This window comes from Lynx canadensis, chromosome A3 (genome assembly GCF_007474595.2).
Source record: "Lynx canadensis isolate LIC74 chromosome A3, mLynCan4.pri.v2, whole genome shotgun sequence".
Classification (NCBI taxonomy): domain Eukaryota; kingdom Metazoa; phylum Chordata; class Mammalia; order Carnivora; family Felidae; genus Lynx; species Lynx canadensis.
This window is the reverse complement of record NC_044305.1, coordinates 25,671,163-25,813,028: the sequence shown is the minus strand read 5'-3', so window position 1 is coordinate 25,813,028 and position 141,866 is coordinate 25,671,163. Positions and strand designations below refer to the sequence as shown.

The 141,866-nt window shown below is 46.4% G+C and overlaps 4 protein-coding genes across 8 annotated transcripts in view; 3 read left to right on the top strand and 1 right to left on the bottom strand.

Moving 5' to 3' along the window:
• Positions 1–9,956: 9,956 nt before the first annotated feature.
• On the bottom strand, positions 9,957–29,609 carry COMMD7 (COMM domain containing 7). The gene is made up of 9 exons (XM_030309820.1): positions 29,444–29,609; positions 22,215–22,268; positions 22,019–22,121; positions 12,873–12,929; positions 12,750–12,787; positions 12,019–12,109; positions 11,659–11,708; positions 11,232–11,280; positions 9,957–10,708 (listed from the first exon to the last, which is right to left on the bottom strand). The coding sequence occupies exons 1-9, from the start codon at positions 29,525–29,527 to the stop codon at positions 10,632–10,634; spliced, it is 603 nt and encodes a 200-aa protein (XP_030165680.1). The 5' UTR covers positions 29,528–29,609; the 3' UTR covers positions 9,957–10,631.
• Positions 29,610–47,837: 18,228 nt separating this feature from the next.
• DNMT3B (DNA methyltransferase 3 beta) lies at positions 47,838–90,064 on the top strand. Of its 5 annotated transcripts, XM_032592583.1 has the most exons (23): positions 47,838–47,980; positions 63,206–63,368; positions 64,347–64,408; positions 66,392–66,499; positions 67,497–67,622; positions 68,282–68,491; positions 69,648–69,806; positions 72,557–72,664; positions 73,559–73,703; positions 74,511–74,570; positions 75,754–75,879; positions 76,040–76,084; positions 77,457–77,536; positions 77,840–77,952; positions 78,573–78,756; positions 79,321–79,405; positions 80,401–80,546; positions 81,420–81,510; positions 81,813–81,961; positions 83,040–83,125; positions 85,941–86,010; positions 86,770–86,888; positions 88,475–90,064. In XM_032592583.1, exons 2-23 carry the CDS (start codon positions 63,212–63,214, stop codon positions 88,614–88,616), a joined length of 2,571 nt encoding a protein of 856 aa, XP_032448474.1. In that variant the 5' UTR covers positions 47,838–47,980; positions 63,206–63,211; the 3' UTR covers positions 88,617–90,064. The 5 variants fall into 5 exon arrangements, with proteins under 5 accessions (XP_032448474.1, XP_032448473.1, XP_032448472.1 ...); XM_032592581.1 differs by lacking the exons at positions 47,838–47,980; positions 74,511–74,570; XM_032592582.1 differs by lacking the exons at positions 74,511–74,570; positions 85,941–86,010; positions 88,475–90,064 and having other exon boundaries at positions 47,839–47,980; positions 86,770–86,853.
• A 3,712-nt stretch (positions 90,065–93,776) lies between these two features.
• MAPRE1 (microtubule associated protein RP/EB family member 1) lies at positions 93,777–124,991 on the top strand. Its single transcript, XM_030309808.2, has 7 exons — positions 93,777–93,908; positions 100,328–100,451; positions 111,368–111,513; positions 114,036–114,243; positions 116,764–116,885; positions 121,502–121,654; positions 123,249–124,991. Exons 2-7 carry the CDS (start codon positions 100,331–100,333, stop codon positions 123,303–123,305), a joined length of 807 nt encoding a protein of 268 aa, XP_030165668.1. The 5' UTR covers positions 93,777–93,908; positions 100,328–100,330; the 3' UTR covers positions 123,306–124,991.
• A 10,435-nt stretch (positions 124,992–135,426) lies between these two features.
• The window catches only part of EFCAB8 (EF-hand calcium binding domain 8), a 39,100-nt gene continuing 32,660 nt past the window's right edge, over positions 135,427–141,866 (top strand). The window contains exons 1-2 of the mRNA XM_032592762.1: positions 135,427–136,844; positions 139,162–139,315. Of these exons, the coding sequence (XP_032448653.1) occupies positions 136,776–136,844; positions 139,162–139,315 (223 nt within the window). The 5' untranslated portion in view covers positions 135,427–136,775. The remainder of the gene's footprint in view (positions 136,845–139,161; positions 139,316–141,866) is intronic.

The following is a 141,866-nucleotide window of genomic DNA, read 5'->3' as shown; positions in this document are numbered from 1 at the left end:
ACCATATACCAGCTGTGGGTCTTTGGGCAAGCTATTTAATCTCTCTGAACCTCAGTTTCCTCATCTGTACAATAGAGATCATTATAGTTCTAAGTCAGGGTTATTCAAAAGCAGTGGAACAAGCCAATGTATATAAAGCACTTTAGGTAGTGCCTGGCATAAAGAATCATTCAGCAAATATTGGCAATTATTATTGTTATTATTACTCATGGAACACTCATACTGAAAAGGCCTTTAGAGATCATCTAAATTAACTCCTGCATTTTATAGCTGGAACTGAGGCAGGAAAGAGGAAGGTCTCACTGGCGCTCTGTCCAGCCCTCATAAACCCAGTCGACAGGGTCCCCTTCCAGGCCACTGGGGAGAGCAGGTGAGGGGCTGCTGGGAATCAGCTGATGTGCTGGCAGGATCCCAGCCTGGAGTTCCCAGTGACTTAGAGCCTGACAGAGTCCCAACATCTTGGCTCTGTTTCCGGCGAAATCGTTCAGCATATTTTAGGATCAGCAAAAACCCACAATGCCTTTGGCTGAGCACTTTTCCTCTTCTTGTTGAAGCCCAGGGGTATTTTCTAGGAAATTGAGTCCATCTGTTTCTGATTCATTTGTACTTAACTCATCACCAAGCTGTTTTGTAAGAGCCCTTTGATGTGAAAGCCGCCTTATTCTATAAGCCTCTGTAAGCCTTTATTTAGTCAACAGTAGGTAAATGGTCTCTCGAAGAGGCCAGAGGCAGCTTCTTGATCTTCCTCAACACACTGGGCCATGAGAAGGGAATGTGTGGCCCTGGCACTCCCCCTCTTTCAGCCTGTCAGGGCAAAGCGACAGCTCCTGACTCTGGACCAGCCTGCAGTGAGGCCTCCACAACCACTCACCCCCTCTCCTCCCCGGCCGGTGCTCCTCCTTGTCCACCGTGCACAGCCTGTCCAGACAGATTTACCATTTCCGGTGTGTTGCCTGAGTTTCTTGACCTTGATTTCAAGTTGATGATGAGAAGCTAGATATCCTAATTCACTCTGCGCCCCCCCCCACCCCCCCTGCCACGCCAGCACCATGCCTCGTACACAGTTACAGGGACTATTACTTTCAAACCAAAAACCTATGGAAAAGATCTCACAAGCTTAAGGGTTCCCAGAGGGACAAGGGGGCAGAATTTTGAAACTGGGGCTGCCATATACACAGCAAACAGCTCAAAAAACCATTGATTGAAGGGAACATATAAGAGTATAACAGGGGGTGCCTGGGTGGCTCAGTCAGTTAAGCATCTGACTTTGGCTCAGGTCATGATCTCATGGTTGGTGGGTTCAGGCCCCACGTCGGGCTCTGTGCTTACAGAGGCTGCTTCAGACTCTGGGTCTCCCTCTCTCTCCCTGCCCGTCCCCTGTGTGTATGCCCTCTCGCTCTCTCTCTCTCAAAAACAAATAAAAAAAAAAAAAAGTATAACGGGAAGAATCTGTCTTCCCTTCTCTCTGATATCCAGACAAAGCACTCCACAAGTCTCAAACCTGCCCTGTTTCGTACAGCAGGATGAAAAAAAAAAAAAAATTGAAGAACAACCTAATCCACTAGATGAAACTCTTTACTAAATTCAAGGGTGAGTTCATCATGAAGTGCTCCTGGGGGAAGCCAACGCGTTTTAAGGGACGTCTCTAAATTTCAAGGCTCCTCAACCCATGCTTCAGAGGCATCTCTGTCAGAGGTAGAATCTTAGCAGGGTCCCCCTTCGCCTGGTCATATTCTGTGTTTATTAAAGACGTGTTCAGGGGTCTCTCAAAGGCAGGGGATGGTGTATGTAATATAGGGGTTCTCAGATTGGAGCGTATACCACAATCACCCTCAGAGGCTTGGTTAAAACACAGATGACTGGGTCCCACCCCAGAGTTCCTGACTCAGTAGGTCTAGAGCGGGGGCAGAAGAATTTGTATTTCTAGCAAGTTTCCAGGGAATGCTGATGCTATTGGTCTAGGGACCACACTTTGAGAACCACAGGTCCAACCATTCCTTCAGTCCTGGGGTGAAAATTTTAGGGAAGGGGTGCAGTTACTCAGTACCAATGATTTTATTTCCCTTTTTCTCTTTACCAACAACCCAAAGATGGGTGACAGCAGTGACAATGCACCAACCCCTCTGGAGCAGGCCCTGGGCTTTGCACCGGGCAGAGGCCACCTCAGTCGGTCCTTACAACCACACTGTATATAAGGCAGCCACTCAATTCTACAGATGAACCCAAAGGTGCACAGCGGTGAGGAGAACCTCTTCAAAGTCACATGCAGCTTAGCATCTGAGCTGGTGCACATCAGGTGGCCAACGTATTCTCATGGAACAAGCGTATCCAGGAACACAGCTGGTAAGAGGCAAATTTGAACCCAAGTCTGATTCCAAAGCTCAAACTCATTCTACCACATCAGCGGGAAGCATTAAAAGTCATGCAAGTTCTGGGAGGCGAGGACTAAGGACTAAAGGTTCTTTGTCGGTTTTTTTGTTTGTTTGTTTGTTTGTTTACTTATTTATTTTGAGACTGTGTGTGCATGCGCACATGGGCTCAAGGGAGGAGCAGAGACAGAGAGAGAGAGGGAGAGAGAGAATCCCAAGGAGGCCTACAAGAAACCTGACTTGGGGCTTGAGACCATGAACCTCGAGATCATGACCGGAGCCGAAATCAAGTCAGAGGCTTAACGGACTGAGCCACCCAGGCGCCCCTCTCTTCCTCTACTCCTTTTTCTCTTTCCCTTCCTTTCTTCTTTCCTTCTTGATTTTATAAGAGTAGAGATACCTGAAAGTTTTTCCGAATTAAATATACCGTCAAGATGCTCAGGGCTGAATCTAGGGGCACAAGAATGAAAAGACACAGTACAGAGCTGGCTCCAGAGGGGCTGTGGGAGAGAAGTGGGGCCACCAGCTAGAAGAATGGACTCCCAGGTTATGGGCCCACATCAGCCACATCATGGCCTTTTTAGGGACAGGGCAGAAATGTTAGGGACAGAAATAATTCAGGTCGTTGGTGTGGAGGAAGTTCAACTGTTTTGGTTGAAAAAGTTTTTACAAAAATAATAGCTGTTCTTAGCAATCTGAGGGGCAGGGAAGGAGGTTGTTTTCACTTTTCATCATTTTCAGTTCTGTTTGAACTTTTGATTGTGCACCTTTCATGTATTATCTCTATAAATGAATCATATGCTTATATTGAAAAATTTAGAAACTACAGATAAGCAAAAAATTAAAATTAAAATTATTTTTAAATTAAAAATTACATTTCTATGTAAACATTTTTTACAAGAGTGGGTTCGCTTTGACCTGTTTTGATAACCTGATTTTTTTTTTTTTTTTTGCCTATACACCATGACCATGATCCCTTTCACACACTGTCTTCTTCAGTATCAGCTTTAGTGGCTGCATGCTATCCCATTCTATACCTATATGTAATGTATACAACAAATCTCCGATTACCTAATACTAGATTGCTCTCAATTAGTTGCTATTACAAATGTTTATTTTTAGACTACTACCTTTAAGTCATCATTGGATCACTCATGATTCAAAAAGAGCCCAATATGGATCAAAAAATGGTTTAGGGTGCCTGGGGTAGCTCAGTCAGTTGAACGTCCAACTCTTGATTTTGGCTTGGGTCATGACCTCAGGGTCTTGGGATCAAGTCCTGTGTCCGGGCTCCACGCTGAGTGTGGACCTGCTTGAGATTCTCTCTCTCTCTCTCTCTCTCTCTCTCTCTGCCCATCTCCCCTGCTTGCACACTCTCTCTCAAATTTTTTTTTAAGTGATGTTTTAAGATTCTTCCTGTCTTAGCACAGAATAAGAAATAAAATATTCTTGGAGATGTTTCAGTGGGGATTAGATTGTATAATACTTCCCAGTTTATGTAATTCTGTTAATACCTTTCCAATTTTATAGAATTTTATGGAATGTGGATTATCTCTCAATAAAAAACAAACAAAAACCCTTTCTATTTGGGAGTTGGATGACCAAGACTCCAAATATTGCCCGGTGACACCATGTAAGCATAACCCTTGGTGTGTCCTTTTTCTCCGACCTGATGTAACAACTCCCAACTCTGAGGGTGTCCTGGGCTTCAGAAGATGAGGGATGTGAAAGGATGAATGCTGAAAAAACTATATAACTGTTATTTATTCATAATCACCAATGCAGGGAACAACCCATTCCATTGGTTAGCAGTAAATAGATAAAAACCAAACAAAACACCTGAGGTGTATCCATACCATGGAATGTAAGCCAGGCATAAAAAGGAATAAACTACTGATGTGTCAATAACATAGATGAATCTGAAAAACATGTTAAGTGGAAGAAACTGGGCATAAAAGGGTGCATATTGAATGATTGACTTACATTCTGGAAAAGGTGAAACTATAGGGACAGCAATCAGGTCAGTGGTTACCAGAACTGGGGGTAAGAGGAGAGGATTGCCTATCAAGAATAGGAGGGAACTTTCTGGGGTGATGGAAATATTCTGTATCTTGATTGTGGTAATAGTTACATGACTACATACACCTACTCATTGAGCTGGGTGCACCTCAGTGGCTCAGTCAGTTGAGCATCCTACTTCGGCTCAGGTCATGATCTCATGGTTTGTGAGTTCGAGTCCCACATCAGGTTCACTGTTGTCAGTGTAGAGCCTGCTTCAAATCATCTGTCCTCTTCTCTCTCTGCCCCTCCCTTGCTTGTGCTCTCTCTCTCAAAAGTAAATTTAAAAAACATTAAAAAAAACTCATTAAGCTGTATACTTAAAAAAAGTGAATTGTGTTGCACATGAGTTATGCCTTAACAAATCTGACTTCCCTCAAAAAAACCAAAAAACTATAGTGCCATCCAAATACAAGGTATCATCCATCAGACATTATCTGTAATGCTTTTCACAGTTCTGAAATATCTTTGTGAAATATAACAAATGTAAAAAGAATACAATCCAGAAAAGACCAAATATGTTTCAGGAAGATATGTGTTGTTCGGCTATCTGCCTTTTCAAAAGGTCATTTTGACACCCCAGCAAATGCTCGTGTGTGAAGCAGCTGGTCCCACAGTGGAGCAGCTGACCACTTGAACTGTTTGGGGATTTTCCTTGTCATCACGTTTTGGGTTTTTTTGTTTGTTTGGTTTTTTTTTTTTTTTTCTTTTTTAAATCACCAGAGTAAAATTAATTCTGTGTCAGAACTGAACAGTGAATGTTTCCTCCACCCCAACCAGGGCAGTCCTTTTTCCTCCAGGGAAAGAAGACAGGTATTGCTGATTGATCTTTTGGCCTGACTATTGCCATCTTAAGAAACGCTATGCTCCAAAAGTAAGTAAGATAGAAAATAAGAAGAATCTGTAGCCAAAGACTAGGTGAACAGACAGCAGATTTTTAAGCAGAATAGGAACAAGAGTGAATCAATGCAAAGGTGAAGTGCTAATAGTAAGAAAGACCCTGCTCAGAGGCCCCAGCACTACAGCAGAATCTCTACCTAACAGTCTACAGGCCCTCTGATCAATGCCCCTGATTCAATAGATGATATTTGGAATGAAATTCCAATCGATAAAGTGACTGGAGGAGCTCCTGGGGTTCATAATGAAATCTGCACTAGAACAATTGGGAGTGAAGATATAACCTCCTCTTGCATAGAACTAGAGGCACTGAAAAGACAAACTGCCAGTTACCGGCGTAGACAGCCGTAGACAGCGGCGTCCACAGGGACCAGGGGAGCCCTGGCCCACAGGAGGCGCTCCAAGAACGTTGGTGGGATCATGCAGCAAGGTGTTCAACGGCTCCTGGAAGAAGGCCCTTGGAAGAGGGGCACCCAGCCTGGCAGGCTGCCTTGTACTAAGACTTATCTATGATCTATGTTAAAACTAACCAATGATCAAGCCAGGCCTGTTTAACAGTCCTGCCACAGATGATCTGCACACAGCCTCGTTTCATTTCGACTGACAACAGGACCTGTGACCAGGTGGGGGTTGGGATGCCAAGTGTTAGGGTTCCTGAGCCGAAAAACAAGTCTTATCAAGGAGCTCACAGGCTAGTGGGGAAGAGAATCCTGGAAACAAATAATTACAATAAGTTGATAATGAAGAGCTCACCGTTAGTTGAGCAGGCATTATGAGCCACCCAATAACCCTCTGAGGTGAGAACTATACCTGTTTCACAAATGTGGAAACTAAAGTTCTGAGAGGTTAGGAGCTGGCCTGAGAGAGACACAGAATCTGAAACAGGCTCCAGGCTCTGAGCTGTCAGCACAGAGCCCAACGCAGGGCTTGAACTCACGAACCGCGAGATCATGACCTGAGCCGAAGTCAGATGCTCAACTGACTGAGCGACCCAGGCACCCCTAGGGAAAGTATTTTTTTTTAATTTTTTTTTATGTTTATTTTTGAGAGAGAGAGAGAGAGAGAGACAGAGCATGAACGGGGGAGGGTCAGAGAGAGAGGGAGACACAGAATCTGAAACAGGCTCCAGGCTCTGAGCTGTCAGCACAGAGCCCGATGCGGGGCTCGAACTCACGGACTGCGAGATCATGACCCGAGCCGAAGTCGGACGCCCAACCAACTGAGCCACCCAGGCACCCCGGGGAAGTATTTTTTTTTAATTTTTTTTTTAACGTTTATTTATTTTTGAGACAGAGAGAGACACAGCATGAACGGGGGAGGGGCAGAGAGAGAGGGAAACACAGAATCGGAAGCAGGCTCCAGGCTCTGAGCCATCAGCCCAGAGCCCGACACGGGGCTCGAACTCGCGGACCGGGAGATCGTGACCTGAGCCGAAGTCGGACGCTTAACTGACTGAGCCACCCAGGCGCCCCAGTATTTTTTTAATGTCAACTTATTTATGGGGGTGGGGGTTACAGAGAGAGGGAGAGAGAGAATCGCAGAGCCCAAGCTGAAATCAAGAGCCAGATGCCCAACCGAGCCACCCAGGTGCCCCCTGTAGTAGAAGTGTTGGCGGAGACCAGAGTTCTCCTTATTATGGCCCGGAGACGTCAGAGGAGGTCCTCTGAAGTGCCCTGGATGCTACATCTCGAAGCATTGGCAAGCACTGTGGGCCCAAGGGGAAAAGAGGCAGATGGTTTCATGGCTTGTCAGCTGTCAGTAGGCTGGTAGACCAGACACTCCTCTACAGGACACGTGCCAGGAGGCAAGGGGGATGGAGGGGTGGAAGATATAGGCAGGACCAGACTGTGGGGGGTTGGTGTGCTAAGGAGTTTGGACTTTCCCCTGGATACCATGCAGAGTCACGAGCATTTGGATCTGTCTACTGACATGAGACTTGCCCACAAGAATGCTCACACAGGAAACAGGCCAGATAGCAGAAGCTGTGAGGTTGAAGCCTGGGGTGGGGCCATCAGGAAGCCACTGTTGCAATCCAGGTGGGGCCGGAAGGCTTGAATTGGGCAGGGCCAAGGAGCTCCTTGGTCAGAATCTGTCCAGTGGCCAGCTGGGTGCAACCGTTATGGAGTATCCTGACTGAGACCAGCACTTGCCAGGCTGAATCCCCTTCACGTCTCTCAGGATTGCATTTCTGAACCAAGCAGGACACCCATGGCTCACAGGGCTCACCTTTAGCCAGTGACCAGTTTCAGTCTCTAGGACTCTACTTCCCCATTTGTAAATATGAGTGGATTTAACTAGATTGTATGTATATTTAGGGTGTCTTCCTGTTCTGACATTCTGTGAATTCTTTTTACGTTAGATTTTCATGGTTTCAGGCATATGAGGCCCCCAGAAATCTCACAGACACATTTGGACATTGTCCAAAGGCACCAATTTGCCCTTCTTTGGTATTTGTAAGGTAATTTGCATACATTGGAACAATCTTGCATACATTGGAACAATCTCTATATGTCAGTTTGGCACCATAATGGTTAATTTTATGTATTAACTTGGCTGGTAATCTTGCATACATTGGAACAATCTCTATATGTCAGTTTGGCACCATAATGGTTAATTTTATGTATTAACTTGGCTGGCCTGCTAGGGCCAAATATTTGGTCAAATATTATTCTGAATGTTTCTGTGAAACTGTTTTTTTTTTTTTTATGAGATTAACATTTAAATTGGTGGACTTTTATATGAGAGTAAAGCAGATTCTCCTTCATAGTGTGGGTGGGCCTCATCCAATCAGTTGAAGGCCTTAATAGAACAAAGACTGATTCCCCAGGGGTGCCTGGGTTGCTCAGTAGGTACAGCGTGACTTTGGCTCAGGTCATGATCTTGTGGTTTGTGGGTTTGAGCCCTGCATCGGGCTCTGTGCTTACAGCTCAGAGCCTGGACCCTGCTTCAAATTCTGTCTCCCTCTCTCTCTGCCCCTCCTCTGCTCATGCTCTCTCTCAAAAATAAATAAACATTAAAAAAAGAAAAAAAAAAAAAGACAGATATCCCTACCTCCCCCAGCAAGAAGAAATTCTTCCAGCCTATCCCGCAGATTTTATTTTTTACTTTATATATTTTAAAGTTTATTTATTTTTCTAGTAATCTCTACACCTAATGTGGGGCTCAAACTCACGACCCCAAGGTCAAGGGTCTCATGCTCTTCCAACTGAGCCACCCAGATACCCCTATCCTGCAGACTTTACCAAATCTCCACAATCATGTGAGCCAATCCTTGAAAGTCAATCAATCTGTCTGTCTACGGTTCTGTGAATATGCTACAGCCACAGGAAAGAATGCACTTTATATACTGACATGGAAAGTTCTCCAAGATATATTAAGGATAGTACATATAGTGTATAATCATCTGTATATAAAACAAAAAGAGTAAACATTTAAATTCTCATTGGTTATATGTTGGGGAAAAACCCTCTGGAAGGATACTTAAGAAACTAACAGCATGGGGTGCCTGGGTGGCTCAGCTGGTTAAGTTGATGTCCGACATTGGCTTAGGTCACGATCTCACGGCTCTGCGCTGACAGCTCAGAGCCTGCTTCAGATTCTGTGTCTCCCTCTCTCTGCCCCTCCCCAACTCATTCGTGTTCTGTCTTTCTCTCTCAAAAATAAAATAAAACATTAAAAAAATTAAAAACAAAAAAGAAACTAACAGCAGGGATTATCTGTTGGAGGAGAGTAGTAGGGAAACTGAGTAAATGGGATAAGGCAGAAGAAGTTTTTGTTTTATTCCTTTTCATACTCTTTGATAAATGCACATATTCTTTGACCCAGCAATTCCACACCCATTTGTTTACCTTATAAATACACTTCCACACATGCAAAATGACATACCTACAAAAATATTCAGATGCAGCATCATTAATAAGAGAAAAAGAATGGAACCAACCTAAACACCTACCAGCAGGAAACCGGTTAAATAAATCATCCATGTGAAGAAACATGGTACATTTGTTACAGAGAGCTGCTCTCTCTGTTCTGATGTGGAACGATTTCCAGGGTAAGTAGAAAACAAAGCAAGACGCAGGATGCCGTGTGTACTTCCCACTTGTGTGGGAAGAAAATCAGACCCTATGCCTGTGTATTTGCAAACGCAAGAAAAGAGTCCAGAAGGGCACAGAATAAACTGTAACAGTGGTTACCTCTGGGGAAAGGCACCAGGGAACTAGGGAATGGGCGTGACGCACAAATTACTTCACAATGTACCTTCTGAACCACGGGCACGTATTATCTACTCACGACGCAGAGTACTAACCACTACACGATCACGGCCATGTATCATCTATGCTCAATTTAAAAAAATTCCCGAGAAGGAATGAGGCAGGAGGGGAGAAATTACATACGAGGTGGGGGCCCAGAGTCAGGGAAACACAAGGCATTCATACGCTACGATCTTTGTAATGTTTTTAACCTGAATCTCCCCTGAACTGCTCTTACAGATTCCAACTTTGGACGACAGTTTCACAGAAGATGCAGGGCCTTCCCCAAAAAAGGGAAAATAAGCGTTGCAGATTAGAGCAACAGTGTTCTGCGAGGCAGATGACTCTTTCATCCATGCACAGAGACAACTGGATTCACACCTTTTCTTCAGAACCTTTTTTATTCAACATCTAACCAACAGAGAAGGTCAGCCTGAACCAAAACAAGCTAAAATAGCCTCATTACAACACAACAGGGCACAACCCGAAACGAGGACAGAGGTTGGCCTCGGTTCTTTTCTGAGCAGACGAAGCAAGTATTTATACACAGGTGCCCCGTTCAAAACTGATTAGCCATGCACCACCACCACCGCCACCACCACCGAGGCAGGGCGCGCACAGATTGCTGGGGCTCCCCACGTGTGTCAGCCATCGAGTCCGCCTCTTCCTCAGCCATAAATAAGCCCTTGCTTTTTGGAGGGGAGGGTGATCAGCGGGCATCTTGAGTGATGGCACCATCTGTTTACTCTGAAACTTTGATGGGGAAGTGACAACTTATTTCCTCCCCTGAATCTGAGAAGCAATAGCCTGTCTGAATACCTAAAAAGTGTCCTGGGAGATATAGGTGCTGGAGGTTCCCTTCACAAAGGATTCACAGAGTATTCGTGTAGGGCTCTTTAAGTACTTAATCCTGTTGTTTTCCAGAAACCTTTGCACCTGGGCTCCCGAGAAGGAGAAGCAAGCAGGGCTGTTATCAGCACCCCACAGGCCTGTGGGTGAGGCGCCTCTCAGAGCAGCCACCCATGGAAGGGGAGGGGGCAGGGAAGGGGGCCAGACATCAGCTGAAACACTCCATGCTGGCTCTGACCCGCTCCATCTCGTGCAGGAAGCTGTAGAACTGGGGCAAGGTTAATTCTGGGGAGAGAAAATTCAGCTTCAGGTACATGTTTCCAACTCCACAGAATCATCCGAGAAAACGAATTTCCACCCAAAGAGTTTTTTCTGTTTCTTTTTTGACTTAGTACATCTAAGCAGCTCTTGATGGGTAATTGACCATAATAAAGAACTGAGAGCCTTGAGCAGAGAAGGGTTCTCTCGGCTCCATACAGAATTTAAAAGCGGCCTAACTCCACAGCACAAAGAGATGAAAGGACATTAGTCAGGACGCTCAACGCGACTTCTGCAGCAAGGGCTGCTTGCTCTTCAGTCTTGCCGTCCCTTCTCCCTGCGCTTTCCCTTTTTCAAAGAGGCCCTTCAACTGTGGGGTCTCCAACCTGCCGACGGCTTATTATTTACGAGAGGAGAGGCAGCGGAATGGCTCCTCCACAGCTCGGTTATGACTTTGTGCTAGAAGAAATGATTTGTGGTGCTTCACGAGCCCACAGACTGAGGAGAACGCGGGAAGAGTGAAAAGGCTCAAATGGGAATTCGGACTCACCTATGTACAAGTTTTCAGTTTGATTTCCTTTCTTAACCACCAACTTTAACTGATTAAAAAAAGAAGAAATAAAAAGCTGAAATTAAAATGATGACAACTGGGCAAAGAAATTCTTGAAATCCTTCCACTTAAATATCAAAGCATCCAGCTTCGGACTTGAGAGTAGGACGGGAGCGGTCTGGGCGTCTATCACTGAAACTTCTAACAATTTGCATGATTACAGAACAATCGAGCTTTTAAGAACAATGTCAGGATCCTATTAATCCGAGAGTAGGCGTGTCAGTGGCCACATTTTTGGCTGACAATACTGCTCAGAGATACACAGGACCTCCACATCCAAACTGGGTATTAAAAAAAATCCAATGTCGATTTTATAATTATTAACCAAGTCAAAAATCTACCCATTTTCACAGATCAGGAAACTTACTTGTAAAAAAATACTTCCCACTTTTTCCAGTTCACTGCTCCCGGATGTCACTGTGACACAAAAGAGAAAAGTAATAAGTGATGGATTGACAACGGACTCTGAACACCCCAATCTTGCAGGCTGTCCAGCAGAAGCCGTGTGGGGACGAGTATGAGGACAGCAAAATGTGCTCTTCAGGAAGTCAACTTACTGAGAGCCATGGATAGAAACAGCTGCCCAATGGCAATACAGAGCAGCCGCTGCTGGCCCCAATCGTCTTTGAGGACTGAGGACCTGTCCTCCCCCTGGAAGCTATCTGAAAGCCTCTGCACCCCCGCCCTACATCCCCCAAATGACCCAGGACTGGCTCTAACTAGTTACCTCCAAATTTCCACTCCATATCTATAAGCTGGTTAATCATCAGAGTCTGTCCTATGGCCCATCGAGCAAGGGTGGGGGCATTCTGCTTCCACTGAAACAAAAGCAAAAAGCCAAAGTCATAACAATGGGGAAAATCCCCCTTCTTCATTCTGCCCCCAACATGGCAATGTATTTATTTACACAGACAAGGCAAAGAATGCAGAACTAAGGGCCTGGCCTATAGGCACAGATCTGGGGGATGTGGGAAGCAAAGAGGGGCAGAAGACGATATAAATGTTTTCTTCTTTTAATGTTTTATTTACTTTTGAGAGGCAGACGGGGACAGAGGATCCAAAGCAGGCTCCATGCTGACAGGAGAGAGCCGACACAGGGCTCGAACTCATGAACCACGAGATCATGACCTGAGCTGAAGTCAGAAACTCAACCAACTGAGCCACCCAGGTGCCCCTAAATGTTTTCTTTCATTCCAAGATTTGTTCCAAATTGGAACAAAAACTGTATGATAATTAAAGTCAGACAAATCAGAGGCAAAAAATTAGAGATGCACCAAATAGTGCTCTTTAAATGCTGTATGTATGTTATTTGCATGAAATCAAATGAAAACCAGTAAGCTGGGGAAATGACACATAATGATGAGTGGTTTCTCCTTAGTCGGCATTTCTCATTTGTTTCTATTCATGAAATAAAAGCAAACAATCTTAATTAACCTTGATTAAGAGGAATTATGATACCTTTTCAGAAAAGTAAGTGGCTTTCTCCTCACTAAGACCTATAAGAGAAGAGAAGGAGATTTTAACATCGTAAAGAGCCACTGGGCCTGTCACCCTGAGCAACCTCCCTCGGTGATGACCTACCCAGAGTTATGAAATCAGCCCGGACCTGATCAGCTGTGAGACTCTTCTTCAAGGCACCTGGGAAACAGGGGAGAAAGCAGTTAAAAAGGACAAATCAGTAATCAATTGGCAGTAGGCATCAACGGGCAAAAGGGATACACAAAGATGTGGCTGGTTCCAGGAAGATCTCAACCCAGCTGCGGAGAAGATGCAGAAAGGAAACGACTGGAGAATGTGACAGCAGGTTCTATTTATTGTACAACATGGGTGTTCACCCCTCCAGAAAGTACGAAGGAAGCTAGAGACAACAGAAAGGACTTTATGGACTTGGGGCTGGGGGGTCCCTGATCAGAGGCAAGAATAAGGCCTCAGATTCCTGGAGCAACATCGGGGAGCTCGACGTCAGGCTGGGCGTAAGGGCAACAGCCTAGAACTGCGCTGGGCAATACGTAACCATAAAGATGTGTGCTGTTTAAAGTTCCTTTCTTTCTTTCTCCCAGCACCCTCTTAGGTTTTAATTAATTAAAACTAAACAAAATTTAAAATTCTGTTCTTCAGTTGCACTAGCTGTTCTGAGTCCTCGACAGCCACATGGGTCCAGTGGTCATGGTACTGGACAGCACAGATCAGGGACCATCTTCATCTACCTAGATAGTTGCGCTGGCCAGCGCTGCCATAGAGAACCTGCTTTCAGGACGTAAACCAAGACGGACTAAACAGTTGGCCTCTATGATTCACAAGTTACTTCCAGAGGGGCCGGGCAAAACTCCTCACAAGCCCTGCGATCACTCCCCTGTGGGGGCTACTTTGTTCTGCTTGCGAGCTCCAATTCCTGAAAACAAAGTGTCGCCAGCAACCTGGGCTTCTCAGTGTTTAACCTCAGACTACAGGCTAGAGTCACAATTTGGAAACCACTTTAAAATTTTCCACTTCTTAGTCTTCCAGAAGATGACTAATTAAAGAATAAGAAGATATCCACCACCATCCAGGGAGGGCCCTGAAGTAATACCCTAAACCCAACTCCCCACCCCCATCTCACTCCAGAAAAACAATCCTAAAGCCTGTCCGCTGCAAAATAAACCATGTAAACAAAGGGAGGAAATCTTTTATCGTCAAAATCAGACTGAGCAAGGAAGCCATAGGGAAATAAAAAAGGCAAGACACCAGGAAACCCTGGCCATAAAGGCCCTAGAAAAAGGCCACTTCCTAGCCAATTCAATTAATTCATAACTACCACATGTACAGCCCCTTAGTGTATACCTAGCTCAAATCCAATATTTTGCTTGATGATCCCAAAGTACTCTTAAGTGGGGGATTGCTATCGAAGCCTTTAATTTACCAGGAAAACTAAAGATCAGAAAGATTAAGCTTTGGGGGAGAAAATCTGGCAAAGGCACATAGTCAACAACTGCACTGCCAAGAAGTCACCCAACAGATACACTCCCGAAAGTACACTGAAATACACGCGTGGCAGCGGCTGGCCACCTCTAGAACCCCTAAGCTCTTCTCTCCCTTGCTCACTCAGCTTTTTCTACAACATGCCAGGCAGGTTCCTACCTCCTGGCATTTGCCTTTGGAGTTCCCTCTGCTGGGGACACTCCTCCTCAAATCTGCACACAGTCATTCCGGCCTCTCCCTGAACATCCCCCCTCCATTTCAGGCAGAGCCGCTCTTCACTGGCACCCTCCTACTGCTACGCTTTTCTGCATTGCATTTATAACCACCCAGTTTCATGTTACATATTTATTGTCAATTTTTCCACTAGAATGTCTGTTTGATGAGACTAAAGATTTGGTCCGTTGTGCCCACTGTTGTGTCCCACGTCGTACTTTAAAAATATATTTGCAGGGCGCCTGGGTGGCTGCTCAGTGGGTTAAGCATCTGACTCATGGTTTCCGCTCGGGTCATGATTTTCCAGTTCATGACATGGGGCCCCGCATCGGGCTCTGCGCTGACAGCTCAGAGCCTGCTTGGGATTCTCTCCCTCTCTCTCTGCTCCTTCCCTGCATGTACTCTCACTCTCTCTCTCTCACTCTCTCTCTCTCTCTCTCTCAAAATAAACAAACATTCAAAAAATTTTAAATAAAAAAGAGAAATCTTAAAAAATATATGCATGTGTGCGTATATATATATATATACACACACACACACCTATATATATTTGCATCATGCTAGGCCTCAAGCCCTTAATCAATCTTCCTTTCTTTTTATTAAGATATAATTGACCTATAACGTTGTGTAAGTTAAAGGTGTACAATCTGTTGATTTGATACATTCATATATGGCAATATGACTGCCACTGTAGCATTAGCTAATACCTCTATCACATCACATAATTATCATTTCCCTTCTGTGGTTAGAAACTCTAAGATCTAGCCTCTGAGCAATTTTGAAGTTTATAATACAGAATTGTTGACTATAGCTCTTAACTTCTTTTTCAGCTTTCTCCTTTGGTGATACCTTTGCCCTAAGTACAAGACAGGCCTGAAGCCTTGACTCTATGTCAGACAGAAAGAAAACTGTAAATCCAGAGCTGGAGTCCCCAGGACATGCCACTTGGGGAAATCTGAGAATGTCCATCTTTAAACACATCTAACCAGGGGCGCCTGGGTGGCTCAGTCGGTTAAGTGTCCGACTTCGCCTCAAGGTCATGATCTCACAGTTCATGAGTTTAAGCCCCATGTTGGGCTCTGTGTCCAGAGCTTGGAGGCTGCTTCGGATTCTGCGTCTCCCTCTCTCTCTTCCCTTCCCCCATTCACACTCTTTCTCGCTTTCAAAAATAAACATTAAAAAACCACACATATAACCATCAGAGATGGTTTATAAAATCCTTGAGCACCAATTGTCACTGGAACAGTTGCCTTGGTAAACCCTTATTGCCATCAAACAGTATGGGGGACAACACAGTATGTCCAGGGGGACAGTTTCAGTTTTGCCAGGAAACAGTTGGGAAATTAGCGAATTGTTCTACTAGCCCAAAAATCTACATAGGCTTATTCTGTGTAATAAAGGAAACTCAAGGAAAAGAACTAAGCCTTGGTTAAAACTCCAGGAGAAGGAAGCAGATGGGAAATGAGGGTTAGCCACATTTAGTGAGCGATCACTGACCCTGAAGGCTGACCAGCTGAATCCACTTCCCTGAAGTTCACGGAAGGACAGAAGTCCTAGTCACTGTGCATGCATTTACTGAGCACCTACTAGTGCCAGCACGATGCTAGATGCTGGCAAACATCAATGTCTGCGGTCGTGAGGCTTACAGTCTATCAGGAAGAGAAAGACCACAATAATGTCACAAGTAAGAAAGCCATATAGAATATGACAAAAAAGTGCCATAGAAAGAAGTAATAGAGGGAAGTGGGGTTGGGAGTCCTGGGGAACTTAGTTCTACAGCTGTTTAATACCATTTGTGACTATTGTTCATTGTTGATTACTCTATTTTTGCCCAGCCAGAAAGAACTCCTTTGGGAGAAATGAAGGGGAGTTATCAGCTTTTCGTAAAAAAACCAGTTACTGAGTGTCCACAAGGGCCACATATCTTGCTACGTATTAAAATAAAACCAGGCTTTGGGGTGCCTGGGTGGCCCAGTCAGTTGCGCATCTGACTTTGGCTCAGGTCACCATCTCACAGTTCGTGGGTTCGAGCCCTGCACTGGGCTCTGTGCTGACAGCTCAGAGCCTGGAGGCTGCTTCAGATTCTGTATCTCCCTCTCTCTGTCCCTCCCCCATTCACACTGTGTGTCTCTCTCAAAAATAAGTAAACATTAAAAAATTTTTTCTTAATAGGGGCACCTGGGTGGCTCAGTCGGTTAAATGTCTGACTTCAGCCCAGGTCATGATCTCGTGGTCTATGAGTTCGAGCCCCGCATCAGGCTCTGTGTCGACAGCTCATAGCCTGGAGCCTGCTTCAAGTTCTGTGTCTCCCTCTCTCTCTGCTCCTTCCCCATTCATGCTCTGTCTCTCTCTGTCTCTCAAAAATTTTAAAATAAAAGTAAAAAGCAAAAAAAGTAAAAAAAAATTTTTTTAATAAAAAAATAAAACCAGACTTCAGTAGTAGCCCTACAGCCAAGTAATCTGTAATCTGGGAGCTCCCTGTGTCTGGGAGACAACTCATAATGATAACAACAATCATAATATTAGCAACAGTGCGGCCACCGCTTACTGAAGGATTTTACAGTTATTATCTTTATTCATATAATGATATATGAGCTACTATTAGGAGCTCTGTTTTCTGAAGAAAACAGATTTTCAGAGAGGTTCAGTAACTCGGCTCAAGATCTCAAAGCTGTTAAGTAGCCGTGGTGACAAGTAAGCACACGAGGGGACATCCAGCAACCAAATGCAATGCGGGGCCTTCCCTGGATCCTGATGAAAGCAACCAACTATAGACAAATAAAATGTGTGAGACAATGGGGACACTAGAACACTGACTGCATATTTTAATTTTAGATAATGGCACTGTGGTTTGATAAGGGGGAAAAAAATTTATTTTTTAGAGATGGTAATCAGGTATTCAGAAATGAAATGATATGACCTGAGACTTGCTTTAAAATAATCCAGTTTGGAGAGCAGTGAGAAGTGGATGGGTTGTACATGAAACAGTCTGGCTATGGGCTGATAACTATTGAAGTCAGGTGTTTTTTAAAAAATTTTTTAAATGTTCATTTATTTTTGAGAGAGAGAGAGACAGACAGAGCGTGAGCGGGCAAGGGGCAGAGAGAGGAAGACACAGAATCCAAAGCAGGCTCCAGGCTCTGAGCTGTCAGCACGGAGCCCGACGGTCCATGGGCTCCAACTCACAAACTGCAAAGTCATGACCTGCGCTGAAGTCAGACACCTAACCGACTGAGCCACCCAGGTGTCCCTGAAGTCAGGTGTTTTTTTAAGAATTACACACTAGTTAGTAAAAGAAAAACATTAAAACACACACACACAAACCACTGGGCTTTACACCAACCAAGGGAGGTAGTAGCCCCAGCTTTTCTACTGTAAGATCCTAAGCAAGTCACTTCTCTCTAGGGCTCTGTCTCTATCTACAAGGCAAAGATTAGACCAGATCAGCCTTTACAAAAAGGTTTTACTTGACCCTCCCCCTACAAGGAGGAGGAGGAGGAGGAGGAGGAGGAGGAGGAGGAGGAGGAGGAGGGGGGGTTCATGGTTAACTGTTTCTCAGATACCGGATAAGCAGGTTTCTTTATTGCAGGACTTTTCAGAGCCCAAGATATGTTAATGTGTGTGTCTCTTCAAGGTTCCAAGGCTGGGGGAGTGGGAGGGGACCGACCGTATTTCCTGCTTCTAGCTGACAACATAAGCCTTTTCTGGATGAAAACACCAAGTTGGGGACAACTGATCTGGAGGGTTGAGGCTCCTCCAGCTCTAACAAGGAGGTCTTACTGCAAGGCAGGCCCGGGATGAGGAAGGAGGTGAGGACCTCGAGGCCCTTGTATTTCAGATGAGATTGGGAAAGGCCTTGAACGCCACTCTGAGGGCTACAGATGCCATCATGTGAAGCAAACAGTTGTGAGGTGCAGCGTGACCCCCCGCTGTGCTGCAGCCTGTACTCCAGGCCAGGCTGGAACCTGGGATGGAAGAGCCCTGTTGGAGACGCCACTGCCACAAGAAGGCACGAAGGACTAAGAACTTATTCTGGGCTGAGGAAAAGGACAAGTGACTTACAAGTTACACTCTCAGCTGCTCAGTCCTCGTAGTCTGAGGAGTCATAGGACTGAAATCAACTACAATACATAAAGCGAAGCTTAGCAAGCACCGAATTAAGTGCTTTGCATATATTAACTCATTCGTTCCTAATGCCACCACCATAAACTGCTCTTATTGCTCCATTTTTCAAATGTGAAACTGAGGTTGATTTGCCCAAGGCTGAATAGCTACATAGGTGATGTGATCAACCCTCAAATCCACGTGAGACTGCAAAGCCCATCTCTTGATTGGTATGCTGAGTTCCTTGGGGTTCTCTGCACCTATATAAAATGATCTGCTGTAAACAATGACAACCAATCTTGCCTGAAAAACGTACGCCCGACATCCCCTGGGAGGCGACAGGATCCCCCAAGTTCAGTTCAACTCACGCAGCATATACTGAGCATCACTTCGTGTCATCACTTTACTTGTAACCTTGGCTCAGGAAAGAAGTACGAGATCTTCCTCTGACTTCAAAGAACAAGCTCTCTGTCGAAGCCACAAAACAGACACATGTAAAACAGCATGAACAATAGAAAACTGTAAGTGAATTGTGGCCCAAAATGGTAACTGTAGATAAATACCATCTCTCGGGAGCTGAGAGGAAGGGAGGTCACTGCAGACTGAAGTGGTTTAGGAAGGCTTTCTGATGGGAGTTCCTGGGCTGGGGAGGGGGAAGGCAGTCTGACAGGGCTGAGGGGCATGGGGAGCAGAGCTAAGGAAGACAGCAAAGGAGGGAGGCAGGGACGCCAGAAGACAGAGGTCTCCTGAAAAATCAGTGTCCACAACAGCTGTTGGGTGGACAGGTCCCCACCTGCAGACAAACCCACTCCCACAGATGTAGGCTAGAGAATGAGAAAGAAGATCTGCATGCCGGGCAGCTATCCTAACGCTCACACTCGGAGGGCACAATGTCCTAAGGATGTTCACCACGGCACTGTTTCTAAGAGTGAAGGGCTAGAACTAAAATGTCCGGCCACAGGAGACAGATGGTTAAAAGATACATCCAGTCCACAGCACATACAGCCCTGAGAAGAATGAGGTTCACATGGACAGGTCCCCATGACGTAACAGGTATGACAAAATACAAGCTGCACGAGCACTTTTATGGTTTACCACCATTTACGGCAAACAGAACATGAATGCACACGCGTGTGAAAATATAAAAGGATACACAGCAAAATTAAATTGCGATGGTGTCTGCAGACAAGAGCAGCATGAGGGTCAAAGGGGATCTTTCCCTTCTGACTCTCCAACAGCTCTGCACTGTTGTAGGTGTGCAGTGAAAAATGTATGCCCGCGTTACAAAAGACCGCACATTCTCCTACAGCCTTTGGTTCACGTGCCTTTAACCCGCCACGAGAGCAAAAAATGCGAGAATCACACACACAGAGGATGGGAAAATGTCACAGTTGGAAACATTGGGAGGTTCTGATTCGAGCCCCCAGAACATCAGGAACCTATGACAGGCAAAGGAAAGGACCTGTACAGTGACATGGGAGGGCGCCCAACTTTCAGCACAGCACCGGGCTGAGAGCCTGGGGAACATCAGCCCGTTACCAATTTGTAAAACGTGCAAACCGGGGATGCTGTTTCACCCACTTTCAGCCGGGTCAGTATCGACTCATTCTTGGAGACTGGGCTCAAATGTCGCCCCTCTCTTTACATAAAATTAACTTTTAATTAAGTTGCCAAATTCTAGCAACTTTTTAGGCAAAACATAGCCAACAATAAACAAGACAACCTGCTGACCCTCCACCCAGATAATATAGTCACAGTTAACATTCTTTTTTGTTTTTGTTACAAAAGTAGGACTGTGGTAGTTTTATAAGCTATTATTTTTATAAAACAGTTTTATAAACTGTTATTTTTATTAAACTATTATACTGCGAAAGATTTTCCATATCATTACATTTCCTTGATAGCGTCTTTTTAAATTATTACAGAATTTCAAAAATTAGAGCAACCTTTTACTGAGGTACTATGTTAAGCATATGTTTTATATTATCTCAGTCTTCAAAACAAGCCCCCTCCACACACCAAGAAAAAGCTCAGACTGGGGGGAAAACGTGAGAGAGGGGCTGCTGCTTGGGGTTGGGAGACAGAGGGTACTTGGACAAAGTCACACTACTCATCGAGTGACAGACCCACGTCTACCTAACTCAGAACATGAATTTTTGACCCCCATGATGTTCCCCTATAGAAACAGCACGCTATACTAATCTCCAACTATTGGGCTATTGGTTTCTAATTGTTCTAGACCATTAAAACAGTGCTGTAATGGATATCTCTACAGCTAAACCTTTGTGATTGCCTCCCTCCTGGCTAGAAACTTTTCCTGATTGCTCTAGGCAAACTCTACCTCTGAAACCATCTGTCATGGAAGACCTTTCTATTTTGAATCCACTATGGCCTGATATTTTTGAAAAAAAAAAAACAAAAAAACGGAAATTAATTTCCAGAAATCTGAAATGAAAAACCACATACAAAATATAAGCCCCGGGGCGCCTGGGTGGCTCAGTCGGTTAAGCGTCCGACTTCAGCTCAGGTCACGATCTCGCGGTCCGTGGGTTCGAGCCCCGGGTCGGGCTCTGGGTTGATGGCTCGGAGCCTGGAGCCTGCTTCCGATTCTGTGTCTCCCTCTCTCTCTGCCCCTCCCCCGTTCATGCTGTGTCTCTCTCTGTCTCAAAAATAAATAAACGTTAAAAAAAAAAATTAAAAACAAAATATAAGCCCCAAATGGTTAAAATGGTAAATTTTACGTTATGCATATTTTACCACATTAAAAAAAAAATACAAGCCCGTGGGGTGCCTGCCTGACTGGCTCAATCAGTAGAACATGTGACTTTTGATCTCTGGGTTGTGAGTTCAAGTCCCACGTTGGATGTTTAATGTTTATTTATTTTTGAGAGAGAGAGAAAGAGACAGAGCATGAGCGGGGAAGGGAGAGAGTGAGGAAGACACAGAATCGGAAGCAGGCTCCAGGCTCTAGCTGTCAGCACAGAGCCCGACGTGGGACTTGAACTCACAAACCCTGAGATCATGACCTGAGCTTAAGTTGGACACTTAACCAACTGAGCCACCCAGGCGCCCCCCCAAAAATAAAATCTTTAAAAAAATATATAGATAAGCCCCATTTTAAAAATCAGTAAATTCAAAATATTTTGCCAGATTGCTCTAATTTCACAAAAGGAAGCTAACTGCCTACTCTCGATTTCTATACACTGTGCAGGGGACCAGACAGCAGTTTGGGGATGGAAGCTGGGATACAGACTGCACTTTTAGCTGTACCTCTAGTTCACTCTACTGCGGTGATCTGTGTACCTGGCTTCCCTCCTAGACTGAGTCCCGCCCACGTCTGGTTCTCCATTGAATGCACTGGCTCAGCGCCCAAAGCACGCTTGCCAACTCTGTGGTCTGAAACACTGTTCAAAGAACGTCTCTGGCCTCAGCTGCTAAGAGAGGCTACTCACCATTTGGAACCAGAAGGAGGCTTTTCACAATGCTTCTGAGAGGGCCAAGGCTGATCTGATTGGTGGTGGCAAACTCAGAGAGCTGAGCCAGAAACCTTTCCACCTGCAGAGAGGGAACAAGCCAGGCCTTCACTTTCTAAGCACCTCAGGGCTGTAGACCCACACTCAGCACTCTCCTTATCACAAGGTACTTTACCTCTTTTGGCTCAGTTAGGAAGTGGAAAAGCACTTCTGTCAAGGCTGAGAACTGCTGTGAAGAGAATAACACAGAACATCAGCAAAATTCTACTCCTGGGTCAGTGTTCCCACATCTCATCCACATATAGACCCTTTGGAGAGAACACACAGGTGCTGACACCTGTCTGATCATCTTATAGTTGAAATATTCACAATACCCACTACCCAGTGTCAACATATCAGTATCACCATATTGTCTGAAAAACTTGTATATCTTAGTGGAACACCTGGGAGATATGTATTGAGAGACTGTGAGTGTATGCACACACATGCACATCTCAAGGGTCCAAATACACACACACACACACACACACACACAGCCTGAAAGGAAAATCATTGGAAGATTAATAGCAGTTGTTTTGTTTATATTTCCACATACTTATTATTCAAACATAAGCCAATCCAAATATATAATCTCTTATTCTGCCCCACACAAATGTTAACATACTTCATAAACTTTTTCTCTGTTTTTTTTTTTTTTTTTGAGAGAACGCAAGTGGGGGAGGGGCAGAGAGAGGGGGACAGATCTGAAGCGGGCTCTTCACAGACAACAGTGAACCTTACGCGGGGCTTGAACTCACAAACCATGAGATCATGACCTGAGTCGAAGTCGGGTGCTCAACTGACTGAGCCACCCAGGTGTCCCTCTACCTTGTTTTTTAAAGCAGTTATTTCTGTGGAGTGAGATTTTGGGTGATTTTTATTTTCTTCTGTTTTCTCTATCCATATTTTCTGGATTTCTTCCCCCACAATAAACATTATTATGTATATAACAAAACAGTAAAATTTACACTTCCTTACAGACTCTTCTTCTTCTTCTTTTTTTTTTTTTAAAGATTTTATTTTAGGGGAGCCTGGATGGCTCAGTTAAGTGTCTGACTCTCGACTTTGTCTCAGGTCATGATGTCACTGTTCATGAGTTCAAGCCCTGCATTGAGCTCTGTGCTGAGTGTGGACCCTGCTTGGGATTCTCTCTCTCCTCTCTCTCTGCCCCTCTCCCACTTGCACTCCCTCTCTGTCTCTCGAAATAAATAAACTTAAAAAAAATTAAATAAATACAAATGGGATGTAAGTGAACCCACACACTGCATCTTGCCTTTTTACATTCAATTATATCTTAGAGATTGATCTTGTCAGTAGATATAATTCTACCCAGTTTTTCCCCCCAAGAGTTTATTTTTAAGTAATCTCTACACCCAACAGGGGGCTTGAACTCACAACCCAGAGATCAAGAGACACACGCTCCACCCACTGAGCCAGTCAGGTGCCCCTCTACCCAGTTCTTTTAACAAGTGCATGGTATTCAACTGCATAGACAGTATAATTTAGCTCCCTAGGGATGAACATTAGTGTCTGTGTGTGTGTATATCCGTGTGTGTGCACATGTGCTTTGTTGATGTTACTGCAATGCTGCAATGAATATCCTCCCACATATTTTTTTGACATACGTGTCTACAAAATACTTTTTAAAAATTTCTTAGGTCAAATAATATGTGCATTTTAAATTCTGTGTAAAATGGTGCCAAGTTGCCTTGCAAAGAAGTTGCATGGATTTACATTTCCACCAGCCAATGGCACATAAGTATCTACCTTCTCAAAACTTCATAGATATTCCCTGGAAACATTTTAACCAATGCTGACCCAGGGGTTGTCTTTCTGTGGTATTTATGATAATAGCTTTGCCTAACTGCTGATTCTATATAGTAAAATCAAGAAAAGTCAGGGACAAGCTTCAGACAGTGTCCTCAAACTGTGAGTTTTCCTTTATTTAATTTTTTTTTTTCAGCTGTGAATCTGTGGACCATCAGATCTTTGGCTGACCCTTTGCCACCCTGAGCCTTTTTTTTTTTTTAATTTTTTTTCAACGTTTATTTATTTTTGGGACAGAGAGAGACAGAGCATGAACGGGGGAGGGGCAGAGAGAGAGGGAGACACAGAATCGGAAACAGGCTCCAGGCTCTGAGCCATCAGCCCAGAGCCCGACGCGGGGCTCGAACTCCCGGACCGCGAGATCGTGACCTGGCTGAAGTCGGACGCTTAACCGACTGCGCCACCCAGGTGCCCCTACCCTGAGCCTTTTAAGAAAGAGAGCAGCTGTGAAGCCCTCCAGCAGCTTTTCTATTTCCAGGCCTCAGCCTAGCATTCAGGCTCAACTCCCTGTGAGGCCTCATTCCCCCATGTCTCCTCTCAAGGGGAGCCTCAACTTAATCTGGTCTGCAGGACATGCTGTCCCCCATCCCTATCTCCACTTTTCCAAACCCTCCTTTATCCTTCAATGCTCTGCCAAGACACAATGACCCTCCCAACAAGAAAGTGACCTACCCAGATTCTTAACTTCTAAGGCTCCCCCTTGGAACCTTGCCTGAGGGCACTTACAATTTTAAATCTTGATAAGAAAAGACTTGTCTTAGCAGAGAAGGTTCCTTGTATACGTTTGTATGGCCACAGAGCCTTAGTTAATGAAAGTGCATAGTTAAGTATTTGTTGAATAAATCTCCCTAAATACTTTCCTCATTCTTTGCCTTTTTGTATCTGCATAGCTGTCTCCCTCTGGAATGCTCACCTGCCCATCACCATCCGAGAAATCAAAATCTTAACTGTTCTCACTAGCGAATACATGGAAAGATGCTCCAGATCATTCCAGATGAGAAATGCAAATAAGCAAAATAAGGAAATGCCACTGCTTTACTTATCAAATCTTCAAAAATAAAGGTCTGATGACACCAGTGCTGATGCAAGTAAGTGCCAGGAAACAGATGTGCTCCCACTGCTGATGGGAGGACAAACTGGGGCAACCTTTCCAGACAGCAATTTGATAGTCATATCTAATTTTTATTTTTTAATTTATTTTTAAAAAAACGTTTATTTTTGAGAGACAGTGCGAGTGGGGAGAAAGGCAGAGAGAGAGGGAGACAGAGGATCTGAAGTGGGCTCCACACTGATGGCAGTGAGCCCCATGTGGGGCTCGAACCATGAGATCATTACCTGAGCTGAAGTGGGACGCTTAACCAACTGAGCCACCTGGGCGCCCTGATAGTCATATCTAATGTTTAAATGCTCATATCTCTTGACCTAGTAATTGATTGCAGGAAGAACACCCTTCAGACATGTTCCCAAAGGTAAACCCAGCCACATTTACACAAAGCAGTTCCTCGGCAGCACTGTTCAGAAAAACAAAAGACTGAAAGCAACTGAAGTGTCTATTAACAGAGGGCTAGTTAAACAAATTATGGTAGATGCATTTCAAAGAATATCATGCAAAAGACAAAGAGGCTAGTCTAATCTCTTGTGTAAAAAAGAAAATGTTTTAAAGGCTACCCATATATATACAGGCAGAGGCAGACTTTTTTTTTTCTCCAAAGATACACAAGAAACTATTAAAATGTCAATTTCTGCAGAGAAGAGAAACAGGTATTTTAACTTTATACCTTGAATACTGCTTAAATTTTCTAACTGCATGTGTTGCTTTCATTTATAGCTAGATGAGAGGATTACAGACCGTTTCTTTTTTTCCTAATGTTCATTTATTTAATTTGAGAGAGTGCACACATGCCCACGTGAGGGGGACAGTGGGGAGGTGGGAGTAGGGGGGATGGGGGAAGGGAGGGAGAGAGAGAATCCCAAGCAGGCTCCCCACGCAAGAGTCCATTTGACATTCCACTCGATCCCAAGACTGCAAGATTACGACCTGAGCTGATATCAAGAGTCGGACACTCAACCAACTGAGCCACCTAGGCGCCTCATTCTTCTTTATATTTTTCTGATTTTCCTCTCAAATAACCATTCTAAAAATTATTTTTATTTTATTTTTAAAATATTTTTTAATGTTTATTTATTTTTGAGAGAGAGAGAGAGAGAGAGAGAGAGAGAGAGAGCAAGCAGGGGAGGGACAGAGAGAGAGGGAGACACAGAATCCCAAGCAGGTTCCAGGCTCTGAGCTGTCAGCACAGCTTGAGGAGCTCGAACTCAAAGACCGTGAGATCACGACCTGAGTGAAAAGTTGGACACTTCACCGACGGAGCCACCCAGGTGCCCCCCAAATTATGATTTTTAAAATCATATTCTCAAGGCTCCACATTACCTAGGACTGGTCCAAGCCATTACAGGATGTATCTAGGTGAACTCAGCACTGTACTTTGTCTCCATTTTCTGACCTGCCCTAGCAGATCAAAATTTCCCCAGCATAAGAGGCTGTGTCCATCAACCCTTTGCACACTTCACTGTGTTTAGTGGCTATTTGGGCACAGTAGGGCATTCAGATAAATACCCACAGAGTGAGCAACAAATGGTGATGCCCACATTAATACAATGATTCTTTTTCTCCTTGATATCCAGGCCTCAGACTTCAAAATAAATTCGGCTAATAGAGTGGGTACTCGGGGAAATCTGATCACCCAACAAAAGGCAGGGAAAGGACTCTGCTAAGTTGCTCATCAGGAAGAAGCTTTCTGTGTTAAAAGCCAAGGTAAAGGGGCACCTGGCTGGCTTAGCCAGAAGAGCACGCACTTCTTGATCTCTCGGGGTTGTGAGTCTGAGCCCCACACTGGGTGTAGACATTACTAAAATTAATAAATAAACTTAAGAGAAAAGGGTTAAAGGTCCAGAGTGTAGTTTAAGGTTAGAATGAGTAAAAAGCAAGCTCTGATTTTAAAGGACGTGGTTTATATTTTTCCATGAATACCAAATTGGAGGAGGTAACCTTAGGCGTCATAGCATCCTGTCGCTTCAAAAAAGTTTTTTAGCAGCAGAATCTTTTTTATTCTCCACATGGAAGTCTTCCAGAAAATCCTGCCACACATACAAGTAAAAGCTAAGCAACCTGGGTAGGGAGGTCATCTGGAAAGCTCTGTTCTGTATATTTAATCCCCCGGAATCTAAAATCAAGCATCAGGTCCTGAATTCCGGGTTCTACCACCCCCAGTGCCTGACCTTAAACAGGTCAATTTCTGGGGTGTCTGGGTGGCTCAGTCGGTTAAGTGTCAGACTCCAGCTCGGGTCATGATCTCACGTTTCAGGCGTTCAAGCCCTGTGTTGGGTTCTGTGCTGACAGCTTGGAGCCTGGAGCCTGCTTCAGATTCTGTGTCTCCCTTTCTCTATCCCTCCCCTGCTTCTCTCTCAAAAGTAAATAAATAAACATTAAAAAAAAAAAAACAACACAGGTCAATTTCTTTCCCTGAACCATTTTTCTTATCTGTAAAATGGGAATTATAACAGCACCTACCTTTTATTTTTTTAAAAACTTTTTTTAACATTTATTTATTTTTGAGACAGAGAGAGACAGAGCACGAACAGGGGAGGAGCAGAGAGAGAGGGAGACACAGAATCGGAAACAGGCTCCAGGCTCTGAGCTGTCAGCACAGAGCCCGACGCGGGGCTCGAACTCACGGACCGTGAGATCATGACCTGAGCCGAAGTCGGACGCCCAACTGACCAAGCCACCCAGGCGCTCCAGCACCTACCTTTTAGAGTTGCTACACATAAAGCACTGAAAACAGTGCCTGCCACATGGTACGTGCTCCATAAATGACAGCTATTTTTGTTCAACCACTCTGTGATCCAGTTTCCTTAATCTGTAAAATGGGGATGATAATAAAACCTACTGCCTAGAAAGACTCAATGACGTAATATACATAAAAGCACTTAGAAGTGCTGTATGATAAACAGTGGCCACTAGCCACATGTAGCTATTAAACACTTGAAAAAGGCTAGTCTAGGGACATCTGGGTGGCTCAGTTGGTTGAGCATCTTGATTTCAGCTCAGGTCATGATCCCAGGGTGGCAGGATTCAGTCTTTTGTTGGGCTCACACTGAGCATGGAGCCTGCTTGAGATTCATTCTTTCTCTCTCTCCCCCTCTCCCCAGCTTGGGCTCTCTCTCTAAAATAAAGAAAAAAAACTCAAAACCCTATTAAAAAGAAAAAGGCTAGTCTAATTTGAGATATGCTGTAAATGTGAAATGCACACCAGAATCAGAAAAATTAGTACTAAAAAGTAAAATATCCCCCATTGATATTTTTTATGTGGATTAGATGTTGAAATGATAGTATTTTAATATACTGGATTAAAGAAAACATTAAATTAGCTTTCTGTTTATTTATTTCTTTACTTATTTATCAAAGATTTTATTGTCAAGTAATCTCTACTCCCAATGTGGGACTTGAACACACAATCCTGAGATCAAGAGTCACAGCCAGGCACCTTCTTTTTAATTTTTACATGTGACTGCTAGAAAATGTAAAATTAGACATGTGGCTCGCAATTTATTTCTGTTGGACAAAGGGGCTTCAGAATATGTCTGGCATTGTAATTACTTTAGGAGAAAACAGTAGGTTGTAGGGGATGCTGAGATGAAGGACAGGGAACCCCATCTCCTGGGAAGTTAAGACTTGGTGGGGGGAAACAGATGTACCTTTACAATGGTGGTGAGAAGTGTCATTTTAACCTATTTATTTTCGCTGCCTTGGTGCTTTGAAAAGGGCATCCAGGCCAGCAAAAGGACAGGAAGTCGGCTGGCTGGCATTTGCTGCCCAAACAAGCAAAAATCAGCCTCCCCACTTCCACTATCAAGGTGGGGGGCGGGGAGGGGTCCTCCACTGTGTAGATTATATGGCTTCTTTCTTTGAGGACTGCCAGGTATTCCTCTTAATTGGGAGGTAGGACAGTCCCACCCTGGCCTGGCCATTACCCAAACCCACATGCGACCCCGGATTACCTGCCCCTACGCCAGGCTCCCCCACCCCCACCCCCGGGCTCCCAGGGGATGCAAAGACCCTCAGTCTCCCCAATTGGCCTCCCTACTGAACGTCTCAAACTCCACAACTCCCCAAACTCCCTAGGCCTCCCGACACCCCAGTCTGTTCCCTCGGTTCCCCACAATGCTTTCAGCCTCATCGAGGCTCCCCTCAATTCCTCTTCCGAGATCCCTCCCCGTTCTCACGCCTCCCGGAAGTCCCACGTCTGAGTCCCCACGCCCCCGGGACCCCTCAGCTGGCCCTAAGGCCTCCTTAGAGCCCTCGGCCCCCCGAACTGTCCTCAGACCCCAATTTCCCTCTCAGCCCGCCCCTGAATGTCCCTAAGGCCACACCGCGCCCCGGACTCTCCCCGCCCCCAGGCGGCCCTCGGCCCACACCCCTCCCCTCCCTCGGCCCTCGGGACCGTCGCGGGCCCGCGCCCCGGCCGCCCGGCCCACCTGCGCGCCCAGCTGGTTCAGCTGCTGCATGTCGCCGCCCACGGCCTCGGGCACCGGGTCCTGCGTGCAGTGCAGGCGGCCCATGGCGTCGGCCCGGCCTCGCAGCGCCCGCCGCCTCCCGGCTTCCTCCCTCGCAGCCGTCCGCCTCGCCGAGCTTCCGCAGCCGCACTTTCGCCACGGGCCCTCCGGCCGCCGCCGCGCTCCTCCCCCGGCCGACCTCGGGGCGGGGCACTCGCGGAGCCGCGGACACGCGCGGGCCCCGGGGCGGGGCAGGGCGCCCTGGCTGAGCAGCAGGAGCGTGCGGCCGCTGCGACCCTTGGAGAGGCCGGAGGAGCCCAGCCGCGAAACGCGGGATTCCATGCCGGATCTCCCGCTAGGTGACCCCAGAACACCTCAATACCCTTGGCCTCCCTGAGCCTCAGTTTCCCTATCTGTAACGTGATCCCAGCGACGGCTGCTTAACTGAGCTAATCCTCCTAAAACGTTCAGAACATAGCCTGGCACAAAGGAGGCCCTCAATCAATGGTTAGTGGCTATCATTATGATAGTTATTATGCATTCAGCAGATATTAATTGCACGCTGACCATGCCAGGCCCCGCGGATAGAGAAGTGAACAGTGCAGGCCCAGTGTCCCCAGGAGAGCTTACATCAGAGCAGAGCAGTAAGGTCTCAAAGTTGGGCTTGCATCAGCATCTTCTGGAGGTCTTGTTGTAAAGCAGATTGCTGGGCCCCACCCCCAAAGCATCTCATCTGGAAGGGTCTAGTGTGGAGCCTGAGAACTTGGATTTCCAGCAAGTACATAGGGACCACGCTTTGAGAACCTCTGGAGTGGAGGACACTGCCCCAAAGAAGTACTAATACTGTGATAATACCAGGAAGGGTGGTGGTGGTCAGGTCCATGAAGTGAGATTATTATGACAGTGGTAATCACTGCAGCCCCTGAAACACTTTAACCCCCAGTCTGTCTCTTCCCAAGGACCTCCCACAGCCCCAAGTAACTTTTACCCTGATCTCCATTGGACAGAGAAGAAAACTGAGAGATGCTCCCTGGAACCTAGGACAGGACTCCCAAGTCCAAGAGCCTCTTCACCTACCCCTGCACTCAACTTTGAGGGTAGGGAGGTGGTGCCTAGAAACGTGGAATGGGAGACCGTGGAAAGGATTGGCTGGCTTTCCCTACCAGGCTTTCTTCTCTACCTTTTACTAAATACCCTCTGGAAGGGTATGAACAAAATGCCTTCTACCTAGAGGCCAAGCACCTCCCCTTTAGTCATTATTTCACTCATGTACTCATTCATTAGATAATATCCGGTGTCCACTGTGGAGTAGATGCCGTGACAGGTGCTGGGATACCACACTGCAACCAGATGCGGTGCCTGACTTGGGACAAGTCAGAGTTTACTCAGGATAGCAGACACACACATGGGAAACTCACATGTGCATGAAATTGTTAACTGATGCCAAGAAGCACAAAGTGCTTTGAAAATATATGCAGAGCACTTGTCCAACTCCAAGTTACCTGGAAGAGAGTAAACCTTCAAGTTACGGACAGATAGGAACTGAACTCAAGCCCCCTGACTCACCCTCCAGGAATTTTTATATTAAAATATTTTTAACCTTTTAAGAAATATCCCTGAGTACATATAATGCCCTAGCATTATTCGTATGCCCCAGATATTTATTCATATCTTTAAGTGTTAAATCAACTTTGTTGAGGTATAATTTACATACAATGAAATGTGCTTTTAAGTATGTTTGTTTAAATTATTTATTAAAAAAAGTTTAATGTTTATTTTTTAAAAATTAATGTTTTTATTTATTTTTGAGACAGAGACAGAGCATGAGCAGGGGAGGGGCAGAGAGGGAGACACAGAATCTGAAGCAGGCTCCAGGCTCTGAGCTGTCAGCACAGAACCTGATGTGGGGCTCAAACCCACAAACCATGAGATCATGACCTGAGCTGAAGTCGGACGCTTAACCGACTGAGCCACCCAGGCGCCCCTAATGTTTATTTATATTTGAGAGAGAGAGAGACAGTGCATGAGTGGGGTAGGGGCAGAGAGAGAGGGAGACACAGAATCCGAAGCAGGCTCCAGGCTCTGAGCTGTCAGCATGGAGCCCGACTCACAAACCGTGGTATCATGACCTGGGCCAAAGTCAGATGCTTAACTGACTGAGCCAGCCACCCAGGCATCCCTAAATTATTTTTAACTTAAAAAAATTCTTAAGGAAACCATTGGATTTCTTTCATTTCTGCTCCCACAGTGACTGGTGCTGAAGCACTCAATAAATATTTATGGAATTGAATTAACCCATGTGACCGAAAATAGACAAGAGGGGGGGACACCTGAGTGCCTCCATCAGTTAAGCATCCAAATCTTGATTTCAGCTTACCTCATGATCTCACAGTGTCTGGGTTTAAGCCCTGCCTCGGGCTCTGAGCTGACAGTGCGAGCCTGCTTGGGACTCTCTCTCTCTCTCCTTGTCTCCCTACCCCTTTCACATGCGTGCTCTCTCTCTCTCCTTCAAAATAAATAAAGAAAAGAAAAGAAAATAGAGGGAAAGAAATCCACTCAAAGCTGCTGTCCAACACTGTAGTAACACAATGACTGTCTTACTTTCCAGTTTTCTCCCACATCACAGGTCCCTGGGGTTTCTGTGATTTGTTTTGTTTTTAAATATTCAGCGCTTCCCACTTCCCCAACCTATTTACTCTCTGATAGTCAAAGTGTGATCCTTGAATGACATGGACACCAACTGGGAATTTGTTAGAAATGCAGACTCTTAGCACCAGTCCCCCACCCCCAGACCTGCTGCAGATTCAGGATCTGCATTTTAACAAGATCTCCAGGTGATTCCTGGGCACATTCAAGTTTGAAGTATAAATAATAACAGCCATTTTTAGATGCTTACCATGTGCTAGGCTTTACCTGAAACACCCGAGTGGACAACACGTAACATCGTCTACGTATAGTCGCTCATATTGTTTCTATTTTAAAGTTTATCACGTTGCATTATTGCTGTCATTTGCACATCTGTCTCCCTCACTTACTAATAATATTGTCTTGGGCAAAATACTAAGCTTTTTGTGCCTCCATGTCTTTTTTCATTTGTAAGAATGGAGACAAAAATAGAACCTACTTGAAAGAATGAAATGAGACAAAGTTCATGAAACAGCACAGCAACTGGCCCATGGTAGGTGCTCAACAAATGCTTGTTATTATTATTCCAATTTTTTAATCTTACAGAAATACGGCAATAAGCATTTTTCCCCACCTCTGATGATTTATTTATGAGAAATTCCTATGAGGGTCAAGGAATGTTATGTTCAGACTTTCTGGGTTCTAAACAGCGAGAAAGTGGCCAAATTTTCTAGGTAGGGAGAGACCATGACTGATCTCAGAAATTAGCATTTCACCCTAAACAGGGATGCGGGGGTAGTTTCGTCTCCCTGATGATGCTCTTAAGAGCATCTCGCTCTTCTTCCAACCCAGCTTCCCTCAGCCTTGAGGAAAATTCCAAATCCTCTAAAAAAACCCTCAAAATCTCAGACAATGCCATTCTTGGCTTCAACTATAAATGCTATTAGATGCTGCCTACTATTCTTCTGAGCGAGAATATAATGCTCATAACTAATCCCCAAGGATGCCTATTTAGGGCTTTACAATTTTTCAATTTTATTAAGTACTTGGCAGTTAATGAAAATAATAGGTAAAATGGCCTTTCCAATGTTACCCTTCACAGTCCATTCTTGGTTGCAGGAGTGGTGATTATTGTTAATGCCATAACTTTGTCGCAGGAAATGCAGACCTGGGGCCAGGCCTCCTTTCTAGAAAACCCCCGCCCCCAGCAGCTCCCATTTCAGCCTTAATGAGAGACCTTGCTCCCTTCATTCACTTTAAAATGTCCCTGTGGAGGGCAAAGGAGGCGCCCTCCCCCCACCCCTGCAAGTGAAAGGAGCTCATTAAGAAGTCCTTTCTCAGGCACGAGGATTCCCGCTGGGAATTCCACCACAGGGCCAGGTTCTTCCTGGGAGAAGGGTTGACCCTTCCTGCTCTGAAATGCCAAAAAGCATTTTTAAAAAATTAAATTTTTAATTCTGTGACAATTGTAGATTTATGTACAGTTGTAAGAAACAATAGATCCATTATACCTTCACCCAGCTTCCCTCCACGTACAGATCCTGTCTTCTAAAGCAAAATACTAACACTGGTAGGAGATGCAGAACATTTCCATCACCATTAGGATCTGGCATGTCACCCAAGGGCCTTATAACAGAAGGGATAGACTCCAGGTCCTCCTCCTACCAAAAACTGGGGAAGAAAAATACTACGGACATTTTCGTGTTTCCATTTATTATTATACTCATCAGACCTCCAATACTAGCTCCTTTATTATAAAAGCACATAACGGAATGCAAAATTATAGTTGGCCTAGACTCTTCAAAACACCTATGTCATGAAAGTCATCAAAAAAGGAATGTTGGGGAATTGTTCCAGATTAAAAGAAAAAAAAAAAAGACAAGACAAGACAACTAAATCCAATGTGTGGTCTTGGATGGAGGTAAGCAATTGCCATAAAATATGTTATTGGCACAACAACGTGAATATACTTAACATTACTGAACTGTATGCTTAGAAATGGTTAAGATGGTAAATTTTATGTTATGCAGGTTTTATTTTTTTTTTTAACCACAAATTTAAAAAAGGACATTATGGGGACGATTGATGAAATTTGAAGATGATTTTAAAGTGGATAATCCTATCGTATCAATGTTCAACTTCCTTTGTACTTTGGTTATGTAGGAGAATGTTTTTGTCCTTCAGAATTACATGCTGAAAGTAAGGTACAGAGGGATGAAATGGTTCAAGAAAAAAACCCGGAGAGGCGGTTAAAAGCACAAATATGGCAAAGATGAACAGTTGTTGACTCTGGGTAGGATGTATGGGTAGTCTTTGTATTCTTGAAACTCTTTCATCAATTTGAACTTATTTACAGAATACATTTTTAAAGGAGTGAAAAGAAGTTAAATGATCTTTGTTCCCATCCTGTCACAAGGGAAATAAATTTCTACTTGAACTAATATATCTGAGTACTCACTCCGGGCGAGGTGCTGGGCGTTTACCTGCATTTTCTTCCTTAATCCTCTCAGTAACCCCACCAGGAGGTCTTAACTCTTATCCTTGTTTTTTGGGGGCAGGGGGTTGGGGCCTAGGGAGGAAAGGTGCTATCCAAGGTCCCACGCTGGTTAGGGGCAGGACTGAGATCTGAACTTCCCAAAAGTGCTTTTAGGATCATTCTAGAATGGCTGAGTCTTCTTTCTCTGAGTTATTATTTTTGGTTCACACCATGGACTCCTACATACACTACTACACTCTTCAGCATCTTGCCTTTTCATATACAGAGGTATCCATGCAAACAGATACCTTATGAATGGCATTCCTGGGTCTTACAATGGAATTGCTGGGTTGGCCCCTTTCATTCGGGTAGGAGTTGCGAAATTGCCAAAGATTTGAAGTCAACCCTGTGGATATATTTGTCCATTCATGCAACATGTCTTTACCGAGAATCATGCTGGGTGCTGGGACAGAGCAGTGAACCAGACAAAACTCCCCTGTTGGGAGGCTGTTACTGGCTGAAGAAATGAGCCACTTAAAGTAGGAGGGTTAAAAAAAACAACCCCAAAACCAAAAAAAAAAAAAAAAAAAACACGTAAATCAGGACCAGGTAGGGTGCAAACTCACCAACATGTGGAGCAGTAGAGAGATTATCGACTAGGCTTCAAATTGGCTCTGAGCTTGCTGAAAGCTGTGGGGAGAGGGATCATTTCCTTTTTAGCTTTCTATCCTTATACTTGCACATTAATGTAAACATTCCTCTATTGTTGGACTTCTAGGACAGTTCCAATTCTGATTTTTGAATAGGATGTAGAGAAGAAGTTGCTCACCTGTTCGAAAACCTCCCTCAATCTCAAGATTTTTCTTTGACGTAAATTTTAGAAGTGGAACTCCTAGGATAAAGGTGAAGCCTTTTTAAGACCCTTGGCCTAAGCTCCAATAGACTTTTAAACGGTCCCTCTAGAAATGTGCTTTTTATTTAATATATATATATACACATATATATATGTGTACATATATATATGTATATATATGTGTGTGTATTTTTTTTCTTTTTCTTTTTCGAAATTTGCTTTTTAAAGGACCCTTGGGAAGTTCCTAGTTTTGAGGGTGGGGGTGATAATGCCTCCACCTTAGGAGAATCTCACTCCTTATTTCAAATTCATGGTTGGAATCTCTTTGCCTGAGAAAATGAGGCCTCGGATCTCTATTGTCTGTTTTGTTTTTCTCCTCAGGACAATTATAAAATGAATGCCTGGCCTCGCCTGAGGTAGGACTGCAATGCAAATGGCCGCAGGGTGCCGAGAACACTGCCTGGGTGTAACCTTGGAGGAGTTACCAGGGGAACTTTCACTTCTAGACCATCTTTCTCATCTGAAAGATGGAAAAGTCCCCTCAGTCATTCTGGCAGCAGGTATTTACGGAATACTTTCTGTGTCCCAGGCCCTGTGCTAGGTGCTGGGGACACAGTGGTGACCAAGACAGATTACTGCCCCGCCCCCCTTCCCCCTTCCCCCCAGCAGCTCACAATCTGATGGGAGAGACCCACTGCATTTAGAAAGTCGCTCAAAGACATTGCAAAGCGGTAAATTCTAGGAAGGAGGGGAGGTTGTGAGCAGGTTCAATGGGGGTGAGGCGTCCGTGGGGGTAAGCCATCTGTGGGTAGACCTGAAAGACGAATGGAGGTTAAGGCGACTAAGTCCTCCACCTCTGACTGGCCGTGGGCATAAACCTAACAACCAAGGGGGAAACCCTAGGGTTTGGGGCTTGCCACCCTGCCTTCTCCCGCTCCTCCCCAGGTCAGCATGACTCAGTAAGCACTTTCCAAAGCCCAGCCTGCAGGCAGGGTTATCTGTAGTCTGTGTATATGGACTTCCTGAAGCTTGGAGGGAGAGGGCCTGCCCAGAGGAGATAAGGATGGGTCTGGACAGGTCTGTTTATCCCAAAACAAAAGAGGAGGCAGAGTCCAGATCCAGAGCAAATCCCGGGAACTAGAATCCTTCTTTTCCAGTCCCTCAACAAGGACGGTTGTTATTATTACTATATCAGACACTGCGTTAAGCACTCTCCTCATGGCTTCTTGTATAACCCTCAGGAAACTTCTGAAGCAAGTACTAGAAGGGCCAGGGAACCTGAGTGACCTGGTGTTGGAAGCCAGTGCCCTAAGTCATAAGGCCTCTTCACTCTTAATTAGGCAGCACTCTGTAACATGGAAACACATGTTATATTTCACAACAACACAACGAGGAAAACATTGAGAGCCTTTTTAAAGGGAAGAATCCAAGCCTTAGAAAAGATCATTGCTAGAGGTAAGTCCCAAACCCATGTTCCCTGACTCCCCCACATATTTACTGAGCACCTACTATGAACTAGGCCCTCTTCTAGGTGCAGAGTGAACAAAATATAGCAGTGGTCAAAACAGATAAAGAGGCTGTCCCTCATGGAGCTTACATTCGAGTCAGGTAGACAGGCAGTAATAAGTAAGTGAATACATAGCACATTGGACAATGGTAAGTGGAGATGGGGAGTGCTGGAGGAGGAAGGCGAAGGCTTGCTCTTTAATAGGCAGGTGAGTGAAGGCATCTTTAATAAAGTGTCATTTGAGCAAAGACCTGAAGGTAGTGAAGAAATGAGCCATACAAGTATCTGGGGGGAAGAATTCCAGGTAGAGGGAAAAGTAAATGCAAAGGCCCTGAGGTCAGAGTATGCTTGGCATGCTCAAGGAAAAGCAGAGGTCAGTGTGGTGAGAACTGAAGATGGTAGGAGGTGGGATTGGGTCAAGGTCATGGGGGCCCTTGGAAAGACTTTGGGTTTTGCTCCCAGTGGGATGGGGAGTCACAGGAGGGCTTTGGACAAAGACCGGCCTGGCTGCTCTTCCAGAGCAGCCAGGAGTGGGCAAGGGTGGAAGCTAGGGACTCAGTGAGTAGGCTCGGTGCAGGATTCTGGTGAAGTGAGGACCGTAGCTTGTACCACGGTGCTGGCACTGGAAGAGTGGTGAGGGTCAGATTTGGTATCAGAGCTAAAGGAAAAACTGTCAGATATGCTGGTAGATCCTGTGTGGAAACATGAGAGAAGGGTGTGAAGAATGACACTAAGGTTTTTGGCCCCATTCCACACCGTCCCATCTTCCTTGTTTGACAGTGTGGGAAGCCAGTGCCCAGACTGGGGAAAACATTTGCACGGGGTCACTCAGTGGGTTGATGGAAGAATGAGACCAGGCTGCTGACCCTCTTCCCTTTACCATCCTACCCCCCTCAGGAGTCCAACCTGAGCTTCCAGAAATAAAGGAAACCCCACAGGTACTTTATGGTGTGTTTGAAAGTATGAGAAAAATAAGTTAGGGTTTCAAGGGAAGAAACATTTATTGAGCACCTGTTGTCGGGTAACTGTGGTCCCTACACTAGGATAGCTCAGAGCCTAAATACATGTGTCCCAGGGAATGAGAAGTTAATTGCTTATTGGAACTCAAAGAAGGAAAAGAACTTATCTGACCAGGAAGAAATTCCTTTAGGCGTTGAAGAGGAGGTGAGATACTTTTTTTCTCCCATTAAAATAAAAGGAAGAAAAAAATTGTAGGTAGGGAGTGTTCCCCCCCCCATCCCCACACTCATTAAAAAACATAAAGACCTAGAACAGGCAATCAGTGGTGGAAAAAATTAGAACACCAATGGTCTCTGCAAGAGTTGGGGCAGAGATTGCCTGGAAAGGCCAAAAGAACTTTCCAAGGTGATGATGATGTTCTGTATCTTCATAGGGGTTTGGGTTACACAAGCACACACCTGTGTATATGTGCATATAAGTGTTCAGGGAATGTGCACTTAAGATGTGTTCCTGTCTTTTATGCAAATCTTACCTTGAAGACAAAAAAGTGTAAACAAATGTTAAACTCTAGTTAATGAAATGCATTTTGAAATGTTTAGAAGGAAGTGTACTGATGTCTGCAACTTACTTTGAAATGCTTCAAAAAGTAAGATGGATGGCTGGATGGATAAAATGTTAACAGCAAAATCTGGGTGGAGGTATAAGAGTGTTCTCCATAAATTCTTTCAACTTTGCTGAATGTTAGAATATTTTCCATAATAAAATGTTGGAAAATTATAAAAGTAACTAATAAATTGTTCCATAGTCATCTTGGACAATTGAACAGTAACTATAAAACTAGAAGTGTATATACATATGAAGAGGAAATATAGAGGAATGTTCTTGGTAACCAGGATTGTAATGGGAAAAACTTGCAAACAGATGAATTGTCCATGAGCAGGATCCGTTGTGAAATAAACTGCAGTTCATTCATCCTGTGGGATTCTGGGAAGCAGTTACAAAGAATGACAGTCATATGTGTTGACATGGACATTTTGTCCATATGGATTGGCCGAGGAAAGGACAAGATGTTACACACATAAACATTACGTGGCCTCAATCCTACCTCCAGGACTTTGGGTTTTGCATCAAGAGTGACCTGTGTCAGGGTTTTGAGCAGAAGCTTGAGGGCACTGGAGTAGAGGGGATGAAAAAGACCTTATAATGTAAGATCCTTTAGGCATACATACACCTGGGTGTAACAGACAAGAACTTCAGGTGGAACCCTGAAACCTGGAAGGTGGACTGAGGTCTCTCGGAGGCCCTGAGAACAGAAACAGAACTGGGGTGGGCCTGGGGCCTAAAACTTGTAACGGTAAACATGGCCTGGTTACTGGGTACCTGTACTTCCCTGTCACCATCTCTACCACCAGCCCAGCTGATGTGTCTTCAGGAAAATCTCCAGGCTCAAGTCTGTGCCAATGTGCACGAGGACAGACATGAGGGCATGCATCATTCCTTTCAACACTCACCATACCACACGTTACAGATGGAGACGAGACGGGAAAGCTCAGCCCAGGCGAGGTGGCTCTGCTGGGTAACAAGTGGCAGAAGCAAGACTTACTCAAAGAACTTCCAAAAGTTAGAAACCGATCAAATATGGGTGAATACCTTATTTCATGATCGTCACAAAAAATGGAGGGACGTTGTCTCAAAAGTAAGGCATGCTATCTGTTTTAAGGCTCAGGATGGGGAAAGCAGTAAGTGGTTCACACCTGGGACCCAGGTCAAAAGCCAAAAACGGATCATGGACTATTTTGCAGTGGGGCCTCTTCTTAAAAGGGCCATTCTGAGGGGTGTGTTTCAGGGCAGTGGTGGGCAATAGTGTTGTGTTTTCTTTCCTTTTCTTTTTTTTCAAGTTTGTGTATGTATGTACATCCATGGGTACGTATGTAGCCTCTACGGCCAGTATGGGGCTGCAACTCACAATTCCGCGATCAAGCGTCACTTGCTCTCCTGACTGAGCCAGCCAGGTGCCCCAGGGCTGTGTTCTCCTAACTGTGTCTCATACCTTTCAAAAAATCATCTCCTTAGGCAATTCAGGGGAAGCAAATTAGGAGTAATATTGTTACCACTATGAATAATAATGATGATAAATAACTTGAGCATTCATTCATTTGATGTCTGGAGAAATTGGGATAAAATATTATCTACAGGTACAGAAACTTGCAGAATGAAGGGAGGGCTTTTTTGCTTTCTATTAGCTACCATTGTGCCAGACACGATGCAAAATGCTCTATTTACATCTGATCACATTACTAATCTGTCTGCTGAAAACCCTCCAATGATTTCATTGCTTAAGGTCTCGTGATCTGGCCCTGCCCTCTTCACCGGATTCTTTCTCTCCAGTTGCTTGCTCGAGCCACATAAGGCCTCCTCTCAGTTCTCTGTGTTCCAGGATCTTAGCAAGTGCTACTCCCAGTGCCCAGAACACACACACATTTCCCTCCACCTTGTAGCCTGCATCCCCTCAGAGCGCTGTTGGACCATCACTTTCTCAGGGAAGATTTCTCAGGCCCTAAAACCGAAAACGTTTCCTCTTATTCACCGTGTCTTTGTCTTCTTAGCATTTAACACAGCTGTAACCTCCTAATTGTTTAGGAGATAAATTGAATTAGTGTCTGTTTCCCTACTTGGTTGTAAGCTCCAGGAGGGCAGAACCAGGACTGAGTCCATTTTTGTTGTGTGCTTTGCCCCCAGCCCTTCCCACCCATTCCATAGATATCTACACCCTCCTCCACCAAGGCATCCTCCTCAGTGACAGCAGCAAGGAGAGAACTGCTTCTGTAGGGAATGGAGAGAGGAAGAGTGGCCTACTTCCTATCCTAACTTCCATGCCCACCCCAGGGCATTTCTCTGTTTTGAAGGAGGGAAAGGAGGAGGAGAAGGAAGATGCCAGGAGCAGAGCCTCAGGACAGAGTTTCCCTGGCTGAGAAGGCATGGGCGGACTCACTTCCTCGGGCAAAGGAAAGTCAATGGGGCTGTGCAGGGAGCGAGGGGCTCTTTGGGAGATGCAGGGTCCCTTCACCTGCTCACCAGTGCCACCTCATAGGCATCATGCTAAAACTTTTACAGGGTAGCAAAGTGGTTAAGACCACGGCTTAGAATTTAATCTCGGCTCTCAGCACACTTCCTGGCAGTATGATCTGGAATAATTATTCTGCCTCTGTGGCCCTCAGTTTCCCCGTGTGTCACATGGAGATAACACCGCTTTCTACTTCGTAAAGGGGACGCAAGCATCAGTGTGTAATAATATGTGTAAAACACTCAGCCCAGTGCCTGGCACAGGGTTATTCCCTTGATGGCTGTGACTAGCATGCTTAGTTAATAATAACTAATGAATAATACCTGGCCAGACTCTGTGTACCTGTCTAGGCAGGTATATTTAAAGCAGATATTTCAATGGCCCATTTTTAGGTTTGAAAGGCATAAAAGAATTCCTTCTGTGGGTCGACTGGGGCAGAGAGAAATCTGGGTGTTCCAGCAGAAAATGAAAGGTGAGGAACCCACTTTGCAAATGAAGGTGGCCTTTAATGACACTACAATTGAGACTGAGTAGTTTACAATAGAGTTCTTTCACATACCTGGGCTCAGAGAATGCCGGCAGTCACTCCAGGAAGCAGTCATTACTATTATTATTATTCCAATCAGACTGGGAGTTGACTGAGGCTCAAACTCCTTAGCATAGCACACAAGGTGGGGGGGGGGCAGCGCACAGGGTGGGGGTTGTTGAGCTGGGAGTCTAGTTCCAGCTCTGCCACCGGCCAGTTATGGCTTTCAGGCAAACCTCCTTACCTTGCACAGCCTCAGTTTCCTCAACTATTATATGGGGCTCATCATACTAGCCATTGCTTGTGGATCCAGCGGTGAACTGGGTTTGCCTTGGCAGCCTGGAACCCAAGGGACAGGGCTATGTGATGCTGGGGAGGCAGCGAGAGCTTTTTTCTCTGCACCTGCCAAGAGCTGGGACAGCAGGGGAGAGGAGCAGCATGAATTCATGCATTTTGGGAGGCGCCTGGGTGGCTCAGTTGGTTAAGCGTGATTTCGGCTCAGGTCGTGATCCCATGGGTTCGTGGGTTTGAGCCCCGCATCAGGTTCTCTGCTGTCAGCGTGGAGCCGGCTTGAGATCCTCTGTCTCCCTCTCTCTCTGTCCCTCCCCTGCCTCTCAAAAATAAAAATAAACATGAAAAAAATAACAATGTATTTTTTAAATTTACTAAGCATGTTTATGGTTGTTATGGTTCAAAATGCCCTCTATATATTAACTTATATGATTCTCACGACAATCCTATGAAGTGCTCTTATTACCTCCATTTTATAGATGATGAAATCGAGGCATAGAGAGATGAAGTCACTTGCTCATAAAAATACCTACCACATGTGAAAAACCTATTATGCAACAAGCACAGTGCTTAGCACTTTGTATGTTATTAAAAACCTGTAGCTGCTTTGAGAGTTGAGAAAACAGTGGTAGAATTCAACACAAGTACCATATTTAACCACAACTTAAGTGTAAACCCATCAATGTGTTGATTAGCATGATATTTAAGTATGCTTTAAAAAATTTTTTTTCATTGTTTACTTATTTTGAGAGACAGAGAGAGAGACAGAGCATGAGTGGGGTAGGGACAGAGAGAGGGAGACACAGAATCCAAAACGGGCTCCAGGCTCCGAGCTGTCAGCACAGAGCCCGACGCAGAACTCGAACCCACAAACACAGAGATCATGACCTGAGCCGAAGTCAGATGCTCATCCGACTTAGCCACCTAGGGGCCCCTTTGTGTGTGCTTTTTAAAAAAATTTATTTAAGTAATCTCTACACCCAGTGTGGGGCTTGACCTCAAGGCCCCTAGATCTAGAGTCACACGCTCTACCCACTGAGCCAGCCAGGTGCCCCTGTGTGGCTTCTTTTTATATTTTAGTTTTTAATTTAATTTAAATTAATTAATTTTTGAGAGAGAGAGAGCATGAGTGAGTGAGGGGCAGAGAGAGAGGAAGAGAGAGAGAATCCCATAAGTGGCAGAGAGGGAGAGAGAGAGAGAGAGAGAGAGAGAGAGAGAGAGAGAGAGAATCCCAAGCAGGCTCTGCACAGTAAGGAGCCCAAAACTGGGACTGGAGCTCATCCAGTGCGGGGCTTGACCTCACCTGAGCTGCAGTTAGATCCGTAACCAACTGAGCCACCCAGGCACCCCTGGTTCATTTTTTTAACGCTAATTTTTGGGGGGCATCTTTTTATTTGCATAAGCTCTAGTTTACAGAAGAGTTGTAATACTAGTGCAAGGAACTCATGAATGAATGCCTTAGCTAGATTTTCCATTTGTTTACATTTTGCTCCATTTGCTTTATGCGTATATATACGCATATTATTGTTTCTGAACCATCTAAGAGCAAATTGGTGATATTGTGCCCCTTTACCTCTAAATACTTTAGTGTTTATTTCCTAAGAGCAAGGACATTCCCTTATCTATGTGTTTTTTCAGATGACGAAACAAATGACCTTTAATCACAGAATTTTTGTTGTTTCCTTATAAACATTGATTACCATCGTGAGTATAATTGTGATCTGCTTAGATAAATTTTTATTTTTACTTACTATTTATTTTTAAAGATTTTATTTTTTTATTCTTATTACTATTTTTAAAGATTAAAATTTTTTTTAATGTTTATTTATTTTTGAGACAGAGAGAGACAGAGCGTGAGTGGGGGAAGGGCAGGGAGAGAGGGAGACACAAAATCTGAAACAGGCTCCAGGCTCTGAGCTGTCAGCACAGAGCCTGTCACGGGGCTCGAACCCACGAACCATGAGATCATGACCTGAGCTGAAGTCAGACACTTAACTGACTGACCCATCCAGGAGCCCCTATTTTTAAATATTTTTTTTTCAACGTTTTTTTATTTATTTTTGGGACAGAGAGAGACAGAGCATGAACGGGGGAGGGGCAGAGAGAGAGGGAGACACAGAATCGGAAACAGGCTCCAGGCTCTGAGCCATCAGCCCAGAGCCTGACGCGGGGCTCGAACTCACGGACCGCGAGATCGTGACCTGGCTGAAGTCGGACGCTTAACCGACTGCGCCACCCAGGCGCCCCCAGGAGCCCCTATTTTTAAAGATTTTTTTTTAAAGTTTATGTATTTATTTTGAGACAGAGAGAGAGCAAGTGAGCAGGGGAGGGGCAGAGAGAGGGAGGGAGAGAGAGAATCCAAAGCAGGCTCTGTGCTGATCCTGTCAGCGTGCAGCCCATCGTAAGGCTCAAACCGTGAGATCATGACCTGAGCTGAAATCAAGAGTCTGTTGCTTAACCAACTGAGCCACCCAGGAGCCCCTTAGAGATTTTATTCTTAAGTAATCTCTGTACCCAATGTGGGGCTCGAACCCACAACCAGAGATTAAGATTCAAATGCTCCACCGACTGAGCCAGCCAGGCACCCTAGCTACATGGTTTTTTAAACATCAAAAAGCAAAATCTTGGGGAGTCTGGGGGAAGAAAGAAAAATCTTTCATAAAAATATTTCTTTGGGGCCTGGAGCCTTGTCTGCCCAACTGGGTAATCCAGCATCAATGTTTTCATTTAAGGTCATTTAATGCTCCCTGTGCCAATGAAGTATTTTCTCTCTCTGGCTGGGGAAACCGAAGCTCAGAGAGACCAGGTGATTTATCAGATTCAGGCAACTTTGGAGGTGGGATTCAAACCACAGTGTGTGATGAAAAATCCCTTTCTAGGACACGTGGGTCCATCCTTCTGAGAATGGGTCCACCACCCTGGAGGAGGGGTGTGGTGTGGGATATGTAGATGGCATGCCCTACCACTCAGACAGTGAGAGGAGCACTGGACACAGTCAGGGGACCTGGGTAGCAGCCCAGACCACAGTGTGACTCCACATTCGTGCAGCCAAGGCCAAGGCAGACTTGCTGAGCTCCCTTTCAAATCCGCATTATGTAAACCTTCCTCCTTTAGGTAAATGCACCACCCCTTCACCCAGGTGCTCAGGCTGAAATTCTAGGGGCCATCCGTGGTGCCATCCTTTCCTCTACCCCCTGGAGCCATCAGCACTACTTGCCCCAATCCCCACAACCTATCCCAAATTCAGTCCCTTCTCTCCACCTCCTCTGCTCCCACCGTGGTCCAGGCCAATATCGTCAGTTCTCCAGACCAGGTCCCTTCCCTGTCCATCTCCCCACCTGGATGTGTTTTAAACATCTGAGTCAGATCGTGGCTCAAATGGTGACATCCAAATCCCCTGCCATGGCTTACTAGGTCCCACAAGACCTGGCCCCCTATTATTTCTCCCCTCCTCACTCCCTCAGCTCTGGCCACACTGGTGTCCTGCTTGTCCCTACCACATGCTGTCCACAAGCTGGATCCTGACCTAGGTCTTCCCCTGGCTACATCAGTCTTGTCTCCATTTTATCTTCTTCCCAGATTGATCTTATTCTCTTATTTCCTTATATGTGTTCATTTTCTGATACTCTCCGCCCAGCAGGTAAGCTATGGGCTTTCTTGTCTCAATTCCTAGCCAGCCACCTGCCACATAGCAGGTGCTCAGTCAAGGTCAGGCTGCCTGGCTGACCCACTTTGCACAAGTCCATCTCTTCTCTGGGCCTCAGACCCCTCATCTGGAATGGGGTGCCTGATTCTCCTTGCCCTGACTCCTCATGGAGTGGCTGTGAAGTTCAAATGAGGTGGTGACCATGACCAATGAACTTTGCAAATTATAAAGTGCTGTGCCCTAGGGAGACGTCCTGCCATTTTTCCTTCGCCCATTCTGGCATTCCTTCCTTTCCAGATGATAGGAGTCAACACTTGCTCATTCGGATCCTCTACTTTTTTTCTGAAGTTAGGTGGTCTGCTTTTGCCAGAGATGTCTGCATGTTCCGGAAAGCCACCCCTTTGGCACCTAACCTAGGCCTTCCAGGCACTCCTGGTGGTACAGACATCTTTTTCCATGTGGCAGATCTTGGTTTATGGATCAGAAAATGGGCCCACCAGCCCTCCCCAAAGGCCCACCAGCTTATATATTTCTTTCCACTAACGGCATACCTCAGATGGGGGCCAAGCCCCAGGTCCTTTGAGAGATCCCATTCTTCCTACACCAACTGACTGGAAGCCAATTTTGGATGTTTGGGTCAGAGGCCAAGAAGATCTCGCTGCTCCTTCACGGGAGGCTCTCCCATTTCACTTTCGTATTTCCTCAACCTCCATCCAGGTTCCTAGGTAGAACAAGATCCAATAGGTTTAGAAATGTTTGTAGCTTCTACAGAGTTTGCCATGTAGTAATTTGCAAAGGCCTGGTAAGAGATGAAGGGAGAAAGCTGTGGTTTTACTCAGCGATCTGGAGCCCTGGAGGCTGGAAACCTGTGTTCATTCATTCATTCATTCATTCAACAAACTTGCACTGAATGCCTCCTGTGGGCACTAGACATCCAGCTTGGAGCAAGATAGATGTGGTTTCTGCCCTCATGGAGGATAGTTTATGGTACCTGTGTCACAAGAAAAAAACAAGAAAAAGAAAGATGTAAACAAGGAAGTTGGCAATACAATGTGAGAGAGCTCAGAGTGCTATCTAGGGAATGAAATAGGAGGGATGGAGAGGGGAGACTGTTATGTGGGGTGATCGGCGGCAGAGTGGGAAGGCCTCTCTAGAAGATGACCTTTTGGCAGAGAACAGAAGGGTGAAAGACTGGCCATGTAGAGATCTCTGGACAAGGAACGTCCAGGAACATGCTCTATGCGTTTCAGAGCAGAGTGGTGAGAAGGCTGCCTAAAGGGGGGGGGGGGTGGTGGTGGTGGTGAGGAGGATAGGAGATGCAGGGAAAGGCAGGCAGGAGCCAGCTGCTATAGGGCCTTGCAGGCCATCATGTTATCATCCATTTGTTCTTTCACTCATTCATTCAATACATATTTATTAAGCACCTACTGTGTGCTAAGATACCCGGAGATCCATCCTGCCCTCACAGTCTAAAGTGTGGAGAGACACGCACAATAAGCAGACAAATAAATATATGAATATAAATACCAGGGTGCGATAAATGTTAGTAAGAGAGCTGTTTTCCAAAAGTTCAACGCCCTTTAAGGGCAGAGGCAGTGGAAAAACCTAACAGAGTGGGGCTTCTCCTTCTGCTGGTGAGGCCTGCGGGACCAGAGAACCCAGGCAGCCAAGGACCTGACTGCCTTCCCTGTCTGCTCTCCTCTCCCCTCCCCTCAAGATGGCTGACAAAGGCCCAGCAGGGTGGGAGGAAGGAAGGAAGGACCGGTCCGAGGGTCCAGAGGGGGTGACTGACTGGCGGGGGCAAGGCAGCGCCCTGGTAGCATTGGGGCTGAGGTGGGGGTAGAGGGAAGACTCAACTGCTGTGTGACTCCAGTGGGGGCGCTTGCCTCTCTGGGCCCTGCATCCAGACCGGCGCGTGCCAGCTTGGGGGGGTGGGGGTGGGGGCGGGGAAGCAGGGTCCCCGGCGGAGTCCCGGAGTTGGGGGGATGCCTGCGAGCTCCCCATCAGGGCCGGTTCGAGAGGTGGGTAATTTAACAGGCCAGGGGTAAGGTGGGGGGGAACAGGAGGCGGTGCCTGTGGAGGAGGGGCGGAGGGGAGGCTCCGAAGTGATTTCAAATTTCCCTCGTCCCCACCCCCGGCTCCCCCCGCTCGCGCCCGGGGCCCGCTCTGAGTGGCTGCGGCGGGGGCGCCCCCGGGCGGGGGCGGGGCGAGCGCCGGGCCAGGGTTACAAGGGGCCTCGGCACCGCCCCCTCCCCACCCACTCTAGCTGCCTGGTCCGGCCTGCGCTGCCTCCGCGCCGCAGCCGCCCCCCAGCCCCGCGGACCCGGCCCGCGTGGACGCCCCTAGCGCCCCCCGACGGACGCCACCGGCCCACTGGCAGGCCGGCGAGCGGGCGGCCGCCGCGCCCGGCCGGCAGCGCGGGGGTTAAGTGGCCCAAGTAAACGTAGCTCGGTGATCGGCGCCGGAGATTCGCGAGCCGAGCGCCCTGCGCGGCCGCCCGCCGGCCTCCCGCCAGCCTGTCCCGACCCGCGGTTCGACCGCGGAGCGGCGCCCGAGCCAGGCTCTCGGCAGGTGAGCGCCCCGTGGTCCGGGGGAGGCTCGCCAGTCCGGGGGCTCCGGGGGCTGGGGTGGGGGGAGGGAAGAGACAACAGAGGGGTCCCGGGATTGGCAGGAGGGACCCTCTCTCCGGGACGTCCGGGGGAGCGGCTCCCATCCGTCTAGAGACCCGGCTTGGTAGGGGAGGAGAGGACCACTGGACCACCTGGAACAAGAAGGAAAAATAGGGCGGGGGGTGCTATGTCTTGCAGGGATAATCTTGCTGTAGTCCCAAGACCCCGGGGAGAGAGGTTTGTCTTCAGGGAGGGAAGATGGGGTAGCCTTCCTGGGGTCTAGACTGGAAGGGAGGACGTGTTCCTCCGGAGAAAAGTGGAGCAAGAAGGGGTCTTGGTCATCAGGAGGGGGAGTCCTTACCTGGCTTCGGCTTCAGAGGGAGCCTCATTAGGGGCGGGGGAAAGAGGAGAGAGTTCAGCCAGGAAGGTGGGCGTCCGTCCCTTAAGACTTGGACTAGAGGGTTTCGGGCGAAACCCGTTTAACCCCCTCGCAGGGATGGAAGAAAAGTAATGGGTGTGGGTGCGGGCGAGCAGGTGGGCCAGGGTGTGCACCAGGGGGGTGGCCTCCCGAGGTCCTCTCTAGATGAGCCACCGGGGCGAGGCACAGCGGGACTGCCGGGACGTCCTCGGGAGGGGCTGCCCTCTCCCCTTTGCACACCTGGCCGGGGAGGAGCCCGGCTGGGGCGGCGCCACCCTGCCCCGGCCACGCTGCCTGCCCTGGGGGCTCACTTTCCATTTTTCCCCTCTTCCGGGATGAAGCCGGTCCCACTTCCCAAACTCCGCAAACCGAGGTCTCAAAACCTTTAGTACCTCCCCGATACCGGCTTCCCTGCTAGTGTGATTGTTCGATGAGGGAGAGTAGGTGTTGAGTCCCACTTCGTAGGAGAGAAAGTGGAAACCAGGAAAGACTGCGGGGTGGACTTAGCAAGTTAGCGACAGGGAGCCGCTCTTGGGCTCGGGCTTTCCTGCTGGATTTACTCACCTGTGGCAAAGAAGGGCAGCCTTTCTGGGCCCAGCCCCAGGCCTGTGCCTCCAGTCTGCCCTTTCCCCTTATCCTCTGGCCTGAGAGACTGGGCTCCTGTGTTTCCCCATCTCCCCACTTCCCTCGCGCCCCCCCCCCAACGCCCCCCCCCCCAACGCCCTACCCCCGCCCCCAGCTGAGAGAGTGCATGCATTAATGAGAATTACGGACAGTGAATTTGGACCGCTTCCTGATTTCTGGATGCTGTGGGTTTAGACTGACGGAAATTTTCCTGAGGAGGGGTAACCCTTCTGCCGCTCTCAGGTGGAAGGCTCAGGACACCGACCTACCTCTGCCCTCCTCCCCAACACCTGCTCTGGCTTCTTGCGCCCCCACCATTGGATTCCAAGACTGCCTCTGTTTTTCCAGGGTTGAATTGATGATACCTATTTTATAAGGCTGGTATACAGTAATTACTCAATAAAAGTCTGCTACTGTTGGCATCCTTAGCTAGCATGTGGGGTAAGCTGGCTGCCCTCTTTAGCGGCACACAAGTCTTTGGCGTGCATTTAAATGTCCCAGCAACTCCATTTCCCTCTGTGCCTTAGTTATTACATCTGTGAAATAGGAACAATGTTACTAATAACCCTAGGTTGTGTAAGAATGAAACCAGTTTTATGCATGATTTAACATTTAACCCTCTATGTTCCTTAGATGTCTGATGGGTGTCAATAGCTCCTTCCACACTGGGCTTGGGGAAAGGGCTCGATGGGATAGTGCTTGGCATAGCAGGTGATGGATGTTGACATCTGAAATAGTTAACCAATAGCCCCTCTTTTTAGGGCAGCCACTAATGAGAAATGGGGATGAAGGGAGGGACCTCTGCTGGCCCTACCTATCCTGTATTTTCCACCAAGGTACCCTATTCCTTTCAGTTAGGAAAGCTTTTCCAAATCCTTCCAAAGCTTTTCCAACTCCTGTTGGGCGTTGGCAGGAAGGAACGCTTTTGTTACTTTTTGAAAGGAGCCAGGGTTTTTGACGGGTTGGGGCCGCTTTTACCATCCGTTCCCCAAAAGTTTGAGGCCTACCTTGGAGGCATAATTGCAGAGCTAAGTGAGATCCTTTACCTTTCCTCCTTGGGGTAAAGAGGGCCAAGACAAAGGGGTTGGGCCTGGCTGCATCATGCGCATAAAGCATAGGCATTACCTGCCCCTCCTTCAAACCCTAGAAGGGGAGGAGAGTATCTGGGAGCTGCAGGGGGTGAAAGGGAGGAGCAAGGGAGGTAGGGTTGGGGGAAGTACCTTGCCTTCCTTTCCTTCCTTCAGCCACGTGGGGCCTGCGACCCAACGGTGCCTGTCACCCCTCATTGCAGCCCCAGGGACCCGTTTCCGATTTGGGAAAGTTTTTCCAGGAAAACTTACCTTGTGATTCCTTTGTCTCAGACCAGCTCTCATGCAAGCCATCTTGCTCAGACACCTTTTCCAATTTCATCTGAGGTGGTGCATTTTATTATTTTATTTTATTTTATTTTATTTTATTTTATTTTATTTTATTTTATTTTAATGGTTTTAATTTTATTTTCGAGAGAAAGTGAGAGCTGGGGAGGGGCAGAAAGAGGGAGACAGAGGATCCAAAGCAGGCTCTGCACTGTTAATGTAGAACCCAATGCAGGGCCTCGAACCCATCAACTTTGAGATCATGACCTGAGCCCAAGTGGGACGCTTGCTTAACTGACTGAGCCACCCTGGGCTAGTCCATTTTAAATCTCTAACTCCTCCTGGGTCCTATATCATGACAAATGCTCCCACCTTCCTCCAGCACTTGATAGGTACAGGGCCTCAGCTCTGGCCCGTTCTTGTGAGTTATTTTTTAATTGTGAATTCAGGTTGCCGGATCAGAGAAGTGCAGAATTCCTCATTGCATTTTCAGACCATTCTTATCTTTGCAAAGTGAGGGGCTGATTTGTCTAACTTTTTGTGGGGGCTGATCTCATCAGATCCCTTTTGTAGCTGATGGGACCAGGGGTTATGGGCACTGACCCCTCTGCCTCCACACGCTGGAAAATCCATGTATAACTTGACTCCTCCAAAACTTAATGGCCTACTGTTGATGGGAAACCTTACTGAGAACATAAACAGTCTATTAACACATACTTTGTATGTTACATGTATTGTATAATTTATTCTTCCAATAATACCTAACTTAAGTTTTTTCGGGGCACCTAGGTGGCTCAGTTGCTTAAGTGTTAGACTTCGGCTCAGGTCACCATCTGCTGTGGCACAGAGCCTGCTCTGGATCCTCTGTCCCCCCCTCTGCCCCTCCCCAACCGTCCTTTCTGTCTCTTAAAATAAATAAATGTAAAAAATTTAATTTTTTCCCTAGTATTGCTAGGTTATGCAGGTAAATCTTTTTTTTTTTCAAATTGTACATTTCCAAACTTTTTTTCAAATATTTCTTGAAAAAAATCAGCATATGTGACACCTTTAGTTCAAGCCCACATTTTTCAGGGTCAACTGTATTGTAAAAAAGCCTGTTATCCATTGGGTCATATTATTAGTCTGAGGCAATAAAGGGGCCTGGGCATTAGAATCAAGTCTGGATTTATATACCTGTTCACTCCATTTATAAGTCACTGGCTTGAGCCTCAATTTCTCCATCTGTAAAATAGTCCAAGAATGGTTGGCTAATTGCAGGGGATGTTTAAGTCTGTTGAGTTGCTATAGCTTAAAAAATTGAGTAAATGTTGCATGTTACGGGGGCCCCTGGATGGCTCAGTTGGAAGAACATGCGGCTCTTAATCCCGGTTTGTGAGTTTAAGGCCCATGTTGGGTGTAGAGACTACTTAAAAAATAAACTTGAAAAAATGCATGTTATGTAGTAAACACTCAAATATTGGCAAGTGGTTATTCTTTACTCCAGGAGGGAAACACAGTCCCAGTTCGCACAGTCTCCTCAGTTTTCTTCCAGGGAATAAGCAAAGATTTAGGAGGACCTGTTTTGTGTAGGGAATGGAAGTACTTCAAAAAATGCTTCATACAAGTGAAAATCAAATTTACCGTCTTCAGATGCCAAGAAGAAACTAGTCATCACCTGTACTTTCACAATGCCAAGGTAATCAACGTTTTGCTTTTATTTGGGGGCCTCCATTTCTATGTAGATAGGACCAGGAGGCCTTTCTAAGGGACCTGGATCCAAGGAGTACAGACTGGCAAGGAAAGGCAGGCGGCTCACTTGGTGAAGGCCTTAGAGGGCGCTGTGGTCACCATTGGGGCTGGCCTTTGCAAGCAGATGGAGAAGAGTTTTGGGGATCGGGGGGAACAGAGTCTCTGGAATCTGCCACCATTGACTTCTGTTTTTGTTTGTTTTTTTTTTAATTTTTTTTTTTATTATTAGCTTGCCTGATCAAAGTTGCCTGTCAGTTCACCCACAGAGATTTCATTCATTAAAACTGTGGTCTGTGGGCTCTGCCCTAGCTCAAACCCCTGTGTGCCCTCTACCTTCTCTCTGTCTGCTTTAGTTCTGTGACTCAGGGATCAAACTCAACTTTTGCAGAAAATTGTCTTTTTATAGCCTTTGAAATATGTGAAGAGCGGTAGCCATAGAAAGACTACAGGAGATTTAGAAATGCGCTTTCAAAAATGACCGAGAATTGATGGGTGGGAGAGTAAACAGTTGTCAGTGGATAAAGGTTCTTAACCAATACATTTCCTTTTGGGGGCAGGTGGATACTGAGCAGGTGTGGGATGGGAAGAGGCCCAAGGTGGCTGGGGGCTCCTAAGGTTGAGGGAATACATTTCTTGGATCATCACCTCCCTAGTTTTTTTCTCCTCTCATTCTATAACTCTTAAGTCTCCTGGCCTGGTGGAATTTTCTTTGACCATTTGTTCTTATGTTCTGCTTTTTGGGAGATGGTCCTCAGCTTCCAACCCCTAATATTTTAACTTTTGTCTTTTGTTTTGAAGTGTTCTTGTCCCAGAAATTCCATGTGTAATGGAGTCCTCATCCATCTGTTATCTCCCTGAGAGTATTGTTCTCTGTTTAGTGCTCATTCCAATATTTATTTCTGAGGGTTTTTTTCTGTTTACTTTTTCTTTTCTTTTTTTTTAAAGGCTTTTTTTTAAATGTTTATTATTTTTGAGTGAGAGGCAGAAACAGAGCAAGCAGGGGAGGGACAGAGAGAGGGAGACACAGAATCCAAAGTAGGCTCTAGGATCTGAGCTGTCAGCACAGAGCCCGACCCGGGACTCCAACTCACTACAAGATCATGACCTGAGCAGAAGTTGGACACTTAACCCATTGAGCCACCCAGGCACCCCTTTTCTCTTCTCTTCTCTCCTCTCCTCTTTTCTCCTTTGTGAGAGTGCAGGCGGGGAAGAGGCCGAGAGAGAGAGGGAGACAGAGGATCTGAAGCAGACTCTGCTGACAGCAGCGAGCCCAGTGTGGGGCTTGAACTCCAGAAACGCAAGATCATGACCTGAGCAGAAGCCAGGTGCTCAACCGACTGAGCCACCCAGGTGCCCCAACAGTTTTCATTTTTAATATTTAAGTTTTGAGCTTGATCTTCATGATTGAGAAGGACGAAAGTCATCTGAGACTTGAACCGGAGCATTTATTTCTCTGTGGGACAATGACTTGCACATCCCTATGGGTCTCCCCAAATAGGAACGATGTTCTCTGCCCTTGGGTCTGTCACCAGAGGAGAGGGATCTCCTAGTGTCCTGCCTGAGAGGCACAGGCCTGGCTGCAGAGAATGTGGTTCTCAGTCTCAGGGATCCTGTGTAAGCCTCTGGCTGGAGGAGGAGCATGGCCTACAGAACAGGCTGACCCAGGGGGATCCCAAAATATTTCTTTACCTTCCACCCTGCAGTCCCATCTTCTGAGGCTAATTGGGTCTATTCCTAAGCAGCATTTGTTTGCTGTTGGAAGTGGACACACTTGGGCCACAGCTGGGGCTGGAACCCAGGCTTCCAGCTCTAGGAGAAGGGACGATGCTTTCTCGGGTCAGTTGGTGTTCCCAGCAGCCAGCACAGTGCTGGGCCCCTGGCTCCATGAATGTGCGCTGTTCGGCTTGACTGAAGCATTGCTCTGCCTGAGTTTTGTGGCTGCAGCACTAGAATCTAGAGGAGAGAGGAGCAGAAGGAAGCAGAAGGAAGCTGGCTCACCCGGGATGTGGTGAGAAACGGAGTATTAACTAGGCTAGAAGCCTGAACAGGCAGGTGCTGTGACAAAGATCTTCTGGGTCGTCCTGGGTTACGCAAGAGGCAGTGTGCGACACTGGGTGGAAGGGTTTGGAAAACCCTGAGCAAATCTGCATAGAGGTGTGGGCAAAATCTGTCCTGTTGTGCTCTTGTAAAAGGGTCTTAATTATATTGGGAGAGCAGTGTAGATTTTGGGGTGAACCAGCCTTGTTATTGTCTCCTCCACCACCTGGCTTTGTCCTACCACCCTCTCCTGAACCAGTTGTGGGCTCCGTGAGGATGGGCTGTTGACCGTTGTCTGCCTGTGCTTCTCAGTGCCGAGCATGGCTCCTGAAGCCCGGGGGAGCTCCTGTCTGATGCTTGTAGGAGAGTGGCCTTTGCCAGCGTGCTGATCTGTCTTGGGAAGTTCTGGGTAAGCGCTGGACAGAGTGATTGCTCAATATTAAGCTTGATTGTCACCATTACCTAAGGCCACACAGCTAGCAGGGAGTAGAATGTGGATGGCAATGCTGTTGCATTTCTTTGAGACCTTTGTCCCCACCTGGCTTGGACCCACAGAACTGGCAGGATGCACAGATGTGTCGGGTTAAGATACTCAGGAGTGCCTGCTACAGCCCGCTCTTTGCCTGCAGGCCTGTTCACCACTGTTGAGACTGGCAGACCCTTGCCCATACCAGGTAATTGTAGCTAGTTTTTGAAAAAAGTGGTTTATGTGGGACATAGGCTTTTTTTTTTTTATGTTTATTTTTGTCAGAGAGCAAGCAGTGCCTGCACAGGAGGGGCAGAGAGGGAGACAGAGGATCCAAAGCTAGCTCTGAGCTGAGAGCACAGAGCTGGACACGGGGCTTGAGCTCATGAACCCTGAGATGATAACTTGAGCTGAGGTCAGTTGCTCAACTGACTGAGCCACCCAGGCACCCCTAAAATTTCTTTTAATGTTTATTTTTGAGAGAGAGAGGCAGAGCGGGAGTGGGGAAGGGGCCGAGAGCGAGGGAGACACAGAATCTGAAGCAGGCTCCAGGCTCCGAGTGTCAGCGCAGAGGCCTATGGGGGCTTGAACTAGTGAACCACGAGATCATGACCCGAGCTGAAGTGGGAGGCTTAACTGACTGAGCCACCCAGGCGCCCCTATACTTTTTTTCTTGTGCAGAGAACTTTTAAGGTTTGCTGTCTTCGCAACTTTCAAACATACAATATAATATTTTAGTTGCCGTGCTGTATATTACTTCCCAGGGATTTATTTGTACCTTTTGACCATCTTTAAGTCATCTCTACACCAAACATGGGGCTCAAATTCACAACCCTGAAATCAGGAGGCACATACTCTTCTGACTGAGCCAGCCAGGTGCTCCCAAAATTTTGTCTTACAAAATATACTAAAAGAATACATACATACGTACATACACAGAACACACACACATATAAATATTAGGACTTTCTGATTATGGTAGCAGTAATCTGTAAGTCCTCCCATGTTGAATCAACTAGAAATGCTGTGTAAATTTATTTGTGTGCAGAGCTAAACTCCCTAGAAAAATCCCCTAGGGACTAACTAGAAGAGGGAACCAGAAATAAGAAAATGTAAACTAAGGGATGTGCAAGACCTTTATGGAGAAAACTGGCAAAAATTTTCGGTAAGGTTGGCAGGCTTGCCCTAGCATAGGAGCACTTATTAGTAAAGCTATGATGATTAAAAGGGGTGGCAAGGGATAAATGCCAAAGGGAAAAGTCAGTCCAGAAACATCCTACATACATGGGGGGAACTTTATGAAAGAAGAGGAGTTGGGACATGCTTGTCATTACGTGTGTTTGGCTTTCCTTATAGGGAAAAATGAGATCCCTACCTCATACCATACACAAGTAAATTTATTTATTTTTTTTTTTTAAATTTTTTTTTTTTTCAACGTTTATTTATTTTTTGGGGGACAGAGAGAGACAGAGCATGAACGGGGGAGGGGCAGAGAGAGAGGGAGACACAGAATCGGAAACAGGCTCCAGGCTCTGAGCCATCAGCCCAGAGCCTGACGCGGGGCTCGAACTCACGGACCGCGAGATCGTGACCTGGCTGAAGTCGGACGCTTAACCGACTGCGCCACCCAGGCGCCCCAAATTTAGATTGTTTAAACTTGAATGGCCATTTTCATTAGAGTTTGGTTTTTTTTTGAGAGAGAGAGCGCACAACAAGGGAGAGGAGTGGTGCAGTGGTGGTATGGGGGGGGGGGGAGAGAGAGAGAGAGAGAGAGAGAGAGAGAGAGAGAGAGAGAGAAAGAGAATCCCAAGCTGGCTCTTTGCCCAGTGTGGAGCCCGATACTGGGCTTGATCCTATGACCCCAGGATCATGACCTGGCTGAAATAGCCAGAAGCTTAACTTAGTGAGCCACCCAGGCGCCCCTTGTATGGCCATTTTCTTTTCTTTTTTTTTTTAATGTTTATTTTTGAGAGACAGAGACAGAGACAGAGACAGTGCGAGCAGGGAAGGGGCAGAGAGAGAGAGAGAGAGAGAGAGAACCCGAAGCAGGCTCCAGGCTGTGAGCTGTCAGCACAGAGCCTGACTTGGTGCTTGAACTCATGAACTGCAAGATGATGACCTGAACTGAAGTCAGACATGTAACCAACTCAGCCATCCAGACGCCCCTTGAATGGCCATGTTCAAAGAAAGAAACGTTTCTTGGACAGTATCTGACTGTAAAAGTAACATGAGCATATGGTAGTTCACTCACAAACTACCCTCCCAGGAGACCTGACTTTTTACAGTTAGAGAACACAATGCTGGAGGAACATGGCTTAATGCATATGCTAGCGTATTAACTGAGACTGTGTTGCACGGACTGTCACTTGACAAAGCTTCATCTTCCCGTCATTCCCTCATTCATTGCCTCTCACTACCATCCCCCACTATGGCTGCATGGGATTTAGGCAGTCATTTGTTTGGAGCTTTTGCTATGATAAACGGGACAGCAGTGACCATGCTTGCACTCAGGTCTTGGTAAGAGCTTTGGGCTGGGTTGATTTGTAGCAGAAGAGTCCTGTGTAACAGGATATAGAACATTTGGCATTTTTAGGTATTGTCAGTTTGCCATCTCAAAGGCTCACTCTATCCCCATTGCTTCTATAAGAGAGAGGACAGTTGAGATTTAAGGCATTGGCTGTGTGGCAGCAGGAGCAGACTACTATGGGGGCAGACCCAAGGTGGTGGCTTTATAGAAATTTGGTCTTCACTTACGCCTTAGGGGAGAGGGCAGTGGGCTCTTCCACTCTGGCTTTGCTAAGGGACACATGACTATAGGAGCGAGCACTGCAGCTCCCAGAATCCTTTGCTCCTTTGCTTCCCACCCATCATTGTCAGAGTTAACCATTGGTTTCCGCTCCACATTTGCACACCCTTCCATGGGTTTCCCAAATAACTGTAGGGGAAGGGGGCTGCGTTTGTTTATAGGGTAAAAAGCTTGACTCGAAACTCCGCTTTAAGTTGCCTTTTCTTTGCAGATCTTTCTGTATATTCCTTGTGTTTTCTCTCTTTAGTTTAAGATTTTATTTTTAAGGAATTTCTACACCCAAAGTGGGGCTCAAACTCACAACCCTGAGTTGAAAAGTCACACACTCCACGGACTGAGCCAGCCAGGTGCCCCAGTTTTTTCTTTTTCTGTGAATTATCTATAAGGGTAATGGTATATAATTTAATTCCCATCCACTGAAGAACATCTAGATGTTTGTGAGTATTTTGCTAATATGAGCAGTACTGCAAGGAACATGTTCCTATAGCCATTTTTTTTTGCATTTGTCTAATTTGACCCCTGCTGGGATCAATTATTTTAATAATTCTGATCAATATACCAAAGTTCAGTTTTTACTGTACAATGAAAGTGGCGCTTGCAGCCATGGCCTAGAGGCACGGAGCAGTTGTCCACATTCCTTCTGAATGCCCCAGGATGAAGGGATGCTTTTGTGAGGCAGAGCTGGAAAGTCTGGCAGGATGGCACACGGAAATGTGTAAGCCCCGGGTTCTTCTCAAGGTTTCATCCTCTACGTTGGGGGTCCCTAGCACCAACCACCCAGGGAGTTAGGGGAGGTCATCTCATTTCACAAATGATAAAACTGGGGTTTGAGAAAGCCATTGAGGGCTTTTTCATTCCAGCTTTCCATGGATCTGGTAATTTCTGGAATTTAGCAAAGATTTCCTAAAAGTCAGGTAAAGACCTTGAACTCTGTGACCTCATACTCTGCCACCAGCCAGGTGGGCAGCCTGTTTCCAGCCTCTTAGACTGTTGTACTTAATTGTTCCCACTTCCCTCCTTCTCTCTGCTCACCTGGGTGAGGTGTCCCTACCCAGGTTTCACTTTTGTAACTATACTTAGCATATTGGTTTTAAAATGTCTTTGAGATCTGGCTCCTGAGTAAAGTCTAAATCTCTATCACTTAGCTGCTGTGCAAGCCTGGGCAAGGAATCTGCCCATCTGTTACCTCTGAGCTTCAGTTTACTCATCTGCAAAATGGGGCATCATAAGAGTAAACTCTCTCTTTTTTCGGTGAGATACATAGTAATTACTCCATCTCAACTATTTTGTTATCTCCGACAAGGGAAGCAGCTAAGAAAGACTTGGGCGGCTGAGGGGGAGGATACAGGAGTCTAGATTTCCCTCCCAGGGGCTGAGGAGAAGACGAAATTTCTTTAAAAGGTGAATGGGAATATCTTTCAACCTCCCTTTTACTTCACGTGATCTCTAACCCCTGGGGGGGACTCACGTGGGGCAGGGATGCCCAAGTGGCCCCGCCTTCTACCTACTTCTCCATCGTGTCCACCATCCTCCCCCCTTCCTGTATTGTGCATTTAATTAATGCAATTAACATTTACAAGATGCTGTGAAATGACTGCTGCTGGTGCCAGCCTGGAGGAAGTGAATGACATCACTCCTCAGCCTTATAGCTGGGTCGGGTGGGGGGACGAGTCCCTGAGCCTCCTCCCTGAGTCTAATTGGGGGTGCCACCCACCCTTCTGTCTGCCACATTGCATTTGGACACGTCTGACCTGGTTCAGTTGGGACACAGGCACCCTGCACTAATGAGGCAGAGCCTTGCAGGGAGAACCTTGCGGGTGAGCCCACCCTGTGCTGCTGCCCGCCCCCAAATCATGTGCTGGACCCCAGCTTCTGGGAAAGGGTCAGAGTTCACCACGCATCATGGTGGGCCCTGTCCCTCAGCCCTAAAGTTCCCCACAGTCTCTGGGATGGGTGAGGCAGTGTCCCTAACTAGAATTCTCGGCCGCTGTGTCTTGGCACGGCAGTTACAGGCACGTGCCCTGGACTGCCTAGGCATGAGTCTTGGCATTGCCACCTTGATGGGTGACTTAATTAATTCATCTGAGCCTGTCCAAAGCAGGTCGATAACAGGACCTGCCTCGGGATCTGGTGGAGGCTGAGAGAGCGGTTTGTACCACCTTTAGCTTTTCCGGTCGGGACCTGGGCCCTGTTACAACAGTGGGGTGGCAAGGCACGGTTGTTCGGCTAGCACAGCAAGTACTCTGGAAAAATCCCTCCGGAAGGTGCCATCTCGTTCAGGGTGGTAACCCAGCCAGGCTATCCTCCAGCGCTGGAAAGATCACACTAGGTAAAGCACTTGGCTTGTCTTGGGGGCCACATTATCCAAGAGGTGTTGGGAAGAGATGACGCTGATTTGTCTTTACCATTCATTACACGCCGGTCTCTGGTACTAATTTCTTCCTGTTCTCAAGAGCATGTGGTTAAGTTTATGTGTTCTTCTCTAACTTTCCCTGGACTTGAGCACGTTAACAAGTCACGCTGGTCACATGTGTATTATGTTGCCTAACAAGTGTGTGCTTTGTTGCTTAATCTGTGCCTCAGTTTGTCCATCTGTAAAATAGGGATACTATGCACCACATTGAAGGATTAAATGAGTTGATGCAGCTAGAGCACCGAAGAGGGTGTTGCATATAGGGTAGTAAACGCTGAAAGAAAATTACTGTGTCTTTAGGTGAGAGGATTTGTGTGAGGAGGGCCAGGTTATTACTTTTTGGAGCAGGAGTATTGGGAGAAGCCTTCCCGACTGTCACGATGTGGTTTTGGAGTCTGAACAACAGGGAGGTATGTGGTAGAGAGAGATGGGGAGGGCTTCCAGGCTGAGGAGGCAGCTGTAGCACATGCCTGGAGGCGCGCTTCATTCATCCTGTGTGTAGAATTGGTCAGGGAGAGGCACTGAGCTGGGCACCTTTCAGCCTGCGCAGGTTCTGGACGCCGGTGTGTGTTGTGACAGTAAGACAGCAAGGCAAGTTCATGTCAGTGCACACCCGGGGTGATGCAACTCACATAATCGAATTATACATTGGGAGAGGGGGAGTATTTTAAAATAGCTTCCCCGCTGGGGCGCCTGGGTGGCTCAGTCAGTTAAGCCTCTGACTTCAGCTCAGGTCACGAAGTCACAGTTCGTAAGTTCGAGTCCTGCGTCTGGCTCTGTGCTGACAGCTCAGAGCCTGGCACCCGGTTCCGATTCTGTGCCTCCCTCTCGCTCTGCCCCTCTCCTGCTCACACTCTCTTTCTCTCAAAAATAAACTTAAAACAGCTTTCCCGGGCTAGCCCAGGTAGCTGAGGACACTTAGAGCTGGTTGGTGTCCTTCCCTGAACCTTCCTCCAGTCCTCATGTGCCTAGTTTATAGGGGCAGGAGATTTTTCCTGAATGTTGGCATGCGGCTTTGGGAAGGGTGCTCTGCTCACATGTCTGCTTGGTAGACTGGGGGACAGGTTGGCGCTGCTGAGGCCCTGGGGGAAGGCCCGAGGTAGTTAATCATTGTCCACTCCTGGCTGCAGGCTCCACCTGGGCTTGTCTAGGAGGGTGCCTCCTGACTGACACAGTAAAGGGCCGTCTGAGGGAATCTTGGGCCCTGGGTGAGAGGGAAGTAATGGCCCTCAATTTCAGCCTCTGACCTGCTTGTTACCAGCTTCTGACTGGAAGGCCTCACTGCCCTCCCCCCCTCCCCAAGCTTCTGTGTACCCTTTAGTGTCTTACACCCCATGACGCAGACGCCCTCCTGGTGTCAGGCTACCTAGGTTATTTAGTTCACTGGCTTGGCCAAGGGTAAGACGCTGGGAATTAATTATTACTTGGAACCACACTCCAGCAGTTTTCCTCGGATTTTGGCAGCTTGGCCTCACAGGAACTGGCCGTAGGTCAGCCAACCTGTTCTTCCGGGTCAGGGCTTGGCAGTGAATGGGGGTGAGGAGCAGCTGATCAGACCAGGTCAGGCATTCCTCTGTTTCCGTGGGGCTGGTGAGGTTCCTTAACATGTATCAAGAGAAAACAGACCAAGAAGTGTGGCCCTGTACACCCTGGACCACGTGGGGTAGGTAGATGCCACCATGTGCTATGGATCAGTATACATTTAGAACCAGAACAATGCTTCTCTAACTTGCACATAATCACCCAGGGGTCTTTCGAACATGTTGGTCTTGACTTAGGAGGTCTAGGGCCAGTGCCTGAGATTTTGCAGCTCTGATCAGCTCCCAGGTGATTTCCAGAGGTGCTGCTCCCTGGGCCTTATGGGAAATACAGCAGGGGTCTAGTTCCCCATGCCCTGGCCTGGGGGACGGACAGGTGCAGAGGATGGCTTCCGGACCCCAGGGCACACCGCCCATCCACCTGGGGGCGCTGCAGGCCAATTCAGACCGCTCCCCACATCGCCCCCTGGTGGATGTGGTGCCACATCACTATTGCAGTCCACCGCCCTGTAGCCTAGAGGATGTTTCTAGAAGGTACCCTGGGAGGCTAGTGTGCGTCATCTGGTACGGTACGGTGAGTTCCCAAGATGGGGCACAGGGGTTGGGAGTGCTCAGTGCTGATGAGCAGCCTTTTGTTCAGGAAGCTTTTCCCAAGAGCTCAGGAAGCTTTTCAGTCCAGAGCAATAGGGTGTGGTGGCAAATACCTCTGGAGTAGTTTGGGGGAAAGTAAGGAATGGGTGTCTGGGGGCCTCATCTACTACCTAGGTTCTAGTTTTGCCTTGGTGCCCTACCTCTTAGGTGTGATTTTTGGCCTTGGAGACTAATTCTGTCTGTGTGTCAGTTTTCCTTTTCTATAAAATGGGCCCATAATCACATTAATAGGCGTAAATGAAAGGTGCACACTCTTGCAGCCAACATCTGTTGAAGACCAGGATGAAGGTCGCACAGCCCTTCAATCCTTCAGCGAGGACCTGGCCTGAGCTGGTCTGAGCTGAATAGCCTGGTGATGATGCAGTTACCAGGACGGGCAGCAGTGGGGAGACAAAGGCCCAGAGGTGGGGTGAGGCTGGAGCAGATGGGGAGCATGCCCCTTGTTAACTGCCCCAGTCCTTTGCCTGTGCTCCTCCATCCTTTCCCTTCTTGGGAACTTGGGACTCTGAGCCCCAGCTGGTGAGGGAGGAGGGGAGTGAGCGACAGGCCAGCAGACCAATGGGCCCCTGAGGTTGGGGTGGGGCGGGGCTTGTGCTGCCATGGAGAGGAGAGAAGCTGTTCTGTGGGGGAGGAGGGGGCGGGTGGGAAGAGGACCTGGAGATTGAGGGGAAGGGAGAGAGCAAACAAAGGGGTCAGGAGGGAAAATAATGCACTGGCTTCCTGAGGCCCTGCGGAGGCTGGGCAGGGAGAGGGGGCCAGGGGCAGAGGGGACCAAGGCTGGCTGCAGGCAGACCCGGGCAGGCGGGTCCTAAATGGCATTGTTTGAAGTGGCCGGCTAATTGCACAGAACAGCCTAAGCCTCAGACCACAGCCCAGCCCCCTCCTCTGTCCTGGGTGCTGGTGTCTGAGCCTTCGGGCCGCCTGGCCACATGGAACCAAGTCCTGAGCCTCCGAGTTTGGTGAGGGGGGCAGCCTACGGGGTGGGGGGGGGCAGCCTGGGTGGGGTCCTTGGGTAGGAGTATCACCCGGAGAATATGTCAAGGGGCCTCCCTTGGCCTGAGGACGTAGAGCCATTGGTGGGAGGTTTGGGGTGTGCTGCCCCCTTGTGCCCTTGTTTCCCTGCTACCCTACCTATTCTGGCCCTCCTGCAGGAAACAATGAAGGGAGACACCAGACAACTCAACAGAGAGGAGGACGCCAGCGGGAGGGAAGACTCCATCATCACTAACGGGGGCTGCAGCGACCAGTCTTCTGACTCCAAGGATGCGCCCTCACCCCCCATCCTGGAGGCTATCAGCACCCCGGAGATCAGAGGTGGCCGGGCTAGCGGGGAGGAGGGGTGGGACAGACAGGCCCTGCAGCTGGGACATGAGCCTCCGAGCAGGCTCGAGGCAGGTTGTGGGGAGAGGCTCTGGTCTCTGACAAGCCCCGCCACATCTCCCAGGAAAGAAAAATGGATGGAGGCAGAGCCCAGCCCGTTTCTCATCCCTGTCCACAGCCCTTGCCCCCCTTCTCCTCTCCCCTCAGCTGGGACTCTGAGGAGGTAACCCCGGGGTGATGACCCCTGTCCTTTTCCAGTCACGATGGGGGGGGAAGGTTGCAGCATAGCCTGGGGTCTTTGGCTCTTCTGCAGAGGGACCCCTCTCCCCTTGCAGGTGATTATGTGGCAAGAAGACACTTGCCACATATGTGGGGAAGGATCTGAGGCTTGCTTCCTTTGCCATCCTGCCCTCCCTGCCCCTCCCCTCCACAGTTCTGGATCATATCACCTGGGATCCACCCCACTGAGATTTCCTGACCCAGCTGGTTTGGAAACGCCTGTATTGTCCCATCCTGTTGTTGAAATCCTCTAGAGCTGTGCTGTCCAATAGAACACTCTGCGAGGGTGAAGTGTTCTGTTTCGGCTTGGTGCGCTAGAATAGCCACTAGCCACATGCGAGCACTTGAAATGTGGCCGATATGGCAGGCACTGGACTGTTCGTTACTTGCAGTTGGTGGCCATAATTCTGGAAGGAAATTGATGCCTTTACTGCTGAGTACCTTCAGTCATTGTTTTGGGTCCTATTATGTGCCTGGCCCTGTGCCCTGTTGCCTTATGAATACATTGAAGGGAAATCAGATCCTGAGGGGCTCAGTTAACCCTCTGAGGATGCCAGTGGGTCTAGAGAGATCTCTGCCCCCAACCCAGAGAGGAGACTACAGGGGACAGCAGGTCAGCGAGGGAAGACGCGGCTGCCCCCCGGCCCGGAGGCTGGCCCTTCCACAAAAGACAAGACCGGTTCTTTTCTCCAGGCCGAAGATCAAGCTCACGACTGTCCAAGAGGGAGGTCTCCAGTCTGCTAAGTTATACTCAGGTATGTGTCCTCACGTCCCTTGTGCAGGATTCGGGAATTCCCTTGAGTGGCATCCAGTAAATACTTGTTGAGTGACGGATTTGAAAACTGCTAAGCACACAGAGGGCTTTGAACAACCTCATCCATGAAGGCATTTTCTGCTACATGCCAAGTCTTTTTTTTAATCATAAACATTAATTTTACTCCATTATAAAGTTTGTTACTAAATGCTTCCCAGCATATTTCTGAAATTCTCATTTTCCCTGTCCGGAGGATCCAATTACGTTGATAAAGTTTTAATGTAGTAAAATCGCTCCTTTTATTCCTGGAATGAGCCCAACTTGTTTGTGGTGTGTTTTCAAGCTGATTTCCTTTCACATCTATTCATGAATAAAGTGGATGTGTGATTTTTTTTTTTTTTATTTCTTGGAATATATTTGTGTCTGGTTTTGATCTCAGGGTTATGTGGCCTCAAGGATTTTTTTCCCCTCACGTTGGAAAGAACTTGCCTTAGGGGACTTCTAACAATCATTGCAATGTCTTTTAACGGCTGCTGCAAAGTCAAGGTTTCTACTTGATCAATTTTTTTTCCACCTTAGAGTCTTCCCATAATTTTTTTTTTATTCCCGACATCATTTATGCCTTTCTTGTTCTTATTAATCATAGTAGAGTTGGGTTTGTTTTTTTTTTTTCCAATTTGGTTACTTTTTTGAAAGAGCTGGTGTCCAGCGTTGGGGACAAAGTTACGGACAAGTGTAAATTCACATTCGCACGGCTTCTGTTCTGCTGGAGGGCAACCAGTGGACGCCCAGAGGATGAGCATAAGAGCTGTGTGGATATTTGGGACTGGGTGCTCAGGACACCTGTTTTAGCTCCGGTGGACCATCAGCAGGAGTGGCAGTGGAACCTCCGGCCTGAGCATTTCCTCTGAGTCTGGCCTTGAGTGAGGCCTGTGTTGCTTGATTCTCTTTATATTTCTGTTGTGCTGTAAGAAAAGTACTGTTACAGTTTTTAAAATTTTTTTAACGTTTATTTATCTTTGAGACAGAGAGAGACAGAGCATGAACGGGGGAGGGTCAGAGAGAGAGAGGGAGACACAGGATCTGAAACAGGCTCCAGGCTCTGAGCTGTCAGCACAGAGCCTGACGCGGGGCTCCAACTCACGGACCGCGAGATCATGACCTGAGCTGAAGTCGGCCGCTTAACCGACTGAGCCACCCAGGCATCCCAGTACTGTTACAGTTTTAAAGAGTGAAATGGACTCACTCAAGGCCTCAAAATTGGCAAGTGAAGTGAAAAAATCAAGTTCTTACTATTACATCCAAAACTCAGGCTGCTTACCAGTGCACAGGTTTTTGGGTTTTGCTGTGCAGCATGGGGCATGTTCTAGGGGTTCTTCATTGGTTCATCGGTGCCATTTCTTCCTGGTCCTTGTATCAGGAAGCATCTCCTTTGAGCCTTTGATTTCTCCCACTTAATTGTGCAAATTGACCAGCTCTCCCTGTTAGTCCTAGCCAAATCAGTCTCCCCAAGGTGCAGATCCAGATTGCATTCATACTGTATCTTAGATTTTCTGAATCCACTGTTTTTGTGTGTGTGTGTGTTTTTTTAGTGTGTATTTATTTTTGAGAAGAGGGGGGAGGGGCAGAGAGAGAGGGAGGTGGAGAATCTGAAGCAGGCTCCAAGCTCTGAGCTGTCAGCACAGAGCCCGACGTGAGGCTTGAACTCATGGACCGTGAGATCATGACCTGAGCTGAAGTCAGACACTCAACCGACCGAGCCACCCAGGCGCCCCAGGGGTTTTCTTTTTTGATCATGTCTTGAATTTGTGATCCCCAGGGTAAGCCACTGTAATGTCTTATTGGAACAAAATATTTCGAAAATATTTCCAGGTAACTTGGGCCAGTATTGTTTTCAGTACGATTGACTTTTCATTCTTAAACCGTTTGGGGTTATGTCACCTTTTGATAACATTTAAAGTTCATAATGCTTTCATTCATAAAGGATCTGACGGGTGATGGAGATGGCGAAGGGGAAGACGGGGATGGCTCTGACACTCCAGTGATGCCAAAACTCTTCCGTGAAACCAGGACTCGGTCTGAAAGCCCAGCTGTAAGTCCCCCACTTCTGAGCCCAGACATAGGCCTGCATAATAAACACACACACACACACACACACACACACACACACACACATACACACACACACACACACACACACACACACACACACACACAAAACCAAAAAATGGTCTTGCATCCTCCAGAGAGAACTTTGGAGAGAGAGGTGAATACATGTTTTGAAAGTGGAGAATGACAGACAGCAAGGCTCACGGATAGTCAGTGAAGGTCTTCTCTCCCGTGGTAGTGTTTCAGGTGTTTCAGCTCTTTTCGGACACTCCTGGCTGCAAGTGCCCGAGACTGCTAGTTTGTAGGTGAATGGCTCAAATGCCTATTCCCTCTGGGACTCATTTCTGTAAGTGGGGTCTGTGACTTAGTGTGTGGTGTGGAAACGGGTAGGCGATCGTTGCTAGTGGCCTCCCACCCCATTAGAGAACAGGCTGACGCTCGAGGACCGTGGCGGGTCTAGTTTACAGTCTCCCCCAGCATATGATGGAGGTCATCCCCATTACAGAGGACAGAAGGATCTGGTAACTAACCCAAGGTTAAACATTGATTCTTGCATGCAGGATTTGAATACAGGAGTGCACCACCCAAGTTCATGCCACTTTGAGAAAGGAGCCTAAGGGCTTCTCATCCAGCTGCTTGATCCACTACCTTCCAGAAGAAGACAACAGCCACTCTAATGCTTTGGGGGGACAAAATGTTTGGTTTGGGGTAAACTGGATGTTATTTTCCATTCAATCTGCAGGTGCCAGTTGCCTCTGACGGGCAGTGCGGGATCTGCTGTGGACCATCGGCAGCCCTGCTGGCACCCTACCCCTTCCCCCAGTAACAGGGGAGTTTCTGGGGGAGATCCTTTCAGCCCAGAGTCCTTCCCTGCTTACCCCCCACCTCTTCACTTCTGGGGACTTGAGGCGACCCCTCAAGTCCGAAACTCCATGCCTGTAGTCACCAAAGGCTTCCTGCTTATCCTCTCTTGCTTCCAGGTCCGAACCCGAAATAACAACAATGCCTCCAGCCGTGAGAGGCACAGGCCCTCCCCACGCTCCACCCGAGGCCGGCAGGGCCGCAGTCACGTGGATGAGTCCCCCGTGGAGTTCTCAGCTACCAGGGTTGGTTCCCCGGACACCCCCAGTCTCTTAAGTGGAAGATCTGCCTCTGTCACTGTGCCACTGAAAGCAGCCGGCGTTTAACCTATATCTGTTCCTCACACTCAGCACCTTTTCAGGGTCTTGCCTTTCCTTTCGCTCCCGGGTGCTGGGTAAGCTTCTCTCCTGGCCTGATCCTGGATGGAACCCTGGTGGAATGTGAGAATTCCCTGTTGACTGGGTTCTTGCTCCTCCTTGGGAATGAGTTCAACTCCACTGACTCCAGAACTGTTTTGTCTCGCTAGTATCTTCACTGACTGTCTTGAGGCAACCCCAGTGGTCACAACAATTCTCCACTCCTGTTGCAAGGCTGGGCACACAATAAGCATTTAAGGAAACCAGTGGCCCTCTCTGAGCTTGGCTCTGGAGTCTCTAGACATCACTCATGCTTACTCTGCCTTTGTCCTATCTGTCATGATTCTGTCCCTGTTCTGATGGAGGTTGCTTTTTCCCACCACTCAAGGGGTGCTCACTCGTTCCTGGAAAACCGTCCTTGGTGGTGTCTGTTCTCAACTCACACCTTCACGCTTCAGGCTTGACCGGGATCCAACTGGGGGGAACACCGGTCTCCGGTCACCTGCCTGGTTTGCTGTGGCCCAAGATCTGTGTCCTTCTGTCCACAGTCCCTGAGGCGGCGGACAGTATCCTTGGCAGGCACACCGTGGCCGTCCCCCGCCAGCCCCTACCTCACCATTGACCTCACAGATGATGATGTGATGCCCCAGAGCAGCAGTACCCCCTACGCCCGCCTGGCCCAGGACAGCCAGCAGGAGAGCTTGGAGTCCCCGCAGGTGGACGCAGAAGGGACAGATACCGACAACACCGAGTATCAGGTACCACTGGGAAGGCCTACGTAGTAGGGAAGGGCAGCCACTCACCCAGAGGAGCCTACTCCCACGTCTTTTATTGGTCACATCTATTCTAATATTTGAATTTCTTTTCCATATGCACCAGTCCTTCCTTCACCCTACTTAACTGCCAGACATAATTCAAACACCTAATTGATTTCCCGAACATCACATTTGTACCCCCAAATAAGTGTACCCTGTTTGTACATGCTTCTGTTTGTCCTGTTTTACGTACAATTGGAGACCAGCCATTTTCACTTATTAGGAACTGGAGTTGTCTCACTTTCTTGTCTATAACCCATCTAGTGTAGAGTTCATAATTAACCAGTTGGGCCCAATTATTTCACTCCAGCATTGCTGCATATATACATTCGTGTCTGCCTATATCATGTAGATAACCTTTTTTTCTTATGTATATCAGAGTATAGGTATATTTTCATAACTTGTTTTCATGGGCATCTCACATTTTATGGTAAGCTTTTTATGTGCAAACGTCCATAATTTTTTTTTGCATTTCAATGCCTTTGTAATAACCTGTGAAATGGCCTGTGTTGGGAATACCCAGTGATTGTCATTATTTACTCTCATGTTATGTTCTGTGAGTTTTCAGTTGGCAACTTTCATTCCTAGATACTAGGTTAAATGTATTTGTGAAATGTTGTAAATCTAATATAATCCCATGTTCCTATCAAATAACCAAACTGGTCCCTTATTTTCAAGGGGTTCAAACTCATAGTTTTAATTTTTGTAAAGTAATCCTTGTACCCAATGTGGGGTTCAAACTCACAGCCTCAAGAATCAAGCGCCCCTCAGCTGGGCACTTGTTTTTTAATATTTATTTTTGAGAGAGACCCCATGAGAGCATGGGGGAAGAGGCAGGGAGAGGGGGACAGAGGATCTAAAGTGGGTTCCACGCGGACAGCAGAGAGCCTGCGGGGCTCCAAGTCACCAGGAGATGGAGATCATGACCTGAGCCGAGGTTGTACCTAGGCTCCCAGGGGCCCCCATGCTGGGCACTTTGGAGGGAGCCCCAAGTTGGTCCCTCAGCAGTGGCCATTGGGGTCAGTGGGGTGGGCAGGACTTTTCCTTGGCCCAGGCAGTCTGTCTCATTGGGATTCTTTCTTGTGGTTCTTCCTTCTAGGATGGGAAGGAGTTTGGAATAGGGGACCTTGTGTGGGGAAAGATCAAGGGCTTCTCCTGGTGGCCTGCTATGGTGGTGTCATGGAAGGCCACCTCTAAGCGACAGGCCATGTCCGGCATGCGGTGGGTCCAGTGGTTTGGTGACGGCAAATTCTCCGAGGTGAGTCCGGTGCAAGGTAGGCTCCCGGGCCACAGACCTGCAGTGTTTTCCTCCCTTCCTTGTACGCTTGATGTTTTACGATAAAAGGCCCGTGATTGCTTTCTCCAGATGGATGAGGCTATTTGACTCAGTATGTCTAGGAAGGATAAAAATTTCTTGTTAAATAGCATAAACACATATTTAGGGTCTCATGGGGCTTAGAGCTCTGTCTGCTCTTCTAGGAGACAAAAAGCTGGAACGTTCTCTGAATCCACTTGTGGCCACTTGTGCTCTCTTTTTTACTTTTTATGGATTCCTGTGGAATTGGGAATGGCCACTTGGGTAAGCACCCTCAAAGATCTTTGGAGAAGCTTAGAAGAGACAGGAAGGGTGGTCTCTGCCTCTGAGTATCATTTAGCCCTGGAGGCATGTGGGGAGGAGCATGTCTGGCTGGGCCTAGGGTCACCTGGTGACAGTTCTGAAAAAGTTCAACTCAGAGTACCGACTTCAGAGTTTGTTGATTATGTTCTTTTTGTTGCTGATGATATATATATCATCTAATGTTTTATATATATAGATTATATATATCTAATTTTGGTATGATTAACATGATTATGTTCTTTTTGTTGGTGATATATATATCTAAGGTTTATTTTATTTTTGAGAGATAGAGTGGGAACAGGGGAGGGGCAGAGAGAGAGGGAGACGCAGATTCTGAAGCAGGCTCCAGGTTCTGAGCTGTCAGCGCAGAACTTGACACGGGCTCGAACCCACGAACCGCGAGATCACGACCTGAGTGGAACTCGGATGCTTAACCTATGGAGCCACACAGACGCCTCTTGTTGCTGACATTAACCACTTTATGTTCTTTCTTGATGAGAGTCTGTGGGACAATAGCTGTGTTGGGCATGAATCAGCCACTTTTGATTTCTTACCTGTCCAAAGCACACTATGAGATCTCAGGTTTTGATGAGAATAGTGTAGGCAATACTTTGCCTGGGATGGTCTCTTTTCAAAATGTTAGTCCAACCTTCAGCACGTCCAGAGGTTAGATGAGGAACAACAAGCTGGGCTGGGATGGAGGCAGATGTGGTAATGGAGGGCCATTCAGTACGTCTGTGTGATTCAGCATCAAGTTGAGGTTCTGTTTTTTCCCACGATTTGGGCTTCCTCGGGATCATTTGCCATAAACACATTGAAATTCCCAATAGGCAGGACAAGGAGGATTTGAGTCCCCCTGGTAGGCAGAATACACGTAGATACTCTGTTTGACCAGCAGAGGGAGCAGGTTAACAAATGTCCTGGGCTTGTGCTCTTTCTGAAGCCTCTAACTGAAGGATGTGGGCTATGAGTTCTGTGAAATGAAGCAGCAAGGATTGTTTGTAACTGCTTTGGCCCAGTGAGACACAAATTGAGCTTTGCAAGGCTGGTCTGATGTTAGTAAGATGATGTGGGGGGGCTACTAGCATTATAGGGTAGGGTTGCAGTGCAGGTCTTGGTGTTTGGGGTACACATTGCATGCAATAGAGCAGTTCAGGACTGGGAACAGCACTGGTGTTTTCAATGTACAATCACACCGACCCCTAATTTCTTTTAAATGCTTTTTTTTGAGGGGCGCCTAGGTGGCGCAGTCGGTTAAGCGTCCGACTTCAGCCAGGTCACGATCTCGCGGTCCGTGAGTTCGAGCCCCGCGTCGGGCTCTGGGCTGATGGCTCAGAGCCTGGAGCCTGTTTCCGATTCTGTGTCTCCCTCTCTCTCTGCCCCTCCCCCGTTCATGCTCTGTCTCTCTCTGTCCCAAAAATAAATAAAAAACGTTGGAAAAAAAATTTAAAAAAAAATGCTTTTTTTTGAAAGCTTATTTTGAGACAGAGAGAGAACTCAAGTGGGGAGGGGCAGAGAGAGAGATGGCGAGGGAATCATAAGCAGGTTCTGCAGTGTAAGCACAGAGCCTGACGCGGAACTCAACTCAAAAACTGACATCGTGACCTGAGCCCAAATCAAGAATAGGACGCTTAGGCGACTGATCCACTCAGCAGCCTCCCCCCCCTCCCCGGTCCCCGCCCCCCGGCCAGTTTTTTATACGTGGTGGCAATTCCCTGCCATGGAAGGTCAGGATTAGAGGTATAAGCGCAAAACGGAAATTGGCATGACAGAGAGCATGCGCTGTGGGGAACCAGACATCACCTGTCTTTCAGTGCTAATCAGCATCCCAGGACAGGAGTTTCATCCCCTCCCTTTGGCGGCCTGATTAGTTCATGCAGGCCCTGGAGACTTGGGGAATATATGGGTATTTAGCCCCAATGGAAGGCACATATCAAGAAATCAACATAACTAGAAAGTGCTTATTTTTGCCACACTATTCTCTAAACATGTACATTAAATTCCCTTAATAAAACGCTAAATAGTTAATCTCAGCTGTCATTTGTCATGCTCATGAAGGAGGGAAGGACATGTACAAAAGCACCAATATTAGAACATCCACTGTGCATGTCAACACTGAGATGGGGCCCACACAAGGGACCTGTGGGTCATTTGGTCTCAGAACATAACACAAATACAGGGCGCATCCTCCATTTGGAGAATCCTACTTTCTCCCATTTGGAGTGTCATGTTCACTGTGCTTCTGGCTATAGGGTATGTCAGAGGCTGTGTACCAGTTCTGTTTTCTACTTTCTCTAACCTCCTTTTCAGTCTGTGAACATGATCCCCAGGAATAAGCCTGGGAGAGATACAGGCTGCAGATGGGTGTTGATGATGGCTTTCTCTTTCAGGTGTCTGCAGATAAGCTAGTGGCCCTGGGGCTGTTCAGCCAGCACTTTAACCTGGCGACCTTCAATAAGCTGGTGTCTTACAGGAAGGCCATGTACCATGCTCTGGAGGTAACATGGTGGTGGGTGGTGGGGGTCTGGACCCAAGAGCAGAGTTAAAGCAAGTGACGTACAGAAAGCCAGCTCAGGCCACAGCACAGCCAGTGCTAGCATGGAGGGGACACATGAAGTGCGTGCAAATATGACAGTAGCCTGATGATTGAGAAGAAAAGGAAGGGATTTGAGACTTCCATGCCTTCCCGGCCCTACGCCCCCTCCTCCGTGTACTGCTAGAGGGGGGAAGAGCACTGGGAGGTGGGAGACCATATTCCTATCTGTCGAGCTTTTCCAGAGCCTCAAAAGCTGCTGGAGAGCAGCTGAGGCCTCTTCCCCTTGTCTGTGGGGGATCCACCAGGCTGTCATTCCCTTTTCCTTGACGTGGAAAGAAAATGGCCAGTGGCCTCGGTCCAGCATTTGTGAGCCAGGCTTTGCGCTTATATGACCTGTAAAACATCATAGTGCTTCTGTAATAGGACTTAACACTTGATGTCTCCCCAGCTTCATTGGGGAAAAAAAACACAAGAAATCTGGAGCTTTCTTAGAGGCAATGAGACTGTGCTGTGGCTGATGCCTCTCCTATATCTAAAAGTGACCGAGCCAATTCTGATCCCTCTAGCCTCTGAGAGGGAGCTGACCACTCAAAGCCCAATGGGGAAGAGATGCTCTTTGGTGCCTGCATGGAGAGACTTCATTCTCTGCATGGCCTCCTGCCTGCCTGTCTCCGTACACAGGCACACCCCCCCCCCCCCCCCCCCCACCCCAGTCACATACCATAGCCCAGGACAGCTGCTAGGCTATGAAAGGGGCCAGTGTGAAGAGGAATGCAGACCCCCGCTGGGTGAATCCCTGGGTGTGGCCTGGAAAGCATCCACCCCTCCTGTTCATCCCGCCTCTTTATCTCCACAGAAAGCCAGGGTGCGGGCTGGCAAAACCTTCCCCACCAATCCTGGTGACTCCTTGGAGGACCAGCTGAAGCCCATGTTGGAGTGGGCCCACGGGGGTTTTAAGCCCACCGGGATCGAGGGCCTCAAACCCAACAACAAGCAACCAGGTGGGATTGGGCCCCTGGGCAGCACCCACCATCAGCTGCTGGTGGGGACAGTCTTGGGAGATGCAGTCACCCCTTGCTGCCACCTACCCTACCCCGGCTTCCCAGCGAGCTGGCAGCCCTGGTGCGCTTTCACCCTGTGAACCGCCAGGGAAGCTGGAAAAGTGAATAGGCCAGCCTTTTCCAGCTTCCCTGGTTACCCTTCTTGCTAAAGGTCAAGTATGCGTAATCGGGATTGAGTCTGTTGCAGAAACTTGAGTAAATAGAAGGCCAAGACGGAATTGTCACTGATGCCCTTTTATAAATTTCTCTTACAAGTTTTTGCATATTTATTTTGAGAGAGAGAGAGCACACTTGCGAGAGTGAGAAGGGCAGAGAGAGAGGGAGAGAGAATCCCAAGCAGGCTCCGCTCTGTCGGCAGCACAGAGCCCCATTTGGGGCTTCATGTCACAAACTGAGATCATGACCTGAGCTGATACCAAAATGGGTGTTTAACTATTTGAGCCACCTAGCTGCCCCATTAGTGCCCTTTTGTTTAAAAAGGAAAACAATAATTAAGCTATGCTTACTGGAGAAAACTTGGGAAGACTTAACCCTTCCCCAAACCCCACAGGCCACCTCCATTCAGAAGGCAGCATCATCCATGCTAAAGGTTTGACCGGCACTGTATTTCCTCTCTAGGTGTGGTTTCACATTGTCACTCCCAGGAATCCCAGATGTCTGAAATCCAGGATTTTATTTGTCTTAACAATCCATACGTTTAACATAGTATTTTCTGTTTTGTTTTGTTTCCCTCTCCCCACAAATAAGTGGTTAATAAGTCGAAGGTGCGTCGTGCAGGCAGTGGGAAGTTAGAATCGAGGAAACACGGTACTCCCTTCCCGTATTTTGACTATGCACTGTTTTCTCTGCACTTTCTTTCAATTTCTTGCATATACAGTGGTCACTGGGAAGGAATCCAATCTGTTAAAAAGTCAACCTGAGCTCACACCTACCCCTTCACTCCCATCCCTCACAACTGCCCTCCAGGTTAACGCTGTTGGGTGTGCACACCCTCCCAGACTTTTCTATACACTAGTTGGATTCCTGCTTTCCCTTAATTTCTCAACTCTAATGGTATGTGCACCGTCAAATGTAATTTTGTCACTAAAGGGTTCTTACGATTTCTGATGACTATAATTTTCCTTTATCATGCTCCTTATAGATATTTACAGGTTGAATAAAAATATAAAAGGAATGTATAGAAACAGAAACAATGGCCATATAATATAATTTAAATTTGTTCTGGTAGCAACGTTGGAGAGAATACAAGAAACAGGTGAAATTAATATAAATCATGTACTTAATCTAATATTTCCAACATTTTGGCATTTCTAAGTCAATATAAAAATTATGAGTTTGGATTTTTCTAAATCTATATTTTTACATGTCTTATGATATCTCAATTTGTGTGCTGAATTTTTCATTAGAAATAAGTGATATATTTTTTAGAGATGTCCGAGTTCCAAATGAGCTGTTTGGTTGGCTTAATTGGGCAGGGTTTTTTTTTTTTTTTCTTTTTAAGTTATGTAAGTATTCTCACCCCATGTGGGACTTGATTCCATGACCCCGAGATCAAGAGTGCCCTTCCTACTGAGCCAGCCAGCCTCCTTCAATGGGCGGTTGTTAAATTTACATCAAAATTAAGTATAAAATGCCTTTGCTGAGTCAGCACAAGTCACATCTCAAGTGCTCAGTCACTACCTGTGGCTGTTAGCCAGCGTGCTGCACATCAGAGGCCAGGCTTTGTCTGATGTTCCCGGTGCTGGGTCTATGGGGATGTATTCTCTTATACTCCTGGCTGTTTAAACCCCTGTAAATAAATACAGAGTGAGGGATTTTGAATTCCTCTGACTTGTCCATAGAGGGGCGGTCGGGCACGCAGTGTGGACCCATGTCATGGCCCAGGTGCGGCTGGCCCCCAGGCATGGTCCTGTCCTGGGGTCACGGTTTCCCCGCACCCCCCTTCGCCCCCACACCCCAGCCACGGCTGCCATCTCCTCACCTTTCCCAGAGAACAAGACCCGAAGACGCACAGCCGATGACTCGGCCACCTCGGACTACTGCCCCCCACCCAAGCGCCTCAAGACAAACTGCTATAACAATGGAAAAGACCGAGGAGAGGAGGACCAGAGTCGAGGTGACTGTGGGGCGGTGAGGAGGCTGGTGGCCTGAGCTCACCCACTTGGGGGGGTGGGGGGGTGGGGACAGTACGGAGGGCCGTTCAGCAAGCGAGTGTGGCTTAGCTGATGAGTAACAGGCTACCTGACGCCATGTCCCATCTGCTCTTTTCTCAACAGAACAAATGGCTTTGGATGTTAGCAACAACAAGGGTAGCCTGGAAGGTAATGTACTCTCCTTTGTAGTGGTCTTCCTTCTTGCCCTGAGTAGTGCTAGGATGTACCCTGGCCTGTTTATCTGCCCTGTGGGAGTTTAACCCAGTGCTCTGTGCCTTGACCTTGGGCTGGGGTGCGGACATCTTAGTTGCTACATTTAATGCAGTGAATTGTCTGACTTTCACAGAGACTGATCCTACCCCCTTGAGTATGTAGGAAGGGGAGGGTTGGCAGTTTGTCCTCAGGGAACTCCAAACGAAACCATGACCTATGACATCTTTAGTCTTTCTCAGCGAAGAGCCAGAATGGGATTTGAGGTAAAAGGCAGACAGACTTCACCACCATCACTCTCTCAGGCTAACTCTGGTCCATTTGTCCTGGCTGGGAACGAGCCCCTGGAATTGCCCAGAATGTATCTGAAGGAATTCAGAATGTTTGAGGATGGATGGACTCTCTCTTGCTTCCTCAGCCTGATGTCCGTTAGTCAGCAAATAACTTTTTGAGTGGTTCTCTCAGTGCTGGGTAGGAAGACAACCGCTCCTGACCCACAGCGCTCTGGGGAGAGCTCAGGTTTGGAGCAGTCCCTGACAGTCCCGGAAACCTTGACCCGTCATCCTCCTATCCCCCAACACTCTGTCACCCATCTGGGCTTCCTGGCTGGGGATGCTTGGTCTCAGGCACTTTAATGACCCTGCCCACATGGTCAGTGATGTGGGCCATTCCTGACCTGCTGAAATGAGGGGAGGCAGAATATCCTAATGGGAAGGGACCAATGTCCTGAAATCATGACCAGATGACAAGCGATGGGCATTTTTTTTTAAAGATTATTCATTTTGAGAGAGAGAGAGAGAGAGAGAGCAGAGAGAGCGTGCACAACTGGGAGAGGGGATCAGAGGGGAGAGGGAGAATCCCAAGCAGACTCCATGCTGTCGGTGCCCAGCCTGACCCGAACGCAGGGTCGATCTCACAAACCGTGAGATCATGACCTAAGCCCAAATCAAAAGATGCTTAACTGATTGAGCCACCCAAGAGCCCCTCATGTTCCTCTTTAAAGAGTCTCGGGAGTTTTCAGGCCAGGCCCTCCCAAGAACATCCCACTGCTAGAGTGGCCCCTGCTCGGTGTCCTGCCTCAGGTCTTCCATTTGGGCCTTGCCTCTGCCCATCTCATGGGACTTCCTGCCTGGGGCTATGGTTCTGGCCTCTCCCCATCTCTGGAATGGGGACTGTGGGCGCTGCGACTTTGAAGTGTTGCTGAAAGGAACAAAGCGTGAGGAGTTACTTAGCCAGCATGGAGTACGTAACTAGAGCGGTTAGACTCCAGGCTTCCACTGTGCTGTTGTGACCCTACTTGCCAAAAGCTGCATCCCTGTCTTTCTTACAGATAGCTGTCTGTCCTGCGGTAGGAAAAACCCTGTGTCCTTTCACCCTCTCTTTGAGGGTGGGCTCTGCCAGACATGCCGGGTAAGTCCTAACCTGGGGCTTTCCTGCCCCTTCCCCACTGCACCTCCCTGTACTGGCCCAGAGGAAAGCACCCACGTGTTGGCAATAGAGAAGCCTCTGTTGCAACCCCTGCTCTGAGCGTTAGGTGCTGCAGAGGGAGGCCATCCTGCAGCGGCACGCAGACCCCTGCTGGGGTCCCTGGACAGGACACCAAGCCACCCGTCATCTGTTCTGTGGCTGCGTCCTAGGGCCTCAGCCAGTGAGCCAGCGGGACCTGGTGGTCCCTGATCTCTGAATTCATGGACGTTTCTCTCTGGCCGCCAGGACCGGTTCCTCGAGCTGTTCTACATGTACGACGATGATGGCTATCAGTCCTACTGCACTGTGTGCTGTGAGGGCCGTGAGCTGCTTCTGTGCAGCAACACGAGCTGCTGCCGGTGAGCATGGGCCATGGGCTGCGGGCCTGGTCTGTGGCCCTGAGGGATCCGAGGCCATGGTGCTGAGCCCAAGCCAGTATCCCACAGGGGCATGGTCATCATGTCCTAAAGTAGAACTGGGGTGTAGGGATGGGCTTTAGAAACATAGATCTGTGAGGGGGCGCCTGGGTGGCTCAGTCAGTTGAGCATCTATCTTTGGCTCAGGTCATGATCCCACAGCTTGTGAGTTCAAGCCCCGTGTAGTCAGCCTGCTTCGGATTCTGGGTCTCCCTCTCTCTGCCCCTCCCCCACCCCCACTCATGTGCTGTCTCTTCCTCAAATATAAACCTTAAAAAGAAAAGAAACATAGGTCTGTGAGGGTGGGCGTGGCCCCCTGGAGATGGGCCATTTCTGGTGGGGAGCTTTTCTGTGCAAAGAACCTGTGGGCTGAGGTTGCATGGGCATCCAAGGAAGAGGTTAGCGCAGCCCAGATCATGACCCCGTGCCTTCTAACCCACAGGGAGGCACAACTGGGGCCCCAGGAAGGTTTCAGGCAATCCGTTGCTCTCTCTAGGGAAGGTGGGGTATGTAGGAGGGCTGCCCGGTGGCTAAGGCGGCCCCCCCTTGGCTACCTGGCACAGGTGCTTCTGTGTGGAGTGCCTGGAGGTGCTGGTGGGCACAGGCACGGCAGCAGATGCGAAGCTGCAGGAGCCCTGGAGCTGCTACATGTGCCTCCCACAGCGCTGTCACGGCGTCCTGCGGCGCCGGAAGGACTGGAACATGCGCCTGCAGGCCTTCTTCACCAGCGACACGGGGCTCGAATACGTAAGCCACAGGCTTCTTCCCCCAGCACCAACCCACCCCAAGCGCGCTTTGGAAGTCTGTCAGCAAGAGTTAATGGAAAAGATGCGTTGTCCGGACGAGCGTTTGAGAGCCTCAGACCACATCCTCTGCACAGTTCTCGAGCTTCTCTAGGGCTCTCTCTCCCCTCCTCTGTGGCCTCTCATTGATTGAAGGAATGGTTATAGAACTAACCAAGCCTTAGCCTTAGTGGAACTGAAGAGGGAAGGGAAGCCTGTGACTTAACTCTTAAGTCTTAGTGGAACTGGGCTCCTTTCTGCAGTCCATGGAGGGAGGCTCCAGGTCATTCCTGGACAGGGTAACGTGTTTCTGTGTGTGTGTGTATCTGTACCAAAGTCGCATCTGTGTTCATGTCTAAGGGTAGAGTGGCCATTCTGTGCCAGAGCTCCCGAGGGGATCCCAGCTAAGAAGCTGCAGACAGAGCACAGGGCTTGTGACTCTCAGAGGAAGGTCAGCCCTCCCCTCCACCAGAGGTTGAGTCTTCCCCCTGCACCTTGACCTCCATGACCTCCTTCTTTAACCTGGCAGGAAGCCCCCAAGTTATACCCTGCGATTCCCGCAGCCCGAAGGCGGCCCATTCGAGTCTTATCCCTGTTTGATGGAATTGCAACAGGTGAGTTTGGAGTTCACCTAGGGATGCTCACCTGCTCCAGGTGTCCCGTCATCAATGCTAAGAAAGCCCCCTGGGATGACCTGTTGGTCACTTGTCCTCAGAAAGCCACTGACTCTTTGTTTCTCTCCTCAAACCTCTCCCACCATTTCACCTATCTGGCCCTCCTTTGGGCCTTTCAAAGACAAGTATATCTTAGCTGTGTTGTATTTTGTATTATGCACAAGTATCTTGGACAGTGATTTTCCATTCCATAAGCATAGATCTGTTGGAGGTGAATTAGGCAGTTCTGAGTATCTGTAGTCTTGGTTCCCTTCCACATCCCCAGGTTGCCCAAGTATAGAATGAGCACAAGCCAACGTGCATGTTGGTCCTGGAAAGTTGGCCCAATTTAACTCATTTAATCCTCAAAGCCACCCTGTGATGCATTGTTAGGAACATCTCCATATTACCAGAGCAGGAAGAAGTAGAAATGAGCTGCTGTGCAGTTCGCATCATTTGTACTTCATGTGTGTACTTTGGTGTCCAGATTCCCAACTCAGCGACAGCTTTTAATGACTGGGTCCGGTCATTACTGGTAGCTTTTCTCCACTCTGTTGGGCCTTATAAAGACTTGTTTGTGTCGGCACAGATAACCCATAGTAGGACTGAGCCTTGGCCATGCCACCAGACCTTAAGAGTTTTCTGAACATGGTTTTGGTGAGGATTCCTGTCCGTGTGTCTGTGTTTGACTGTGCTGGGTGGTAGGTGCTGGAGTCTTGGCTAGATCCTGCCGGTGGGTTATGCCACGTTATCCATACATTTTCTTCATGAAACTCCACAAACCAGGGAGCCTGGTGTGGCCAGTGTGTGCTTTCTGTGCCATCCGCCCGAGTTCTCGAGGACAGCCATGTCCTTGCCGGGTCTGGTCTGAGCTCTAGAGATGGCTTAGAATCAACTGCAGGGAGGGCCCCTTGGAGGACAACCCTAACGTGGTTTCTGTCCCTGATGCCCTGTAGGGTACTTGGTCCTGAAAGAATTGGGCATCAAAGTGGAGAAGTACGTCGCCTCCGAAGTGTGTGAAGAATCCATTGCTGTTGGAACTGTCAAGCATGAGGGCAACATCAAATATGTGAATGACGTCAGGAACATCACAAAGAGAAATGTGAGGGCTGCCTGCACCCCTTCTGGGCTCTGCCCCACCCCCTCTTCCTCCTTCAGCACTGAGCCCCACAAGTCCTTATGGCTATGTGGTCCCCTTCTCCATGCCCAGGGCTATGGTAGAAGAGAGAACCTGGGCTTACGTCAAGCTCTAGTACCAAGATCCACAAGTTGGAAATTATTCATAAAGATTTAGATCTTAGCGTGTCTGCAGCATTAGGTCTTCCTGGGTCATTAATGGAGTTGGGGGACATAAATGACCAAACAAGATTCTAGTAGTGGGTTCTTTCTTTCTTTCCTTTCTTTTTCTTTATTTCCTTTCTTTTTCTTTTCTTTATTTTTCCTTTTTCTTTCTTCTTTCTTTCTTATTTCTTTCTTCTCTTCTTCTTTCTTTCTTCTTGTCTTTTCTTTTCTTTTCTTTTCTTTTCTTTCTTTCTTTCTTTCTTTCTTTCTTTCTTTCTTTCTTTCTTTCTTTCTTCTTTCTTTCTTTCTTTCTTTCTTGTAGGCTCCACACCCTTTGTGGGGCTTGAACCCACAGGCCTGAGAGCAAGAATCTCATATTCCACTGACTGAGCCAGCCTGGTGCCCCTAGAAGTGGGTTTTCTCAGGGCACCTGGGTGATGCTGTCAGTTAAGCATCTGATGGCTCACATCATGATCTCATGGTTTATGAGTTTGAGTCCCAAATCAGGTCTGTGCTGACAGCAGGGAGTCTGCTTAGAATCCTGTCTCTACTTATTTCTCTCTGACCTTTTCTGTCTTTCTCAAAATAAATAAACTGAAAAAAAAATGGGTTTTCTTGATAGTTGCTTGGAACCTAGTCTGCATCCTTCCATCGTCACCTCCATCCCTCCCCTAAGAGTGTTTTTCTTTCACAGATTGAAGAATGGGGCCCCTTTGACTTGGTGATTGGTGGAAGCCCATGCAATGATCTCTCAAATGTGAACCCAGCCAGGAAAGGCCTGTACGGTGAGTATCCCAGCTGACCCTATGTCACCTGAGTGCTGGTTCAGGAGGAGTGGTCTAAGAAAGAACTATTTGTTTCTGGCCAACCTTACCTCTTGGCTCTTTCCTTGTCCATAGTAAATCCTGTCCCCCAGAGATACCAGTAAATACTGCACTGCTGATGCCCATGTCCTTAGTCATTCCAAAAGACTGCAGGTAGGAAGACTGTAGGGTATCAGCTGTAGTCAGGTGATCCCTGGTCTCACTATGGAGGGGTGGGCTGAAGGATTTGAACCTGGCTCTGCCATCTTGTTTTGTGGGCTCAGAGGGCACCGGCCGGCTCTTCTTTGAGTTCTACCACCTTCTGAATTACACACGCCCCAAGGAGGGTGACGACCGGCCCTTCTTCTGGATGTTTGAGAATGTGGTAGCCATGAAGGTCGGTGACAAGAGGGACATCTCTCGTTTCCTAGAGGTAAGGGACCTGGGGTCCTGAGTATCCAGAGTGCATGGGTGGGTGAGTCCTGCTGGCATTGGGTTGGGTTGGGTGTTTCCACTTTGGGGAATGACTTGGGGTTCTAGATGGAGGACATGGCTAAATCCAAAAATCTAAAACTAACGGAGTCAGGTGGGTTGATTCTTTTTAGTACATGGAAGACAATTTGATCTCGACCTCACCCTGAATCCCCCTGAAGTCTGATGATGAAATCCTCATCTCCCTACTTTTAGAAGCCTCAGGGGATTTGACTAAACTTTGTTTTTCACTCTGGGGTCATTTTTCTCCTCCCCATTCTGAGAACTGCTGTTTTAAGGGGCTGCCAGCAGTTCATTGACACAATATCATCAAGCATTATAGTAAATGCTTTTTATGCATTTAATTCCTTTTCTCCAAACTTTATAGCTTGTGGTCAGCTAGAGAGGTTATAGAACTGGCTCCTTAGTTCCCTCATGGTGTGTGAACCTGGCAGAGGGCTGACGGAAGCCATATTTTGCCAAAACTGTATTCCTGCACCCACCTTCCAACTTGACAGATTTCAGTTTTGAGCTACTTTTACTCCCTGTACATATAGCACATTCTGTAATTATCTGGCTTGTCCGAGGGTATATCCTCTCTTCGAACCTGCAAGTCCGGTCGGGTGTCTCTTGCCACCATTAATATCTGGGCACTTCTGTCTTCCAGCCAGATTCTTACCATTTTTTTAAAGTTTATTTATCTTGAGAGAGAGAGAGCGCGAGCAGGGGAGGGACGGAGAGGGGGAGAGAAGGAATCCCAAGCAGACTCCATGCTATCAGCATGGAGCCTGATGCGGGGCTCGATCCCACAACTGTGAGATCAAGACCTGAGCTGAAATCAAGAGTCAGACTTTTAATAGACTGAACCACCCAGGCGCACCCAGCTAGATTCTTGATGGGAATTGGTCTTTCCTCTTGCTGAGGGGAACCATGCCTCTTCTGTAGCAGAGGCTGCCCTGTCACCTGCCCCGGTCAAGCCCCACCCTGGCTTACACCTGAATACTGACATGAGCTCCCAGCTGCTGCCCTTCTCTCTGCAGTGTAACCCAGTGATGATCGATGCCATCAAAGTGTCTGCTGCTCACAGGGCCCGCTACTTCTGGGGCAACCTGCCTGGAATGAACAGGTAACAAGGGGCTCAAGCTGGGTCAGGTAACAGCCGAGTTAAATGTAACTAATGGTGTGAGCCCTAACTGTGAAGTCTTGTGACCCAGAGAATCATTCAAACCTTCTAGAAAGCACCGAATCTGCTGAGAAATGGCCCCAGCTGGGATTCAGACTGGTGTCGTGGTTGATGCCTGTTGGGAAGTACAGCAACTACATGGAAATCGGAGGCCAGGATTCCTTAGTCTTCTTTGACTTGTTCCCACTCTGCCCATGGGGCAGGTTCTTAAAAGTGCCTGGAGCTGGGATAGAGCAGAGTGCTAATGCCCCACCTGTTCTCCCAGTTGGTATCCAATTGGGAAATAAAAGTAAATTGTTAGATGAAGTGATCCCTGGATGAGGCCTGTGGTGACCAGCCAGGTGGCAGAACTGTGCTAACCTGTCTCCTTTGGATTTTCTTAATCAAGAGTTTTCACAACTTTTTATCAGTCTTTTCATGTTCAAAGCCACAAAGTAAACGGCATTGCTGAGGATTCGTTATCTCCTATATGTGGTTTCCAGGAGAACAACCTGCTGATTAAGATACACAATGTGATGGTTAATGTGACATCCCAGACTTGCAAATGAGTTGAGCTTAAAGAAATTTCTCCTTTAGAAAGAAGGACTGAAAGCATAATAACTTTCAGGCATTTAGCAAAGCGTGAACAGAGGGGAGAAGGTGCTGGAATAGCTTGTAGGATTTCTGTTGGGTAGGCTGTGTTTTTATTTGGCTGATCAGCCAGTGAAATGGAAAATGTCCATGTCTGGATGAAGTGGGCTTTTTCTTTCTTTTTTTTTTTTTTAACGTTTGTTTATTTTTGAGACAGAGACAGACAGAGCATGAACGGGGGAGGGTCAGAGAGAGAGAGGGAGACACAGAATCTGAAACAGGCTCCAGGCTCCGAGCTGTCAGCACACAGCCTGACGCGGGGCTTGAACTCATGAACCGCGAGATCATGACCTGAGCCGAAGTCAGACACTTAACCGACTGAGCCACCCAGGAGCCCCTGAAGTGGGCTCTTTCACTCAACACTTGAGCCCTCTGTGCCAGCCACTGCTGTGTGTGCTGCCAGCTTAGTGGTATGCACATTAGATGTCAGTCGCAGCTCTTATGGAGTTGACATGCTCATGGCAGATGGGTGGAGAAGACAGTAAATAATTTTGCAGTCATGGCTGGAGGTGGGGGCATCGTAGGAACCAGTGGGGATGCTTCTCCTTCTGGCAGGGCGTTAAATGAAAGAATAGAGCCACGTGGCTATTAGAGGGAAAGACAAACATTCCGGGAAGAAGGAATAGGGGAAGGGGCGATGTTGAAGAATGCATTGGAAGACCGGCCCAAGAACTGTTCCAGGGGCCAGAGTGGCTGGGGCAGTAAGGCAAAGGACTCAGAAGTATGGGCCAAGTTATGTGGCCCTTCTGGGTCATCGCATAGGAATTCGTGAACCGTTTTAAGCAGGTGAGAGTTGGATCTCATGTTCATGGTACTTGCTCATAGAAGGATAGACAATAGCAGGATGAGGGCAGCAATGGGGAGACCAGTGAGGGTGGGTGTTCAGAGGAGGGCCCCAGGAGGCACCACCCGTACATGCTCAACACAATGTGAGTATGGCTCTGGGTGGGGGGTGGTGGTGGAGTCCTGTGGAATTCGGCAGGACGGATGGATCAGATTGTGGGTAACGTGAGGGTAGGACTAACAGAATTTGCCGACCCATTGGGTGTAGCGTATCAGATGAAAGGAGTCTGCAGTCTCCACAGCTTTCTGCCCAATTGTGAGAACTGAATGGCTACAGCTGTGCTGTGCAGGGCTGTAGGAGGGGTGACCCAGCCATCACCTGGTGATCACAGACCCAAATCCAGCCATTAGTCTACACACCTTGGTTGTGTAGAGTCCAAGCTGCCTTCACTCCCTTGGGTTCATGGAAGACTCAAGATTCGGGTAGGCAGGCATTTTGAAGCTTGGAAGGTGAGGTCAAGGGAATCTGACAGAATCTAGGGGAATGTTTTGTGTGATTCAGAGGCCCCTCCTATGGGCACCATATTCATTCTTACATCTGATTGCCTTTTGGCCTTGAAGTTCCTAAACACAGGGGTTGCTGTGGTGTTCGTGAACTCTGCATTCAGACCTTCTGCTGGTTTTCTGCTCTGGAACTGCTTAACCCCTTGGTTCCTCAATTTCTAGCCCTTCCCTTTCTCAGGCATCTGTCTGCCTTTCTCCATTTGCAGGTTTCAATGGTAAAAGTTAAAAGAGTGATTGGTAGTATTGTGAACCCACCTCCTGTCTCTCTTACTTGTACTTCCTTTTAGCCATGAAAGCTTCTGGAGGTCCCATCCACCCCCCAGTGTAAGCCACCAAATCATGGGTTTGATGTGCTAGTTGTAACGAGTAGACCCACAAAGACCTAACCCAAGTTCCTGATGAAGCCCAGAGAGGGGGCCTAACTTGCTCAAGGTCACTCAGCCAGTGAACAGTTGGGGCTGGACTGGAAGGGTTTCCTGACCTTTTCCAGTGTGCTTTCCCTCATCCTGCTCTCAGGGGAGAGCTCTGCCTAATATTAAAATTTGGAAGCGGGGAGCATTTGCTCTGGGACATTGGGCTGCCTCTTCAAGGGGCTAGTCTGTCCATAGCTTTGTTGCAGAGTCATGTGCTCTTGCAAGGCTCATTTTTTTATCAGGAATTTGTAGCAAGTTCACTGCCAGAGCTCATTTTGCAGTCTTTGGCCCTCACTCCCACCTTGGGGAGCGCCTAGCCGAGGCCCCTTTGTAGTTGGTAGAAAGTAATGGGTTTTGGATGTTCCCAGGCCCGTGATAGCATCAAAGAATGATAAACTCGAGCTGCAGGACTGCTTGGAGTTCAATAGGACAGCAAAGGTAAGATGTTCTAACAAATGGTCTCTGGAAACACACTTGGTGACCTCCAAGCGAGGACTTGACCGTGGTGTCCAGTTTGTTCCTGCCACCCCTCCCCTCCCGCCCCCCACATGACTCCCTGGTGCTGGGCCTCTTTCACCACGTCATTGCTCTCTCCCGTCTTTAAGCACAACGGTAGGAGAGGTTCTTGATAAACAAATAATCACCATGAGAAAAGGCAACTAGACTTTCCAATTGTGAATAGAGACACAGATTATTTCAGCTCGTCCTCCTGGTAACAAACAAGTAATTCTACCTTTGCCAAAAAAAAAAAAAATGTCTGCTGTTAAGTCATAGTTAATTACAAGACCTCCATAAATGTAATGTTTATATCAAGCTAAGTTTCATTCCTTCAAAACCCAGTGGGCCATTCTCTACAATCTGGGTGGGTTTTTTTACTTTTGCTTAATCCTGCTTGGTCAATAACTCTGGTGTTTTCATGGCCCCCATGTGATCTCATTCATGGTCACTGTTTTGTTTATCTGCTGTTCTCTGTGAGGCTGGTCCTTCATGTTCATTAACTTCTTGGTGTTTGTGGGAAACACAAAATGTTCTTGCCCTTCCAGCTCTCCTTTTCTCATTCCCTCTGTGAGCCCATCCCTGCCCCCCTCTCTCCCACACCTGCCTTCCCTCCTGCATCTTCCCTAGGTGCTTTTGAGCCTTGACTTGACCCCAATCCTTCATTCTGTGCTCACTCCATGATGTCGTTTTGTTCTCCAGTTAAAGAAAGTACAGACAATAACCACCAAGTCGAACTCGATCAGACAGGGGAAAAACCAACTTTTCCCTGTTGTCATGAATGGCAAAGAAGATGTTTTGTGGTGCACTGAGCTAGAAAGGTGAGCAGGGCTGCACGTGAAGAGGGAAATCCCACAGGCAGAGAGAAAGGGGAAGAATACGTGGTTAAGGATGGCAGGACAAATGGCCAGGTGCTTGCCTTAATTCTGCACGGTCTCCCTGACTATGTTCCTGGGGCTGGGAATAATACCTTTTCAGAGTTAGTGCTGATTTTCCTGGTAGAAATGACAGAAGGGTGGTGGTGGTGAGGAATCTGAAACATGAGGTCATTAGATGGCACCATCTCTCTGTGTTCTGGCTGTGCTGCCCTGGCATTTACCTCCCCCAACATGTTGGGGTTCCAGAATGTATGAGGAACCAGCTAAAGAAAACCCCATTGACTTGCCATTGGTCTTTCTGAGAAGATCCCTTCGGCCAAGTTGTTGGTTCTAAAGCTGATTCCTACTTAGCCACAGTCTGTCATCTTCTTCCATTTACTTGGCTAAGTTGGTAGTTAAACTATTTTGATTCAAAAAACTAGCTCTTGGGTTTCAATTCTCCTATTGTGGTTTCAATTTTTTTTTCTTTTGTTTTCCCTTATTGTTCAAAATGTAGGAAGGTCTATGAATACTCCTTTTTACATTTTTGGCTGTGTCTCAAGGATTTGATAAGAGTACTTTTATTCCAGTTAGTTCGGTCCTACAGCTGGTTTTATTTCTAATTTGATTTAACAATAGTTTTCTTAGTATTAAAGTTAAGTTCTGATTTGTAGAAAGAAACTGGTGGGTATTCTTGCCATTCATCTCGTGGGTTATTCTGTATTTTGAGACCTAACCCTAACATGCTGGGCTGGCTCTGTGATACGGGGGCTGGTGCAGATGGCTGTCGTTTATAGGCTAAACAAGACAGAAGCCTAAGGTGTTACGTCTCTGGCAGGTTTCTTCAAACCCATTCAGCCATTGGCCCATTGGTGTGCACACTAAAGGGGTTAGTTTGTAAAGCCAGGAAAGACTGAGGTCCAGTGTATCTGTAGCCTCTCACCAGGACTGGTAGAATCCCATAGAGGAAGCTCTTGGTATATTTGGTTGCCACCTGCGTTACGTCCAGCTTGGACCCTGATCTAACAACTGGCTTTGAAGAGAGAAAGAAAATGCAGGATAAGTCAATGCAGTCACGGTTAATTATTTGAGCACATGCTGATCCATTTCTGGAAGTGTCCTTATTTCTTATTAGGGAGATTGCCTAACTTTTCTCATCTTGTGGTCTGAAGGCAGATACATGTCTCTTTGCTTGCTGTCTGGCTTTCTTGGCATGCATTCACTCATCCATCCATTCATTTATTCACTCATTCTTATGGGAAAGGTCCACTGAGCACCAGCTGTGCGCCAGGAGCACAGTGCTAAGGCTTGGGTATGCACAAAACAGACATCCTCATAGAGGAACCCTGCCCTCATGTGCTGAAGAACCGGTGGGCCTGACCTCTGGGGGTCAAGAGAGGGCTCGTGTGCAGGCCTGGTTGGCCTGATGGGATAAAGGGCAGAAAGAACAGTGCCATACCGTTCACGTTTAAGATCTTCCAGAGGTGCTAAGCGTGGTGGAGGGGGGCGCTTCTGACTCCCTGTCTTTGTACTCTGGTGCCTCCCGCCAGGATCTTCGGCTTTCCTGTACACTACACGGATGTGTCCAACATGGGCCGTGGTGCCCGCCAGAAGCTGCTTGGGAGGTCCTGGAGTGTGCCTGTCATCCGACACCTCTTCGCCCCCCTGAAGGACTACTTTGCCTGTGAATAGCCCCCAGGCACCCTGAGCCCAGGAGCACTGGGGCATGTGGGGCAGAGCCAGGACCCAGGAGGTACAGCCTCAGCTCTGCCCTTCCTTTGCTCCGCGTTGTGGGGTTGCGCCACCTATCCTTGGCAGGAGCAGAGCCGTGCGACCCCCTCCTGGCAGGAAAAGCCTGAGGTGCTGCCTCCTTGTGCACAATTCAGACCTGGCTGCTAGGAGTGGCCAAACACGGTGCTCGTTTTGTCTTCTAAAATTTTTAAAACTTGAAGTAGGTAGTAAGATGGGTTTTTTTTTTCCCCTCCCGGGTTTACCGCTCAGAGAAACAATGGCTAAGATACCAAAACCACAGTGCCAACAGCCCTCCAATACTCAGGTTAATGCTGAAAAATCACCCAAGACAGTTATCCCAAGACTATGATTTTTAAAAAACATCTGCGGCTCCTTGTTTCCCAGGACTGCAGTGGTAGACATGTAGCTAAGGGACATTTTAAGGGCCCTGGATGTTTTTCTTCCTAGGGCTAGCAGAAGAGGAGATGATGTCTATGTCGTTCTTGAATTTTCCCTAGCACATTCCCCTGGCCTCAGTATAAAGGGCTGGGACCCGCTGTCAGGGCCCGTGTAGAGTATTTTCTGTAATGATGATGATTTCAGCAGGGATGACCTCATCATCACATTCAGGGCTATTTTCCCCCCCACAGACCCACAGGGAGGACCACCCTTAGCGATATCCCTCCCAGTGACTGCAATAGAACCCTCCGGGGAGCTCAGGAAGGGGTGGGCTGGGTATAAATTGCCATATATTATGCAGACAGGTATGGCTTCTCGCTATCTCCCTCTTCCCCACTAGAAGGGAACAAAGGAGTAGGCTTAGGTAAGACATCCCTGCCCACCCCCAAAATGCACCCTTCCAGACTACTCTGCAGGCACAGGTCTCCACATTAGAAGTAGGATACCCCGATTCCTCAGCCTTTTTCTAAACTGAGAAGCAATGACAGCCGGGGCACAAGCACATTCCCTGCACTCTCCCCTCATCTAAGAGATTGCAGGGGGAAACTGCAATAAAAGCTCGACCCTCCTTCCAGAGATTTTAAAGTCCTTTTGTATTCCATGAGAAGTTGTTTTTAGGGGGAATGGGAGGTCGGGAAAGCTGCATTTCAGAAATGCTGTCGTAATGGTTTTTAACACCTTTTACTCTTCTTACTGGTGCTATTTTGTAGAATAAGGAACAACGTTGACAGGTTTTGTGGGAATTTTTTTATACACTTTTTTTTTAAATCACAGACTTCTATTTTTATGTTTTAACGTTTTCATAAAAAGTTTTTTTTTGTAACTGGAGCCACGTAACAAGTATGGGGGAAAATTGTGCCTTGTTTCAACAGTCTTGCTAATTTTTAGGCTGAAAAATGACAGATGCCTAGAGTTTACCTTATGTTGAATTAAAATCAGTATTTCTCTAACAGTCTGGTGTCCTTTCTTTTGCAGGTCAGATGGGTGGGACGTGGGAGGGCCTGATTCCAGTGGAATAGGTGGGAGTCGAAGTAGGCCCTTGGTTCACGCAGCAAGCACAGTGTAGAAGTGAGAGTGAATGCAAGCCGGGGAGAGTGGGAGAGAGAATCCTAAGCAGGCTCCACACTCAAGCCTGTTGCTGATGCCGGGCTCAGTCCCAGTACTCTGGGATCATGACCCGAGCCAAAGTCAACAGTCACACTCAATGGACTGAGCCACCCGAGCACCCCTCCAGGCTGTTTCTTATAGCTCTTGGGTAGCTGATCAAGATGATTAAGGACTCCAGAATCCCAAGGCTGCTTCTCCCAGTTCTCTACACCTTGGTTGGAATCCCTTGCACCCGGACGCACTACTCCCAAGCTGTCCTGTCCCTGTTCAGTCACAGGACTCACGGTAATGGCCCTAGGAGTCTAACCTGTGGCCGCACCTCTTTGGGTAGAGTATCCCCGTTGCTCTGCAGGACTTTCCCAGCCGGCCAGCCAGGTGTCCCAATACCCCAGCCCATCATGCCACAGTCCTATCACTAGATCTACTAGATCTAGCCTTTGGTCAGGGACTAGGAGCCAGTGAAAAATTTCAGTGCCTCTCCCGAGGTTCATCTCAGTCAGCTGATGCCTGCCGAGGGAAAAAGGTTTGTAAACGGCTGCACATGCAATGAGTCAATTGAACATCAGCTGCACGTGGCAACTATATGTCTCTTCCTGTAAAAAGTGTTCTAGTCCTGGCCACCTCCATGACTGTAGTTGTGGGCCTTATTAAGGCCACTGTTGGAATGGGGGATGAGAAACGTTTTGCAAGACACCATGGCGAGTCGGTTGGCAATTAGCAAGCGGGCTGGCACTCCTGAGGTGTTGAGGTCCCAGGGGCCTCGGCTGCCCTATTAAGCTGGGTTGGTGTGCAGTGCTGCACCAAATACCAGGGCAGAATGAAGCGAAATAAACAGCCCCGGCCTCGAATCCCCAAGAGAGGAGGTGGACTAGCCCTCCAGGTGAGGGGCTCTTGGGTGGCCTGGTCCATTTGTGGGGCAGATTGGGGGCTGGCTTTGGAGGGGCTGTCGGAGCTGTTCTTTAAACGAGATGGGGGGCTAGGTTGGTGTCTCCATGATCCCTGGCCCAACGGCAAGGGGGAAAATGCGACGAACATTCTGATCTGGGGGAAGGGGTTGGACCTCGTGTTACCTGTAGGCCTTTTCTGGAACAGTCTTCCAGTTGTCTGGAGCTCTATCCAGGAAGATAACATCTTTAGCAGGTAAGGAGCATAAATCCTGCCCACTTCCTAGGGCTGCTGTGAGTGTTCAAGGGCATGATCTGGGTAAAGAGCTTTGTCTGGTGCCTGGCATGTAGTAAGCCCTCATGTGTATGGGATGGCTTTGTGATAACAAGCCACTAGTCAACGCAGTGTTAATGCCTGGGTGCTGGTAGTGATGGTGACATCCGATATTTATTCGTGTATTAAAGTCTTAAGGAAGAGCAGGGCAATAATCCCCCGGGTGCTGGGCTGATGATGCAACAACATCTTGTGTTCAAGTTGTGTTCATCACCCCCCCCCCCCACCCCCTCGATCATGTTAGGGTCCCCTTGCTCCTTGTTAGGGAGAATTGACGGGGGTGGCTTTGGGATCTGGCACACCAGAGTCCCGTGGAAGGGATCTTGTAGAAATATATTTTCTGATCCAGTATCCATTCTAGAACCACGCATTGCCCTTGGTTATTTTTGAAACTTGTGAAATATACAGAGCCATGCATAAATCCCAGTGTTTCAGGCCTTATAACCTAGTGTCCTCTCTGAGCCTTGGTTCATCCTGAGGTCTCAGCATCGCAGAAGGGAAACAGGTGGGCATTACTGGAGTTGGTGATATTTACTCTGAGTCTTTGCACATGCTGTCCGGAACAGCCTCCTTGCCAAACTAGTCCTCCAGTTCTTACTCTCCCAGGAAGCCTTCTTTGCCCCCATTCAAGGCAGGATTAGAAGCCCTTTCCTGATCTGAGTCCTCCTTCCCTGTGGATAGATAGGAGAATTTATCTTAGCACAAAGCACACTGTATTATAACTTAGTTTTGTAGTCTTCTCTCCCTTGAGCTTGTGAAGTGCCTAAAGCAGCCGAGACCTCCCAACACCAGTTTTTAGCTCAGTAAACTTGTCATACGTTTGGAAAGCTTAGGCCTTGAAGTCATACTTTTTGTTTTGTTTTTGGAGAGGGGACTCACATATTCTACCTGCAATAAAGAGATCACTCCCATGTTAAAATAATTGCTTAAAAACCCATGTTGAAGTCTTCAAAGTCTTTTTCCTGCTGGAGAGAAACTTTTTTTTCACTATTCTCTGCCCTTTTGCAGTCAAGGCTTAATCTGACCCAGATAATCTTGGCTAGCACCCTCCTGAGTAACATTCAGACTGGAAACTTTTAAAAGCTCAGAGGCTAGGGGCACTTGGGTGCCTCAGTCAGTTAAACATTCTACTCTTGTTTTCAGCTCATGATCTCACAGTTCGTGAGTTCGAGCCCCACATCAGGCTCTGCACTGACAGTGTAGAGCCTGCTTAGAATTTCTCTCTCTCTGCCCCTCCCTGGCTTGTTCTATCTCTCTCTCAAACATTAAAAAAAAATTAAAACAACAACAAAAAAACTCAGAGGCTAGGGGCGTCTGGCTGGCTCAGTTGGTAGAGCCTGGGACTTTTTAACTTGGGTCAAGAGTTTGAGCCCCTCTTTGGGCCTAGAGCTTACATAATTATCTTAGAGGGAGAGAGAGAAAGCACAATCAGGGCGAGGGGCACAGAGAGGGGGAGACACAGAATCCCAAGCAGGCCCCACGCTCTGAACAAAGAGCGCCAGGCTGTGCTGGAACTTAACGTGAGATCACGACCTGAACCGAAGTCTGAAGCTTAACCGACTGAGCCACCCAGCCGCCCCCATAGAGCTTACTTAAAAAAAAAAAAGTCACAACTAAAAGCTCAGAGGCTATGTCTGGTTTTTGCTTACTATGAAATACCTAGGGCCTGATTGATCAGAAAAAATAGATATTTGTGGGACGCATAAATAAATGATACCTAGACAAAACCCAGCTCAAAACCTGGGTCAGCTCCTGTGATGCTGGGCAAGTCACTCTCTGAGCCTCAGCTTCCTCTTCTTTAAAGTGGGTGTAACTCATTCTTTCAGCAAAGTCAGGCAGTGGGACACAGACTGAGAAGATCCTTGCTTTTGTGGAACTTAAGGAAAGGCAGACAAAGGCATAAACGAATAAACACGAGGACTTCATAGGCACTGAGAGGAAAATAAACGGATGATGAGATCACAGGGTCATAACAGAGTGTTCACAGGATGTGTCTCTGAGGTGACTTTTAAGTCTTTCCTCAAAGCTCTTACCAAGTATCTTTATTATCCAATAGCCCATTTTTGTAGAAATTCATTGTAATACCGATTTTTTTTTTTTTTTTTTTTGGCTCCTGGGGTGGGGAATTTGTAACTGGATTCTTCCTACTAGGCAGGCAAACCCGGACTGGGGCGGGATCTCATTGGCTTCGGCAGACCACGTGGCTGATTGCCCTGGCAGCCGGCGTCCCGCCCCCGGGGCGCCCGAGCAGTCTATCACTGGCCGGGCCCCGCCCCTGGCGCGCGGCTCAATCCCTCTCTATAAAAGGAGCCGGCGGGGACTGACGAGCCTGTACGTCTGCGCGTAACGGGGCGGGGGGTGCGTGTGAGGTCATCGCGCGGGCGGGCGGGCGGGGTCGGGCGGTTTGAACGAGACGAAGACGGAACCGAAGCCGGGCACAGGCAGTGGACGCGGTCCCGCCGAGAGCCGGTGAGCCGGCTAGCGGGCACGGGGCGGCGGCCAGGGGGTGGCCGGGTGGGCTTCGGGCCGGGCAGGCACCGGCGGGCCTTGCGGGCAATGCCTGGGCCCCTCCTCGAGGCCGTGCAGATCGGGTCGGGTGGGGGAAGGGCGGGGCCGTGACCCGGCGCGCGCGGACTGGGCTGGGGGCGCGCGCCGAGTTCTGCCATGGGCGGGGCCTCGGGCCGGAAGTGGGGGCTGCCCCTCGGTAGCATGGGGGCTTCTGGGCCGCGGCCTAGGTGTGGGACCCGGACCGCGGTAGCGGGCGGTTCCGGGTTGGCCAGTCCGGGTAAGGGGGTGTGTGTGGTTGAAGTGAATCCTGCTAGGAGCTCTGGGGACCCCGACTGTAGGAAGCTGTCGCCTGGTGGTCAAGCGTTCGGTTTTGAATTCAGACCTGGGTTCCATTCCTTGCGGTGCGACCTTGGGCAGGTGCTGGAACCTCACGGCCTTAGTTTCCTCATCTGTAAAACGGGGACAATGATAAGACTACAGAAAGCTTTTATCACATTATGGGGCAAGAAGTAGGCCAGCTCAATGGACTCCTTCCTTTCGTCATGCGGTATTTGTTGAGCGCCTGCTAAGTACTAGGTGTTGTGCTGAGCGTTGGCTATAACCCAGGAGCAGGAGGCAAAGGCGTCTGCCTTGTGGTGGGGAGACAGATAGGAAATAAGAAAATGAATATATGGACAAGATAATTTCGGGATAATTTCATATAATTACTATGAAGACAGTATAACAGGGTGATAGGAACAGTGCTTTTCCAGTCCCTGCTTCACAGCTGCCCTGAGGTGCTTCAGGTCAGAGTTCACCCTCTGCCCCATTTTGAAGATGAAGATCCTGAGGCCCATTGAAGGGAAGGTACACTAAACCTGGCATTCACTTCCTGTTGGGGTGCTGTAAGAATTGTGATAATAATACACTTGATCTTAGCCAAAAGGCCAAGAAGCGATAGAATTTGATAATAATAGCTATTTGCTAGTTGGGCATATGCTATGTGCCAGGTATTGTGTTAAGTGCTTGCTGTGGCATTGTATCATTTAATATCACACTATCTCTAAGAGATCCTATGTTCATTTTTTAAAATCTTTTAATGTTTATTTTTGAGAGAGAGTGAGAGAGACAGTTTGAGTGGGAGGGAGACAGAGAGAGGCAGAGAGAGAGGGAGACAAAGAATCCCAAGCAGGCACCAGGCTCTGAGCTGTCAGCAGAGCCCGATGTGGGGCTCAGACTCACAAACTGTGAGATCATCACCTGAGCCGAAGTCAGAGCTTAACCAACTGAACTACCCAGGCCCCCCTGTTCATTTTTTTTTTTTCTTTAAGTTTATTTATTTTGAGAGAGAGAGAGCACGAGCACATGTGCGCACGGGGAAGGGGCAGAGAGAGGGGGAGAGAGCATCCTGAGCAGGTTCTTCACTGTCAGCACGGAGCCCTGACCCAGGGCTGGAACTCATGAACCGTGAGATCATGACCTGAGCTGAAACCACGAGTTGGGTGCTGAACCGACTGAGCCACCCAGGCTCCCCAATCCCGTGTTCCTTTCTACAAATAAGGGACTGAGACTCTGAGAGGTCAAGTGATTTGCTTTATACTGTCCAGCAATTGACTGAAGCCACATCTGTGATGCAAGAGTCGAGGCTCTCAACACCTGTATTATGCTACCTCCCTGAGAGCTAGTGTGTTTCATAGCAATGTGTCCCTTGTGGTGGTGTGTCAAAGTGCCTGGCACAGTTTCTGGCACACAGAGAAGCTCAAGACATGATGTGCTTTTCACTGAAGTGTTTTCACTTAGATCTCATGTAATCCTCACCACCACCTTGTGCAGAATGTATTCTTCACTGTTCACAGGTGAGCCATTTGTGATCCAGAAAGGGTCACATGGCTTTTGTCTGGTGGCACCTTCCCTCCCCCTTTCCATAGGGCTCACTATGGTGCTTGGAAGTAATAGGGTGCTCCTCAGCCAGCATCCAATCAGATGGGTTTCAGAACCTGCAAGGAGAACTGTGAAGGAGGACAGATACCTGGGGAGGTTAAAGAGCTTTTTCAAGGCAGTTGAAACCTGGATCATGGAGCCTTCTAAAGGTGAGGCTTGCATGATGGTCATGGGGTGTGCCATTGAAGCCAAGCAATGGAATTCTTACGGGGGAAGCTGTAGGTAGCTGTAGCTCTGAGAACTAGGCTCTGTTTTGACTGCCTGGAAGAGCCAATTAATTGGTTGAGTCAGTGGATGTTTATTGTATGTCCACAGGGTGCCTGACCCCATGTATTTAGTGGCTGCAGAGTTTGCGGAGCACATGGGACCAGGTATTAATGTACTGCTAATGAAAGAGTTTTAAATTATATGATGATGAAAGGCCATTAACGTTTTCTGAGCTGGGGTGTGGTCAGGAGACACACGTGGCTTAACCAGCTGCTTACATTTTATGGTAGCATGACACATACAATACCCGCAGTGTGTATGAATGTGGCCAAAATAGATTACAAGTGCTTAGCCTGTGACCGTGCTTTTTGTTTGGATGTATCTCTCCTTGGTCCTCGGTAATAGCGTTTTGCACACAATATGCGTTACATTTATTCATTCAGGAATTTTAAACGGGGGAGACACTTGATCGGATTTATGATTCAGAAAATTCTTTGTGGCTGCTGTGTAAGGACAGATTGAAGCAGTGAGACTAATTTGAAGGCTGCTGCAGTGGATGGGGATAAGAGATAGTGGGGCAGGTCTTGGGCACTGTTTTTGGCACTGCAGGTAGGAGGATGAGTGAGACAAGGCCCCTCCCTGCCTGGATCTTGTTTGTTTAATACCTGGTATGTGTCAGATACCACGCCGAGTATTTTATGTACCTTACCTCATTTAAACCTCACACCGTAATTTTTAGATAGGTGGCATTCCCTCGTAAGATAACTGAGGTGTACTGAAGTTAAGTACCTTGCCCTGGGTCATACAGGGAAAGAGCGACAGCCTCACACTCAAACCCAGGTCTTCTTAGCTGGAAATTCTCAGCTCTTTTCATAGAGCATATTGCCTCCTGGCCCAAATCTGAAATGATTCAGAAATGAAGAGATAATGACAATCCAATGTAATAATACCTATCATAGAGATTTGAATGAAGTACTGTGGGATCAGGAATTAATTTCCCAGTGGAGTCAGGAATTAAATTGTGTTGGCTTCCTGTATAAAATGGTTTTATCGTCTGAATTTAAAAGCTCAAGAGCGTTGACGGTTTGCTTTCTGAAAAAAGTGTACATGGATACAGTTTTCTGCCTTTGACACTGTCCTGCCCACCTGAAAACAAATAGCATTTATTGCGTGCCCGCTGTGTGCAAGGCACTGTGCCACGTGCTGTGGGGGATAGGTGAATATGGGATGTGAGAGCACAGACCTGATGAGTTATTTATCCTGCCAACCCTTGGTCACCCCTGCTCATAAAGAGGGGATTGGTTGGGTAGATCACTGTCTCTTCTAGCCCTCTCATTCGGTAACTCTATGACTCATGAGGCTTGCAGGAAACCGGTGTGGGAAAACCAGCTCATGTAGTAGGCACGAGGTGGATGGAAGGAAGTGCCACGAGAGAGCATGAGGTCTCATGATGGTTCCAAATTTGCTTTGAGTTTTTGTTTCCCCAGTTGGTAATATTGATGTCTCAGGAAATGAGAGAAATTCTAAGTGTCAAGGTCACTATGAAATCCAGTCCTTTATAGTTCATTGTGTGTCCTCCTGGTAATTGCCCAGAGATTTCACTCGGTCTGGATTAACCTGACCTTAACTCACATTGCTTGAGTTTTCCTTTCCCACAGTTCTCTACCAGCAGTTAAGTCATTTGGTCTTTTTCACATGTCGGGGAATGAGAATTCTTGTCCCCTTCAAGGTTCTTCTAGCTGGACTAAGAATCAAATTGACATGAGACAGATTAACAGGAGAAAATCAAATTTAGTAGGTGTATGTATGGAGAATTTGCATGGTCACGGGAATTCCAAAGACAGGCAAAATGAGGTCTATATGTTCCTCTAAGGAGGGGTCTGGGATTTCAGAGGAAAGGAATGCACTTCACAGGGCGATAAGAGCAGGTAATTAGATGTTTGCCCTACCATACAGATGGGTCACTCATAACATTTATCTCTGCTAATAACCCTTTTTCCTGGGAAAGACCCCCAGTGTAGATTCTTCTGTGTGGTTAAGGAAGGGACAAAAGTTTTTTGTGCACACGGGGTCTCGAGTGCCTTCAGCTCAAAATAATCCACATGCCAAAGTGGCACGTTCTGGGGGCGTGGGGTGGGGGGCTGCCCTGAACCCCTTCACAGACTTAAATGAGAGTGTGATTCTACCCTGTTTAAATCCCCACAATGGATTCTTTAACAATTACAGAATAAAATCGAAACTCCTTACCTTGGCCTGCGGAGTCCTGACGTGATCTGGCGTCTTAATTTCTTTTTCCTCTTCTGTTCCTGCTCTCCTTCTTGCTTGCTGGGCCACAGCCACCTTTCACATCTCAGTGTGGCTGTGTCCTTCTGAATCTTAAGCTCAAACATCAAGTCAGAGAGGCTTTCCCTGACTACATTCCCCACCACCCTTACTTCCTAAATGGTTGATAGGAAATGACATTTGTTTGTGGGTTTGGTGTGTGTCAAGACTTCCACCGCTAGAGCGTGAACTACCGGTGGGCAGACAACTTGTTTCTCTTGCTTTTCCATTTCTTGAACAGTGCTTGGTGTACATTTGTTGACTGAATGAGGATGATGATGGCATCCACATTTAATAGCATTTTAAGTTACTGTGTTTCTGTGTGTTTGTTGTTTTGCACCCGAAAGCCTAGCAGAAGGTTGAGGGGCAGCATTTTCTAGTGGCTGGGAGAGAATGTGGATGGTGGGGCTGGACAGGTTTGGCTGCCATTCCCAGGGTTTCTATGTTGAGCCTCTCTCCTCATCTGTAAAATGAGGAGAACGAGGTGAACCTTGCAGAGAGTTGTCGGGGTAAATGACAAGTGCCTGTGAAGCTCCTTCGATGTCTTCCTGTCCCCAGGTGGTTTAGCAGAGAATAGCAGCAAGGTCTCTTCACTGTAAGGTTATTTCCCAACATGTTTGTAGTACTTAGGGTTTTGAAAAGTTTTATTTACTGTTTGATTAGAAAAGTGGATATAGTCTTTTTTTTTTTTTAATTTTTTTTTTCAACGTTTATTTATTTTGGGGACAGAGAGAGACAGAGCATGAACAGGGGAGGGGCAGAGAGAGAGGGAGACACAGAATCGGAAACTGGCTCCAGGCTCTGAGCCATCAGCCCAGAGCCCGACGAGGGGCTCGAACTCACGGACCGCGAGATCGTGACCTGGCTGAAGTCGGACGCTTAACCGACTGCGCCACCCAGGCGCCCCTAGTCTTTAAAGAAAATATGGAAAATAGTGAAAACCAAAAAGAAGAATTAATAAAAGTCCACCATCTGGGGGTGCCTGGGTGGCTCAGTCATTTAAGCGTCTGACTCTTGATTTCGGCTCAAGTCATGATCTCATAGTTCGTGGGATCCAGCCCCACATTGGGCTCTGTGCTTACAGCTCAGAGCCTGTTTGGGATTCTCTCTCTCCCTCTCTTTCTCTCTCTGCCCCTCCTCTGCTCAAGCATGTGCTTTCTCTCTCTCTCTCTCTCTCTCTCTCTCAAAATAAATAAACATTAAAAGAGAAAAGCCCACTCTGAAGGAAACTTCTGTGAACATTTTGATATGGTAATGGGTAAGTTTGGACTGACATTTTCTCTTTCTTTTCTTTTCTTTTCTTTCTTTCTTTCTTTCTTTCTTTCTTTCTTTCTTTCTTTCTTTCTTTCTTTCTTTCTTATTTTGGGATAGAGAGTGAGAGCAAGTGAACGAGGGAGCATGCAAGCAGGGGGAGGGGCAGAGAGAGAGTGGGAGACAGAATCCCAAGCAGGTTTTGCACTGTCAGCACAGAGCCCAATGCGGGGCTCAAACCCATGAATTGTGAGATCATGACTCAAGCCGAAATTAATAGTCGGATGCTTAACCGACTGAGCCACCCAGGATCCCCTGGACTGACATTTTCTGAACAGAGAACATTCTTGTTCATGCATTAGCCTTCCTTCATAAAGCATTTAATCATCTCTTTATATAGTGTCTTTGTTATCTTCAAATTTTATACGAATCACATTAGAATGGGGCCTAACTTTTAGGCTGGTGGGTGTTGGGCAATTCATCCAGGGTCATGCTTATGTGTGGCACTCCAAGCTGGTGGGTGGAATCGTAGTGTTTGATTTGGCCTCTTGGGGAAGAATGTGAAGCTTAAAAATTGTGTACTACAGGTTTGGGTGACTCTCCAGGAAATGGCTTGCTCTCCCTTGCATGCCTAATAATGTGAGCCCTTCTCTTTTCCTCACCTGCTTCCTCACCTGTAGAAGATGGCAGTGAACGTATACTCAACGTCCGTCACCAGTGATAACCTAAGTCGACATGACATGCTGGCCTGGATCAATGAGTCTCTGCAGCTGAATCTGACAAAGATTGAACAGTTGTGTTCAGGTAAGAGAAATCCACTACGCCATTTTTCCAGGAAAGCCTGCAGGTCCTTTAGTAATGCACAGGCCTGTATCTGACTGCAGAGGCCACTGGTTCAGGTTCTGTGTCAACCCTGCCCTAGTTCCACTTCTAGAAGGAACTGTGCTGAGAGGGTGCTTCTGGCCCGCGTGCCACCATCTCTACACCCTGCCGCCTGCTGCCTAGCCCGGCTTTTCCATCTGCACGCTTGTGCGTCCAGATTTGAAATATTTTATTTGAAGATGGAAATTATAATTGTTCTAGTTTTATATTTTATCAGTGGCATTTCTTATTCCCAAGTAGCACAAGACCAAAGACCTGCAAATGCCATCTCAACCACAGTTTTATTGAACTGTTGTTTAACAAGGATTTCGCGGAGAGGTAATGATTTAAAACAAGAACAAAAACATGTTTTGTTTTTGTGTATACTAATTGACATTTAGAAAACTGAAAAGAAGAAAATAAAAAATGCCCATAGTTTCAGTATTCAGAGAAAACTGCCCTTGGGGTTTGCTTTCACTTTTCTGTGCACATATATATATTTGTATATGTCCCAGCTTTTTTCAGTTAACTGTGTTGTGAATGTTCTCTGTGTCATTCATTGTCATAAAAATGACTTTGTTGTTTAAAGTTTATTTATTTATTTTGAGAAAGAGAGAAAGCATGCATACACACATGAGTATGGGAAGGGCAGAGAGAGAATCCCAAGCAGGCTCTGCACTGTCAGCACAGAGCCCGACCCAGGGCTTGAACTCACAAACCGTGAGAGCATGACCTGAGCCCAAACCAAGAGCCATCTGCTTAACCAGCTGAGCCAGGTACCCCAAGAGATGACTTATTTTTTTTTTTTTTAACGTTTATTTTTGAGAGAAAATGAGGACAAGTGGGAGGGGGACAGAGGATCCGAAGCAGGCTCTGTGCTGACAGCACAGAGCCTGATGTGGGGCTTGAACTCACGAATCATGAGATCATGACCAGAGCTGAAGTCTGATGCTTATCCAGTTGAGCGCCCCCAGGTGCTCTGAAAAATGACTTATTTTTAATGGCTACGTATGGGGCGCCTGGGTGGCTCAGTCGGTTGAGCGTCTGACTTTGGCTCAGGTCATGATCTCGCAGTCTGTGAGTTGGAGCCCCGCATGGGGCTCTGTGCTGACAGCTCAGAGCCTGGAGCCTGCTTCGGATTCTGTGTCTCCCTCTCTCTCTGTCCTTCCCCCGCTCATGCTCTGTCTCTCTCTCTCTGTCAAAAATAAATAAACATTAAAAAAAAAATTTAATGGCTATGTACTATTTCTTTCGATATGCTGGAGTTGTTTAACATCTTCCTGACTGGGGACATTTAGGTGGTTTCTAATTTTTCCATAGTGATTTCTAGAAATGGAATTACTAGATTAAAGGGTATGAACTTCAGGCTCTTGGTAATTATTTTTCATGAAGGTGTTATTGGTTTCTATGTCCCCTGAAGACTTTCTGTCTCACCTTTTGAGGGTTGTGCTACCTGCTCCTGACTGTCCTGACATGATAAGAATTGTGTTGGGGTTACCAGAATTGGATCTACTACAGATAGGAGGTGGGGTCAAAAATATGCCAGAAGGATGAGATGTGTATTCTGCTGCTCCTTCAGTTGTTAATCTTGTTTGTGGGGTAGAGAATTAGAACCCTCAGCTTCTCATGGTAGTAACAGTAGCAGTCCTTTAATTGAACGCTTACGTGGCAGGGCCACGTAAATGTTTTTCCAGTATCTCTTCGTGTAACTCTCACTATACTTTCATGAGGTAGAGATGTTTATTAACCTCAGTTTACAGATGAGGAAATGGGCTTAGAGAAATTGAGTAACAAGTCGCCAGTTATACAACCAAGAACAGAATTGAGACTTGAACCTTTGTTTAAATCAAGAGCCGATGTTCTTCAGCTCCTATGCCCTACTTGCTCTCCAGACTTTTCCTTTAGTGGTGCCATTTGTATTGATTTAAACTGACTGGTTTCAGGAGCACCTGGGTGTTCAGTTGGTTAAGCGTCTGACTTTAGATCAGGTCATGATCTCTCGGTCCGTGAGTTCGAGCCTTGTGTCAGGCTCTGTGTGGACAGCTCAGAGCCTGGAGCCTTCTTCGGATTCTGTGTCCCCTCTCTCTCTGCCCCTCCCCCGCTCACACTCTGTCTCTCTGTCTCTCTCTCTCTCTCTCAAAAATAAACATTAAAAATAAAATGACTGCTTTCATTTATGTTTTTTTTTTTTTTTTTTTTAAATGAATTCAGCTTCTGTACTTCCTTATTTTATAGCTAGGTTCTAGTCTTGCTCTTAGTTTCACTTGCTTGGCTTGTTATATCCCCTGGGATGTTTAATCTGGGTTTTACAGGTGGTCAGAGGAAGGCTTCATGTAAAGTTCTGTAGTGAAATGGTGCCTATGAGTCATGCTTGTTTCTCAGTCGTAGTGGGCACAGGTTGGATGCGGGCACAGGTTGTCAGCCTTAGATCTGTGCTGCCTTTCCCCTGGTTTCCGTTCACTTCCTCAGTCCCATCACCGCATCCCCATTTGTTTGAGGCTCTCAAAGCACTTGCTTGCCCCGTGATTTGTGACTAATGTGGGGATGAGGTCATCCTAATTTTCATTGGGGCCAGCTTTTTCACCAGCAATTTCTCCCTAAAATTTATCTCTTTCCATATATATACTCTGAGGTATATTTCACTTAATTGGAAAATGAGAACTCTTTTCATGTGTAGATAAGTGGTACATATATGATCTGGCTCCAGATTTATCTCATTCAGACAGGGAGCTGCTGTGGATAGTCAGGACTGGGCATGAAGAGGCTTCAGTCTGCTCTGAGCCATGTGATTTTGGACGTGTCCCTCCACGTTCTAGTTCCTCATCTGTAAACTAGGGAAGTAGGACCAGGCCCACCTATTGGGCTGTTCTGAGGCTCGTCTGTAAAAATAGCTCTCAGATACTGATTCTTGCCAGACTCTGGAGGTGAGTGTAGATCTCTCTGGGGAGGGTGCATGCTTGTCTTAGAGAGGAGACTGCCCGTGGGGCACAGTTTATGCATTACAGAGCCTGGTTTTGAACCCACATCTTTCTGACCACAGAGCCTATACTCTGCTGCATACATGATAATTTTTTTAAAAAGAAGCATTTGGAAGAGAGTTAAACAAATGTGAATTACATATCATTAATTATAGTGATACTATCATTAAAAACCCCTGTGAAGAATTTCCACTTTGTAAGCTGCCTGCCGTTTTTCTTACCCTAGATAAAGTGCTTTTCCCTAGCAGAAAGTGCTAAGTGCAGGACACTTAACCGTGACTTGTAAACAAACTTTTATTCATTCATAGCTAGTTTTCCTCTGGAGAGCTGTTTAGGAGTTCTCTCCAAGTATGCAGATGTTTGCATTGTGTTTCACCCTGATGCTTAGAAAACCAGGTCTCGGCTTTCAGCATGAGACCAAACAGGATGAGCTGCAGAAACCGTGTCCCTGGAGAAGGCCTGCTGCCAGGGGATTGGAGTCATAGAGAAAGTGAGCTTCCTCAGACTCTTGAATTTCCCAAGGCCTAAGCAGCCTCCCAGTAGCCTTTAACCAAAGCTGGTGCCTGGTCCCTCCTGGTCTCACCTCTGATAAGCATAGCATCAAGCTGACTAGAATTTTCTTCCAAATACAAGCCTAGAAGGGTAGGGATAGGTTTTTCTCTGGAGAGGGCAAAGCTCTGAGTTCCTACACAACTAATGTGCCAGTTGCCTGTGAAATGGCCAAGTTTTGTCAGCATTGTGAACCCCCCACCCTCCTCCCCGTCCCAACAGTGAAACAAGCCTTGCTTGGCTCTTGTGAGGTAAGGCGAGGATAACTTTCAGAGACAGAGTTGTCAGGTTGTTTCAAGATGTATTTCCATTTCATAGTCTCCCTGTTTTTGAGAGCTAGTCATCAAGTATTTTGGAAGAACAGCCATCAAGGAAAAACCCCTAATCACAGAGAATAATTTGGATGAGGGATTGCTTGTGTCAGAGAGGGGATGCTGGTTGCTTTTTGTCAACCAGTCCTCTGTTCCATATTCAGGCCCCTCTTCATGTTTCCAAGGGTCCAGCGTGGTGCTTTGAACCTGTAGAGTGGCCCTCACTGAATGTTCTCGTCTCCGCTTTCTCTAATTGTCTTCTGTTCTCTAGCCTGGCCTCCTCCATGGTTCCTGTGCTGCACAGAATAGGAAAGGTGTGAGGTGTGCAGTCCCTGGCAAATGCTAGATTTCCTTTTTCCTCAGCTGGTTGCAGGAGCCCTCGAGTTTCTCTAAACAGCCTGTCAAGCTTGCTCATGCTGCTCCGAGTGTGACCACGCCCCTAGCCAGGCCTCCTCCACTTTTTCTCCTCAGGTTTTCCAGACACTCATTTGGAGCCACGATTCCACTGTTCTTCTAGTGTTTCAGGCCTCAAAAGAAGCTAATTCACCAAGTGCAGTATGTCTTCTGAGGGATGCTTTGGATCCCGCCCCTTTTCAGTTTGCTTATTGCTGCCACAGTGGCCTAACTAGGCACACGTTCCCCTCGGGTTCCCCTGCCCCCACTCTCTCATACTACAGTGGTCTACAGCCTTTCTCAGAGACCCCAGTCCCCCCTTCTTCTTTTTTAAGAGAGAGAGTGTGCCTGAGTGGGGGCTAGGGGCAGAGGTAGAGGGAGAGAGAATCTTAAGCAGCCTCCATGCTCAGTGCAGAGCCCAACCCTGGAATCATGACCTGAGCTGAAGTCAGGAGTTGGTTGTTTAACTGACTGAGCCACCCAGGTGCGCTGAGATCATGTTTATTGAGTCACAACTCTGTTCGAGAAAGTATCTCTTCCAATTTTTTGCCTGACTCTTCAACCACCTCCTTGATTTTTCTTTGCTGTAATTAAAACAAAAAAGATAAAGTTTTTTCTTTTTTTAAAAATGTTTATTTTTGAGAGGGGGGAGTGTGCGTGTGTGTGCACACGCACGTGCACGGGGGAGAGGCAGAGAGAGAGGGAGACAGGATCTGAAGCGGGCCCCGAGCTGACAGCACAGAACCCAGTGCCGGGTTTGAACTCATGAACTGTGAGATCGTGACCTGAGCCCAAGTTGGGTGTTCAGCTGACTGAGCCACCCAGATGCCTCAAGAAATTTTTTTCTAATATAAGTAATTTAGGTCTTCCTTATGGAACATTAAGAAAACCATAATTTGCTGTAATGTCACAATTAGTGATAGTCATTGTTATCTTTTAGATGTATTTTCCCCCTTAATTATGGCTTTATTTATTGAGCACTTATCATAGGCCAGACACTTTCCAGAGTGCTTTACATATATAACCTGGGAGATGAGGACTGTCATCGCCATATTATATGTGGAGAAACTGAGGCATAGTTAAGCAACTTGCCCAAAGCCATTCATTTTAGCTGTACTTTCAGTACTTTCCTATAAGCGTTAAACATAATCGACATACACTGTATATATAGTTTTTATTTTTTGAATAACTGAAGGTTTCAAAGTGGTTTAAAATTCAAAAGGAACAAAAAGATAAACAAAGATAAAAAAAGATAAATTGAAAAGTTTCCTTCTAACTCTGTCAACTAGTCACTCCCATTTTTGCTCCAGAGAGAGGGTATATGTACAGGCAGAAACATCCATCCATATTTTATGAGTGTGTGTTCTCTTTTCCTCCTTTTTACACAGATGGTAGCATGTGTAATCACATTATATATTCCAAAGTGTTTCATATCCATATAGCTGATGCCACTTTGCTTTCTTTTTTGTCTGTGTAAGACCTAGTTTCCTCAGAGCAGTCCCCTGTCAGTGGACATTTGGTTTCTTTCCAGTCTCTTGTTCGTACAGACCCTTAAATTAAATAACAAGTACAAGCGCATGTATGTGTTGGACAGTTTTGTTTCCTGCTTTTAAAATTAAAATAGGATTATTTTTCCCATGTTAAAATATCTTGAGCCTGATTTTTTTTTTAATTTTTAATTTTTTTTGTTTTTAGAGAGAGTGCATGTGAGTGGGGTAGAGGGGCAGAGAGAAAGTTTTTTTTTTTTAATGTTCATTTTGGTGGGGGGGGGAGGGAGAGAGAGAATGAGACTATCTTAAGCAGGGTCCGTGCTCAGCGCGGAGCCCGACATGAAGCTGGGATCATGACCTGAGTCAAAATCAAGAGTCGAATGTTCAACCAACTGAGCCACCCAGGGGCCCCTTGAGGCTGATTTTTTTTTTTTTAAGTTTATTTATTTTGAGAGAGAGGGGGAGGGAGTGGGAGAAAGAGGGAGACAGAAGGGGGCAGAGTGAGGAAGGGAATCCCAAGCAGGCTCTGCACCATCTGCACAGAACCTCACATGGGGCTTGAACCCATAATGACCTGAGCAGAAATCAAGAGTTGGACGATTAACCATCTGGGCCACCCAGGCGCCCAAGGCTGTTCTTAATGTCTGCATTAATGGCTCCTCATAGCCCTCTTTTTCCCAATTTTATTCCTCCTTTAAGATGACTGACGCCTCACCTATTCTCTAAAGTCTGAACATGCTTACATTTAGTAGTTAGTGTGTTTTCCATGTGATGTGTTAGAACCTCGGGAGCTCTTCATCTGGAGTCTTCTGATAGACAAGCATCTCTCGCATGGAATGTTGGCTACAGCTTTCGTCTCATGCTTCAGGGCTCTTCGCACCCGAAAGGATTGAGAACCAGTGCACTTGAGATCTCGCAGGCTTTTGGAGTAGGGGTTGCACTGTTTCGTGTTCTCTGCTTGCAGCACAGATCTTGGTAGGGGGGTGCCGTAGCAGTTGGTGAGACTCGTGGTTGACTCAGTGACATACAGCTGGTTCTGCCCTAAGTCCGTCTACATCTTCAGGCCACAGATTATGTGGGCCTGTTCTCCTGCCACAGATCGCTGGGTCAGCAGCCATCTGAGAGGGGCCCTGCTTGTGCTGCCAGCCTTTGTTCTTAAAGCAGACTGGACTGCAGGCTCCTCTTAACCTGTTCTGTATCCAGTTGAGACATTTCTAGGCCAGGAGTTTTCAGCCCTTTTGTGAAAGGCAGCTGATAAATGTTTTTCTTTTAAACATTTGCCTTCTTTTTTTGTGTGTTCTTTTTTTTTTTTTAACTTTTTTTTTAACGTTTTATTTATTTTTGAGACAGAGAGAGAGAGAGAGACAGAACATGAATGGGGGAGGGGCAGAGAGAGAGGGAGACACAGAATTGGAAGCAGGCTCCAGGCTCTGAGCCATCAGCCCAGAGCCTGACGCGGGGTTCAAACTCACGGACCGCGAGATCATGACCTGAGCTGAAGTTGGATGCCTAACTGACTGAGCCACCCAGGCGCCCCTTTTTTTGTGTGTTCTAATTATAGAAGTAATATTTACTGGGGCTCCTGGCCAGCTCAGTCAGTGGAGGGTGTGACTCTTGATCTCAGGGTTGTGAGTTCAAGCCCCATGTTGGGTGTAGAGTTTACTTAAAAACAAAAAAATTTTTTAAAGTAATATTTACCATAGTACATAATTGAATATTTAAAAGATAGAATGCATCCAGTACCATCCCCCAGAGATGGCCACTATTTAGTCATTTTTTATCTAAAAAACAGTAATTTCGTATGGTTTAACCGGATAGGTTGTATTTTCTTCTAGCTTTTTTTCTATACATATATATTAAATGACTATTTATATATATGAAGATATTTTGTAGATAAGTTTTTTATATCTTGCTCGCTCTTTTAATATTAAATCTTGAGTTCCCCCCCAAAATAAAAAAAGTATTTAAAAAAAATTTTTTTATAGTTTATTTATGTTTTGAGAGAGAGAGAGAGTGTGAGCAGGGGAAGAGCAGAGAGAGAGAGAGGGAGACACAGACTCCAAAGCAGGCTCCAGCTTCAAGTTGTCAGCACAGAGCCAGACGCGGGGCTCAAACCCACCAACCACGAGATCATGACCCGAGTCGAAGTCAGACACCCAACCTACTGAGCCACCCAGGCACCCCCCCAAAAAATGTATTTTGGATACTTGCATAATTTCTCAGGAAGATGGTGTGCTAATTGATTGCTCTTACTGTTGGACGTAAAGGTTGCTTCCATTTTTTTTTTTTTTAACACCCGTGAATAAAGTTAGCATAGTTTTGTAAGTGAATCTTTGCCCTATTTTTTTTTTTTTAATTAACTGCCTTCGACTGGATCCCCAGATGTGTTTATATTTCTTTTGTGAATTGTCCAATTACCTTGTCCATTTTTATGAGGTGTTAATTAATGTTTTTCTTTATGTATCATTTCTCTGCTTCAGCCAGCTACAGTGTAGCAGCATGGTATATCTTTTCTCCCCATCTAGGAAATGCTTCTTTATTCAACTATAAGTTGTTCTAAGAGGATGTAAGATGATGGTACTATGCAAAAGAACGGTGGGCGGGGAGTTCAGGATACCTGGGGTCTGGTTCTAAGCTTGCTCTCTGGCCTCTGTGGTCTTGGGCCACAGTTTTTCGTCCTCAGTTTTTAAATTTATGATGGCTCTAAGGATTCTTCTGGCTCTAAAATAAGGAACTGTGATAGTTCATCAAACAGGTTTTTTCTGAGAAGCATATGACTACTGCTTTTAAGTGGTTTTGGTTGACTTTAGCCAGAAGTTCATGGATGGCTTGAGAATAGTGTGCATTTAGTAAATGCACATTATTTTGCTGTTTCAGAAAATTTCCTTTCATGTGTAGAGCAGTGCTGTGGGTATAGATGCTTAATAGATTATTTTCTGTGTGTGTGTGTGGGGGGGGTTTATGTGCATGCGCTTTTTAAGCTGATTTTTATGCATCACATTTACATTACAATTAGTAAATTGTGACTCTTTATTTTTTATTTTATTTTTTTAATTTTTTTGTTAATTTTTTTTTTTAATGTTTATTTTTGAGAGAGACAGAGACAGAATGTGAGTGGGTTAGGAGCAGAGAGAGAGAGGGAGACACAGAAGCAGAAGCAGGCTCCAGGCTCTTGAGCTGTCAGCACAGAGCCCGACGCGGGGCTCGAACCCACGAGCCGTGAGATCATGACCTGAGCCGAAGTCGGACGCTCAACCGACTGAGCCACCCAGGCGCCCCAAATTGTGACTCTTTTTAAATGTAACAGGTTACCCTTCTTTATGCTCTTTGTTAAAGAAACTTGGTTATTGTCCTCTAGAATGTAGGAAGCTCTTGGTGTCCCTATTTTAAAAATATAAATACTGCTAATTGAGTCCCTGGACCTAGAATTCCTTCAGTATATTTTTGTTGGACAAGAAAGTAAATCTGGCACCTCGAAAACCAGGCTTTCACTTTCTGATGCTTCTTTCTACTCAGACTGTCACTGTGGTCACTGAAGTGCTTCTGCCCTTTGCATCTTCTTTCCAAAAATGATGATAATGGCACTGTTATGCTAGAACTGGCCGGGAGCCAGATTGGCCTGATTTAAAGTAGGTTGACAGTGCGTATTACAGCAGTCTCGCTCTGCAGAATGCCCCTTGGTTCGTCCCTGGGTTTCTTGTCCCTACCGCTGGTTGGCTCCTTTGGCCCCTTTAACCTTTAGCCCTGCAGGGACAGTTCAGTGCACTGGGAACCCTTCCCTGTCTGAGGAGAGTGTGGTCTGGTAGGCTTTAGAGGAGTTACATTCATGGACATTTTAAGCACCAAGGAAATATTTTTGGGGGTGGTGATGGGAAAAAATGGGAAAGTGGGGGGAAGGAATGAAATTGGAAAGCAAATGGGATGAAATCTATGTAATGATTGTCTGTAGTTACTTTAAAAAAATTCAATGGGAGAACACAAAAATGTCTTCTATTTAACTTTGTTTATAAACTGTTGGGTTAAGTTTATGTAGAGATGTAAAACCTCAGGGAGACAGTCCTCTTAGAAAAACATTTATTTAACCTGGGTCAGAGGATGGATCTTTAAAGTACTTGGGAAATCCCTACTCTTGCTAGTGGAGAGGAGGGTATGTCCTTGCAAAAAACCAGAGTCACCTCTCTTTCTGTTTTTGCTCTTCTAGGCATTCGTTTTCTTTTTCTTTTCTTTTTTTTTTTTAAGTTGTTTTTAGAGAGAGCACACGTGATTGGGGGAGGGGCAGAGAGAGACAGAGACAGAATCCCAAACAGGCTCCACAGGGTCAGTGCAGAGCCCGATGTGGGGCTTGAACTCACACCCTGAGATCATGAGACCTGAGCTGAAGTTGGACTTAACCAGCTGAGCCACCTATGTGCCACTAGTGTTAATTTTTCTTTATAGTGGTCATTTTATTGTCATGCTGGTTTGTTACAAAGAATAGTTTTAAAATGTCATAGAAACATTTCTTTTCTCCTCATCACAGGCTTCTGCATTGCAAGTGTGTTAGAACTTAGGTGAAACCAGTCTTGTTACTGATTTTGAGAAATTGACTTTGAAGTCATGTGGTAATGAAGCTTTTGGGTTTTATAGATCTACCTTGTTATTTTTTTTAATTAATTAATTGTTTTGAAGTAAACTCTACCCCCAATGTGGGGCTCAAACTCACGACACCAAGATCAAGAGTTGCATGCTCTGTCAATGGAGCCAGCCAGGCACCCCAGTAGGGTCCAATTTACAATTTTTTGAATTGTACATGGGTTAAATAAGTCTGAGCAAAAGTTCATCCTGCTTTTTTTTTTTTTATTTTTTTTTTTTTTAATTTTTTTTTTCAACGTTTATTTATTTTTGGGACAGAGAGAGACAGAGCATGAACGGGGAAGGGGCAGAGAGAGAGGGAGACACAGAATCGGAAGCAGGCTCCAGGCTCTGAGCCATCAGCCCAGAGCCTGATGCGGGGCTCGAACTCACGGACCGTGAGATCGTGACCTGGCTGAAGTCGGACGCTTAACCGACTGCGCCACCCAGGCGCCCCTCATCCTGCTTTTTTAATCATAGCATTTAATGACCTAAGTGTGTATTTTATTCTCTTGTTGTTCATTCAGGGGCTGCCTATTGTCAGTTTATGGACATGCTGTTCCCTGGCTCCATTGCCCTGAAAAAAGTGAAATTCCAGGCTAAGCTAGAACACGAATACATCCAGAACTTCAAAATACTACAAGCAGGTTTTAAGAGAATGGGTGTTGACAAAGTAAGTAAATTTTATTCTTTCATTTAGATTTTTCTTTTTAGGTTGTTTCTTAACTAGTAATTGTTACTAGTGGACATTTGCTCCCCTTCCCCCCTCCCCCCCCCCAGCCCAATTCATATAGTTATCTTTTCTCCAGTTAACATAGAATTTACTGGGAGCAAAGTTTCCCTCTACCCTCCTATCCTTGGTTCTCCTGTTTTTCTCCTTTATTTTGAAGTTACTAGTGTTTGGAGGAATCAACCTGTAAATCTGTACTCATTTTTTTTTTTTTTTAATAATACTGTTTAATCTTTATTAGTCTGAGATCTAATCCTTTTTATCCCTGGATTTACATCTGTAAAGCATAGCATATGGTAGAATAAGTAGTTCTAATAGAGAAGATTCTAGAAATACTTGCTTTTTATAGCAGGGTATAGGGAAGATCCCTTGTGGGTGCTGGCAAGTTCCCTTTTGCCCCCAATGATATTTGAAGGTACCAGAAACACAGTCCACCAGACTTCATTAAGGACAAATGTTATCTCTGTGTTAATAGATAATGTATTACTGCAAAATTAATGTTTCTCCCCTCCCCGCTCATTAGAATGGTTTGTTCTTTTATTTTTTTTAATTTTTTATTAAAATTTTTTTAATATTTAGTTTTGAGAGAGTGAGAGAGATAGACTGAGTGGGGGAAGGGCAGAGAGAGAGAGGGAGACACAGAATCTGAAGCGGGCTCCAGGCTCTGAGCTGTCAGCACAGAGCCTGTTGCAGGGCTTGAACCCACGGACCATGAGATCATGACCTGAGCCAGAGTCAGACACTCAACCAACTGAGCTACCCAGGCTCCCCTAGAATGGTTTATTCTTTTAAGTCATTTTTGGGGAAAAACATTTTTTTAGTAAAGTTTGTAATCACTCATTATCTTGCTGGTGTCGCTGGTCTGTATTTGCTGTGAAATCAGTCTTATTTTTATTTTAGTTTTGTCTCTATAGAATACATAGAACATACATTTGTATTGAATGAAAATCATTTTGTTACCAGGCATAGTTTAAACTAGGTGTAGCTTATTATATGCAGTAATTTTTCTTTTCATAGAATTCTATTTTATTCTATTTATTAAATTTTTTTTAATGTTTATTTTGTTTTTTGAGAGAGAGATACGGAGCGTGAGTAGGGGAGGGGCAGAGAGAGAGGGAGACACAGAATCTGAAGCAGCTCCAGGCTCTGAGCTGTCCATACAGCCCGATGCGGGGCTTAAACCCATGAACTGCGAGATCATGGCCTGAGCCAAAGTCGGACACTTAACCGACTGAGCCACCCATACATCCCTATGCTTTATTTTTTTCAACAAGGAAAATTTCTAAAGCATACAAAAGTAGAGCAACTGGTATGATGATCCCTCATGAACTTCAGCAATTATCAAATCATGGCCAGTTTGTTTCAGATATACCTTTACCCCACCTGCTGTAGTCAGGGAGTATTGAGAAGTGAGTTCCACATGTAACATTTTGTTTGTAAATGCTTTAGTATCATACAAAGTAATTTCTTAAAATTGTATTTATTTGCTTAGAGGGGTAGATATGGTTCAGATTATTACATACATTCTTCTTTATAAAAATACAATTGCCACTGGAATCCTTGAAGAGTTAAAAGATAATTACACTCTGGCCAACGGTCCAACAATTTGAGGTCATAACTGATAACACGATCCTTGCACAATAAAAAAGTTTACAGGGTCCTTAAAGTATATTTTAATAGGATTGGAATTACTTGAAAAACATAACCGTTTTATAGAAATCTGTTCTGGGACTGATTATGTACCTTGAGCGTTTTTTTTTTTTTTAATATTTTTTTTTTTCCAATGTTTATTTATTTTTGGGACAGAGAGAGACAGAGCATGAACGGGGGAGGGGCAGAGAGAGAGGGAGACACAGAATCGGAAACAGGCTCCAGGCTCTGAGCCATCAGCCCAGAGCCTGACGCGGGGCTCGAACTCACGGACCGCTTGAGTGGTTTTTAAGACAGAATTTTTTCCCCCTTTCTTTTTTTTCTGGATGAATTTTTTTTTTTTTTTTTCCCAGTTTTACTGAGATGTGGTTGACATGACAGAATTTTCTTTAACAGTTCATTGTAGGTACCGGTGGTTGGTTTGTGCTCTAGGTTTCATACTTTGTGATAGGCACTGTGGCCGTGCAGGTTGCATAGGAGATTTACTCTTCACAGTGCAGTGACATGTCTTACGATGCCTTTGGATATGTGTATGTGACTTCTATATGATACAAATGATGCTTATTCTTTTGCCTTTCTAATTCCTTTTGATGGACTGGGAGGGTGGTTGCCAGGTCTAAGTACTTTGTGGAAGGCAAACTGAATTAAACTCTCTCTATAAACTTTCAGGGGCTTACTTAGCACTAAGTTCTTGCCTCTAAAAATTTTTTTTTCTCCTTTTGGCAGAGCTTTATACTGATTTGATGCATGGACATGTTTGATGCTTGCCAAAAGCCTCTTGCTTTGGGCTAAATAGTCTTGATATTTCTCTGCAGATAATTCCTGTGGACAAATTAGTAAAAGGAAAGTTTCAGGACAATTTTGAATTTGTTCAGTGGTTCAAGAAGTTTTTTGATGCAAACTATGATGGAAAAGACTATGACCCCGTAGCTGCCAGACAAGGTCAAGAAACTGCAGTGGCTCCCTCCCTTGTTGCTCCAGCTCTGAACAAACCGAAGAAACCTCTCAGCTCTAGCAGTGCAGGTAAAACAACAAAACAAAAACACCATTTCCAAATAATAGTATTCCAAGTATTCATTCATTCAGCCTTCAGTCAGAATCTCTTGAGCAGCTGTTGGCTTTGGGAGATTAAGCAGCTCACTCCCAGCCATGTGGTATGAGCATGGGTTGTGGCACAAGGCAGACCTGTGTTTGTTCTTGGGTCACTGTCGCCCTGTTTAAGCCACTTCATCTCTGCCCCACAGTTTCTTTCTGTATAAAGTGGGAATTTCAGTACTTGCCCCAGAGGGTTATTCTTGAGGCCTGAATGAATTCAATGAATTTAATTTTGTCAACACTGTTTACTTGCGTGGGGTAGAAATTCTTCAGGTCAGCTCACATAGAAGAGAGCTTTAGTTTGAACATGAGGACATTTCACAGGACCCTAGGATGGGAAGTTACAGCCAGATGTGAATACCTAGGAACTGAAGGAGTTTCCTAGGTCTCTTAGGGACTGTGCTTGGCTCTCTGCATCATCGTTCTGTCTGCAGACCAGCTTCCTGTGCTTACTTCAGGCTTCCCTGTCCTCCCTAAAATTTGAGCTGCTGAGTGGCTTTGGCTTGCTGTGATGCCAGCAGAATCTGGGAGGCAGTTTTTAGAGACCTTCTCTAGAAGGTTTTGGCCTGGTAGGTTTCCCAAAACCTGTAGTGTATTCATGAAACACACATACGCTTTGGGACAGGGCAGGTGTTCTACAAATGCTAACTCCTCCTTTCCAGAAGGTAGCAAGAATATTAGTTAAGATCCCATAGTACCTTGAGAGAGAGGCTGATCCATCTGGTAGATAGAGAGGGACATTGAGTACTCTTAATTTTCATAGCTTTATGGATATACAGCTTTATTAAGATGTGATTCACTTGCCGTACAATTCATCCATTTAAAATAGACAATTGAGTTCTTTTTAGTATATCTACAGATATGTTCAACTATCACCACATCCAATTTTAGAATATTTTTATTACTCCCAAAAAGAAACCTCGTGTGTGCCCTGTTGCGGTCACTTCCCGTTTTCCCCTAGCTCTTCCCTTCCCCTCAACGCCAGGCAACCACTGATCTGCTTTGTCTGTGGATTTACCCATTCTGGACATTTCACATAAAGAGGATCATAGAGTATGTGGTCTTTGTGTCTGGCTTCTTTCACTTAGCATAATGTTTCCCAGATTCATCCACGTTGTAGCACGTGGCAGTACTTGGTGGTTTTTAATGGCTAAGTTATACTGCATTGTATGGCCGTACCACGTACCATGTATCTGTTCACCACTTGATGGTCATTTGGGTTGCTTCCACTCTTGAGCTGTTATCAGTAGTTCTGCTTTGAACACTCCTATATAGGTTTCTGTGTGGGCCTATGTTTTCATTTCTCTTGGCATATATCCAAAGGTATATACTTGTGGAACACAATTCTTGGGTCATGTGGTTACTCTGTTTGACCTTTTGCAGAACCACCTATTTTCCAAGTGGCTGCAGCGTTTTACATTCCCGTCAGCAGAGTGTATGAAGGTTCTGATTTCTCCAAATACTGGGTGTTAGCTTCTTAGAGTGGGGATCTGTGTAGGTAACCCTGTGCATTTCGTATTTCAGGTGCTGGTAACAGGCAAGTGGAGACTTGTAGTAAGCATTCAATCTTGGGGATGAACGCAGACTAGAAATCACCCAGAGGAATGCCTGTACCTGTGGGTGAAAGGCCTTATGGTTACTGAATAGTTTGGGGTATCAGGAAGATCAGATATTTTTAAGCCTGGCATAATGTGCAGCTTTACAAAATAGTTGCTGAATACATGATTAAAATCATGGGTGATAAATTTACCTCAAGGTAGCCCATCCTTGATTGTTTTAACTTGACTGCTCTTTCCATGTTTTAACTTCACTACCTTTTTTGGCTCTAGTTACAGAGAAGTCTGTAAATCCTAGTCAGGGTGCTGCTTTTCTCTCATAACCCTCCTAAACACCTTCTAAAAGTGAACAAGGTGCAGGTTTTGAGGTAATTAGCAGTAACAGCAGTCTCTACCACCCTCCCCTTCCCAAGCCAAGAAGCTTGAGGTTCTAAGGTAGAGGGCATCTGACTTCCCAGATGGGGAACCTTGGGCACCTGACAGCAGCTGGGGCTGTGAGCTCACTCCTGGCATGAAGTTTGCCTTTGCTCCATGGAGTTGTCCCTGTTAGTGGATTTGGTTGGAGCTAGGTTAAGGTGGACTGTCTGTATGCGCCAGAATGACTGTGTCTCTTTCAGGTGATAGTCCTCTTAACCCCAGTGGAAGAAAGACCTCACAGAGGGACTCATTCCCAGCACCAAAGATGGTGGCTAAAGTCGGTACTTGACTCTGCTGCCAGGATAAAAACCACCTTGGGCAAACGTGGGAGTGCTGTCTTGCATGCTGGGCTCTCTACGTTGGGCCCCTTCACTACACAGCTGTGGAGGGCAGTTGTTCACAGCCTCCTCTTGCCCCGTCCGTTCTTTTGGTCTTGAAATTTCTCCTCTTAAAAAAAGCTCTGCTCCTCTCTCAGCTCCACAGAGGCCCATTGCGACCCACAGAACTACTGCAACCCCTAAGGCTGGCCCAGGTGTGGTGCGAAAGAATCCTGGTGTGGGCAACGGGGATGACGAAGCAGCTGAATTGATGCAGCAGGTAGGCACCTCCTCTGTCCAAGACGGGAGTCACTTCAGGGGACGGACACTTGGCAGCACTGACCACGGGAGGGCTGTCGGTACTCTTGTAGAAAGACCTGCCTCGTCCCCCTGCTGAAGCAGTCCTCGTGGCATGTGAGCACTTTGGGTGCTGTGTGGGGACTGAGAGTGTGCAGGTGGAGGTGGAAGAGAGGGGTCAAGCGTTTCTAAGATGTGTTAGTGTGACGGAGACTGATGTCTTTGGAAACCCACCCCTACGCTAGAACCCTGTCGAAGGTTTCTGGAACTGTTAGGGTTCTGTGGGATTCAGAGAGTGTCTCTTGAATTTTGGCTCAGACAAAAGATGAAGGAGAGTTCCTTTCTAAATAGTAATTAAAAGAAGACTGCACGGGCTCTCTGCTGAAATCCTGGGTCACTAGAGATCCAAGTTACGGTGGAACTGGTATGGAAAGCCCGCTGCTGCTCTTTTGTTCTTAATCAGTTCAGTGATTTGAAATGCATACTTCAGGATTAGTTAGATGTTCTGAAGGTACTTGTCAGAGGTCTCTGTGGATCTGAACAAAGTTTAGACTTTTACGTGTTTTCTCACCAGTCCGTAGAGTTTTGTTTGTTGGCTTGCTTTTGGATGATTCTCTTGATTAATTCCAGTTTTAAAGTCAGGGATGCTCTGTGATTTCTGTGAGTTTGAGATCGAATCCTTTCACTTTCCTAAAAGCCAAGTCTTAAAACCTAGAGGCAATGACCTCACTTTGACCTGGAACCTCTCGTGACCCCAACCCTGCTCCTTGGAGTTCAGGACGTAAGAACCTGCCAAGAGATCACAGTTTTTTGTTTCGTTTCATTTCGTTTTGTTTTGTTTCATTTTGTTTTGTTTTGCTTTGTTTCAGTCTTCAGTTTTTGCATGCCCTGTGCTCCTAGGTGCCATGGGAATGTCAAGGTGACTGGGTCACCGTCCCCATTAGTGTGGCTGCCTTGAGTGCCCACTGGGCGTGGTCACTGTGAAGTACAGAAGTCCTGGAGAAAAAGACTTCCCCGAAACTGTTGGTTTTCAGGCAAGGATGTACACAGGAAGCAATCTCAGAGAAAAGCAGTGTTGCTGAGGCCAAAGCTGGGTGGCCAGCACAGGGTTGATCTTGTACTCTGTAGGAGAAGACACAGTGGCTTCTGTGAGACTGCTGCTCTTGGCTCACTCAGCTCGTGTCCTGTGTGATGGGGCACAGGCTTTGGGTTCTATACATTTGGGGATTTTCCTGACTCTGCCATTTAACTTCTTGGAGTCAGTTAACCTCTCTGAACTGTGTGTTGTGTGAGGTGGGGCTAATATTTTGCTCATGGTAGTTGGGCGGGCCACATGAGCTGATGTGCTGTCAGGTTCTTAGGGTGGGGTTTGGGATAAATGGGGAAAATGGCAGTGGATAAGAGACCATTGTAATTATTATGGCTGTTGTCTGTGGTCTTGATAGAGTGAAATAGATTCTGAATTGTCTTTCTTAAAAGTTCACAGGAGCCCGATTGTCTCGGTGAAATATACAGATGTTAATGATAAAAACAAAAATAGCTGACGTTTTGAGAGCGGTTTGCCATTGCTCTCCCGAGTGCTTCAGTTTCACTTTTGCACTTTTGTGTTAGTCCTGTGAGGCCTCGCAGACCAGGACAGTGTGCCTGGGGAGGTCACGGGACCTGCGCTGGGGTTTGAGCCAGCTGCCTCACGCCTGCCTCAGAAGTACTTTGGCTTGCACGGGGTTTCCATTTTAATTTTTTTTTAATGTGAAGGATTTTTTAGATTCTCTCCAGGTTGCCAGAGTCCTTACCTGTAATACTCTGTCACTGATCCCTTGGCTCATTTACATGATCTGTCTGGCCCCTTGGAAGTGTTTGAATTTGTGCCCCTTGATAAAGGTGTAGGGGTCTGGGGAACGTGACTGATGTGGGAAATAGAGCAAGATGCGCTTCTTACAATAAGAGGACAACAGTGTATTCTTCACAGATTTCCTCGTGGTGTTCATTTCCTTAGGAGAGCTGCAGTGATTGCACCTTCTTAAGGCATCCTGGAGAAATTTACTTTTGGTTGAGTCCAAAGCAGCACTGTTCGAAAGAAGGAGAATGCAAACCAGAAATGTGAGGCATATCTATAATTTAAAATATTCTAGTAGCTACATTTAAAAAAGTGAAAAGAAACACATGAAATTTCTTCTCATGACCCATTACCGAATCTATCCAAAGTGTTATCATTTTAACATGTAATCATTACAAATAATTATCAATGAGATATTTTATGTTTGAAGACTGTACTAGGTCTTTGAAATCCAGTGTGTATTTAATATTTACAGCTGGTCTCCATTGCATTGGCCACATTTCAAGTGCCCAAATGACTACTTGTGGCCCCCAGCTACCATAGTGGCCAGTGTAGGTCCAAAGCATTCTCCTTGGGTTTCCTAGATTATGGCTATTACTTTACTACAAGAGAAAGTTTAAGAGTGGCATTGATGACTAGCCACAGAGTTTTAATAACCTCATTAGTAAGCATTTAGAGGAGTGGGGAGTGAAAGCCAGTGACTTATTAGTGTATACTGAGTATTTCGTGTGTGTTTCTTGTGGATACATAGTTATTGAGTGATATCCTGGAGGAATGCTGCGTTGGCCCCACAGGTAGGGCCCAGAAGGCTGGGTTCTGGTGCCCTTGATGATTTGTAGGCCTGAGGAGGTTTGAGTGGGTTTGTGGGTGAGGCACTAGTGAATCATGAGTGGTAGACTCCAAAGTATAGCATACCTTTTGAAGCCATTTTGACTTCCTTTTCATCCTCTGTCACTGATGTGATTAGAAGGCCTCTTCCCTGGCTCTTGGATCTTGGAACTGAGGATTTAAGGCAGCTTCCTACTGGTGGGTTTGGTCAGTTCTTGCCCTTCTATCCCCTGGCATGTTCTGCTTTGGGGCTGGTAGTTTAAAGAAAGCAACAAGCAGCAGTAAAGTGATTTCTGTGGTTGATAAAGGATGAGTGAAAGACTGTTTAGAACCTTGAATCGGGTTGGTCTGTTCAGGCCTTTGATGATGAACATTGAAATTAAGTAATTGACAGAATGGTCCTGGTGGTTCTTGTCACCTGCTCCTCATCTCCGGAGGCTTCGTGATGGCAGCTTCTGAAGGGGGAGTTTTCTTCCACCCTGGGACAGGACTTGATCCCTTTGACTGTAGCTGGCTGCTTTGTGAGGTCATGGGGAAGCTAAAGAAGTGGTTTGCTTCAGATTCCAGCCAGTTCAGAAGGTTGGACTAGATTTCTGCAGTGCCTTTCTGGCTCTCAGAATTCCCTGCTACCCAATTGTTCTCCGCAGCTGCACCTTTGATTTCCTGGCTTGGCCTTCTCTGTGGCCCCAGCCTGTGTGTCCTGTGAGGATTTTGTGCCGCGTGGTATGCCTTTTAATTTTCATGTCGTGAGAGTTAAATCAAATTCACATGTCATAGATTTGTATACACTGGAATGAAGATATGTATCGTGCTTCAAATATGCAAAGGGCCCTGAGAGTTGTTATGACTTTTATTGCTCTTGGTTGGATAGACCTGGCCTAAGCACTGAAATTTATTTCTTCGTGGGCCTTTTGGGGGGAATGAGAGCCCCTCAGCAGGGCGCCTGGAGGATTCTGCAGCACGCATGGTGAGCCGATGGGATGCTCAGTGGAGCTAGCTGTGGAACATGGTGGGTCTGCTCCTTGCTTCCGTGTCCTGTCTCCCTTTTGAAACTCTCTTGGGATGGGGCGCCTGGGTGGCGCAGTCGGTTAAGCGTCCGACTTCAGCCAGGTCACGATCTCGCGGTCCACGAGTTCGAGCCCCGCGTCGGGCTCTGGGCTGATGGCTCAGAGCCTGGAGCCTGTTTCCGATTCTGTGTCTCCCTCTCTCTGCCCCTCCCCCGTTCATGCTCTGTCTCTCTCCCAAAAATAAATAAAAAACGTTGAAAAAAAAAATTAAAAAAAAAAAAAAAAAAAAAGAAACTCTCTTGGGAGAGAGACAGGTGCCAGGATCCTCTCCTCTTCTTTTGAGTCATGGATCGCTTCCCCCGTCCCCAACATACGGCAGCCCGGTAAGAACCATTGAGTTTTCCATGCCCAGGCCTCTGTCACTTGTAGCTGTGTTTGACTAGCAGTAGTCATCTTTAGTCTTCCCCTCCTTGCTCACCATTTCTATCCTGATTCTCTGGACCAGACTGTCTCTTTCCATTGACCTTCACATGCAGAAAGACTTGGATTTGACTGACCAGTGCCCTGATAAGCACACAGTTTATGATTGTTGGCCACCTTGCTTTGCTGGATTGTGGACTCTGCTTCTGTATTTGTCTCTGGATCCCATCGTTTTTTCTCCTTGATCTTTTCTCCGTCCCTGAGAAGTTCCCTCATGTTTCATGGTGTGGCCTGCCTTTTCCTTGGGGTTGTTAGAGTCAAGATGGCCATGAACAGGCCCACATTATTTCTTTGGAGATGAAGAAAACCGATATTAAACTAAAGTGGGTGTTTGTCCCTGTTAAGAGTTTGATGGAAGGCCACCTCTTCTTCTGGGTTAGCAGGTGGTGTGATATGTTATTGGTATATAAATGCCAAGTATCTCACCCTTTTCAATGTCTTATGCAGGTCAACGTATTGAAACTTACTGTTGAAGACTTGGAGAAAGAGAGAGATTTCTACTTTGGAAAGCTAAGGAACATTGAATTGATTTGCCAGGAGAACGAGGGGGAAAACAACCCTGTATTGCAGAGGATCGTGGACATTCTCTACGCCACAGACGTACGTGTTGACATGAGGATGTTTTCTTGCCATTTGCCACCAGAGAAAATAAATTTTATCTGGTTGGTGTCAGCCGACTCAGTGCTGATGCTTGTATGTTCCAGCATAGCAGTTATCAAAAGACTTGAACTTTGACCCCTCAGAGTCAGCTAGAGAACACCTCTGCTCAACCTCCGCCTCTGCCTTGAGGTCTGTGAGCCTTTGAGTCAGGAAAAGGACATGGAGGTGGCTGGCTTGCCCTGCTTCTGTAGTTCATGGCCCCTGATAGGCGATGAGTGCTACAAAATGCTCATAACGCCACCATCCCCACTCCACCCCCTACGGCTTGGACCCCTCAGCCTGAGGTGCTAGCTCCATTTTATCATGACCTGGGAACCAGGTACTGGCCCCTTTTTGATGTTCCCTGCCCACATCTGTCAGATTGTATCTTTGTGCTTGGTTCCCATTTCCTCCCAGTACTTTATGGGCCAGTTTCTTGGGATCCGTGTGTATTATTACACAACCGAAGCTGCTGATATTAATCATGACACATTAGCTGATCATGGAAGACTGATTTTCCCTAGATTTAGGATTCGCTATCTCGCTATGTTCACTGTTGACTGGCTTTACTTTTGTGTAAATCTGCATACCTAGCAAGGTCTGTAGGATCAAACTGCAGTGTATATCTGAGTGTTTTATGGTATAGCAGTGTACAAACATAAGGTAATATTAGTATTGTCATTAACGCTGTTCTCTAAACATATCAAGCGAATTTGGGGAGGGGGATCGAGACATGATGAAAAAAATACTTTGTTCAATAAATCCTTATTCTGGGCTTGCTCTGGGCAGCTAATGAAAACAGAGGTGACGAAGATATAGGGGTCCTTGGGCTAGTCTGAGTATTATTTTAGTGGTGTCATATCTTAGGTAAATTCAGCTGTAGAGATTTAGTTTAAAAAAAAAAAAAAAAAAGATGGTAGTTGAAGGGGAAGTCGGATTTTTATGGTGGTGTAGCCACTGTCACATGCCAGAATGCCCGGAGCCGGTGTGAGTTGGGAGCCGTGAATCTGCTGTTTTCCCATGCCACTGAGGCGGAGTCAGTCTTACCGCTCTTGTGGGTATTGTGAGTGTCTTGGGTGAACCCACAGCACCTGCAATTGCATGAGTGGTTCCTAAGTGTGATCAAAAGAATGCGGAAAGGAAAAGCAGGCTGTGGGACAGCTTATTGACGGGAGATGGCGTTACATTGAACTCCATCATGAGGTAAAGGGTAAATTTTCTTTTTTTTAAAACAACCTTATTGAGGTATAATTGACATAACGAACCGTACACATTTAAGTACAACTTGATGTGTGAAATCATAGCCAAAATCGAGAAATCAACTTTTGAGAGTAAATTTGTGCTCAGTTTTTTTGCCTTTTGTGAGACTGTTTCTACTGTCTAAGAAAAGTAGTGGTCACTGGCCTTGTGCTATTAAATGTCAAGTGTGTGGTAGAGACAGGAAGAGCCGTAGACTTTGAGAGGCTTTCAGTATGAGGAAAGTGACCCCACAGTAGAAACTGATGGTTCACTTGGCGCTGAGTAATAGCTTTCCCCTCTCATTTCCCCATTTTAGGAAGGCTTTGTGATCCCTGATGAAGGGGGCCCACAGGAGGAGCAAGAAGAGTATTAACAGCCTGGACCAGCAGAGCAACATCCGAATTCTTCACTCCAAATCATGTGCTTAACTGTAAAATATTCCCTTTTATTATTCTTAGAGGACTCACTGGTTTCTTTTCATGAGCAAAAAGTACCTCTTCTTAAAGTGCACTTTGCAGAAGTTTCACTCTTTTTCCAATGAGTTTGAGTTAGGAGCTTTCACCTTGTAGCGGAGCAGTATTAACACCTAGCTGGCTCACCTAGGGAGCAGAGAGGCCGACCATGGGGCTCCCCGTGTGGACGCTGGTAACACTGATTGCTGGAGAAGGTGTTTTTATGTAATGCACTGAGGTGGAGACCTCAGTAGAGAAATGTAAAGACTGATTTGAATTTTAAGCTAATGTGAAATCTTGGCAGAGAACGTTTTAATAAATAAATGCCTTAAGAGTATTTAAAATATGCTTCCATATTTCAAAATATAAAATGGAACGTGACAGATTTACGTGTTTGACATTGTGTCTGGGAAGGAAGGGCCAGACCTCTGGACCTTTGGTATCTGCTGTTCACAGGCCTTGCAGGGCTGTTTGAATCTGCAAAGGCCTACACCTTGGCCCAGAAGGAAAGTTTAAAAAGTTGCTCTGTAAAGCCATTTGGTGTCCTTGACCAGTTGTATCCCTGCCCTGAGAAGCAAGAGGCATTGTTGCCTGGACGAACAGAGGGTGTGTTTCAGCCCTGACATGTTTGAGTTGTAGAGCTTCAATTTCAGTGAACATTTCTCTGACGATTTTTCCAGTTATCCCTGAAATTTCTATGTATTATGTTTTTTGGGAAATGAGGTGTGTCCAGTTTTTAAATCTAACAACTACTTTTGGGGACTTGCCCACATCTCTGGGATTTGAATGGGGGTCGTGTCCCATTTTACTGTCTTTTAAGTTTACATTGAACATGTTTCTCTTTTCTGCTCCCCTTGCCCATTGGGGACTCCTCTTTGGCTCCTTAAAGTTTGCTGCTTAGAGTGTAAGTTCAGCAGGCAGGTGGTCACGCTGCAAGTTCTTTCTGGACCTCTGGCAAAGGGAGTGACCAGTGAAGGCCGTCGCTACCTTGGGCTCTGCAAGGCTGGGTGTTCTTGGTACCTGCTGTCCACAGCCCTCCACTGTTATCGGAATACTTTGCCAGTGCACTAATCTCTTTGGAGATAAAATTCGTTAGCGTGTTACTAAATGTTAATTTTCTTTTGCAGAAAATACAGTACCGTGTCTGAATTAATTATTAATATTTAAAATATTTCATACCTTAACTCTTCCTCATTTGCTTTACCCCTAGCCTATTCAGTTCCTTTGTTTGGCAGAATTCTGCAAAATGTGTGTCACCCACTACTGAGATTGTTCAGCCCCTGATGTATTTGTATTGATTTGTTTCTGGTGGTAGCTTGTCCTAAAATGTGTGTAGAAAGCAGATATTTTATGATAAAATTGTTGTGTAGTGCATGCTCTGTGTGGGATTCAGAGGAAAACCCAGATTCAGTGATTAACAATGCCAAAAAATGCAAGTAACTAGCCATTGTTCAAATAACAGTGGTGCTATTTCTCTTTTGTGGCCTTTTAGACTTTTGTTGCCCTAAAATTCCATTTTATTGGGAACCCATTTTCCACCTGGTCTTTCTTGACAGGGTTTTTTTCTACTTTAAACAGTTTCTAAATAAAATTCTGTATTTCAAGAGTGTCATGTCTTCTGAAGTTTGTCTTGCCCTGGGTATATTCTTTTAGGTTCAAATGGTAAGGGGCCAATTCTTCTTTCTTAAATTTGGACTGATCTTTTCAAATCTTTCACTGTTTTTTTCAAATGTGCTTATTTCTAAGCCTGTTCCTTTTTTCTCTGTTCTTGACATTACATTTCTCGGCTTCCTGCTGTTAGACATTCTCATGTTATGTGAGAGGTTTTTTGAGAAGTCCAAGGCTTGGCCCGTCTGCCTTGAAGTCTTTTCAGGCGGATTCCACCTGAGAAACGTACTGCTGGATAGTGCTTGCTGGATACCATGGGGAGATCACTTTTTCCCCCCTGAAAGTATGTTTCAAAGGCAGTGGACACAGTCTGAATCTATGAAATAACCTGAAATTGTCATCATTTTTCCCTCCTTTTAAAAAATTCTGTGCCAGAAGAAGTGAGTTCAGAAGGAGACTTGCTGCCATTTTCAGTATGAAATAAATGGGTAGGAGGTAATTTTCTGTGTGGTCTTTAGGGTGCCTGCCACAATCATGGATGCTCTGTAAACCCAACTTGATGATTTTGCGTAGGGTTAAATCCATATTACTTCCTCTAGAAGTTAAGAGTATGCGCCTTCAGAAGGAATATGATACCCCATGTGTTGGTAATCTACAAGAAGATGCCTCCAGGCATGCTTAGAGCTTGTGAAGATACTGTTGGGTAAGTTGCACTGAGAAGTTACCCTGGAAGGAGTGAAGCGGCTACTGCCTGCACCTCTGACCTAAGTCTTTTGACCTCGTTCTTCCGGCTGAGGCCTATGAAGTCTTTTGATCTGACTGGTTCAGGTTAGGTCACTGGTGCAGTTAACTTGAATAAGCTGCTTGGTTTGCTTGGCAAGTTCTGTGTTGTTTGAGGATAGGTAAACAGACGGGTCCTCTGGCTGGATTTGGATTTAGGATTCACTCAGGCTGGTGGTCCTCAAACGGATGGGCTTCAGAATCATGGGCTGGGAAACTTGGCTGACATAACGTGTTTCTAAAGTCCATCTCCAGAAATTCTGAGTTGGAAGATTGAAAATCTTATTGTGTACCTCAGGTGACCCGGGTTTGATGCAGCCCTCAGACTTGCACTTTGGCCTTACGTATGTGCCTGCAAGTTCAGGTCTAATTCTGACAGGGGGGAACATCAGGTTTGAGTCCTTGCAGGCCCCTCTTAGCTTTGTGACTTCTGAGTTAATGGATCTCTCTTGTTCTGACCTGCAAAATGGGGATGATGAGGTTGGCCGAAATGCCTCCCTCACCGGCCTCTTGTTGGGATCAGAACGAGCTGACAGAAAAAGCAGCCCCAACCTAAGAAAGCCCTACATAGGTTCTTCAGCTCCGGCTCACATTCTCTAGAATTTTTAGATGAGAAGAGCTTGGAGAGGGTTTTTGTATCCTGAAAATCCAGGAGGGCACTGCTTAAGATAGGCTTGGAATACTTTGTAAAATAAGTAACAAGTTCTTTTACTGTTTCTTGTTCAGCTTGGTGGTGGTATTGAGGAGTCCAGCTCCTTTAGGTTTTCAGACAGTGATTTTGATCCTGTTTTCCCCAAGTGACAGTGAAGTCTAAACACACATTTCACTATTTTCTTTTAAATAAACATTCGGTGATTCAATCATTCAGATTCATGGATTTAAAAAACTTGTATTTTCTTCAAGGTGTACTCTCTAGAATGTAATGTGGTTTGGGGAAGGAAGCAGTTCTCTTTTGCTATAATCAGAGTGACTCTAGAGAAGTTTTTCTGTAAGGATTTTGTAAGGTTTGGTATGAGGAGCTCCTTTTGTGATGTTGACCCCAGTTCACCACAGTCCACAAACAAAACCTAGGCTTTAAGCCTGATGAACCTAATCAGATTAGCTTGCTAGGTAGCGTGTGGGTGACCCAAATCTGACCAGTGTCAGCAGAGAGAGTGGAAGTTGAACCACATTGAACCCGAGCCTGTGGTCAGTGTTGACTTAGAATTAGGACTGTGTCATACTTTCGAATTCACACATTGCAGTTATAAAATTTTAAGACCAGATGAGTTCATATTTAGTTCTGATACTTGATTTTTTCTTACTGTTTTAACATTTGAGGATATAACCGAGTACAGGGTCTTTTGTCTGAAAGAAAGTCCATGGAGGGATTCTGTACTTAACACATGCAGCTTGTCTGTGGTTAGAACCATTAACCCAGATGACTTCAGCCGGATTGTTACGCAGTTACAACTGTTGTAGGTCTGTTTCCCTTTTGGCCAAATCTTAATTGGAAAGAAATGTTATCTTAGTCCTTGGAACACAGAGGCGCTCAGTTGAGGTGGTTAGGGTAGTGTCGTTAAACTGGTTATGTAGATAAGCAGGTCTACCCTTAGAGTTGGCTTTTTTAGGCCCCTTAATCCAAGACCTTTAAGTCAGGACCATAAAAATTAAAATCTAAATAACCTGTATTTATACTGGAGGCTTTGAGGTTCTGAAATGTAAAATGAAAATAGCCTGCACAGACCAGTTTCTGCAGGTAGGGAGAGGCAAATCTTTCTCCTGTGACTGTTTGTAAGCAAACCAGGTTAGCTGCCAAAGCTTAGAACTTGGTAGATGGTATCGAGAGAGATTAAGTGATGTCACTGGTTTGCAGTTCTGTCTGATGTCTGTCTTTAAAAATTAAAAAAAAAAAAAAAATCCTCCTTTTCCTGGTTTATTTTGAATGTTTTTCCCAGTCTGCAGGAATTGTTGGTGGGGATAGGCTGGATGCAGGTATGAGGAACGAGGAGGAAGAAGAATTTATTACATTTACTGATGTCTTTAACTTTCAGTTCTGGTTGTAGAATGAGATTTGGGAAGTTGGTAGGTGTGATTCAGCCCATCTGTGTAAGTTCTAACAGAGCTGGATGGTTCTTACTAGTTTCCAGTGGGGGCAGAGGTGAGTTTCTAAGATTCAGCCTTAATGGATGATTCACAAATTGCAGGGTAGACTATTAAAGTTAAGTCCAAGATCAAGCATACAAGTGGGTAGACTGAAAATATAAAGGGAGTGTGTGGCTAGAGTCCTTCTCTGACCTTTACCAAAGTGAATGAGGGAGTCAGTGCTTTGGCCAGGAGGCCAGGGACCAGGAGCTGAGAGACCACAGCCCTTCTCCAGGGCCCTGCGTCCCGGGTCTGCAGAGCAGAGCTTTCCACTGGCTCAGTGAGGAGTGGAGCAAGGATGGTTTCCCCAAGATCTCTTCTGGGCCAGGAGAGAGTTAACTTAGGTCTGTAAAAAGCTGATAGGGTCCTGGAGCAGAAAAGAATGGAAGAATGCCTAAGTTCCGGCAGATATTGCCCCTGGAGTCCAGTTTTCATCAGGAGAAGGATAGGATTTGTTCAGAGAAAAGCACAATGTTTCTCAGCATCAGCTGCCTACATTTTGCATGTGAAATTATTTTTTTTAAATATGAAATTTATTGTCAAATTGGTTTCCATACAACACCCAGTGCTCATCCCAACAGGTGCCCTCCTCAGTGCCCATCACCTACCCTCCTCTCCCTCCCACCTCCATCAACCCTCAGTTTATTCTCAATTTTTAAGAGTCTCTTATGGTTTGGCTCCCTCCATCCCTTTCTCTTTTTTTTTTCCTTTCCCCTCCCCCATGGGTTTCTGTTAAGTTTCTCAGGATCCACATAAGAATGAAAACATATGGTATCTGTCTTTCTCTGTATGACTTATTTCACTTAGCGTAACACTTTCCAGTTCCATTCACGTTGCCACAAAAGGCCATATTTCATTCTTTCTCATTGCCACGTAGTATTCCATTGTGTATATAAACCACAATTTCTTTATCCATTCATCAGTTGATGGACATTTAGGCTCTTCCCATAATTTGGCTACTGTTGAGAGTGCTGCTATAAACATTGGGGTACAAGTGCCCCTATGCATCAGTACTCCTGTATCCCTTGGGTAAGTTCCTAGCAGTGCTATTGCTGGGACATAGGGTAGATCTGTTTTTAATTTTTTGAGGAACCTCCACACTGTTTTCCAGAGCGGCTGCACCAGTTTGCATTCCCACCAACAGTGCAAGAGGGTTCCTGTTTCTCCACATCCTCTCCAGCATCTGTAGTCTCCTGATTTGTTCATTTTGGCCACTCTGACTGGTGTGAGGTGGTATCTGAGTGTGGTTTTGATTTGTATTTCCCTGATGAGGAGCGACGTTGAGCATCTTTTCATGTAACTGTTGACCATCTGGATGTCTTCAGCATGTGAAATCTTGAAAAAAATCTCACTGACAATGAAATTCTAAAGTGTACAACTTCTGTGTTTTAATGCAAGTTTTGACTCTAAAAGAAGGAGCTTTGACAGAAGTAATAAGTGGTTCAACAACACGTGTTTGACTGCAAGCTGCAGGAAGAGCTTTGCCAGTAATACAGCAGGTCCCTCCTTGTCCTCAGAGGATGCATTTCCAAGACCCCAGGGGCTGCCTGAAACCGTGGCTAGTACTGATCCCCATGTATACTATGTTTTTTTCCTGTACAGATATACTTATGATGGAATAATTTACAAACTAGGCACAGTAAGAGATTAGCAACAACTAGTAATAGAACAGTTGGAAAAGTATGCTGTAATAAAAGTTAAAGGTATGTGGTCTCAGAGTATCTTTGTGTACTGTACTTACCCTTCTGGTGACGATGTGAGATGATGAACTGCCCACGTGGTGAAATGAAGTCAGGGGGACGACGCAGGGGCTGTGACGTAGCATTAGGCTACTATTGACCTTCTGAGGGTATGTCAGGAGGAGGGCGCAGTTGACTGTGGGTGGCGGGGGCTGAAGAGAGGGAACCGTGGATGAAGGGGGACTGCTATGTGCCTGTCCCTGAATCGCCCTGTGTAGTACAAGAATCTAAACAGCCCACACCCAGGACCTGCCATGGCTCATCCTAGTCGGGCATGAGTTGCCTTCAGGTTCCTTTCCTCTGTCGCTGTCTTGGCAGTTGTCTTATTGTGTTCGTATTTGCATTTCTTGCATTGGGGCCCGTTGATAGATTTTGAAGTAGTTCTAGTGGTTTTAAGGTCTGTCACACCTCACGGTCGTTTGGATTTTAGCATTCTAAAGGTTTCTAACCCAATATCCGCCTTTTTTTTTTTTTTTTTTTTTTGTATTTTATGTTTTTCTACAAAATGATGTGAGAGTTAAAACGTATGATTATATATGAGTGCTGTTTTTAGTTTGAAATTTAAATCCTGCATGGTTGAATGGAATAAACTGTGTTTTTTACAGGTAACTCTAGGCTATCCCAGCTTGCTTCTGTGTGCACCTCCCTCCCTATTAATTTTAAAGGCTGAGAGAAGAAATAATGTCGAATGAAATAAAAATAATTAAAACAATTTTCCTAAGAATTTCTAATTCTGTGACTTAATATTCTTCCCCCCCCCCCCCCCCCCAGTCTTTAAGGAGTGTTTTTCTTTTTTGGGGGAGGAGGTGGGTAAGTAGTTACTGAACCACATTGAGAATCTGCCTTTTTTCTTGCATCATGGTACTTTGAAGTCTCTGGCATTTGAACCTGAGTTTGGCACTGGTGTGGAGAGGAAGAGCATGGTTTTAAATGTCATGCGAGTGGGTAGAGTTGTTGACCTCAACTAAGGTGTGATCTTGAACTTGATACTAATCTTCAGGGTCCCCTCCAGTTCCAGCAGTCACTGACTTCCCTCTCGTTTATTCACGTTCGAAAAGGAAAAGCCTCTCTCCTTGGATATCAGGTTGTATCTGAAAATTGTTGACAAATTATATAAAGCAGAGAAGAAAGCAAGTTTTTGTTTTAAAGTCTGTCGAGGAATAATTGACACACATAATTAGGACACAGGTTTTGATGTCTTGAAGCTCTACAGTGGTAGAGCTGGAAGGACGGTGTTGACACCGCTACTCAGCGGAGCAGAGGTACCACCCCTGCTGCGGGTTCTTGCATCCGTCACCGCAGCCCTGGTGGCCCGGGAGTTGCTCCTTCTGGCAGCACCCTGGCATCTCTGCCGTAGGGAACCACTGTCTCCTTCGGATTGGCGGGGGATGCCCGAGCTAGTCTCAGGTAGCTTTTTCCAGAATTCGTTTTTGTGCAGAGATTGATCTAGAAGATTTTACTTCTAAACATCTTCCTTCCCGTTTCTGTTCTTGGTTTTTTGGGTTTTGCTTTGTTTTGTGTGGTCTTTTGTTTTGTTTAACCTGAGTTACTGATGATCATATTTTTACTCTTTTTAGGTAGAAGTTTTCTGAACTTTCTTTACCTAAAAAGAGAAATTCATCTTAATATTTCTCCATTTTTCTCCTGTTTCTTCCCAGGGAAGGAGAAATATATTTATTATGACAAAATTTAGCGTATTTTAGTCCCATATGGAAACATTGGTAAGTGCAGGAGCTACTGTGAGTAGAAATGGGACATTGGACTGGAAAATGAAAATTCCCCCCAAAATGAGTGGGAAGCAGTTAAATGTGGGGGCATTAGCCATGTTTTCTTTTTTTTTTTCTTCAATAAATCCTTTTAGTTTATTAATATCTAATTCAATAAAACTCTGATTTTAAAGACCTCGTGCACCTTTTATGACCTTTCATTGAACCACTTTACTTTTTGATGTTCTCCGTTGTGACAAAATTGTGTTTCCATTATTGATGAAATGGGAGCAGACTTTTTGTCTGTTGGTGTTATCTTTGTGGTGTAGGTCTCGGGAGAAGATCTTGTTTGGTGGTAAAGTAACATTTTGGTAACATCTCGGTAATGAAATGCGATTTAGCTGGGTATCTTTAAACCTGGCATCCATGTCCCTGGGTGGAATCTTCCCACGAGATCTACCTTTGGCCGAGTCACCCTGTTGTGTTGTGCCCTGGACCAAGGTTGAACACTGCTGCATCTAGTCCAGGCCTCTCTCAGGCTGACTGAAGGACCCCCATCCACAATGCCCTTGTGGCCTTCCTCTTTCCAAAGCACTGGAGCTCATACAGAGGACAGCGTAGAGAGCTGCTGTGCCTTCCAGTGTCCCAACTGTGGGGATCAGTTGGCCTTTTGGTTTTGGTGAATCCTGCTTGATCATCAGGCTCCCTGGCGTTTTCCACAGTTTCTGTGACAGGTGGGCACTGTGCTGTGTGTATGTCCTATGGGTCATTTTGTACTCATGCTTGTCCTGGCTGTGTGTGCTGTAGCTCCTGTCGTTGCTGTAAGTTCAACTTTATCAATAAAAAGAATGTCTCACATTGGATGACAGATGGCTGTGTGGTATGGTTTGTGGGATGGAGTCTGATGTTCCATTTCGTGTTCTGTACATGGAATGGTCTCCTCTTCCTGGTTCTTTCTAAACGTGGCCAGCTGACTCTGGTGGAGTCAGGTGGAAGCCCTCGGAGTTCCACGATGACTTCATAGAGGAGCTACTTTGGACTCGGGGACAGCTGCCAAGATGTCTCAGTTGAAATGGAAGTCGAAAACCAATATACCTCTGTCAAAAATAGCCAGCAAGGTTACCTGGGGAGAACAAATTGGGTCAGGGTGAGTGAGGGTTTGGGACTGAAGTTGTCTCCCAAAGATCGGACACCTGGGCCCTAAGATGCATTTGCCAGCAACTGAAAGCTGAACAAGAGGGCATCTCCTAGCTGTTTCCAGGGCAGCTGTAACTGCTTTTGGCCTTAAGTCATCTGCCCCTATGATTTTTTTTTTTTTTTTTTTTTTTAGAGCATGAGCAGGGGAAAGGGACAGAGGGAGAGAGAGAGAATCCCAAACAGGCTCCATGCTCAATGTGGAGCCCGATGCAGGGCTTGATCCCACAACCCTGGGATCATGACCTAAGCAGAAATTAAGAGTCAGACACTCAACCCAACCGGCTGAGCTGCCCAGGTGCCTCTGCCCCTATGAATTAAAAACGAATTCAGCAAACCAATGTTTCTCTTCCCTTCCCTCCCCTAGTGGCTACTCCATCCTCTCTTCGTTTCCAGGCGTGTGCCGTGCCCCACCCCGCCACTTGCCCTAGAACAGGTAACTGTGAGGGCGTAGTTGTGGGGATAGCTTTTCCTGATCATAGCTGTTCTCTAATTCCAAATAGAAAATTCTCCATCTCAATTTTTCTTCCTCCAGTATTAGAGGACTAGTACTTCTCTCTGCTTCTTAGTCTTACCCTTGACCTTTTCTCTTCGAGGTCTCTTGCCTTCAACCAGTGTTTTTCCCTTGTTTCCGTCCACAGACATACACAGAACAGTGTGTTTTGGTCAGACACATACTTTTCTCTTAATGAAACTTTTAGTAATTTGAAATAATTAAAAATATTTAAATAGTTAGAAGAATGGTATCAAGAACTCCCCCCTTGTCCAGACTGTGAACATTTTGCTTTATCATTGTATATGTTTGTTGAACATTTGAGAATAAATTACACTGTGCCCCTTATACTATACTCAAACGTGTAGTTCCTAAGAACAAGGACATTCTCTTTTATAACCACAGTACAGTAGTCAAAAGCAGGAAACAACATTAACTTGGTCATTATCTAAGAATATAGATAGTGTTCAGATTTCAAATGTTCACATTTCACCAGTGGACCTATTCATGGCCCTTAGAGCCCCCCCAGCCCCCTAGCTCTAAATACTGGAATTCTCTGCCCAAAGTGCTTTGAATCTGATTCTTTGTGGGCCTGTTCCCCAGTGCATCACTTTTGAAGGCAGCCCCCTAGGTTTAAGGTAACTGTGGAGCAGTAGTGGTGAGGTGTGGCCTGCATGTGGGCTGAGGTGTCCGTCCCACATGCCACCATGCAGAAGCCCCTTGTCAGGATGGGTTGGGCATGGCAGGTGCACAGAGGTCTTGGAGGCTGACTGTCTCCACACGGCCAAATTCTGGCACTTAGCTGAGGAGTTAAAGAATTCTAATTTTTTTTTTTAATTTAAATTTTAGTTAACATACAGTGCAATTTTGGTTTCAGGAGTAGAATTCAGTGATTCATCACTTACATACAACACCCCGTGCTCATCATCACAACAAATGCTGTCCTTAATGCCCGTCATCCATCTAGCCCATCTCCCACCCACCTCCCTCTCAACCCATAGTTTGTTCTCTATCATTAAGAGTCTCTTGTGGTTTGTTTCCCTCTCTTCTCTCCCCCTTCCCATATGTTGGTCTGTCTTGTTTCTTTAATTCCAGATATGAATGTTACCATACGGTATTTGTCTTTCTCTGATTGACTTATTTTACTTAGCATGATACATTCTAGCTCCATCCATGTCATTGCAAATGGTAAGATTTCATTCTTTTTGATGGCTGAGTAATATTCCGTTGTATGTATGTATGTATGTATGTATATCTATAAATATATATATATACACACACACATCTTTATTCATCAGTGAATGGACATTTGGGCTCTCTCCATAGTTTGGTTATTGTTGATAATGCTGCTATAAACATTAGGGTGCATGTATCTCTTTGAATCTATATTTTTGTATCCTTTGGGTAAACACCTAATAGTACAATTGCTGGGTTGTAGAGTAGTTCTATTTTTAGTTTCTTGAGGAAGAATTCTAAATTTGAACCAGGTTTGCCAGGTTGTTATGAAGGTAGTACAGTAACTTGATTTATAAGCACTTAAAAAGACTTGCTATGTGGACCTATATTTGTTCTTTTGCCCTCGGTCCCATAACTGTTAAGGGTAGTTGTTTACAAATGTGTGTATATACATCAACACGTGTTCTTGTATGTGTAAATACATACCTATTTGTCATTCTTTTATAAAAAGTGGCATTGTGTGTTCTGTTTTTTGCATCTTACTTATTAGTACCTCATGGAAATCCCTGCTGGTTGTCTGCTGAAGGCCAGATTCATCCTTGTGAGTACGTTGGGGATGTTCTGAGCGCAGGTGTATGGATTTACTCAGCCATGCCTCTCCCATAGCCATCACCTTATTTTTTTGTCACTATCAAAAATGCTGCAGCAACCAGTCCTACTCCACTCCAGTGGTCTTTCACAGATGAGTCACGTAAATCACTATCCACCACTTGACCCACTCCACTGCAATAAATCCTAAAGATTGCTGTGAAATTTTTTGAATTAAAAATAGAGAAATGCATGATTTAGACTACAGAAATCGTCCATAACCCACCTGCCAGAGATGACCACCATTAAATTTGGAGTGTATTTTTCCAGGCTCTCTTTCTGTGCATGTGCCAACATATACATACCTAATATTCTTGACAGAAGTGGACTTCTTTTTTTTTTTTTAAATTTTTTCAACGTTTTTTATTTATTTTTGGGACAGAGAGAAACAGAGCATGAACGGGTGAGGGGCAGAGAGAGAGGGAGACACAGAATCGGAAACAGGCTCCAGGCTCCGAGCCATCAGCCCAGAGCCTGACGCGGGGCTCGAACTCACAGACCGCGAGATCGTGACCTGGCTGAAGTCGGACGCTTAACCGACTGCGCCACCCAGGCGCCCCCAGAAGTGGACTTCTAAATACACTTCTGCAGCTTTTTTCCTCGGTGACCTTTAAATGGCCCTGTTCAGTGGCCTTGTCTTTTTCTTACCATCTTGGTCCCGTCTGTTGCATCCCTTCCTCCCGTCTTTTGTGTGTTTCCCCTCCTCTTTTCTATCCCTGAAGTGTAGCCAATTCTCAGTTTCAGGCCTCATATCTCCAGGTATTTGTCTTTCATTTCTAATTGGACAGCCCAACGTCATTGGCATGAAGCCACTTTCCCTACTTGCTTCCTTTCCTGGAAATGTTCCTGGCATTTCCCTCAGTTACCCTGGTTCTTGGCTTCCACATCTCCTTTCCTTTGGCTGTTATCTCTCCTTTGGTTTTTAAATCTGAGTTGTCGCCAACACAGTTTAGGTTGGGACTCTGTTGGCCAGTCTTCAATCTTCCCTCCACGTACGCTGATGAATTTCCACAATTGCCCCTCATCCTGCTCAGACTCCCCGGTGAAATACTGCAGGTTCTGCATTCTGCTTCCATTTTTCTTTTCTCTCTTCCCTCCCACTATGCCTCCCTTCCCCTCAGCCCCCAGAGCCCTTTGTCAAGCCAGGCTGGCTCTTGAGCTGTGTCCCCTGAGCATGTCTGCGGCTTGACTCTTTCCTGGCCGTTCATTCCCCTGCCATCCTAAAGTGCTCTTTGAGTCTAGCTGGCGAGGCCGACTGACACTCTAATAATCCTAACAAAGTGCTCTCTCCCATCATACGTGGAGGAGCCACTGACCCTGTGGAAATATGCCCTTCATATTTTCGGAGCGGAACTCTGGACTGGACTGCACCCACATGCTCGTGTGAGCCCATGTTGCAGTGAGGAGAGTTCTGTCCATTCTCCCAAAGAAGTCCTGTCTCCAGGCACACTGGAGGGCAGATGGGGGGCGGGGGGTACATGCGGTGGCAAGCGGGGCCATCCTAATCCCTCCCTACCTCCAGAGCATGTTTGACCCTTTGGACAGATGCCCATCCCTGGAGCTTATCTTCCTGACATGTGAATTGTAGTTAGTCTACATGGTCTAACTGCAGGCCTCCCAAGCCCCTTCACCCTCTGGAAAGTGTGGCCTGCTTTAGAAAGCCTCTGGCACTCACTTGGGAAACCGTAGAGCTTCAATAAGATGACTCATTCCCATCAGGGGAAAGAAAGCTTGCAGGCATAAGCTTGGGAACAGCTTCCTGCCGGAGAAGCTCCTGTGGGGAAAGGGATGCTCACCAAATGTGTGCTGGGGGTGTCTATGGGTACGGGACAGCACCCTCCACCCTGGCCCTGACTCCTTTTCCACCCTCTTGTGACCTGGCTAGGTCAGCCCCCCACATGGTCTTACAAAGTTAAAGTGACCATGATTCCTTATTCTAGGTCAAAGCCAGTGTCTTCTGAGGACTTAAGAGAGAACTCTCAGTCTCAAAAGGTAAGAAGACCATCAGAGGTTGATAAAGGGGAGGGGTGTTCCAGAACCGCCCAGACATTGCTCATCAGCACAGAGGTCTACCAGTTACCCATCTCGGCACCAGGGTAGCAAACTCCGATATTCACAAGGCCATGTAGGTAACTTACCTGGCCACTGCTGCAGGCTTGTTTTCCCTTTTAAAAGGGTTGTATTGGCCAAATGCAACAGATCTGAGGCTACCAATTCAGGCTCTATATGGACTATCCTTCCTTTTGTCCAGCCAAGTTGTGGCAATGGTGGAATAGGCTGTACAAATTACTATCAAGCCAGATAAGTATTTAGCATCTATTATATGCTTGGGACTGGGGAATAGGGAGATAATTAGTACGAATTAAGATTAAATTAAGATAAATTAAATAGGCCCTTGCCTTCAAAGAGCTCACTGTGAGACAGGAGTAATAATGGGAGCTGTCATTTCTTGTGTAAGTACAGTTTGCTGAGCCTTCCAAGACGTTTGGGGGCCGTTTAGATCTCACCACAGCCCTGCACGTTGGGCGCTGCAGATCCGTTTTGCTGATGAGAGGTGTGTGGCTCAGAGAAGTGATGTGATCTGCCTGAGATAAATTAGCTGGGAAGTGGAGAGTCAGGCAGAATTTGAACCCAGAGCTCTGGGACGCTACAGCCGTGTGTTTCCCATCACACCTTGCTGTCTGCATGGTCAGACAGACATGCAAAGCATCATGCGTGCATGGCAGAGAGGAACAGTTTGGGAGCGTGGAGATGGCAGTGACGAATGTCACCTGAAAGCTGTGGAAAAACTCCTTGGAAGAGGTGTCATTTGAGCCAGGCTTTGAACAATGAGTAGGAGTTCATATCCAGGGGAGATGGTCTGCGTTGCATAGAGGGAACATGTGAGTAAAAGTGGATTGTTTGTTGTGTCTGGGGATGATGGGGAGCAGTTGGTGTGCCTGGACCATGGTGTGTGCGTCGAAACTAGAAAGACCGGTCAGGGCTACAATGCAAAGGGCTTTGAATGGCACACTCAGCAGAGGGTGGTGGTGGCGGTTGCCTGGAAAGTGTCAGAGCCAGGAGTAAAGTCATAATCAGCTCTGCCTTCCAGAAAGACGACTGATGTCAGTGTTGGCAGGTGGATTGGAAAGGAAGGCCAAACTCTTGTCCCAGTTAGGGGACATCATTGTACTTGTCCCAGCACAAGGCCAGTGTCTGGGATAAGCCAGGGGTGTGGGGGAGGAGGACTTAGGTGTAGGAGAAGAATCACAGTAAGAACGGGGGACAGTACGAACGTATAGGAGAAGGGACGAGCCAAAGATAGTGCTGAGATGTCTAATATAGGGCCTGCGTGGCTGTAGGAGTATTAACGAGCTCATTGGTTGGGCTCCACGAAAACAGGTCTTTTACTCTGTTCGCTCGTGTATCCAGGTGCCTGGCACTCAACAAATGTGTGTAGACCATGAGGGAATGAATGGAATTACACAGGAGGATGAGCACATTTGCTCGTTTGGTAGGGTTGGTGTAGGGAGAATGAGCCATCTAATTTACACCTTGTCTTTTGGCTTTTTGAACCAAACCAGGCTTCTTGAAAGCCCAAGACCCAAAACAGTGCATTTCAGTGAACAACACACACTCAGCGGTTAATTGTCCACTCTTGGAGTCTTTTGGGGGAAACGGCCTTTGATGACCTAAGCCTTTTGTGACCTGAAGCATTGTGCTAGCTTGTCAAAATGAGTCCTGCAGAGAAGAGGCATTCATTGTTGAGGACTGAAGGGGTGGGATCAGCTATGTGGGGACTTGGGGAAGCAAGTGGGAGGAGGAAGCTGAAGGCCCCCCATCAGGGGTGTCTGCTAGAGCCCTGGTGTGCGTGCAGACGATCTGATCTGACCCTGACCCAGGCAGGTGTCTGGGATGCTCAGGACCAAATCAAATTGGCTGGGGCAGATGCAGCTGGATTCCTCGAGGTCTTGAATTCTGAGCACTGAAGATTGAAACAATATAGTCACTGAACAGAAGCGTTACAAATTGGAGTCCTGGTATGAGTGAAGTGAGAGACCTGGCTCTGTCCACTAACCCCGCCGAGCCTCAGTCATGGCATCTGCAAAACGGAAACAGTAGTGAACTCCCCAAAGTCAGGAGAGGCAATCTAGATCTTTCTTGGTCTTCTTAGGTCTAAAATGGTTAGGATTTATTTGACGGCCTCACTATAACCCTTCATACCCTGTCCTTCCCCAGAGTCTCTCTTTCAATATGATGTGCTTAGAAATGTTCAGCTCAGGAGATCAACCTTCTCAGTCCCTGGTTCTTGTAGTCATGTTTGTTCCAGGCACCCACCCCAGGTGGATTCCAGAAGAGCGAGGAGGTTCTTAGCTCCCCGGCGTCATCCATCACTCTTAGCCAACGTGAGTCTCAACTGTTTACCCAGCTACCCATGGCCAAGATGGAGAAGGTGTTTGAGGAGGATGTTGACTCAACCGGAGGTAAAGCCGCCTTGTGGACTCAGTCTCTGGTTTTTGCACAGGGTGGGACCCATACCTGGGTGTGTGGAGGGTTCAGATTTGACAAGCAGTTTTTGCATTCAGTGACTCCTTTAAAACCTTATCATTATTTAAGGGGCGCCTGGGTGGCGCAGTCGGTTAAGCGTCCGACTTCAGCCAGGTCACGATCTCGCGGTCTGTGAGTTCGAGCCCCGCGTCAGGCTCTGGGCTGATGGCTCAGAGCCTGGAGCCTGTTTCCGATTCTGTGTCTCCCTCTCTCTCTGCCCCTCCCCCGTTCATGCTCTGTCTCTCTCTGTCCCAAAAATAAATAAACGTTGAAAAAAAAAATTAAAAAAAAAACCAAAAAAACAAAAAAAACTTTATCATTATTTAAGTATTATAAGCACATTGGAGGCTATTTCATATCTAGAAAAAAAAAATACCCCCAATCCAAGCACCCAAATGTAACCAACTGTCAGCATTTTCGTGTATTTTCTTCCAAACAGTTTCACATGTATGGTTTATTTTTTATTGCTGTGTAACAGCATTCCCACAAACCGAGAGGTGTAAACCACGCATTTATTGTCTCACAGTTTCGGTGGGTCAGGAGTCTGGGCATGGCTTTGCTGGCTCCTCTGCTCACTAGCCTGGGGCTGTGGTATCATCTGGGGCTTGACGGGGAAAGGATCCGCTTCCCAGTTCACTCAGGTTGTTGGCAGGATTCAGTTCTCTGCAGCTGCAGAACCGAGGGCTTCTGTTTCTTCCTGGCTAATGGCCGGCAACTGCTTTCAGCTCCTACAGCTGCCCTCTGTTCCTGGCCATGTGGGACTCACCGACACGGCAGATTTCAAGGCTCAGGATAGCCAGGGAGCTCACAACTCCAGCAAGATGCGTGCTACGGTCTTGTAAGTGTGCAGTTGTGTACACATAGCCCCGTACATCTGTCACCTCTGCCATATTCTGTTGGTTGGCAGCGAGTCACGGGTTCTGTCTTACTCGAGAGGATCACGGGAGGGCATGAACACTGGGAGGTGGGCGTCCTGGGGTCACCTTAAGTATCTCTGCCACAGATGGCTACGTGTGCTTTCACGTGTCTGTAATTACACCACGTATGTAACTTCAGACCCCTCTTTTTCTCTTAGTGTGTAACACCTTAAGGGCTTTTACATACTGTTGTGTCGTCTTCCAAACCATCATTACTAATGAATACACACGTTCTACTGGTGGACTAAGCCATTCCCCTGTAGTTGGACATTTAGGTTTCATTGAATTTACATAACATTGTTAAGAACATCCTTTGTGCATCAAACTTTTTCTCTCTTTGGAGCTTCATTTTTCTCCTTGGGATGATACGCATCAAGGTCAATAATAGGAATACTTAAGGGCATCTTTGTTCATATCCACTAGACTCTGAGTACCAACTCTGGAGGCATAGCTCCTTGCCCCATCAACTTGAGTTTTACAGCCATACCGCGATGTGGGCGGGAAAGGGTAACAAACGCCCAGTGTACAAATGAACAAAAAGTGAGGGGCAGGGCGGGATGGTGAGCGTCTGCCCTGAAGATGACGTGGTTCCTCACTGGAGCTCTTTGGTGTCCGTGTTTGGCAGCTGGGAGTTGCCACCACTGTGCCTGGAGGACCCTGAGGGTGCCAACTTTGGTCACGATTTTTATTGTGTTTGTGTTTGTCTTGAGCAGGCAATATATCCATGCAGTTCACAAGTCAAAAGGTGCTTTTCCCATGATACCCTGGGCCCAGCCCTCAGCTGCCCAGTTCTGCTCCCTCAGTTGGTTACTGCTCTCGGTTTCCTGTGACCGGTGGAGGCACAGAAGTTCAGGTAGTCACTCCCCCGCTGTTTTATGCAGTGGCAGCCTATTGTCCATGCTGTTCTACGCCTTGCTTTTTTAAATTTCAGCTTTATTGAGCTATAGTTGACATAAATTTGATATATTTGAAGTGCACACCATGCTGATTCGATATCTGTATGTATTGAGAAAGGATCTCCCCAATTGTCTACTCCTGCTTTTTTTAAAAAAATAACTTTTATAAAGTTCCCCCTATTGCTTTTTACCTAATGTGTCTTGAAATCTTTTCATATCAGTGTAAAAAGAACTTCTGCATAAAACAAAACAAAACAAAACAAAAATGGCCACATTTTAAGTGGAGGAAAGGAAATTCACCTTTTGTTGATATAGGGTAAAAGAAAATAAGATCATTTTTCTCTTTCAAAAGTCTTTTAAAAAGGTGGATTATAAACAAGGGCTCCAAAGCCTTTCTTAGGAACCCTAACCATAAGTGACTGTGTCAGAGGGAAAAGGGGAGATACTGAGGTTCTGCTCTCTGTTCTGCAGGTTCCCTTTCGGGGCCTTAGTTTTTTTATTTGTTGATTGGAGGTCTTTGAGAAGGGTTGGTGGTTCTTTTATTTATGTATTTATTTTTAAGATTTTGTTTTTAAGTAATCCCCATACCCAATGTGGGGCTTAAACTCACAACCGTGAGACCAAGAGTTGCACACTCCATGGCTGAGCCAGCCAGGCGCCCTGAAGGTCCGTGG

Bases quoted from the DNA above. Each gene is read 5' to 3' on its own strand.
- DNMT3B (XM_032592583.1), top strand. From the start codon at position 63,212: ATGAAGGGAGACACCAGACAACTCAACAGAGAGGAGGACGCCAGCGGG. The intron at 77,953-78,572 runs GTGAGCATGGGC...TACCTGGCACAG, and splicing joins AGCAACACGAGCTGCTGCCG to GTGCTTCTGTGTGGAGTGCC. The intron at 83,126-85,940 runs GTAACAAGGGGC...GGATGTTCCCAG, and splicing joins AACCTGCCTGGAATGAACAG to GCCCGTGATAGCATCAAAGA.
- MAPRE1 (XM_030309808.2), top strand. From the start codon at position 100,331: ATGGCAGTGAACGTATACTCAACGTCCGTCACCAGTGATAACCTAAGT. The intron at 111,514-114,035 runs GTAAGTAAATTT...ATTTCTCTGCAG, and splicing joins AGAGAATGGGTGTTGACAAA to ATAATTCCTGTGGACAAATT. The intron at 121,655-123,248 runs GTACGTGTTGAC...TCCCCATTTTAG, and splicing joins ACATTCTCTACGCCACAGAC to GAAGGCTTTGTGATCCCTGA.
- COMMD7 (XM_030309820.1), bottom strand. From the start codon at position 29,527: ATGGGCCGCCTGCACTGCACGCAGGACCCGGTGCCCGAGGCCGTGGGC. The intron at 22,269-29,443 runs GTGGGCCGGGCG...TTCTCTTCACAG, and splicing joins TGAACCAGCTGGGCGCGCAG to CAGTTCTCAGCCTTGACAGA. The intron at 11,709-12,018 runs GTAACTAGTTAG...TTTGTGTCACAG, and splicing joins TATGGAGTGGAAATTTGGAG to TGACATCCGGGAGCAGTGAA.